General features: G+C 32.1%; 9 protein-coding genes and 1 non-coding gene across 12 annotated transcripts; 4 read left to right on the forward strand and 6 right to left on the reverse strand.

The window, feature by feature from the left end:
• Positions 1-3322: 3322 nt before the first annotated feature.
• LOC124921218 (protein C2-DOMAIN ABA-RELATED 4-like) lies at positions 3323-4875 on the reverse strand. The gene is made up of 3 exons (XM_047461846.1): positions 4634-4875; positions 3937-4032; positions 3323-3827 (listed from the first exon to the last, which is right to left on the reverse strand). The coding sequence occupies exons 1-3, from the start codon at positions 4742-4744 to the stop codon at positions 3537-3539; spliced, it is 498 nt and encodes a 165-aa protein (XP_047317802.1). The 5' UTR covers positions 4745-4875; the 3' UTR covers positions 3323-3536.
• A 12109-nt stretch (positions 4876-16984) lies between these two features.
• LOC124919230 (circumsporozoite protein-like) lies at positions 16985-17491 on the reverse strand. Its single transcript, XM_047459430.1, has one exon. The coding sequence runs from the start codon at positions 17489-17491 to the stop codon at positions 16985-16987; it is 507 nt and encodes a 168-aa protein (XP_047315386.1).
• Positions 17492-18464: 973 nt separating this feature from the next.
• LOC124919999 (probable fructokinase-6, chloroplastic) lies at positions 18465-25598 on the forward strand. Its single transcript, XM_047460383.1, has 7 exons — positions 18465-18884; positions 20382-20593; positions 21159-21371; positions 22218-22415; positions 22711-22848; positions 23987-24103; positions 25161-25598. Exons 1-7 carry the CDS (start codon positions 18590-18592, stop codon positions 25290-25292), a joined length of 1305 nt encoding a protein of 434 aa, XP_047316339.1. The 5' UTR covers positions 18465-18589; the 3' UTR covers positions 25293-25598.
• TRNAD-GUC lies at positions 23513-23584 on the forward strand. Its single transcript has one exon. It is a non-coding gene; the product is annotated as a tRNA-Asp (tRNA).
• Positions 25599-25744: 146 nt separating the features above from the next.
• On the forward strand, positions 25745-27316 carry LOC124920000 (probable aquaporin NIP-type). The gene is made up of 5 exons (XM_047460384.1): positions 25745-26241; positions 26342-26566; positions 26671-26871; positions 26943-27004; positions 27082-27316. Exons 1-5 carry the CDS (start codon positions 26110-26112, stop codon positions 27233-27235), a joined length of 774 nt encoding a protein of 257 aa, XP_047316340.1. The 5' UTR covers positions 25745-26109; the 3' UTR covers positions 27236-27316.
• Positions 27317-44288: 16972 nt separating this feature from the next.
• Positions 44289-59593, forward strand: LOC124919621 (suppressor of RPS4-RLD 1). The gene is made up of 23 exons (XM_047459898.1): positions 44289-44517; positions 44606-44715; positions 46186-46826; positions 47843-47887; positions 48150-48251; positions 48341-48421; positions 49314-49380; positions 50729-50829; positions 50958-51065; positions 51524-51594; positions 51723-51779; positions 53333-53441; positions 53536-53616; positions 53893-53979; positions 55591-55797; positions 56296-56630; positions 57405-57494; positions 57587-57686; positions 58478-58569; positions 58650-58688; positions 58782-58869; positions 58964-59061; positions 59149-59593. Exons 1-23 carry the CDS (start codon positions 44396-44398, stop codon positions 59435-59437), a joined length of 3120 nt encoding a protein of 1039 aa, XP_047315854.1. The 5' UTR covers positions 44289-44395; the 3' UTR covers positions 59438-59593.
• Positions 59594-60538: 945 nt separating this feature from the next.
• Positions 60539-62798, reverse strand: LOC124920388 (U-box domain-containing protein 2). The gene is made up of 4 exons (XM_047460870.1): positions 62431-62798; positions 62235-62333; positions 60820-62166; positions 60539-60734 (listed from the first exon to the last, which is right to left on the reverse strand). The coding sequence occupies exons 1-4, from the start codon at positions 62710-62712 to the stop codon at positions 60666-60668; spliced, it is 1797 nt and encodes a 598-aa protein (XP_047316826.1). The 5' UTR covers positions 62713-62798; the 3' UTR covers positions 60539-60665.
• A 7530-nt stretch (positions 62799-70328) lies between these two features.
• Positions 70329-72277, reverse strand: LOC124921026 (metal transporter Nramp2-like). Its single transcript, XM_047461625.1, has 4 exons — positions 71711-72277; positions 71489-71625; positions 70751-71409; positions 70329-70674 (listed from the first exon to the last, which is right to left on the reverse strand). Exons 1-4 carry the CDS (start codon positions 72253-72255, stop codon positions 70459-70461), a joined length of 1557 nt encoding a protein of 518 aa, XP_047317581.1. The 5' UTR covers positions 72256-72277; the 3' UTR covers positions 70329-70458.
• Positions 72278-87523: 15246 nt separating this feature from the next.
• On the reverse strand, positions 87524-96739 carry LOC124922145 (WD40 repeat-containing protein HOS15-like). Of its 3 annotated transcripts, none has more exons than XM_047462870.1 (14): positions 96467-96739; positions 95987-96135; positions 95168-95681; positions 93438-93520; positions 93303-93349; positions 92961-93111; positions 91538-91601; positions 90174-90332; positions 89977-90098; positions 89693-89767; positions 89230-89283; positions 89080-89153; positions 88286-88360; positions 87524-88196 (listed from the first exon to the last, which is right to left on the reverse strand). In XM_047462870.1, the coding sequence occupies exons 1-14, from the start codon at positions 96525-96527 to the stop codon at positions 87977-87979; spliced, it is 1848 nt and encodes a 615-aa protein (XP_047318826.1). In that variant the 5' UTR covers positions 96528-96739; the 3' UTR covers positions 87524-87976. The 3 variants fall into 3 exon arrangements, with proteins under 3 accessions (XP_047318826.1, XP_047318827.1, XP_047318828.1); XM_047462871.1 differs by having other exon boundaries at positions 95990-96135; positions 96467-96738; XM_047462872.1 differs by lacking the exon at positions 96467-96739 and having other exon boundaries at positions 95995-96086.
• A 10583-nt stretch (positions 96740-107322) lies between these two features.
• LOC124919240 (cucumisin-like) lies at positions 107323-110171 on the reverse strand. The gene is made up of 7 exons (XM_047459441.1): positions 109927-110171; positions 109306-109819; positions 109117-109217; positions 108783-108998; positions 108582-108693; positions 107943-108156; positions 107323-107855 (listed from the first exon to the last, which is right to left on the reverse strand). The coding sequence occupies exons 1-7, from the start codon at positions 110169-110171 to the stop codon at positions 107323-107325; spliced, it is 1935 nt and encodes a 644-aa protein (XP_047315397.1).
• Between the last annotated feature and the right edge of the window lie 34008 nt (positions 110172-144179).

Below are 144179 nucleotides of genomic sequence, written 5' to 3' on the forward strand. Positions count from 1 at the left end.
TTCCGAATGAATCTCTCATCTCGTGACTTTACACTTTCATTTTGTCAGTCAAATATTTGATTCATATTTTTTAATAATTAGCATTGTGAGCTCACACTTTGGTCAATCAAATATTTTATTCATATTTGTTTAACCACTTTCAAATGATACTGGTCTATTATTCATCGGCAAACCAAATCTCAATGAAACTTGGTTAAAGGTTGTACTTGTTTTGTTATGTTGCAAGTTCGAAACATACAAATAACAATTTTAATTTTTTTTAACCATTTTAAGTTTATGGACGGGTCAACCCACAATCCGACTCAAGTATCCATTTACTCTCACATAAATATCCAAATTAACCACAACTCTCGACCCGGCAATTCGGACACTTTAAAAATTAAACATCATTATATATATATATATATATATATATATATATATATATATTAGTTAGTTAAAAATTTGAACTTTTATTGTTAAAATTTTTGCGTTGAGAAATCTTGATTGATTGTGGAGAGAGCGTATAGTGCACCTCTAAATATATAAAAAGATTGACAACGTATGAATGTTGATGACAATTTTATAACGATGCTTTGTTCATTGTTTGATTTTATGGTTTAATCAACTAAAAATAAAAGAAGATGTCTTATTATTTGTAAGAGTTAAATGTGTCATTTTCTTTAATTAAATTATTGATTAATTTGTTAATTTAGAAGAATAGATGAAACATGTTGAATGTTGAAATGGGTGAGAAGGTAAAACTTAAATGTTTTAATTTGTTTTTAAATGTTTTAATTTGTTCTTAAATGATATGTATGAACTTAAAGCTTAACGATAACTTATATAGTTGTATATGTTACCATTTATGACAAATTTTGTCATAATTTAGTAGATGTATTTCATAATTTTATACTATTCTTTTATCCTTTATTTGTATTCTTTATTTGTATTGAAAGAATTTAGAGAACAAATTTTATACTATTTCTTTATATTATTTAACAAATTTAGAGAATTCCTTATTGGGCAATGGATTTGATTTAAATGCATTAAGAACAAAATGTGGCTTACACATTCTTTTAAACATGTATGTCTATTCTTACCATTGTATCTTTGGGTTAGATTTGATTAAGTCCATATTTATGGATAGTATACACTTAATATATGGTTTAACTGAACATAAAAGAAAAACATATAGTTGATAGATCTTGCACATAAGGTTGGGCCGAAAGGTCCATGCGCCCAAGGTTGGGCCGAATTATGCTCACGCGTATATTGATAATGAAAACCCTAATTTTGTATATAAATATGTGTTTTATTATGTTAAGGACAATCACTCATGTCTTTGGTTGTATGCCTATAAGGTGCTGCCTCCTCTAGTACTCATTTGAATAAGTTCGAACCACAAGTTATCATTGTCCTGCTAGAGGTTTTACATGTATATAGTTAGATGTATCATGGTTTTGATGCTAGGTCTAAGATGGGACAAGTTCATGAGTTGTTTGAATACATTGTCGCTTCTTAAAAATCTACCGAAACTTAAGAGTGTATATTCAGGACTAGATCAAAGGATAGAAGGTATACAATGGTGTGTGTTCTTTTATTAACGTTTTAACATCAATTATGAAAAATGAAAGTTCTATGATTTTGAATTTTTGATTTTTCAATATTTTTCAGGGCACTCCATATTCTTAGCTTGGAGATCTACTTCAAGGATTCAAACTTTCCCCAAATCCAAACCTGGACCAGCTGAAATGGAGTTGCAACAAATCAGTTTAAACCAGTTTAAACCGTTTAACAACACTATTTCCAATGATTAAAAGAAAAACACAACTAACTCCAATGATTCAGAGGACATAGATGATTCAAACAAAAAATTTTATGACAACCTAAGCCTGATGAGTTTTTAAGTTATACTAGTATTGAAAATGCACGTGTATTAATCTTGAATATCTTTGTCTATATATACATTATATGATTATGTTTTTTATAAAATTAATAATTAAAGAGATTATTTTTTATTTTATTTTTTATCTTTATTTATCTTTTTAATATATATTTAAATATATATATATAATTAAAATAATAGTATAAATAAATAAAAAATATTAATAAGAGTATATAATATATATATATATATATATATATATTAGTTAAAAGATATAATTTAGTTTATCTTTTAAAAAAAACTCATTTATTATATTTATATAAATTAATTAAGAAATAGAATTAATGTAAATTAAATAAGAAATAGAATTAATGTAAATTATGGGAGATAGAAACTTTGATTCATTGTGGAGAGATATAGTGCACATCCAAATTATTTTGTTAATATATATAGATTATAGGGGATTATGTTTTTTTTTATAAAATTAATGACTAAAGAAAGAGATTATTTTTTATTTTTTTTCATCTTTATTTATATTTTCAAAATATATATAATTAAAATAATAGAGTAAATAAAAAAAATATATTAATAAGAGATAAAATTAATAATTAAAAATATTATTTTATATTTTTTTTTCTCATTTTTATTTATCTTTTCAATATATATTTAAATATATATAAAATTAAAATAATAGAGTAAATAAAAAATTATATTAATAAGAGATAAAATATATATATATATTATAGTTAGAAGATATAATTTATTTTATTTTTAAAAAAAAATTATTATATTTATAAAAATTAATTAAGAAAAAGAATTAATATAAATTATGAGAGATAGAAACTTTGATTAAATTGTGGAGAAGGGGGAGAGAGAATAATGCACCTCCAAATTATTTTATTAAGCTTTACTCTCTCTATATATATGGTAATTAATTAATGGGATGACGAATATTGAATGGTGAGGGCATAATCTTGGGTGGTCTACATATCTTGCGTATAGAAAACCCATTCCATTTGTAGATGATTATGTTCATCCCAATTCACAGATCAATAATGACTACCGTCCATGAACTCACAAAACCAATGTATATAAGAACTCATCATAAAACCGATGTATATAAGTAAAATGACAATTATACCGGGACGATATTTGTGTCTCGGGTCTCGGTTCTACCCCAATTTTATTCCGATTATCCCCGAAAATTAATAAACATAACTAAATGTACAACATTACCATTATATTTATTTATTCTTCACAACAATATAATATTAAAATATTTGTTAATATAATTTTATGAAAGTTTTTTATTTAATTTTTTAAATATAGTTAAAGATGAATTTCTTAAAAACGGAGATAATAAACCCACTCCCCGTCCCAATTCGCCACATTGTCCCAATATACCATTCATGATTGAAACCATACAAAGATATAGGGGGGCAAGCTTATTCATTAATTGAAATAAGATACAAAAATGTATATAATTTGAGAACACCCATAAAATAAATCAAGGCCAATAAGATTTCCCTTGTCCCATAAGATATTTCACTTTCAAAACATACCCTTAATATTTAGACACTTCATTGTCAAAACAGAACAGAACAAAATTCAGAGTAATGAAGTGCAAAGTTAACTTTAAAGCAGCAGCATATTTTTACAATAAAACACACTACAATCCTCTGGAACCGGGGATATCGATCCACTCCAGTTGTAGTTCAACCTCCCCACGCTCAACATTGCGAAGTCTAAGGATCATGTTTTGTACAACCTTTTCATTTTCCCAAACAACACGGCTCTCTTCTGCAAGACAGTTGTCCCTAGCTGGTTTAACTGTTGTGATAATGGTTCCACTTGGGAGTTTGTTCAAATGCATTTTCACAGCTTCTATAAATGGCTTTACATCAAATTCTGCATCACCCATCTTATCATCTAGGCTAAACAAGTCCTTATCATACACAAACTGCATTTTCAATTCATCCAATTTTTCATCAGCTATAACCTTTATTTGATTATTCTTCATGGTGCAAATACAGTTCATTGTGTAGTAGGAAGAAGGAAGGAAGGCTTACAATCTTTACAGGCAAATTGGGGTCTGCAACCGAAAGTGTCAGATCTTCATTCCACTGGGGGTTTATGTTCTTCTTCACTACACGAGTCTTAAGTTTCTGCACCAAAATGTCAACTAATTACTAAACATGAATATAGAATATAACCCAAATGGAACAAGTTGCCCATAAATGTATCTGAAAATGGAAGCTTTTTGAATCCATACATGGAACCCAAACCACCTAAGATTTAACAATGGCCCAATTTGGAACATATGCTATTTGTGATCTTAACCGGACACAATATATGTTATAAGTCATGACTCATTCATTGATCAAAACTAAGCCACAAATTCAACCCAGAAAAGGTTACTCTAACAAGAATCAAATGAAATCAATAAAAGTTGATTCTGAGAATCTCTTCAGATTACCAAAATAACTCATGTAATTTCACAAGTTATTTCTTGAATATTGAAATTATAACTTCCTTAAAACATGTCAAGATGAACAATTTTGATATAAAGTAGCATATTAGATCAATAAATCAGCTTCTCCGCTGAATCTGCATTTGAAATGAACATAACATACTGTTGTATATAGCGTTCGAAATAAGCTATCGCAAACATAAGCATGAATAGATGAATAGATGAATCGAAGAATCAAAACAACTCAATGAAGAATCTCGCATAAACATAAACATAGGGAGAGAGAAAGAGAATACCTGTTTACCCATGCGGACAATAACGTAAGGATCGCTACTATTGACATCTCGGACGGCGAGGTTGATTCCTCTTTGAACATGAACCCTGAGCAGACCGAATAAGCTATCCATTTCTCTACAGAAGCTCCTGTTTGGTTCAGATCTTCGTTTGGATTTGTAAAGGCGACTCCTTGATCAAAATGCAGAGTAGAAATGGAGGAAAAACCTTGATCAAGTAATTTGACCAGTTGAGAGAGAGAGAGAGAGAGGGAGCTTGAATTGAATTTATGAGAATACTACATGGGAACTTGTATGTGAATAGAAATATAATTATCATATGGACTCTCAAACATTTATCACTTATTTACATTCACCCCTGTATTTTAAAACCTCTTAAATTGAGAACTTTTAACTTTTTTTGTTTGTTAAAAATTAACGTAAACGCGTAAAATTATAGACCATTTTAATTTAAGACATTATTAGTAAAAAATTTAATACACAATTTTAAAAAAGATTTTCTTTTTATAAATATAGAATTGAGCATATTTTCTTTAGATAATTGTTGAGAATTTTAGATTCATGTGTTCAACATGACCCACTTACGTAATTCGATTATCATTCAAATTATATTTTAGTGGATAATCTGTATGGAGAGAAAGTCGAATTTTCACTAGTCGTAGTCGTTCGATGCGTTCATAATGATATTATTATGATGATTTTTAAAATTCATTCCGGAAAGTCGGGGAGTTAATCGTTATTCTCAAGAATTTACAAGCTCGATAATCTATTTAATAACGTTTTTTATTTTTTAGTTTTAGCCTTTTGTTTTCTATTTTTCATTTTGTTTTCTTTTCCTGTTATGTTTTTAACGTTCTGTTTAAACTATTTTTATCATTTTTATATATATGAATTTTTTTTTAAAAAAAAATAAAAGATTGAGCATATTTTAAAATTGATATTTTGTCATACATTTTCATTATCCAATTTTTTTAGTTTATTTTCCAAGATGAATAGTTGAATTTCTATTATTTTATTATTTTAATTAACGGGCAGCTAGATTAGGTAAAGATGAGTTAGTCTTTTTGAATGAAGTTTTATTAGTGGTTATTTCCATTGTCTCACTATTGTTATTTTGATATTTTATAATTTATTATATTTTTTCAGTGAAATTGTTGAATTGAGATTTTTATTTGGGTCAATTAAGATTTCAGACACTTTTTTAAAATTTTATAATTTATGATTTATTATCGTTAAAATTATAAAAATAACGGAGGTTTTGTTTTAACGTATTAAATGTTAACTTATTATTTACGTGATATTTATAAATAAATAAAATATTAATCTCATTCATTTAATTACTGAATTTAATCGAATAGAGGGTTTTAACTACTGAATTTCAGAGAATTGATAATCAAAATTCTCAATTCGCTGAATTTCGGTAGTTAAATTAGTGACAATATTTATTTATTTATTTATAAATGTCACGTAAATAATAAATTAACAACGTTCAGTTAAGACAAAAATTCAACTTTTTAAATTTAAATTTAAATTGTGATGTATGAAAAAATTGTACAAACTCCCGATTCACCCCATTAGAGCTCTACCTTAATAATTAAGTCTTATATTTTTTTTTTTCAATTTTTTTTTGGTATGTGTCGTCTACTTTTCCTTTTATGTTAAATAAATAAGCTGAATGTTCTTATAAATAAATTAAAAGGTTAAAGTGATTAAAATTAAAATTTGTAAGATTTATTTTGTATAATTTATAAATATTCTAAGGTATAAAATATTATTTAAATTTCAACCCAAGGCGACAAGAAAGAGTTGGTATCAACTAATCAAATCATCCCCGTTGATGATAATCTGTTTGATTTGATGTGTCACAATAATAATATTTAATTAATAAGCTGAATAATTATTATATTATATAATTATTTTTTGGACGGTGCGTGGCAAAATAAAATTGTTTAAAAATATCTATAAAATATTGTTCAAATTTCTTACAATATAACGGTTAAGCTAGCAATATTTTCTTTTAATCTAATATCAAAATGTATTTTAATCAGAATCTAAAATTGCAGTTTTTAAATCCATATATAAACCATTTTCAAATATTGAAGTTCTGATAATAAATTACAAATTTTGTAATATTTAAACGATTTTACTAATATATATGATTTTACTAATATATATATACGCGCACATTATATTTTAAATAAAATAAAAGGTAGGGCAATGTGGGCTGAGTTTTTATTTTGTTTTAGAAAAAATAGATAAGTTATTAAGTGCAATCTTTTTAAAACATAGGTTTGGTTATTAATTTAGGTAGGCTAATTTTTTAAATTAAAAAATATATATAATTATAATTATAAAATAAATCACATAATTTTATTTATTTGAATAAATAATAATTTATTTTTGAATTTTAATTATAAAATCACTTTATTTATGTTAGATAGTATAAAATCTTAAAATTAAAATAATTTATAATATCATAAAATTTAGAAAACTTTAAATTAAAAATAGTAAAAATTATATGTAGAACTTTAAAATCTGGAGGTTTAGAGTTTAAAGTTTTAATTTATGATATTTTAAAATTTTAACATTGTAAGATTGACAAGTTATCTTCATTTTTAATCTTAAATTAGTAAAAAAAATTAAAGTTAATTATCTTAATTAAGATTAATTTTATTTTCATTCATATTTATTTTACTTATCAATTCAACTACAAAGATAATTTAAAAACTAAATTTAATCAAAATAAAATTAATAAGTTTATTGGTTGTTTTAATAAAAATAACAATTATTAATATTTTCAAAATAGAATGGAAAAATGTAATTTTAAAACAGAATATTTTTTTTTCAACTAATTGAATACCATAGATGAGCAAAACAAAAAGAAATTGGAACAACAATGCAATACAAGTTTTAACGTAAAAAACCTCTTTTCAAATCGAGAGTAAAACCATCAGACCTGAATAGACCACTTAACAATCCACTATCATCAGCAATGTTACAAGTAAAGTTCACTTTAAATATATACTAGAGTCACTAATCAATTGCATCAAGATCACACAATAATTTTGACAAATAACAACAAAGAGAAGAAAATGTAAGATCAACCAACCTTACCAATTCTAATATTCTGGTTTTCTCTTGAAAAGACCCAGAAAACAGATCTTCAGCGTTTAGAATGTAGCTCCAGAAATAACCAACAAGTTGTCAATATTTGAAGTCAATCAAACGGTACAAACTCCAGCCAATGGAAATATTCTTCAACTGCTACCTTAAACTCTTGAATATGTTTTTTCTATGTTATCTCTCTCATTGTTCTCAAAACTCAGTTAACCTACTAAAAACCTAAATGAAAAATAATGTCCCTTCACATTATATATTATGTGCCTAAATAAAACCCACATCAAGTTGGGTCTCTCCAACTAGGAGGACAAAATCCAACCAACTCCCTTGACCGACTAGATGGAGGGCAATGTAAACTTAGCAACCGAGCGACAAAACTCGAACTTATTTCGTGACAGCACATTTGTCATCATATCTGATCCATTATTATATGTATAATTTTTTTCGAGTTCTAACATCTTCTCATCCAAAGCATCGAATCCAGTGATAACGAACTTTAATGTGTTTCAACTTTCAATGAAATGAAGAATTATTGCCAAGATGAATTGGACTTTGATTATCACAAAATAAAACGTACCTTTCTTGTTTTAACTCAAATTCCATTATGAATTTTTTTAACCACGATAACTCTTTTGTTGCCTTAACTGCGGATATAAACTTAGTTTCGGTAGTAAAAAGAGCAACACATTTTTGCAATTTAGAATGCCAAGGCATAACTCTTACGACAAAAGTGACCATATATCCTAAACTAGATTTTCGATTATCCAAGTTTCTGGCCATATCTGAATCAGTATATCCAATAACATAAGCTTCTCACATCCCAAAGTTAATTGAAGATTCTTCATTCCCTAGAGTTATCTCATAATCCACTTCACGACCTCCTAGTGATGTCTTCCTGGATTTGATAAATATTTATTCACTAAACCAACAACGTGCACTATATTAGGTCTAGTACAAACCATAATGTACATAAGGCTACCAACTACTGAAGAATATGGAATGTTCTTCATAAAAAACTTTTCATCATCAGTAGAAGGACAACTAGTATGACTAAGCTTAAAGTGAGAAACTAGATGTACATCTCTGGTGACAAATGCAACTATTTGTTATCCTGATCATGGATAATTCAAATCCCAAAATTTGACGGGCTGGTCCCAAATCTTTCATGACAAACTTACTCAAAGTCTCTTTTAGCTCATTGATTTTAGAAATATTTCTTCCAACAATCAACATATCATCTACATAGAATAGAAGAAGAATAAAATTATCATTAGAGAATTTTCGCACAAAAATGCAATGATCAGTCTTGTTCATCTTGTACCCATGTTCAATTATAACTGAACTGAACTTTTGATACCATTGTCGTGATGCTTGTTTCAAACCGTAAAGACTATTCACTAATTTGCAAACATAGACTTCTTTCCATTTGTCTTGAAACCCCTCTAGTTTCTCCATGTACACCTCTTCTTCTAAATTTCCATGAAAAAAGGTTATTTTCACATCCATTTGTTCTACCTCTAAATTAAGCCTAACGGTTAAAACCAATAACCACACGAATAAATTATGTTTTCACCAGAGGAGCAAAGATCTCACCAAAGTCAATGTTTTTTTTTGCGAGAAACCTTTTACAACCAATTGAGCCTTATATCTAGGTTGTGAAGTATGCTCATATGGCTTCAATCGATAAAGCCATCAATTTTTCAAAGCCTTCTTCCCCTTAGGCAACTTTGTTAGCTCAAAAGTGTTATTCACACGAAGAGATTACATATCATCCTCTATGGCATCCATCTATTCATTTTTATTTTCATTTTCCTATGCTTCTTGAAAACTCTCGGGTTGTTCAGCATCAGTAAAAAATACATATTAATTTGTTGAGTATCTAACTGAAGGACGTCTTTGTCAAGTAGATTGTCTTGGTTCATTAGAATGTATGAACTTCTCAACATTTTCACTCCCTTGCTCATTTTCATTTACATCATTAGATTCACGATTAGAGTCAACATCAACAAAATCATTAGTATTTAAAGGATTACCAGAATGTAAACTCATACCATGATTTTCAGTTTGATCGTTGTTGGTGTTTATCAAGTTAGGAAAAACTGGAATTGAATTCATTTCAACATCTCCTCGTTTACTTGAGTGGGAACAACCTCGTATATACTTTGTCAATATCTTCAATGGTATAATCCTTCATGAATACAACAACATGACTACGAATAAACTTCTTATTAACCGAATCAAAAACAATATTCAAACTCATCCAGTCCATAGCTGACAAACACACACTTCTTGGTCTTGTCTTCCAACTTTGACCTCTCATATTTAGGAACATGCACATATGTCATAAACCCAAATACTCTAAGATGATCATAAAAGACATTTTTACCACTCTAAACATGGTTTGACACATCAAAGTTCAAAGGAACACATGGTGTGAGATCTAACACATGTATCAATGTACTAAATGCTTCACCCCAAAAGTATTTTGGCAACTTTGCTAGTGAAAGCACACATTTAACCCTTTCCTCCAATGTTCTATTCATTCTTTTAGCCAACCCGTTTAATTGTGGTGTTTTTGGAGGCAATTTTTGGTGACCTTGTTGTCGACAATACTCATCGAAATGCCCAATGTACTCTCCCTCGTTATCTATTCGAATACATTTCACATTTTTTCCCCAATTTCCCTCTTAATTGAGGCTTGAAACACTTTGAATGTGTTTAGCACTTGATCTTATGTCTTCAATGCATAGGCCCAAACCTTTCAGGAATAGTCATCAATGAATGTTACAAAGTAGTATGCACTACCAAGTAATTTTGACTTCATTGCCCACATACATCAGAATGCACCAAATCTAGTAATTGTAACTTTCTTGTCGATTAAGATGATCTAAATGATCCTCGTCTTTATTTTTCAGCGAAACAATCTAGACATCTTTTCAAGTGCACATTTAAAACTCCACTTAACACATTTTTCTTAGCCAACATAGTTAAGCCTTTCTCGCTAATATGAGTCAAACATTTGTGAGAACAACTTAGAAGAAGAATTAGCTTCACAAGTATTGATGTAACATTTAGATATTCAAAACAAATAATATACAAATTCGAAAGTCTCTTACCTTTAGCAATAACCATTGATCACATTTTAAACTTTTAGTCACCGTTAGAAAAAAATTACAGAAGTCTTCATCATCCAATCTTCCAACTGATAAAAGATTGAAATGAATATTAGGAATATGCTTAACCCCTTTTAAAATAAGAGTAGTGTCATTGGCCATCTCAACTCAAATATTACCAATTCCAACCACTTGAGCTTGACCAGTATTTCCTATACGAGCAATACCAAAATCACCAGTCTCATATGTTGAGAAAAAATCTCGTCGTAATGTAGCATGAGTAGAAGCAACACTATCTATAATCTAGTCCATCTCATCACAAGACATATTAACATTTTTAACATCATTATAAGAAACAGTAAAAAATTCATCAACAATAGCAACATTATCATGATTTTTACCTTCTATATAGTTAGAAATAGTTGGTGTGTTCTGAGTTTTTTTCTTATTCCCCTTCAATTTAAAACATGTTTTTCTTTTATAGCCCTTCTGATCACAATGATGACACTAACATTTGCCCACTTTTTAGAAGCCCCGTGAGATTTGCTATGATTACTTTCTCTCCATTACTTTTCCCCTTGTATTTTGTAATTAAGACCTCAAATTGTAAAGAACAGTCTTGTGTCTTTCGTCTCATCTCTTCATTCAACACATTGCTTTTTACTAAATCCATTGAGAGAATATCATTTGGAGAAGAACTAGACATAGTTGTTCTAAAAATCTCCCATGAGTTAGGTAGAGTACCAAGCCCTATATATCGTCATCAAAGCTGAGTTTTATCACCTCCAATTGATTAATAATTCCCACAAAAGTATTCAAATGATCATTCATCGGAGAACCAACTTGATACCTTAAGGACATCGATTGCTTTATCAAAAACAGTTTATTATTACATGTCTTTTTTTCATACAATTCTTCAAGTTTAGTTCAAAGAGTACGAGCATCCGTAATAGAAATCACATGGTTCAGAACATTATCATCAACTCATTAACGAATATAACCACATACTTGTTTGTGCAAAAAAAATCAATCATCCACACTTTTTTTGTAGGCTTAATTGAAGAGAACAATGGTAAATGAAATTTTTTCACATACAACAAATCTTCCATTCTAGTCTTCCAGATATTATAATTAGAGTCATTCAAACTCACTATTATGGATGTGTTAGTCTTCCATTCTTATACTAAAATAAAACCAAGCTCTAATACCACTTTGATGGAAAAATATATTCTTCAAAACATAATACTTTCCCAACTAATTGATTATAAGAGATGAACAAAATAGAAAGAAATTGAAATGATAATGCAAGACAAGTTTTAGCGTGAAAACATCTCTTTAAATCAAGATTAAAAAAATCACGGGACCTGAATAGGCAACTTAACAATCCACTATCATCAACAAAATTACAAGTAAGGGTTCACTCTAGATATAAACTAGATTCACTAATCAATTGCATCAAGATCACACAACAATCATGATAAATAACAACAAAGAGAAGAAAGTGTAAGATCAACCAACTTTACCGATTCTGCAATACTGGTTTTCGCTTGAACTGAATTAGAAGACACATAAAATAGATTTTCAATGTTTAGAACGTAGCTCCAGAAATCTATTTTTACTCTGTTATCTCTCTTTTTATTCTCAAAACTCAGTTAACCTACTGAAAATCTAAATAAAAAATAATGTTCTTTCACATTATATACTCTAGGCCTAAATAAAACTTACATCAAGTTTTGTCTCTCCAACTATGAGGGTAAAAGTTAATTATCTTGATTAAGATTATTTTTATTTTCTTTCACATTTATTTTACTTATCATTGTTCAACTACAAGAGAATTTAATAACTAAATTTAATCAAAATAAAATTAATAAGTTATTCGGTTGTTTTTAAAACAACAATTATTAATATTTTCAAAATTTTCAAAATTGACAAAACTACCTAAATTAATAAAACTAGAATAATCCTCAAATAAAGTAAATAACCTTATTCGTCACACACATAAAAATAATACCAGTTATGATTTATAACATAATTATATAATTTATAAGAAATAAAATTTATCATTAATATCAAACATTTTAAATGTTATAAGATTTTTTTTTTGAAAAATGTCAACTTTTATTAAAAAGAACGCAAGATGCATTGAAACGTTACAAAAGTGAAGTAAAAAATAAAACAATAAATAAGAAAACAACATAAGAATATTAAATGCTAATAAGATAAAAAAAAATTATCATCACGTACAAGGTCCTCTTTTTCGGATTGAGGCGAACACGTGTAACATAAATCCTTTGAGACGCTCGTATCCATAACTTTTTCCTTCAAAAACTCTTCTATTTCTTTCTTTCCAGATTGTCCACCACATGATGAGGGGATTAGTTTCCAGTCATCCGCGATTTTGTTGATAGAACACAATTCAATCCGTTTGACCCAAAAATCAACGACTTTTGATGGTGTATCCCATTGAAATTGAAAAAGGTTTTACAGAAGAGCCCACATGCTCTTGGCAATGTCACAATGTAGAAGAATGTGATCAATGGATTCTTCATTCTTCAAAAAAAATGTTGCATCTTCTAGCGAGATGAAATCCTTTTTTTCAGTTTGTTAGTTGTCAAGACTCCTCCATTAATAGCTTCCTAACCAAAAAATGAGATTTTTGATGGACTTTTTGATTTCCACACCTCTTTCCAAGGAAACCGGGATTGAGTATTTTGGAGAGACGCGTGATAAATTTAGCTAGTTTGAAAATCACGAGAGCCAGACAGAGAAAGCTTGTCGTGAATCTCTAGGTCAATCGAAACGTTGGTAAGAGCATCTATGAGAAGAACTCGTCTCCCTTCCTCTTCGGTGGAAAGTCGTCTATTTAAAGGAATTCTCCAAACAATTTAGTTAGATGTGAGAAGAAAACAGTCTGCCACTTTAACCTCATTTTTATTAGAGATCTCAAAAAGATCTCATAAGTGTCTGACAATTTTCCGCTGAGGTGCCACGGATCATTCCAAGAATCATTTTCTTACCATTACCAACTGTAAAAATGAGAAGGGGATGGAACTTCTCCCATATTTTATAGATACGTTCTCATAGGATTCTACCCATAAACTTTCTCCCAGAAAGAGGTATTCATTCGTTATCCCAAAGTCCGTACTTGGCGATGATTGCTTTCTTCCAAAGACTCGTGTTTTTGTTGAGAAATCTCCACCACCAGTTACAGAGGAGCGAAGTGTTGAAAAGGGAGAAGTTCTTGATTCTGAGTCTGTCGTCAATAACTTCAAGCTTTGTTGTGTCCCATCTCACCAAATGAGTGATTTTAGATGAGTTAGAGTTACCCTAGAGGAAATTCCTAATGATTGTGTCCATCTGTTGGCCACCAATGCAGGAATAGGGAAGAGTGAAATAGTAAATGTTGGGATTGTGGCGAGGGAGTTCTTAATGAGAACCAACCTACCGCCTTTAGAGAGAAGTTTACTCTTTCAAAGTGTCAACATATTTCTCATTTTCTTGATGATAGGATTTCAAATATCCTTGCAACTGAATTTGGCGTCGAGAGGAAAGACAAGATACTTTGATGGGAGAGAACCAATTTTGAACCCCAGAATTTTGGGAAATTAATGGGTGTCATTAAGATTACCGATGAAAAAAATTCATACTTTTCTCTATTAATCTTCAATCCCGAGCATGCCTAAAAATGAATAAGAATCTTCCGAAGAGAATGAAAGTTTTCTATTGTAGGTTTAGTAAGACAAAGAGTGTCATCAACAAAAAACTATCGATGCGAGACATACTTCCATTGTGTCTATCACTTTTCCTAGTAAATTTGGCACCCTTGAGAATATGGTCAATTAGAAATGAGTCGTCGATAAACGTGTTGAACAAGTCCATCTCTATTGTGAAACTACTTGAGTTTTTTCTTTCGCTTGGATCCCTAACTAGGTTAAAATCGCCACAAAAATACCAAGGTACGGACCATTGATTTTTGTAAATCATATAGCTCCTGAATAAAAGTAGTTTTCTTATTATAGTCGACCGAGCCATAAACAGCACGGAATGCCCATATGTTCTCTTTGGTGATGCATTTGAACTTAATGGATATTGAAAATGCCCTAAAAATAGTTTATTCCTCTTAAAATAGTTTCCTTCCGAATGTCCATTAGCGTTTAGATTCGCCCATTTAAAATTTTTCCTTATAGTTAAACCGGTGAGGAGGTTTTCCTCGAGATTCAAGACCATTATTTCTTAGAGAGCAATAATATTGCAATTACAAGAGTTAATGAAAGAGAAAACAAAACTTCTTTAACTAGGGTTATTCAAACCCCTCACATTCCATGAGATTATCTTGCTTAATATAAAGATAATTAGGTTGATTGATGTTTCAGAATCACCATTTCAGGTGATGATTTGGCGGTAACAATCATGCATGTTGCCTCTACTGGGATCACAATTTTCTTATCGTAATCAAATATACAAATCCATTCCTTACACATTTGTTTTAGGGTATTTGAAGCCTTCGATTCGCTATCTACGACTTCAATTTGAACTGTATTTGCGAATCTCATCATATCTTCAAATTCTCATTCAGATTCGTCGTTAGTACTTTTCTATGAATTGGTAACATCGGGTGTTGTCGCTTGTACTGGACAAGTTACTTTAGGGGTCTTCAATACTAAAGGGGTAGTATGATGAGAAAAATGGGGGGGGGGAATGTAGTTGGGTGGTTTTGTGGGGAAAATGTAGTTGAGTAATTTTGAGGAAGAAATTTAGCTAGATGGTTTTGAGGGAGAAATATAATTGGGTAGTTTTGAGGTTGGATATATGGAGGAATAGTTTGCAATAAGTGTTCAGTGGGTGAGTTTGTGAGAATGGAAAAAAATGAGGGAAAATTGTGGTAGAAATGATGGATGAGGGTATGAATGGAATGGGTGGGGTTGGATGATGGTAGGGTTAGTGTTGACCGATGGGGGCTAACGTGCCGTTGAGTTTGGATTTGTGTTAAGGTGTATATTGGATGATTTGTTATGTTTACATCTTTTCGTGTAGGAGATTGTGGGGATTTTATATCGATTGGAATTTAGGTGGAGAATAGATTGAGCCGTATAAATAGGTTGTGGTGAGAGATGTGGTTATGTGTTTGTTATATCAGGAGAAGATAGAGAGTTGAATCTGTTAAAAGTGTGGATAGAGGGTGTGTGAGAATGAGAGGGTGTATGAGAAGTAGTTTGTGTTTGTGGTGTTCTAACTTCAGAGTTTATCGGTGGTGGTTGACTGATTGGTTGTTGAGGGATAATTTGGCTCGGGAGGATGTTTGGGATATAAATTTTATTGTGGGTCGGGGTTGCGTGGTTCTTGGTGAATTTTGTTATGTTCTAACTTGCTCGTTGAAGCTTGGAGGCGCTAGACCTTTATCCACAATTGATACTGCTGGAGATGATTATGACAAAACCAGGAGATCATAGATAAGACCTCTATCCTCCATCTTAATCCGCGCCAGAATCAATTGTCTCGGGATGTCAACCTTTATTTTGGCCCATTGTAGGTTGGTTTTAGCCAATGTTGCTGCATCGATTTCCAGTAAGTCGCCGCAAGAATGACCGATCTTTGTGATTGCTTCAAAATTCCATAAATGGATGGGTAGACTGAAAATACGAATCTAGGAGGATTTCAACTTTTATGGGGTTGAACAACAACCCAATTTGCTCCAATTTTGAAATTTTACTTCATGTCCGTAAAAAAGCCAAATTCTACTAGCCACCTTAACTTTATCAATATTGCTAGCAAATGTGAATAAGTGAAATGAGCCACAGAGATCCCTAATCACGATAGGGCGCTCAATTGGAAGTACCTCTACAACCCAAGATTACAGATCTTTTGTAGTGGGACTAACCCCGTTTCAGGGTTCGTAGAGAGCCACAAGGCTCGACTCGAGGGAGATGTTGGAAAACTTATACTTCACTGGAACATCATCTTTACGACTGGAAACATAGTGTTTTATACCTTCTATAATTATGTTGTAAAAAAGCCCTCTACATCGAGAGGAATGATGATCTAAAATGTGCTGTCGCCATCACACTTGATTTCGCAGAAGTGGCCTTGTCTATTCGAGCCGACCCATACTAATGTGTCTTTTTTATATACGAATCTTCGCATTCTGTGGAAACGATATTGAGGTTTTGGACCACTTTGCCAAAAGTCTTGCATCAACAAGGCTTAGGTGAATGCTTCGAGGACGGTGCGAACCCTTTTCGGTGCATATGATAGTTATTTTATTAGTATTGCTATCTTCTAACTCAATGATTTTTCCACCAAATCTAATGGGATGACGCCATTGTCCAATTGAAGAAGCTTTAAGAACCTCTGAATAAGAGAAACCCTCTCTCACTTGGAAACCAACGGAGGGGGATGGAGATTTTCTAAGGGTTTTGATGTTGGGGTGTATGTTAGAATTAGGGTTGGGGTTAGGATTGACGTGGACAGACTGATTAGGATTAGGGTTAGGGTTAGGGTTAAGGTTAAGGGTAGGGTTGGGGTGGACAATCAGATTAGGATTAGGGTTTGGGTTAGAGTGAGCCGACAGTTTAGGGTTAGGATTATGGAGGACGGTTGATTTAGGGTTAGGATTTGACACTTTATTCATTTCGAAAAGAAAAAAATTATCTTCTCACATATCTCATTACATATTTTTTTTTCCAATGAATCTCTCATCTTGTGATCTTACACTTTCACTTTGGTCTATTAAATATCATATTCATATTTTTTAATATTTAGCAACGTGACTTCACACTTTGATCAATCAAATATTTGATTAATATTTTTTAACCACTTTCAATTGTTACCGGCCTATTATCCCTCGGCAAACCACCATCCCAATCAGACTTGATTAAAGAATACTTGTTTTGTTATGTTGTAAGTTCGAAACATACATATAACATTTTTAATTTTATTTTTAACTGTTTTAAGTTTACGAGCGGGTCAATCCATAATCCAATCTAAATATTCATTTACTCTCACATATATATCAAAATTAACCACAATTCTCGACCTTTGAAAATTAAGCATCATCATATATATATATATATATATATATATATATATATTAGTTAGTTAAAAATTTGAACTTTTATTTTTAAGATTTGTCACGCGTTAATCAAATTTGGTGTTAAATTTAAAATATAAAATCTTATTAGCCTAGTTAGTTTAAAATATAAAGTCTTATTAGTTTAGTTAGTTAAAAATTTGAACTTTTATTTTTAAGAATGTCACGCGTTAATCAAATTTGGTGTTAAATTTAAAATATAAAATCTTATTAGCCTAGTTATTTTAAAATATAAAGTCTTATTAGCTTAGTTAGTTAAAAATTTGTACTTGTTTTTGTTAGGTTACAAGTTTAATTTTCTTTCACATTAATTTAATTATTATTTTTAAAATATTTAAAAAAAAAATCATTATCAAAATCATTATTTTTTCAAACTCTTAAATTATTACTCTAAAATATCTACCTCAAAATCACTACAATCATTGTTTTTCAAATAATCCATTTTTTTAAAACCCTTATTCAAGGCCTTGGAAATATATCCTCCTTTCTGGATGTCCCTATTCCGAAGTGCCCAAAGTGTTAACACTTGACATTGACAGTGTGGACCGTGGAGGAACATAGCATAGCAGCGTTTGAAGGAAGCTAAAAGTCACAAAAACCGAAATTGGTTCTTCGATATCTCCGTCGACCTGTTTGTCTATGACCGCTACTTTCTCTCAAATCAACCACATTGCTAATAGAGAACATTCAGCGACTTTTCCGCACATTCTCAGCAGATTTCATCACTCAACGAATCCTTTCATGGCTATTCAATCTTCACCTATTATCTTCCATGGAACTGTTGGTTTTTCGTCGGATCATCATCCCTTGTTTCATTCCTTCCCAGCTTCGGTACTAACTAGTTTCAAAACAGCTAACTTCAGAGCTTCCTCATCCTCCTCTTACTACTCTTCTCCGTCTCGTTCATCGTCTACTTCGCGACTTGGAATTCGGGGTTCGTGATCTATGCTTTTGTTGGTTTAATTATATCTTTGTAATTCTTGTTTGATAAATATGCTTGTCTTGACTTTAACAACAGAACACAATGCAGTACTATATCTTGTAAGGAATTCATTTTTAGTTGGTTCATTTGGTAAAAACATGTGATATTTCCTCGATCTATAACATCTTGTATGCTGTGGATTGGATTGGGCAAATATTCTAGATAGCCTAAGCAAATTTTAGTTGGTAGAATGATATGAAGAACCAGTAAAAGAATTGGAACAACAGCCAAGTATGGCTGTGGCTGGATAAATGCAATGAGATTTGACAATTGGAGAAGTTCATTTTAGGGTTGGAAAGGAGAATAAATGTGGGAAGAAAGGTGATAGATATTATTATTACCTTTTACATATACAAGAGATAAGATCCCCTTTATTAGGGTTTGGGAGCTCATCACCATTCTTGAGAACCTTAGTGCTCCTTAATCTCCTGCTTTTATGTATTTTAATCTACTGTCATTTTTCATAATACATGTACCATTTAAAAAAAATATTATAAATATCCCCCCTTTATTAGGGAAATGATATATCACATAAATTCTAAACATGATTACTAAAATTAAAAGGTCTTTCTAAGGAAATAAATACAAATAATCAATACTATAATTTAGGAACTATAATATTATCTATAACCTTAGTTTGAATTTCCACAAGACACTCACCATCTCGGCCCTGCATAAATCACTTTCCATTCATTATCTGTGATTGTGATACATTAGTGGTGGCATGCTATATGATAATATTAGGAGGTCATTCACAGGGAACCTAGAAACATTTTACATTTAATTACTGACATTCTGGATTAATCTAATTGTAATAACTAACCCTTATTAATTAAGATTCATTAGCTGTGGTTGAGCGCAAGAACTCGTATCCTTAAAGAAACATAACTAACCCGTATCATGCACCAGAAACGATAAGATATAAGATATATATGAGACAGGAACTGGATTTAGTCTATCCATTTTGCCAACTCATCTATATAGCAGGTAGCAGTAGGAGCTTGACTTAAGATAGCTGATGATTTTCTTGTTTTTTAAGTTTTGATATCTTCACCCAGCCTCCTATTCACATGCCAAGGAAATAGCTTTTTGATGTAGTTGTCTAGCATCAATAAAGGGTTGAGTTAGGGCCATCTTTATATGCGATTAAATTATAATATCACCACTATGCCAAATATGAAGCATGTGGAAATATAGAAGACAAAAGGGTAAAAGAGAGATAATGCATTGCATACCTTTGTTGTTAAGGAATGTGAATATGATGAAATTTGGAGTCAAACGCCAATAGAACTTCTAAAACTGAAATTGAAATGGGTTCAAAAACAATCTTACATTTCTGGAATCGTTGAATTTCCACTTTGAATCCAAAGAAAGTGTTTAATTTTGTCTTCAGTCCATATCTTTTATGTATCGATTTCGTTATTTTCTTGAACAACTTTATGCTTCTAGGAAAAGCACTTATTAGTGATGATGGGCCGTATCAAACAAAGGATTCATCGCTTGTGGTATGCTTTGGTGAAATGTTAATTGATTTTGTCCCAACTATTAGTGGCTTTTCATTGGCTGATGCACCGGCATTTAAAAAAGCTCCTGGAGGTGCACCTGCTAATGTTGCTGTTGGCATTTCACGTCTGGGTGGTTCATCAGCTTTCATAGGGAAGGTATGTTATCCATTAATGTATATGTAATTATTTTACGAAACCATCTCAAATACATGTTTTGTTTTTGAATGAACATTTTACACACAAAAATGGACATTGGTAATTTCATAGTATAAACTTTTCTCTGGCTCTGGCCTCTAGCTTGTGAATCCATATAACCGTTTATTACAAATCTTCTACTCTATGTTCTCTTTTCTTGTTTGACTCTTTTTCTGCTGCTTCAAATGTTTTTAAAAGATATTTCATTAAATGTAATGTTAGATCTTCTTTCTACTAACAAGATACTTGTGCAGCAAAAACTGTGTTCTCTTTTTATTTTGCTGCAACTTCTGTTTCCATCTAGCAGCTGCTAATGTGAAAACATTACATGATTTATGGTCTTGAGAAAAAAATGCAAAAGATGAGTCCATAAAACATTTTTGCTTTAACATTTATTAGTCTACTATTTTCAAATAATTTGGTTCAATTATGTCATTTCAACCCACCTATTAGTAAGAAAGCGTAAAAACAAAAATAATTTATTTTTCATTATTATTCTAAGATGACTTAAATGAGTATTGCACAGGTTGGTCAAGATGAGTTCGGATACATGCTTGCTGATATCTTAAAGGAGAATAGGGTAAACAATGAGGGAATGCGATTTGATCCTGCTGCTCGAACAGCTTTAGCTTTTGTGACTCTTAGAAGTGATGGGGAACGCGAGTTCATGTTTTATCGTAATCCAAGTGCCGATATGCTGCTTCAAGAAGATGAACTTGACTATGACATGATTCGAAAGGTACATGAGTAATGTGTTGACTAGTAGTGAAGGAAATAGATACATAATGTAGAATGATTATGCTTTGAATATACAAAGGAATATTCGAGAGCCATCTTGTAAGAAAATAACAATTTAAACATTAATCAGTTAGATTTAAAACATCCATTATTTATTGTCCAGAATAAGTGAAGGTCACACAAAATAATTGAACAAACAATTATTCCATTTCTTCTTTGGAGTAACTAACACATCCTGGAAAAAAATAAATTTTAGGCATTAAAAGATTATAAAGAGACCCTAACATTGGTTAGAAGCAAAAACACATCCTTGAATTTTTGAAAAAGTACAAAATAACTCAATTTTTTGTTATATATATTCCACTGTTAAAACAGGTATTTCATGGAGCAGTCCCCATTTATAGTTTTATTAGAGCACCATTATCTTAGTTACATATGATAACCTCATTCTTAGTATATTTAAGAATTTATATTCATAATCCATATGTGCATTTTAGGCTGAGATGTCCATGTTTTAAAGAAACTACAAATGTAGACTAATTTGTAAAGACAGTTGTTTAATTAATATTAGGGGTATGTGTACATTTTTTACAAAGTTTTGAACTATTCTGTACCTAGTTAAAGTTTTGAAATTATTTGTACTCTTGGCCAGAGTTCACCGACCTTTCGTGTCCTTTCCCTCCTAAACTTTACATCTATGAAAGATTAGAAACCATCTTCAAGTTTTTATTAGTGTAAAGGATGGAACACTGTCATGGTAAACAAGAAAAAAATATGTTTACTTAGTTTTTACCGCTTACCTTTTTAAGTATCTAGTGGTTAATCAATATATTCAGTGCTGTGGCAGGCAAAAATATTTCACTATGGTTCTATAAGTTTAATTACTGAACCATGCAAGTCGGCCCATATCTCGGCAACAAAGGCTGCTAAGGATGCTGGTGTAATTCTATCTTATGATCCCAATTTGAGGCTTCCATTGTGGCCTTCTGCAGAGAGTGCAAGGAAAGGAATCCTGAGCATATGGGATTCTGCTGATATTATCAAGGTATCTTCCTAAATAAATCTTGGCATTGATTCTTTTGAGTAAATATTCATCTTCACCGTGTGCCATTTCTATATGAAACCAAATTCTGGTAAGTGTTTGTTGTCACATATTCAATTCTGATGTTGATTTGACATTACTTAGTCTAAGAATTTTGATTGAGTTTTTCTTGTATTGCAACTGTATATTATTATTATTATTGATGTTTTCTTACTTTCTTTGGAACGGCTATACTTTATAATCGTCATGTTGTGAATTGCACCTCCTTTTACTACTAATTACAGTGTATATTTTTTAGATTAGTGAAGAAGAAATATCTTTTCTAACTAATGGGGAGGATCCTTATGACGATGAAGTTGTTCGTAAATTGTTTCATCCAAATCTCAAATTGCTTCTTGTCACTGAAGGAGCAGATGGTTGCAGATATTATACCAAGGTAAACATACTTGCTTATGGTGTTTAGTGCCTAATTTTAATCTCATAAGTCTGAATCTGTCGTCTCAGTAGATTTATTTAAAGACTTTTCTTTGATGTTCCAACTTGTGATTAACTTGGATGATCTTTCAGCTAGTGTCTTCAATGCATTTTGCGCTACTTCTATTGAAGAACAATAAGAACCCTTAACGCTTAATTGATTTACAAACTTTGAGGATATTGTTTTATTTTTCATGCTTAGTGCGCATGTTGTTTGAACAATTTTTAAACAGAAATGCCTGGGGAATTGAGAAAAAAATTAAGTAAAATCATCCTGAAAACACTGGTTATTTGAAAGATTGTTTTCATACGTCAATTGTCAAAACTGAGTGTATGCACTTGTTTCTTTACCAATCCTACTAGATGTAGTTTGTAAACTAACTCTTGAAATTGATCTTCTGTTGTGCTTGGAATAAACATGTCATGTGTCTTTTCATATGCTTGCATGGTGCTGTGTGCATCCTTATTTCCTCTTGAAACTTGATACTAATTCTGTCACCTTTTTGTATACTATTATTACCTCTTTCTGGATCTTAGGGTTTGTTTCATGTCTAAATAAATCACTATCCCATCATCAATCAAAGCGTCAACTAAATACGATTACTTTATTCTTTATAAATATACTAGTCGTTGTAGTATAGTGGTAAGTATTCCCGCCTGTCACGCGGGTGACCCGGGTTCGATCCCCGGCAACGGCGTTATTATTTTTTAACCCCATTAAGGTAGCTCGTGGCTGTGGGGTGTCGTACTAGTTCTCTCTTAATTCAAAAAATATATATTTTAAAATACTAAGGATATTTTGGTCATTTTACCCAAATAAATCACTTATTACATCAAATAATTCTTTTATATAAAAATCTTGATTTTGTGGAAAATTGGACAGGATCTTAAGTCAACAATAAATTTGTTACTTAACTGCCCTTCCAGAGTAAATGTGTCATAGTTGTTGATTTAATCCGTTGATCTCTTGAAATATAGGAAGGGAAATGATGGCGAAAGTCACGTAGGGGACATCTGTTATTTCCATTTGTTGTCCGGATTGTTAAGGTGTTGAGCGGATGCCCTGTTTCTGGTCCTAACTGAAGTATGTTTTCTTCCAGGATTTCAGTGGAAGGGTTAAGGGTTTGAAAGTGGAGGCTGTGGATACAACTGGCGCTGGAGATGCTTTTGTGGCTGGAATACTATCCCAAATCTCTGCTGATATTCTCTTGTTTCAGGTAATATTGCTTTTTACTTTTACTCAATGATAGGATATCAAACAAACCTTAAAACTTTATCTCAAGGATCAATACAACCAGGCCGGCCCTGATAAGCCTTGAGATTTGAGGGCTCTATGCAAATTTAAATTTTGGGGCCCCCTAAAATAGTAATTTTTTTTTTAATTTTAATTAATAAAATAAAATATAAATAATTAATATATTATAACGAGACTAAAAAGGAGATATAAAAATTATTTTTATAATATATATTTAATATTAAAGGAGAAAAAAGAGGAAAAAATAATATTAATAATATAATATTATTAAATATAAAAAAATGGTGGCCCTATAAAAGTGGGGGGCCCTATGCAAGTGCATTGGTTGCCTTACCCCAGGGCCGGCCCTATTATACAACAATGAACTTACTATAGCATCAAACAAACCTTTGAACTTCTAAATGCAACATGAATTTACTTCAAGGATTTTTTTATACTTTGATTAGTTCAAGCTTCTATTTTAATCTTGAGATTCAAGTTTAAACCAAATTCTTTTATTTCATTGGATTAACATGGTGGCTAAGAGTCAAACAACCTCATTATATTGTTTAACCTTTAAGCATGATATGCCTTCTATCCCTGCTTATGAGTTCTTTCACCTTCTTCAGCACATTTTCAAATAATTCATTATAAGGGTAAAATAGTCTTTTAAGTACTTTTTCGATATTAGTTACACATTTTATCAAATCAACATATCAAGTACTTAAATTTGATTTTTTATTTGGTTATTCAGCACTTTGTTAAGACACTTAACTAATTCAGTAATTTAACCTAATTTTCAGTTTTATCATACACACCCTTATCGCACCCTACTTATTGGACTCATCCTTTTCATGAACTCAGATGTTGGTCTTTGATAGATCATTCCATAATGTACCTTATTTTATTTCAAAATAGAATATATTAATAAAAATGGATTAAACTATAGAAAATCATTATCATGAAGCACGGTTTATTAATTCATCTATTCATCTATTTCCTATAACCTGCAGAAAACTAAAAGTTCGTCTTAAATGTAGGATGAAGGAAAGTTGAGAAATGCTCTTCAGTTTGCGAATGTTTGTGGTGCATTGACAGTTACAGAGAGAGGTGCCATTCCAGCTTTACCCACTAAAGAAGCTGTGCTAAATGCCCTGCTTCAGCTGGTTTGATATTTTCTTCTTCCCATTGCTTGTTGCATTGTAGAAGACATTCTAAACCTAACACTATTCGATTCGGGTTGATTACTTTTGAGCAGTTATCATTTCGTGTAGACCATTGTGAAATAGAAATCGGCTTCAATAATGTAATCACATCTACCTCTATCCATTTCACTATATTATGATGGTCTTCACTTATTTTTATAGAGATGAACATTTTGTATAATGTTCATAGTTGTTGTTGGATTGGATTGGAATTGTCATGTATTTCAGTTAAAACTTTCTTTCCTTTGTTGGAATGTATTTTGAGAAGATGTGGAAGTCTCCTTCGTATTCTGAGTACGAACATAATCTTATACGAGATCAAAGATCTTAGATTCGGTTTTTACTGAAATTACCTTAAGTTGAAATTGATATAAGCAAATTTGATCATTGCCCATAAAAGAATATCATTACTCATAATCACATGCAATCTTACAAATTGAGTAACAACTTATTACTAAAGTTAGATTGATTATATATAAATTATTTGTATTAATAAAAGTTAAATATGAGATGAAATATTAATTTTACAAATTCCAAATCAAATCTATTAAATGAAATATAATTATATGTCCGAAATAACTCCATCTAAATAGGCTGTTTAATTAATCCTCCTCCATATCATCTCAACTGAAATACTGATTACTGATACATCTTAATTCCATCTAAATCTCTTACCCATTATCCTTTTCATTTGCTCAAGTAAATAGAACTCATCTCATCTTCTTCATTTGATCTCTCCCTTTGTTCATATAAAGTTGTTCTCCATCTGCTTAATCTTTTATCAATGGCAAATGATCACGACGAAGGTATCAAAGAAGAATCACAACATGTTTCATTAGATCTCGAAGAAGACAATTATACTCATAAATCAAATGTCTTATGCTCATCATCAGCAGTTATTTCCACCGCTCAAAAGGTGAATATAAATTGAATCGCCGTGTTAATTTTATTATTATTTCATTTAATAGTGATTGATTAGTTTAAGTCATTGTGAATTATTTCAATCAATGTAAAAGATGGTGGCAGAGTTGATTGGAACATACTTTGTGATATTTTCTGGATGTGGATCTGTTGTTGTGAACAATCTTTACGATGGAACAGTTACATTCCCGGGTATATGTTTGACGTGGGGTTTGATCGTAATGGTAATGATATACACTCTCGGCCATGTTTCTGGTGCCCATTTCAATCCGGCTGTGACAATCGCATCTGCCACTTTTCGTAGGTTTCCATGGAAAGAGGTAAAAATTTATATGGAATTTGCGAATTTTTTTACCAATTTTGAATGACAGACTTATTTGGTTATTTGGAGAAAATTGAGTGATTTTTTTTTGTACACTTGTAGGTGCCATTTTATATAGTGGCTCAGTTATTGGGTGCAGTTTTAGCAAGTGGAACATTAAATCTCATATTTGATATTTCTGAATCTAAAGACTTCTTTGGAACAGTTCCTGTTGGAACAGACATTCAATCTTTTGTTCTTGAAGTTGTCACTTCTTTCCTCCTCATGTTTGTTGTAACTGCTCTTTCAACCGATAATAGAGCGGTACGAATATTTACGCGTTTTTTAAATGTAATTGTTACGTTATTTGTTACTAAATTGACTCTTTCGAATAGATTGGAGAGTTGGGTGGGATGGCGGTTGGAATGACAATAACCATAAACGTGTTTGTTGCTGGGTAAGTAATAATCGCGTTTTTTGTTTGTTTAAGGAATTAAATTTGGTATAATGAATTAATTTAATTAATTAATGCAGACCTATTTCTGGTGCTTCAATGAACCCTGCAAGGAGCCTTGGACCAGCTTTTGTTAAGAATATTTACAAAGGTATATGGGTTTACATACTTGGTCCACCAATTGGGACCATACTTGGAGCTTTTATCTATAAGTTTTTAAGGTTTGAAACCTAGCCTAGCCAGAGTGGTTCTTCGTCTAATGTTTGGTCTTTCTTTATAAGTAAAATTAAGAGGATCGAATCATAATTTCATGATTCTCGTGTCAAGTTTTAACTTGTTTTATCCTTTTATAAATATTTTTATTTTCGTTTATGTTACTTTCTTGGTGTCATAAAATTTATCTATTTATTGAAAAATCAAAGGAATGGAGGTTAAAAGTGGTGTCCTATTTACTATCTCTTTAAATTCATGATATTTTATTTGGGTTGATAAAGTATATATTATTTTTTTAAAGGGACAATAATAAAACATGAAAAGAATTTAAAGGGACAACGATAAAACATGAAAAGAAGAAAAAACAGTACTTAATAAATTATCGAGCTCGTAAATTCTCAAGAAGAACAATTAACTCATGAACAGACTAATTTCCTAACGAATATCAGAAAACGTCATAATAATAGTATTATGAATGTGTTACGATCCACGAATAAGAAAGTGCACCCTCCACGGTCCTATGGAACACTTGGGCTAGAGACTCGGTCGGGAACTCTGTTTTCATAGCATAATAATATTTTAATTCTGTTTTTCTATTCCCACAAAATTGATTGTTGACTAAGTCCCTAAAGTTGTTGTAACAGAATTGTAACCGACTCTTGGTAATTCAGCCTCTATAAATGCTGATGTCCACCCCACTTTTTTGGGTATGAATTGAAGCTTGTGAAAGTTGTTACTCTAAGTTATTCTATCGGCCTTGAACCTCTATCTTGGACTACTAGGTGTATTCTAGTAGTATTCTCTTCTCACCCCGGTTTCTTCTCTCTTTAACCTCGAATTCTCTTATCACATAATATCAGTTGCGCTTGATTAAAGAATTTCATACTCGGTCCCATCAATCAAGAACACGTTTCTTGAATCAAGAACTCGAAAAGTTAAGTTATAGTTTCAAGCTTAACATATTGGTATCAGAGCTGGGCGATTCTCCAAATGGTAGAAACCCGCCAACAGACAGAAATGGAGGCGCTAAAGTTCCTAATCGAAGGATTATCCCAACAATTAGCCGCTACGCAGGCCATTTTGCACCAACATATGATCGAATCGGCTGCTATGCATGCTGCCCTTAAACAACAGATGACCGAATTGAGCAATAATATGGACGGAAGATTCAATATCGTTGAAGAAAGATTTGCAGCAATCGAAAGTGGCGCGTCGGGTAAGGGCTAAGATCCCTGCGCCGGCCCTTATGATGATGATGAGATTTCTTGCCACGGTCCTCCATATCGACCCCATCACCCTGGCCAGAACCGCGACCAACACTATGTTCCTCCCACTCGGCTAACCAATGTCGACTTTCTTCGGTTTGATGGACCCGATGTTCAGGGCTGGCTGATATTCGCCGAGCAATTCTTCAGGGTGGACAAGACAAAGGATGCCATTAAATTATAAATCGCCCTCATTCACTTTTTTAGCGAAGCAAGAATGTGGTACGGGTCATACCTTCAGAACCGCAACCAAAGGGAAGCATTGACATGGGATGTGTTCAAGAGCGACCTCTTGACGCAATTTGGGCCCTCTATACACGACACTCCAATGAAGCAGATGATGAATTTGAAACAGGTTGGTTCGGTTCAAGAATATAATTTGCGGTACATGTCGATCTCTCAAAAATTATATCATATGCCAAGAGACTACGTAAATAGACTACTTCCTATCTAGTCTGAGGGAGGAGATTGTAAACTACATCAGGTTGCGATTCCCGGATTCTCTAAACGAAGTCATGGTCATGGCTAAGTCCAAGAAGCAACGTATCGGTCCCTAATGAGTAGTGGGAACTTGTACAGCACTGAGCCACCAATACTGCCCAGTCCGAGCAACGTCAAACCAAGTTGGCAAAGCACGAACAGAACTCCATACATCAAGCCGAGCTCATCATAAGGGTACTCTTCGAGTGCAAACTAGGGCCATATTAAGCAATTAGACCCGGTTTCAATGGATGAAAAGAGAAAGAAGGGCCTATGCTACACTTGCGATGAAAAATGGCAACCAAACCACAGGTGTAAAACAAAGTTATTCATGGTCTCGGCCAATGATCAAGAAGTCGCCCCAAGTCTCCAAGAACCTGCTCCGGAGGTAGACCTTGATGATTCTCCTTTGCAGCTTGACGCAGCGAAAGAACTAGCCATATTCTTACATGCATTGACGGGTTCTAAAACCTTTCAAACGCTCCAGATTCTTGGTAAAGTTGGGAACCTACCAGTTGTGATCCTAATTGATACAGGCAGCACTCATAACTTCATTAATAGCAGGATAATGAAGAACATTAGCCATGACATACTTCCCACCCAAGTGCTATCGGTCCGAGTGGCAGACGACTCTAACATTCTATGCTCTAGTTTTTGCCAAGATCTGAAATGGTCTATTGAAGGTAAGTTTTATCAAACAAACATGAAGGTATTGACCATGACAGGGTACGATATTGTGCTGGGAATCGAATGGCTGATTACTCTAGGCCCTTCAAAATGGGACTTCGAAAAATTAACCATCTCTTTTGAAAAAGAAGGGATAACCACGGTCTTGCAAGGCATACCCCATAAACAAATCAAATTAATGAAGGGTGATCACCTAGAGAAGTTTTTAAAGAAATACAATGTTGCTTCCATGATCCAAATAAGAAGTGAAAACGAAGCACAATTTTTCTCGCTCTCTACAAGGCCACCAGATGATATTCCTGAAGACCTTCAGCAAATGCTAGATGACTTCAGCCCAATATTCCAGCAACCTGAGGACTTACCACCCGCCAGGGAACAGAATCACTGCATCCCATTAAAGGAAGGCACGGAAGCTGTATTCTTGCGTCCCTACCGATATCCTGCCCTGTAGAAGACAGAAATTGAACATTTGGTCAACGATATGCTAGACATGGGAGTCATAAGGAGAATCCACAGCTCTTTTGCCGCCCCTGTGGTGTTGGTCCGAAAGAAAGACTTATCCTGGAGAATGTGTATTGATTATAGGCGGTTGAACTCAGCAACCATTAAGGATAAATTTCTTATTTCGGTCATTGAAGAATTAATGGAAGAAAATTGAATGGGTCCAGGTTCTTTTCCAAGCTCGATTTGCGCTCAGGGTTCCACCAGATAAGGATGCACCCAGGTGACTGCCACAAAACAACATTCCGAATTCACAAAGGCCTGTATGAGTTTTTGGTGATGCCCTTCGGCCTAACCAATGCACCATCCTCCTTCCAAAGCCTAATGAACACGGCCCTGAAACCATTCCTAAGGAAGTTCGTGCTAGTATTTTTTGATGACATCCTAGTATACAGCCTGAGCTGGAAGGAACATATTCAACACCTACATAAGGTACTTTCAATATTGCAACATAACGAGTTATTCCTTAACAGGGGAAAATGTAATTTTGGGTGCAAGAAAATCTCTTATCTTGGCCATATCCTCGACGAGAATGGTGTAGCCACGGATCCAGCAAAGTTAGAAGCAATGAGCACATGGCCAGTTCCAGAATCTCCTAAGCAATTGAAAGGGTTCCTTGGTCTGACCGGATACTATAGAAGATTTATAAAAGGCTACGGCTCCATAGCACGACCCCTCACGACCCTGTTGAAAAAAGGTCAGTTTGAATGGAATAAAGAAGCTGAAGATGCATTCATATTGTTGAAGCAGCGTATGCTTTCCCCTCCGGTCCTGGCGCTTCCAAATTTCAATATTCCCTTTGTAGTAGAGACCGATGCAAGCGAAGTTAGTATAGGGGCAGTACTAATGCAAGAAGGTCTACCCATTTCATTCATAAGCAAGGCGATTGAACTAGAGAAGTTACCATCATCCACGTATGAAAACGAGCTGATGGCCTTGACCTTTGCGGTGGAGAAGTGGAGATCTTACCTTAGGTACAAGCAATTCATTGTGAAGACCGATCATGAAGCTCTTAAATACTTGCTGGAATAAAGAGTTCAAACCCCGGCACAAGAAAAATGGCTCTATAAATTGGTGGGATACGATTTTGTTGTTCAATATAAAAGGGGAAAAGAAAACTTGGTGGCAGATGCTTTGTCCAGGCGGGTAGCATGTGTCCAATGTGCAGGAATTTCGGTCTATCACACTGCTGTCCAAAAACAAATTCAGAAAAGCTATGAAGAAAATCCCAACTTAGCCAAAGTCATTCGTGAAATTCTTGCTAATGCTGATTCTCACCCAGAATGCTCATATGACCACGGGTTGTTAAGGAAAAGGGATCGGCTGGTGGTGGGAAAGAATAACGATCTCAGAAATATCTTAATTGCAGCCATGCACTTGGGAGCAGAAGGGGGGCATTCGGGGACTTTGGTCACTCAGAAGAAAATGCAGCTTGTTTACTCTTGGCCAGGGATGCTTAAAGATATTATATAATTTGTCCGAATCTGTGAAGTTTGCCAAAAAATAAACCTGATAACTCAACATATAAGGGTCTGCTTCAGCCCTTAGCAATTCCCAATCGATTTTGGGAATCGGTCTCCATGGATTTCATTGAAAGCTTGCCTAAGTCAAAAGGTAAAAGTGTTATATTTGTGGTAGTTGACAGACTATCGAAAATGGCTCACTTTATGAGTCTGTAACACCCTTTTTCTGCCCGGACAATAGCTGAATTATTTGTGGACAACGTTTCCAAGCTCCACGGAATGCCAACAACCATCATCAGTGATCGGGACAAAGTGTTCTTAAGTACCTTTTGGCGGGAATTTTTAAGTATACAAGGAGTAAAACAAGCTTTATCCTCAGCCTATCACCCTAGACGGATGGCCATACCGAGATAGTCAACAAATGTTTGGTCACTTATCTACGCTGCATGGCTGGCCAAACTCCGAAAGATTGGGTACACTGGTTGCCTTTGGCTGAATGGTGGTATAATACTAATTTCCATATAGCAATACAAACAACACCTTTCGAATCCATATATGGATACCCCCCTCCGGTCCACACACTATATGTAGCAGGAGACTCGAGAGTGGAAGAAGTGGATGTATCGCTAACAGCCAGGGAAGCCTCACTCCAACTCATAAAATTCCATTTGAAAAGAGCCCAGAATCGTATGAAGCAGCAGCAGGACAAGAAGAAAAAAGATGTCACATTGCAAGTGGGTAGTTGGGCATTGGTGAAGTTACAGCCATATAGACAACGCTCGGTCTAGAAGTTATTCCATAAGCTCTCACCAAAGTATTTTGGGCCATTTGAAGTGTTGGAAAGGATTGGGGAAGTTGCTTACAAGCTGGAACTCTGGACCGACACCAGGATACACAATGTCTTCCATGTCTCGCAATTAAATCATTCCAAGGTACCCCTGCTGCTATTGAAAACATTCCCCAACTTAGCACACAACCAAACAGGACCGGCAAAATTGTGGGTGAACAAGACATAGTGGTTCATGGGAAAATGAAAAAATAGCTACTAATCAATTGGGATGGGGCCCAAACAGAAGACCAAACTTGGGAAGATGCAGAAGTGATAAGCATTCAATGCCCGGAGATGCTAGCAGCAAGGAGGCAAACAAGACAACATTCTCTTCTTCGGGGTTGACGAATTTCTGGTGGGGGAGATGATGTTACGATCCACGAATAAGAAAGTGTATCCTCCACGGTCCTATGGAACACTTGGGCTAGAGACTCGGTCGGGAACTCTGTTTTCATAGCATAATAATATTTTAATTCTGTTTTTCTATTCCCACAAAACTGATTGTTGACAAAGTCCCTAAAGTTGTTGTAAAATAATTGTAACTGACTCTTGGGTAATTCAGCCTCTATAAATGCTGATGCCCATCCCACTTTTTGGGGTATGAATTGAAGCTTGTGAAAGTTGTTACTCTAAGTTATTCTTTCGGCCTTGAACCTCTATCTTGGACTACTAAATGTATTCTAGTAGTATTTTCTTCTCACCCCGATTTCTTCTCTCTTTAACCTCGAATTCTCTTATCACATAATATCCGTTGCGCTTGATTAAAGAATTTCATACTCGGTCCCATCAATCAAGAACACGTTTCTTGAATCAAGAACTCGGAAAGTTAAGTTATAGTTTCAAGCTTAACAGAATGATACACATCGCACGACTGCGATCATTGAAAGTTCGACAATTTCTCTCTAACTAGATAGTGTAACAAAAAATAATTTGGATGATAACCCAAATATGTAGGCTTGTCATATCAGACGCATCAATCCAAACTTTCCAATAACTACTCAAAAATTTGGACATCACCTAATAAATCCCAGTAATACTTCACAAAATACTCCAAATATTAGTCATTCATCGACAATGCAAAAGTAAGTGAGTTGACAATTTGACCTCTTCGTGACACATGCGACTAGACATAATAAAACATTTTTTTATGCACATATCATCCGTTAGAATTTCACCATGAATAACGCTCCATCCAAAGAACGATTTTTGGATGAAATATTTGACTCCCAAAGTTTTTCCCTACAAAAATTATATGGAATCATCTTAGAGAATAACTTGTAGCAATGCCCCACATTGAAACAATTCATATCTTACTAACGCATAACGTCTTGTTAAGAGTTTAGACGGTGACACTTGTTTGCGTTCTATTAAAAGTAAACTCTATTACGAGACAAAGTCTGCATAATGTTTAATCTCCTTCTATATCTAATTCGGCTAGCGAAACCACTAAATCAAGGATCAAACATTTCTTTAATTGTGACATTTCTACATATAACAATGAAAGCAAACTCAAGATACGTCGTAGCTACACTTTTGACACTACACTAAATGTTGTCCTAAAATCTAATCGAAAAACTATTCCCCACATTGAATCTAGACGACTCATGAAAACTTTTCCACATAGAATAATTCTCCTTCAAATGCTACACTCCGCTGGATAATAAGACATATTAAAAAAAATATAAAACATGAAGAAAATTAATGTTATCAATATGTCATTGAATCTATTTATTTACATATTTAAAAAATAATATATAATATTAATGTTATCAAAATGAAGAAAATTATTATAATATACAAATAAGTATAAAAAATAAATGTATATATATTGATGGTATTATAAATAAAAATGATATGATTGTATTTTTTTTTAAATATTTGAAATATATATTAAAATTGATATTTATGATCGTCCTGGAGTTGTGGTTATTTCAGAAAGTAAGATGGGCAAAAGGAGATTGATCAAAGTAAATGAGAATTACTTAAAGTTGATCCGTAAATCCTTCGATCATCATCATGAAAGAATGGACGACTTGGTTCTGGTCCTAATAATGGAGAATTTTAGTCGGGATATAATTTACATGGAAGGTACATTGCTTTATAGTGTGAGCTCAAAATACTATTTATAATGTCGATTGCATATTGTTTAATTCCATTGGTGGAGGATGGACTCCGTCGACTTGTTAATGGTCGATCGATCGTCACCTGTGGAGGTGATAAGTATTTGGGATCTACCTATTATTTTTGTGTTTTTGTGGGGGATATGTTAGGGTTCCTACTGAGAAAAAGGGGCACGAAGACTCACAAGGCATATGCGTGAGTTTTCTTAGACAATCGAAAATTTGGAGCTCGTTGATTTGCCTTTGGAAGGAGGGTAATTTACATTTAGAAGAGGTAACAGAAACGATAGAGTGTGCAATCTCGCATTGATAGATTTCTTGTGAGTAACTCGACTTTTCGCGGTGTATCTAATATATTTCAAAAGGTCTTACCGTTGAGTTGTTTTGATCATCGTCCTATCCTTATTAAGCGGAGGGAGGTGCTTCCAACTAGTTAACCTTTCAGATTCGAGAACAAGTGATTGACTAAAGATGATTTTATCTCAAAGGTGGAAGGGTGGTGGGTGAGTGAGGTCGTGTTTAGCTCTCCATCCTCTAGACTATTTATTAAGCTTAGAAATCTACGAAAGTTGATAAACAGTTGGTTTGTGGGAGATCGTGCATTGTTTTGCTCCAAGATTGAGGTTCTAAGTCGTGAAATTTTATCAATTGATGGTGCAGAAGAAGTTCATGATCTATCTATTACGGAAATTTCTACACGGATTCATCTAGTGAACGAGTTGATTGAACTATGTAAAGAGGGGGAGTTTGGGGCGGGACAACGCAACAAAGCGATTTGGTTGCGGGAAGATGATAAAAACACCAAGTATTTTCATGGCATTTATAAAGCACAAAGGAGAAATAACTCTATTAACTCGATATTCATTATTGGTGTCGTAAATGAGAAGGAACAAACTATATATAATAATATTATTCAATTTTACAAAGATTTGTTTTAGGAACCATTTCGGGTTAGACCAAAGCTAAATAACATCAGTTTTGTATCTATAAATACAAATAAGAAATGCATGTTGGAAGCTCCTTTCTCTATCGAGGAGGTAGAAGCGACAATAATGGACTGTGGTAGTGATAAGTCCCCCAAGAACGATGGTTTTACTTTGGGAGTTTTTTTAAAAAGTCTGGGAGTTCCTTAAGGCTGATATTATGGTGGTTATGAATCACTTCTATCGGTTTTCATCTTTTGAAAAAATTTGAAATTCTACGTTGATTGTCCTATTTCGTAAAGTAGCCGGAACTATTGATTTGAAGAATTTCCGACCCATCAGTTTGGTTACATTATTTTATAAGATTATCTCGAAATGTTTGACAAACATAATGCGTAGAATTTTAGGTACGATTATCTCTGGCTATCAGATTACTTTAATCAAAGGCCGTCAAATTTTTGATGCGGCACTAATCGTCAATGAGTGTATTGATTCGGCTAACTCTAAAGACGATAAATGTGCTTTTATCAAACTCGATATTGAGAAAGCATATGATCATGTTAATTGGGAGTTCATTTTTGATATTATTGGTAGAATGGGTACGAGAGATAAATGGATTAGATGGATTAGATTTTGCGTATCGACGACAAAATTCTCTGTTATCGTGAATGAGAGTTATCATGGTTTCTTTGAGAGTTCAAAGGGTTTAAGACAATTGGACCCTCTTTCCCCTTTATTATTTGTTATTCTCATGGAAGACCTTTCTAGAATGATGCTGTTTGTTGAGAATGCAAGTTTGTTTCATGGGGTGGAGTGCGGTGCGAGAAGATCTCCGTTCTCTATGTCTCATTTATTATTTGTAGATGACACTCTTTGCATGATTCAGGCTACTAAGAGAAATGTCAAGCACCTTCGTGATATTCTTTGGTTATTTTGAGCGTGTTCGGGACTGTGTGTTTATTTGAGTAAGTTTGATATCTTCTTCTCTAATTAAGTTTCATTTAGGAGAAAGATTAAATTGACATGTATTCTAGGATTTAAAATTGGAACTTTTCCATCTACCTATCTCGGGCTCCCTTTAAAAGCTAAAGCTAGCTCCAAAGCTTCTTGGGACCCGATCTTGAGTAAGATAGAGAGGAATCTTCCCATATGGAAAAATAAGATAATTTCTAAGGGAGGTCGTTTAGTTCTTATCAAAAGCGCTATTTCTTCAATGTCAACTTATATGATGTCTCTATTTGTCCTCCCAAAGTCTGTGGCCGTAAAGATGGAGAGAATTATGTGTAAATTCTTATGGGGATCGTCTGATTCTTCATTTTCTCATTTAGTGAGTTGTGATAAAGTTAAATTAATCAAAGAGCAGGGGGACTGAGAATCCATGGTCTTGTTCCTTTTAATGAAGCATTGTTATCCAAATGGTGTAGTAAATTTGTATTTGAGCAAGATAGTATTTTGGATAATTGATTAAATATAAATATGGTCATGATAAGTCTAGTTGATTCACAAAAAATTCTTATAAACCTGTGGGATGCAACATTTGGAGTGGTATTTGTGCCATGCGGAAGGTTTATCGGGAACATTCAATTTTTATTGTGGGTGATGAAAGTTCGATTAGTTTTGGGGATGACACTTGGTGTGGTGGTAAATGTTTAACGAATGTTTTCCTAGAGCTTGTTTCTATTTCTATATGTAGAGATTCATAGGTCAAAGATATGTTTGACATTCGGTCTAGTGGTTTTGTTAACCGTATCAGATATAGAAGAAGATTGAACAATGATGAAAACATGTCCAATGATAGACTTTTGTTCATGATTAAAAATAAAGGGTTAAACCCATTTTCTCGAGATTCTATGCGGTGCCGTGATCTGAATATCTTTCATTAAGAAAATTATTACACTTTGTTTAATAAAATTAGCCCGATTGATCTTTGTTGGGAAAATTTATGAGAGTCTAAGATGCCTACCAAGATCTCCTTCTTTGGTTGGAGTGTTATTCACGAAAGAATTTTCACTAACGATAGATGTATGAAAAAACATGATTATTGTGAGTCGTACGTGTTACATACAAATTGAGACATCTTCTTATCTACTTTTACATTGTCACATTATTGCAAATATATGAAGTCTTTTATGAAATTTATCTGGAATACAATGACTTATGCCGGAAACCATTAATGGCTATTGGGAGACATGAATTGAGGCGACTAAAAATGCGAGACTTAGAAGATGAGTCCCTATCTTTATAATTTTCTGATGGATTATCTGATTGGAAATAAATCGGACAACTTTTAACAACGAAAGTAGGCAGTTAAAGATTATTCACAATGCCATTATCATGACGATGTTAGATATTAAATCCGAAAAACCTATAAATTTGTGTGTAGATCTTCTTGCTTCTTGTAGATCTTCGAGTCAATTAATTATTCTAATTTACTAAATTTATTCATAACTTTATTCATGTCATGTTTTTATAGTTGTGTGTTTAAACGATTTTTTTTATTAAATGATCATTTTAAATATATGCAACCAATGCACTTGCATAGGGACCCCATTTTTTAGGTTTTTTAGGGGCCCCAAATTTTCCAAATTTTTAGTATATAATATCATATTCCTTTATATTTATTTCTTTTATATTTATTTTCTTATAATAGGGTAACTTTTTATCTCCATATTATATATAATAATATATTTTTTTCTCTCTCCATATTATATAATAATATATATTACTTATTTCTCTCTCTATTATATATAATATAATAATTTTTTTCTCTCTCCATATCTATATATATATAATGATGCTTAATTTTTAAAGTGTCTGGATTGGCGGGTCGAGAGTTGTGGTTAATTTGGATATTTATGTGAGAATAATGGATACTTGGGTCGGATTGTGGGTTGACCCACCCATAAACTTAAAACGGTTAAAAACAAATTTAAAAATGTTATTTGTAGGTTTCGAACTTGCAATCTAACAAAACAAGTACAACCTTTTAACCAACTAGGCTAACAACACTTTATATTTAAGATTCAACACCAAATTTGATGACCGCGAGACATTTTAACAATAAAAGTTCAAAATTTTAACTAACTAATCTATGTATATATAATGATGCTTAATTTTTAAAGTGTCCGGATTGCCGGGTCAAGAGCTGTAGTTAATTTGGATATTTATGTGAGAGTAAATGGATACTTGGGTTGGATTGTGGGTTGACCCACCCATAAACTTAAAACGGTTAAAAATAAATTTAAAAATGTTATTTGTAGGTTTCGAACTTGCAACCTAACAAAATAAGTATAACCTTTTAACCAACTAAGCTAACAACACTTTATATTTAAGATTCAACACCAAATTTGATGAACGCGAGACATTTTAACAATAAAAGTTCAAATTTTTAACTAACTAATCTATGTATATATATAATGATGCTTAATTTTTAAAGTGTCCGGATTGTCGGGTCGAGAGCTGTGGTTAATTTGGATATTTATGTGAGAGTAAATGGATACTTGGGTCGGATTGTGGGTTGACCCACCCATAAACTTAAAACGGTTAAAAATAAATTTAAAATTGTAATTTTAGGTTTCGAACTTGCAACCTAACAAAACAAGTACAACCTTTTAACCCACTAGGCTAACAAAACTTTATATTTAAGATTCAACACCAAATTTGATGAACGCGAGAAATTTTAACATAAAAGTTCAAATTTTTAACTAACTAATCTATATATATATAATGATGCTTAATTTTTAAAGTGTTCGAATTGTCGGATCGAGAGTTGTGGTTAATTTGGATATTTATGTGAGAGTAAATGGATACTTGGGTCGGACTGTGGGTTGTCCCACCCATATTTATGTGAGAGTAAATGGATACTTTGGTCGAATTATGGGTTGACCCGCCCATAAACTTAAAACGATTAAAAATAAATTTAAAAATGTTATTTGTAGGTTTCGAACTTACAACCTAACAAAACAAGTACAACCTTTAACCAAATGTGATTGAGATGTGGTTTATCGAGGGATAATAGACCGGTATCATTTGAAAGTGGTTAAAGAAATATTAATCAAATATTTAATTGACCAAAGTGTGAGGTCACGATGCTAATTATTAAAAAATATGAATCAAATATTTGATTGACAAAGTGAAAGTGTAAAGTCACGAAATTAGAAATTCATTCGGAAAAAATATGTGATGAAACATGTGAGAAAATAAGTTGTTTTATCGAAGATAATAAAATGTGGAATGAGAGCGTTATATTTTTTATTTTAATAATTTTAAACATTGAATAAATATTATTATAATTTTTTTAATTTATTTTATTTTTATCCTTATCTGTGTGCATCGCACGGAAATTTTCCTAGTATTCATATATAGCCGCCCAAAAGAATGAATGAAGTCTACTTGAAGAAACTACGACTCATATTCCTTTTCATTGTATTTCTAAATCAGAGAGAAGGGGAAATTTGACGAAATGACCTTGATAATGGATCAATTTCAAAAAAATGGCCCAAGCTTCATAAACTTTGCAAAAATGGAATTTTCGCCCTACAAAATGTATGTTTTGCCCCTATGACTGCACCTATGCGTAATATATAATAAGCGTATTACACTTACGCGTAATATGTAATAAGAGTATTACAATTACGCGTAATATGTAATACGCATAATGTGTAATAAGCGTATTACATTTACGCGTAAGTGTAATACGCGCAAACTCTAATATATAAACATTTTTATCCCATGACTCTCTCTCTCCTAAACAATCAAAAGTGAAGATTGCGACTGACGGATCTATCCGAGATCAAAGCGGCTGAAACTTTCCGGCAAATACGATGACCGCAAACACAGTCCCTCCTTTCATTATCGCTTAGTTGAATCACCTCGTCTCTCAGTCCCCTCTCCCCATTAAGGTAGGTTATCATCATCTCAATACACTCTTATATATGCTCTAGTTGAACATAAAACTTGTGACCTCAGTCAATACTTTTCCTTTTTAGACTCTCTATGTAAAAATATCAACAAGAGAGCTCCGTTTGTAACAAACTTAGCGAATATGTTTATATAACGACTCTATGTTTTCTTATTGAATCACAAAGGAGATGCTCACTCTCTATGATTCATTTTATATGCACATGCATTGCATTGTACTTTTTTACAACTGTAAAATTTTCACATCTTTCTCTTTGCAACAGTCCACGACTACGAGAACCGATACGGCCTCTAGAAAAAGAGATAAAAAAACCGAACATTTTATACGCCACTAGATGGTCGAAGAACTCATAGTACCTAAAATGGTTTCTGTGATAAAATTTAAGGAATTGAAGGAATCTTTGCAACATGTGACGGCACAACTCGCGTTGGTCACAACTTTTTTAGTTAATCAACAAATTTCGTCTACATCCCAAAACATACATTCTTCTTATACTAATATATGAATAAACAAGCTAACGACAAAATATATAAAAGTCATATTCGCCTTTCACAACATTCTCCTTATACTAATATATGAATAAACAAGCTAACGAACAACATAAATAAATATTTTGAATTATTTATTAGTCACTCATAATCACATTCCACGATATTTTCTGCCTATCTTTAACTATTCTATCATTGACAATGTGAAATAAAATATTCACTCATTACACTAAAATATAATTTATACTAAAAATAATATTTGATTTAAAACATAATCATACTCTCTCTTCAACAAATTATTTAAATAATTATTTATTTAATTTATTCATTCTCTTATTATTTCTCTAAAAAATATAGTATAATATATATATATATATTTTAAATATATTTTTATATATATTTTTAGTTGATTTATAAATTTTCACTTGTTGTTACTCTAAAATATATAAATAGATAAGCTAACGACAAAATATATAAATAAATAAGCTAAAAAATGTATAAATAAACAACTAACAACAAAATATATAAATAAATAAGATAACGAACAAAAATAAAATAAACATTTTAAATTATGTGTTAATTAGTCATAATCACCCTTTTACAACCTTCTCTATATTCTAACTACAAAATATATTAATAGATAAAAAAGAAAATAAATTTTTTGAATTATTTATTAGTCAGTCATAATTACATTGTCTATCTTTAACTCCTATATCATTGACAAAGTGAAATTATTAGTATAAAAATAATATTTGATTCAAAATATAATCATACTATGTACTTAACAAATTATTTAAATAATTATTTATTTAGTTTTTTTATTCTCCTATTATTTCTCTAAAAAATATAATATAATATATATTTTTTAAAATATATATTTTTAGTTGATTTATAAATTTTAGCTTATTATTACTCTAAAATATATAAATAGATAAAGCTAACGACAAAATATATATATATATATGAATAAGCAAAAAAATTATATTTATGAGCTAATAAATAAACAACTAACGACAAAATATATAAATAAATAAGATAACAAAATATATAAATAAATAAGATAACGACAAAAGAAAATAAACATTTTGAATTATGTGTTAGTCATAATCAACTTTCACAACATTCTTGGCATACTAACTACAAAATATATAAATAGATAAACTAACGACAAAATAAATAAATATTTTGAATTATTTATTAATCAGTCATAATTAGATTGTCTATCTTTAACTCCTATATCATTGACAAAGTGAAATTATTAATATAAAAATAATATATGATTCAAAATATAATCATACTTTGTACTTAACAAATTATTTAAATAATTATTTATTTAATTTATTTATTCTCCTATTATTTCTCTAAAAAAAATATAATATAATATATATATTTTTAGTTGATTTATAAATTTTTGCTTATTATTACTCTAAAATATATAAATAGATAAAGCTAATGACAAAATATATATATATATATATATATATATATATATATATATAAGCAAAAAAAAATATATTTATTAGCTAATAAATAAACAACTAACGACAAAATATATAAATAAATAAGATGACGACAAAAGAAAATAAACATTTTGAATTATGTGTTAGTCATAATCACCTTTCACAACATTGGCATACTAACTACAAAATATATAAATAGATAAACTAACAACAAAATAAATAAATATTTTGAATTATTTATTAGTCAGTCATAATTAGATTGTCTATCTTTAACTCCTATATCATTGACAAAGTGAAATTATTAGTATAAAAATAATATTTGATTCAAAATATAATCATACTCTATACTTAACAAATTGTTTAAATAATTATTTATTTAATTTATTTATTCTCCTATTATTTCTCTAAAAAATATAATATAATATATATATTTTTTAAAATATATATTTTTAGTTGATTTATAAATTTTTGTTTATTATTACTCTAAAATATATAAATAGATAAAGCTAACGACAAAATATATATATATATATGAATAAGCAAAAAAAAATACATTTATAAGCTAATAAATAAACAACTAACGGCAAAAATATATAAATAAATAAGATAACAAAATATATAAATAAATAAGATAACGACAAAAAAATAAACATTTTGAATTATGTGTTAGTCATAATCAACTTTCACAACATTCTTGACATACTAACTACAAAATATATAAATAGATAAACTTATAATCACATTCCATTCCACAACATTCTCTGTCTATTTTTTAACTTCTTTATTATTGACAAAGTGAATTTATTAATATAAAAATAATATTTGATTCAAGGTCATTCTCTCTCAACAAATTACTTAAATAATTATTTCTTTAATTTATTTATTCTCTTATTATTTTTCTAAAAAAATATAATATAAAATATATATTTATATATATTTTTAGTTGATTTATAAATTTTCTCTTTGATAAACGCGTAACATTGTAACAATATATTTTTATCCATGTACATTCTACGGGATCTTCCTAGTTATATCTAATATAATAATTTTTTCTCACTCCATATTATATTTAATATAGTAATATATTAATTTTTTCTCTCTCGTAAATTTTTTATCCTTTAATATTAGACTCATTTCCTATTTATTTTATGGATCACTTTTATATCACTAACCCTAATTATATTATTTATATTTTAGTGGCTTTCCATCTTTAATAATTTACATTTTTTTTTATCATAAATCCAACCTTAATATTGAAAATCATCTTTGAAGTTATATTTTAATACTCTTAAATTATTATTTTTTATTTGTTCTTATTTTTATGTTTATCTTCATACTCTCTTCTCATTTTAAAATATATATTATATTTTTTCATTATAGAGACATCATACATAATATATGAGGAATGAATTAGTTATGATATCAACTGGAAAAAAAATGTTTAGAGTATAATGACTTAATTGAAAATTTTATTTAAAAAATATAAAATGAGTATTTTTTGTTGAATTAAATACTAGTTAATTAATAAATTATTATGATATATTTTTTAGTTTACAACTTATTATATTAATATTTTTGATATATATTTTAAAATATTTTTTACACTAATTAATATTTTTATATATATTTTGCTTTTTATAAAATGTACAATTATTAAATTTATTTTAATTTTATAAGTCACAAAATTTGAATTTGTAATAATTTCTCTTTTCTTTACACCTTTTACTTTTTTTTTTATAGTAATAAAGTAATAAGATAATATCATATTATTCTTTCTCCAAAATTTTTAAAAAGAAAATAAAAGACGAGAGAAATCCAAATGACTAATTTTTCAGTTTAAAAGAAACATGCGGGCACGTGTACGGCCGATGATGATCATCATCTGCATCTGCTTCTTTACCCCTCTCTCTCTCTCTCTCTCTCTCTCTTCACCAATTGTAATTTCAGGCTTAAATTCGTTTCTTCTGAAGTCTTCCCTTCCTCTCTTCTAAAGCATTTCAGAGGTATAATAACAATAACAAGGATCTGATTCGAGCTCTCTCTCATGGCATCGGCAATCTCTGAGAGAGTAGAGCTCGCTAAGTTCTGCAGCTCCCGGGACTGGTCCAAGGCCATTCGCGTTCTAGATTACCTTCTTACACACTCCTGCCATATCCAAGACATCTGGTCAGTACCCTTTTTATCTATCATCTTTCTCATGCCATTTCCTTTCCTTTTTAACCTTTTTCATCGTTTTTTTTTTGACTTTTTTCAGTAATCGGGCCTTTTGCTATAGTCAATTGGACCTCCATAAGCACGTTATCAAGGACTGTGATAAAGCTCTTCACCTCGACCCGACCCTTCTTCAAGCCTACATTCTTAAAGGTTCTCCCTCCTTTGATTTCATGTTTGGACCTATTTTTTTCACTAGTCATTCAAACTTCCCAAGTGTTAGAATTTGCATATACTTTTCTTCTGGAGTAAAAGACACTATTTTATAAGTTGATCTTCAATGAAAGACACTATTTTTATTTTATTCAAGTTAAAGCACTTATAAACGAACTGCTAAAAAAAATCCGATTCTCATTTAGTAAATTAGTTGTTTCACTTACATTCACCTATACATTTGATGTCAAGTAAAGTATGAATCCATCTTTAGATCAGAAGATGCTATATACTATGAAGCAAGGCCAAATACAATAAGTCATTTGTTTCGTCTGAGAATGTGAGATTTAGTGTCTCTATTCATGGTTATAGATGGAGAAGAGCTGAGTCATTTCATCTTGGCCATTTTGAGAGAAGATGTAACAGATATAAGGTTTATAGAGAATAATATGAAGAAACAAGAGAATATAGATGAAAATTGAATAGCCTAAGCCAGAGATAAAGAAACTGTCTTTGTCTTTCAACATTAAACATCTGTTATCATAAACCCTAACTATTACTCTGTTTATAATAAAGCTAAAATAAACCAACTAACTACTAATGGGCTAAGTCCTACCCATTACATCAGGCCTATCCACCTCTGAGTCTGTTACAGAAGATGGGTGGGAGAAACAATTGATGGTGCTGACCACTTTATTTTCCCTCAAGGATTCAAGAGATTGCTTAAAAAATGTTCATTATGTATTGAGCGCTTTGAGGTAAAATTATTTTCTAAGGTGTGTACCACACATTTGGGACGATACAATGGGGTTTTGAGATCAAGATGGAATTCTAAGGAATTTCATTTTTTTCTTTATCTTTAACTTTTGTTGTTACAAGCTTCTTCCCTTGGTTGCTTGTTTGCCTTTATCATTTTCCTATTGGCTACCTTATTGTAATTATGAATTCACAACTTTTGCAATTATTTATTAAGGTTGTGTTTGGATGAGGGGATTTCGAATTAGATTTGGAGTTAGAATTCAAGTTTCGATTCTATAAGAATTAGCACTGAATTACAATTCAATTCCTATGTTTGGAAAAAACCATAAAATTGTAATTCTTAAATATCTGTTTGTTTTTCTTCTTCTTTATCTTTACTTAATTTAAGTGGAATTCAAACTGAAAAATATACACTTGTTAATTCCTTAAGAATTTAAGTTCTAAATCCAATTATTTATTTCAAGTCCTTAAACAAACTACATAATCCAATATTGCCCCCTCCAATTCCAATGCCAATGCACATCTAACCAAACATAGCCTAATACAAAATTTCCTTCAATTAGAATATATTTTGCTGCAATCATTAATAATTGTCTGTTTTTGTACCTTGTAAATTTTGTTTAAGTAAGCATTGCTCTTTCTAGTTCTTGCATTTTCTCTTTGAAGGTTTCCTAGCAGAATGATGAACTTTTTTGGACTTTTGATATCCAGGCCGTGCATTTTCTTCTTTGGGTAAGAAAGAAGATGCTTTGTTGGTATGGGAGCAAGGCTATGATTATGCTCTTCGTCAGTCAACAGATTTGAAGCAGCTGTTGGAACTTGAGGAGCTTCTGAAAGATGGAAGACAACATTTATCTCATGACGAAAATACTACTGAAGCAGATAAATCTGTGCATACAATTCAAGTTGATAATGTTGTTCCTTGTGAATTAATGGATGCCCCTGTTGATAATAACAAGCTTCTTGGAACCACATTCGGGCAGGACTTAAATGGCATATCTGAGATCCACAAAAAACAAAATGGTGAATGGAAGATGGATTATAAATCAGGTAGCAACGTGCAGAAGGACAAAATATTAGATACACGAACAAATGGAAATTATGATAGCCAACCAACGGGGATAGGCAACTTGCATGTTAAATTAAATGATAATTCTGGTTTGCACAATGTATCTGACGATTCATACAGCAAATCGATCGATCCTGGGACTTACAGTAAGTCAAATGATAGATCTGAAATGTTCTATGGATTACTCGATGAAGTGAAGAATGATACTAAGTTCCCCGTGACTAGAATTGCGAAGACTAAAACATTTAATGTGGATCTAAGGTTATCAAGAGGAATTGAACAGGTACAAATGTTTCATCTTCCTATGACATTGGCAAGTAATAGGATATTCTCTCATAGGATTGGGATCACTGTTTGATGGTTGTTGCACCTCAAATTGCTACAAGGAAAATTTGTCATATTATCTCATGATATTCATCTTTGTTCTCATTTTTGTTATATTTAATGAAATGTTGACCTTTTTAAAGAAGATATTCATCTTTGTTTGTTTCATGGGAACGACTACATAATAGAACTGTGGGAACTTTGTTTTAAACCTGTTTCTTACTATCTGTCATACTTCTTGTTGCATATGCTTTCACGTTGTTCATGTCAGATACATTCATGATTAATTTGCTGATCAATGCAAATCCTCCATGTAGCCACTTTCATTTTCTATTCAAATTCAACCTTGGCGATGATAAGCCTTGCAAATATTAGATATTATATCTTGTTTACATAGTATACTTGTTGTTGCTATCTTGTAATTATTGTTTAACCCCCAAAATGTAATATTTATTTTGCTTGAATTTAGGAAGCTAGAACACCCCTTTTTAATGAAAAGTTGATCTTCTTCCCAATTTTTTTTTTTTGTTTAACTTGTTTCGTTTGTTGATCCTAATATGGCCTTTGGGTTTCCCATGGCCTTTTCCTTCTATATTTCTCTCACACATTCATTGTAAGCCAGAACAAAATGAACTTAATCTTTTCTTTCTAATCTTAATTAGTCAATTAGCACTCATGTTGTGTTGCAATTAGATTCTGTTTGTTTCCTTTTGAGTAAATAATTTTTCCTTTTATATTGTAGTGAAATGATATGTTTGAATCTGCACTTTGACATGTACACATTGTTGGAATACTTGTACAAGTGTATTTCCATTTGTTTCTTATGGGTAATTTCAATTTTATGCAGTTAAATCTTCATTGTAGGAGTATTCCTCTTCCCATTAGTCTTTCACCTAACCGCATGTCATATTTACTATTGTCATAAATTTCTGCATGTCACCACTCTCTTAGCAATATCTTCTCATCCATTTTCAGGTGAATGAAGGAAGATATGTTCATGCCATCTCTATCTTTGATCAGGTTGTTTTATAGCGACTTTGAAGTTTTATGATGACTATATATCTCATTTGTGTGTATACTTCTCTTGTATGTCTTATTTTTCTGTCTCATTTGTGCTTCCAGAGAATCTCTTTCCATTTTGTACTTCTACTTTTCCTTATTTATGGAAAGGGAATCATTTTACCTCCAAGTATTTCACGTGCAACATTACTAGCTTAGCTCCATTGATCTAAATATTTGTCAATAGGAGACTTCTTTTTTACCTTCCTATCCGCTAATGCAGATATTAGAGGAATATCCTACTTATCCCGAGGCCTTGATAGGTAGAGGTACTGCATATGCATTTACGAGAGAATTAGATGCTGCTATTGCTGATTTCACCAGGGTATGGACGTTTTCTACATGTTTAGTTTACCAATTATTTACTCCTGTTTCTTGTCATTGAAATAGTCTTTTTTCTCCTTTCCTATAAAGGCTGTTAAATCAAATCCATCAGCTGGCGAGGCATGGAAAAGGAGAGGTCAAGCTAGAGCTGCCTTAGGAGAATATGAGCTGGTTAGATCTGTCGATCTTGTTTATTGAACTGTTGTATCTTTCAAATTCAAGATATATATCTACGAACAAATATAACTTATTTGGAAGCATGTGATTTCAATAAAAACAGTTTAGTGTAGATATTGATATATGCTAGTGCCTTTAATTTGAATTTATGTAAGTGCTTTTCGGGGAGAATTAGTTTCTTGTAGATGTTGATACATATGAGAATACAAGAACAAGTATTAACAATAAGGAACCCGATGCTTCTTGATATTAGTCATATCATCAACCTTGATCACACGATTCATAACATCGCCACAACCTGGAGCACGAGTCCCATCCCAACATCAAAAGATTCAACATTGTGGGGCTTGTAGTGGCCGACAACCCTTTCATGGTAAAGCCACGCCGGAAGCATGAGTGGTAATGGCGAATCATTGTCAATGGAAGGCTTATCGTCCTATTTGATCCTGATCTCCGTCAAGATTATCGGCGGAAGTGTTGTCGTTTAGCTTGAGGGGAGTGTGGAAAATCAATCTAGGCGATTCTATCCTTATAGGAAAATTTTATATATGTCCTAACTCCCTTCCTTCAATAGATAGAATATCCTGTATGACCAATTAAAATATCCTGAGATTCCTTTCTTCTTCTTTAATATAAAAGGTGGACCTTTTTCAAAAAAAAAAATAGAGATTCCCTAATATCCATTCACCCCTTAATTAGTTGTTTATGTGCCTATTTAAGGTGTATATGTAATCCATTCAAGAATTATAAAAGATAACAAAAGAAAATAGAGAAGTTTTTTCACTAATATCTGTCTCTTGAATCTCATAATTCTGCAGAATTTCCAACTTTTCTTAACAAATTCCTTCCTCCATACTCATGCTACACAACTGTTACTTGATTTCAGGCCATTGCAGACTTGACAAATGCATTACAATTTGAGCCAAACTTGGCAGACGTATTGCATGAAAGAGGTAATCATTTAACTCTGTTGTCTTTTCGGTCTTGCAACTCCTGTGTGTTCTAGGCCATTTATATGAATCACTTAGAACTCACCTATGTCTGAAATTAAGTTTACATGATGTTAATTGTTATCTATATTTTAATTGTGTAGAATTGTGCAATTACTTGTGTCTGTCTTTAACCGTTATCGTACTCAATGTTCCTTAAATATCAGAGTTTCTCATGTAAACTCCAACTCACTATCTAAAATAATATTTTTCATCTCTTAAAGATTCTACATGGTATCAGAGCCTGTTTACAATTTTTCGCTGCCTTCTCCAATGGTGGAAATAGTCATTGGAGGAGAACTCAAATATTATATTATCTCATATTTCCTAAGTACTTTTTATCTCTGTTGTTTTATCACTCACTATGTTAAACAAGTGGGACGTCATTTCAAAACTGCACTTTATATCTCGATCGAATCTGTACAGATTTTTTCCAACATTCCATCTGTCCAAAAATATCACTTTTCACTTCAAGAGTTGCACGAGCAAGTGCCAAGAGCCACTCCTATGACGAAGTGAAGCATAGATTACAATTAGTCAAATTGAAAAAATGTCATCAACATTTTCATCTCCTCGGCAATATCCTCTCCTCTCTCATAGCTGCCCAAGGCTTTTCCTATTAGGTGGCTGACATTCTCACCAAAGCTCTTCCTAAGTGGAATTTCGAAGAACTATGTGGCAAGTTGGGTAATTTTAATATCTTTTACCCAACTTGAGGGGAGTGTAGAATTGTGCAATTACTTGCACTCAACATGTTGCTTTGAGTGTTGTCAATCTTTACCTTTATCACACTCAATGTCTTTTAAATATCAGAGTTTCTCATGTAAACTCCACTCACTATCTAAAATAATATTTTCCATCTCTTAAAGATTCTACTAATAGCAAGTTAAAATTTGTTGTGGATGGTGACATTGCATGAATTATATAGTTTTTTTTTGAAGAAATGTCAACTTTTTTATTATAAAAAATATGAACCATATAGTTAATAAGTTATTAGCCAAAAACAATAAATTACAAGAGGATCGTTGCATGAGTTATTTAGTTGAAGCTCTTATTTGTCATCATTGACATCTAAGAGCATTCCTTTTACACTAGTGCATCAATTTTATCAAAGCTTGTTTGTGTGGTCAATTTTATGTCTTACACATCACCAGATTAGCTGCTTATGGCTATCACTCATACCATTTTTCTTTGCTGTATGAGCCACTTTATCCAATCTTATGAAAAAAATACATTGATAAAAAAAGAATCCTATGGACAATTAACAGGGAAAAAAATGTTCTTTTGCATAGTTACTAAGGAATTAATGCAGGTATTGTCAACTTCAAGTTTAAGGATTTTGATGCCGCTGTGAAAGATCTATCTGCATGTATAAAGCTTGATAAAGATAATAAATCTGCTTATACTTATTTGGTGAGTTTACAACAAGTTCTTGATAATTTTTTATTTATTTTCAATAAAGATAGCTGGTTATGTTATACTAATATTACATTTAATATTATAACAATAGTGATATTAATGGTTCAAAATGTTATATCAAGGGTTTGGCATTGTCTTCTACGGGTGAATATTTGAGAGCGGAGGAGGCACATAAGAAATCTATTCAACTTGATAAAAAATTTCTTGAAGCATGGGGTCATCTAACTCAGGTACAGTGTGATACATTAGTTCTGGATCTCATGTTTTCAACATTGACATAGTTGATTTATGCATGAAGACTTTCTGGCACTCAATTATATATATATATATATTTAAACGTTAAAGTGTATTAATTGAGTTTTCGAAGGCAACTTCTAATAATACTACCTGAAGAACTCAACCATCAAGCCACTCTGAATTGGTACTATATCTTCCAACTCTGTCACGAAGTGAAGCTGTTAAATTATCCAAGTTTGATAAACTTGCATCCAATGAGGGTTTGAGCATGTATTTTATGAAACACCGTTTTACAAAATCTTAAAAGAAGTCTTTATGCCAAGTATGTAAGATTTAATTGTTTGGTACAAAAGAGAAACACCCTAAAACACCTATTATTTGGTTCTTGCAGTACCATCAACATCATCAAATCCAGAAGATTAAAAAAACTATCATTTGTTTTCTCTTGCAGTTTTATCAAGAGTTGGCAAATCCAGGGAAGGCTCTTGAATGCCTTCTGCATGTTCTTGAAATTAATAATAGGTATTATTGTATAAAGATATATCTTGTTTTGAGAAATTATCATCCCGTGCTATAATTTGGATCTTCAATTTTATTTAGTTTGCTGTCCATGTGAGTTTGCAACACTAATCTTTAAGTCTTTCTTGTAGCTATGCCAAGGCCTATTATGTACGGGGACTACTATTGCATGGGATGGGAGATCACAGGTAAACCATTTGAATGTTCATGGTTTCTTAGCTCATTGAGTCAGTGGTCTTCAGTTTTTTTGCACAAATTTAGCCCTCTGAGTAGCCATGCAGATTCTATAATAGTGACATTGAGAATTTGGTGGTGACTAGCATAATTAGTTTATATTTGTTGTTTCCTTTCTATCAACTTAGATTGATGTCAGAATAGTGATATACTGAATTGTGTTTTTTTATTGCATCTATGGTCTTTGAATGTCATATGAGTGTTGGATTGAGTTATTTTTACTTTTTAAGCTTGTAAAACTATAATGAATTAACATGTTAGCAGACAAATAGTTCTGTTTTCTATAAGAGAAAAATTATAAATAATTAGGCATTTGAAGCCAATGTCATCGACATGTGAGTTAATAATACATTTTCTTATCCTTAGTGAATGACATATTTGATGGTTTATAGAGATCATAGGAGATTACTTATCTTAGTTATTTTTTGAGAGAGGTCAAGTTTTTATTAGAAAAAGAGTGCAAGATACTTTCAAACATTACAAAGCTGTGAAAGGGGAACACAATTACTTATCTTGGTTTTAAAATCATATTTTTGTGTAAGAAGGAAACTTCTTTTTCACATTGTTGAAATTAATGATCCAAGGGAAATGAATTTTCTGTTTAACCTTAAAGAATTAGGGAATGGCATCCCTCTTATTTTAAAATTCTAGGCATTCTAACAACAAAATTTTGCTGATATTTTAACAAGGAAAATTCACTTGTGGGAGAGCCTAGCACTGATGGCCATTTGTCTCCCACAAATACTAGAGGACCCTAGTGAACAAGCTAGTTTGAAGTCATTGAATGCATATAATGACTCACCAAACGTATTTGCAAGCGTGATATCCATTTTCATTGGTCATAACAATATATTGAACATTTTTCTTTAAACATAACAAAAGATGGGAACAAAAAGTAGTTGAAGTTAAATAAGGATAATCAAGTACGTATGAAAGAAAACAGGTCAAAGCGTGAGTGGGAAATGCTTGTCTTGAAATGGTGAGAAATCATTACCATAACTCACTAGGTAGCTCGAGTGGAATGAGTCTTGCTGAAGAGATCAAAGGTCTTAGGTTCGATTCTCATTAAGAATGCCCTGATTTAAGTGGGGCCATTAGGGTGGAGGATCGTGCTAGCTTCCTCTAAACCCTGGTCTCAAAACAAGATAAGAAAAAGAAATCATTACCATCATCAACTGCCATAGCCTTTACTACCTCATCTATCAGGATTTGCAGTCTTCAAACCTATTAAAGTCTTCCCCATATGTGACGCCCCGGGTTCTTACCAGTCCTTGGGTTGCACGTTTCACATTATTGTGCATGTACACACATTTGCTTTAAAACATTGGGCAGTGTTCTCTGTCACTGAATTTCTTGTAGCTTTTCGCACATCTCTTGCCTCTAATTTCACTTTAATGACTTTATCTTATTATACTATAATTGACTTTGTTGAGTATGAACTAAAAAAATACTATAATATGACGATTTCCCTCAACATTGGTGTTAAATATGTCATTTTGTTTTGCAGGAATGCTATCAAGGATTTAACAGCTGGGTTATCCCTTGAAAGCTCAAATATTGAGTGTTTGTATCTGCGAGCTTCATGCCACCATGCCATTGGAGAATTCAAAGAAGCGGTAAATACAATATCGATCTTGAACATTGTTCCTTGATCCATTTTTTTTTTGCCTCTTCGATTTGGTTCATTGGTATGTCGATTCTACAACAAAGGTGAAAGATTACGATAATACATTGGATTTGGAGCTGGACTCTATGGACAAGTTTGTGCTTCAGTGCCTTGCCTTCTATCAGGTCAGCAAAGTTTAATTTACTATTTTCATGTTCTATTTATCCTGCTTCTGATCAACAGTTTGAATGATCAGAAATACTACTTTATTACTTTAAATTATAAAAGCTTTGAAACATGGAGTCTTATAAAAACTATGATTATTGAAGGCTTGTTTAGCTCAGTAGGAGCACAAGGCTCATGACACAAGGTCGTGAGTTCGAGTCTTCATGACCATTTTAAAATAAAATAAAAGTTTAAAATTAAAAATATTTGATTATATGTTTTCATCACAATTGCAGAAAGAAATTGCACTATACACTGCTTCCAGGATCAACAGTGGACTCTCCTGGTTTGATATAGACAGAGACATTGATCCTCTCTTCAAGGTAGTACTTTATTACTTTCTGCTTTGCTGGTTGGGTCTGATTATTCTTCAACATCCTATATATTTCAGGATTTGGTTATTAATTTTCTAGAGAAATTATCTTAATTCCTCTATTTCCTAGTTTAACTATGATATAGAACACACAGCCTGTCTCTGGATTTGCAATGTTTACGGTGGAATTTTACTTTTTCGGAAGTTTGGGATGATATTAATCATTCTTTGCAAATCTGTGTTTTCTTCTATACCTTAGTCAATCATGGAAACAATCAAGTAAAGTTGCTTCTTATGGAAATTTTCTAGGTAACATTTAAATTTAAATTGAATGATAATAATGGGCGAATGTACCTGAATATCTAGTAACAGTATGGATTGCAGAAGTTTCTGCAGAAATTAGGGTTTGAGATGATTGTACATCATTTATGTTTTACACATTTTTATATTGAACCTTAGCATCCAAATCCTGATACAGACAACTATGGTGAACGTACATTTTTTTAGGTTCATATATAATAACTACAGAAAACTCAAGGAACCTGTTTAGATTGGATTACCATATTTAAAACTGGGTCCTAAACTTTTAGCTTGGAACCATTTACTAATCACATTTGAGTGATGAAACCCATTCTACAACTTTTGTCCAACTGAATATCCTAATTGTTACTCTCTGTCTGTATTTCTTCATCCACTCTAACTGCCTAAATTGATCTGTTCAAAATATTAGTCTTTTGTTAGGAGACATCAGATAGTAACCTATCCTAGCAGACATGAAGATTAACTGGAATGTTTTTATTTTTTTGTCAAACAACTGGAATAGATTATAGATCACCACATTTCCAACTTGGGCCACAGTTTATGATTGGGAATCAAATAGTAGAGAATCAGGATTGTTTATTCTCTTACCATATTTTGTTTCATAATTTGATTCCTCTTACTACTATATATGTGTTAACTGTAAATGACTACAGCCATTCCTTTTGAGAATTCTTCCCCACTATCCATTTCAGCCAGAAACATGTATAAAAGATCATTATAACCCCACCCAGGGTAACTCAAATTTGAAGAGTCTTGAACTAGAGGTTGAGGTCTCATGATCGATTCCCACTAAGAACATTGTGATTGAAGTGGAGGGTCATGGCGGTGGGATGTCGGGCTAGCCTCCTCCAGTGAAAAAAACCATGCTTAAAAAGAATTATAAGAAAAATAAAAAAAGAAGTAAAAGATCAGTATTCTATGCAAGGAAATATTACTCATCTGATTTTTTCATAATCAATATAACTTGAAGATATGTATACTAAGAACATTGTGATTGAAGTGGAGGGTCATGGCGGTGGGATGTCGGGCTAGCTTCCTCCAGTGAAAAAACCATGCTTAAAAATAATTATAAGAAAAATAAAAAAGGAAGTAAAGATCAGTATTATATGCAAGGAAATATTACTCATCTGATTTTTTCATAATCAATATAACTTGAAGATATGTATACTCATGCTATGCTGTCCAAATGTTTAAAAATGAGAAAAAAGTTACTTGACATGTCACTACATCTTTCTCATTTAGATGAAAACATTAAGTGGGGTGGATTTCTTGATTGTATTAAGTCTTTTTATTTCTTCAGGAGTATTGGTGCAAAAGGTTACACCCCAAAAATGTCTGCGAAAAGGTTTACCGCCAACCTCCTCTGCGAGATTCTCTGAAAAAGGTCAAGCTAAGAAAACAAGATTTTAATATGACAAAGCAGAAGTCTACTTTACTTGAGGCTGCGGATTCCATAGGCAAAAGGATCCAATATAGTTGTCCTGGATTTTTGCCTAACAGACGTCAGGTAATTAACTAGATAGAGATGAAATGATAACTTCCAACAGTTCTTTTATTCCTACCTAACACCTCCTAATTTGTAGGAGTTAGACATTTCAACATCCTTATGAATGAGATGAATGCTTGTTGTCCCAATACATTCTTGGACATTGTTTTCATATTTTAATTTATATTGAGAAAGCTGTTGAAATTATGGTGGAGTGATTGTGGATAAATCTAAAGCTTGAGTTGGTCTTTCACTTATGCTACGTGGTTTATGTGGTTCCGCTTAATCCATTTTTTCCCATAGTTTTCTGTCTTTATGATCTATTTTAATTCTGTACATGTATTATTGCAGGCCCTATTGAATATTATACTGTCTTTTAGAAAAGAATGCTCATAAGTTTTTTTTTTCTTTTTATGGAAATTAGTTTGGGTTTTTGCGCTGTAGCTAACATTGTGCCTTAATAATTTTGTGGGTTATGGGACTTCATAGCTACTGACTATCTCATCTGAATTTTGCTAGCACCGAATGGCTGGATTGGCTGCTATCGAGATAGCACAGAAAGTGACAAAAGCTTGGCGTTCTTTGCAAACTGAATGGAGGCATTCTAACAAAAGTACGTCCAAACAGGGTAAGAAAACCAGGAGAAAGGACAAAATGAATATGCCTAACCACAACAGAGGTGGTGCTTGTTGCAGTACCAACAGTCCTCCAGAAGCATCAACTTCATATGGAGGCATGGAAGAGAGATCTACCATCTGGACTATGATGTCATGGCATGATATTTATTCAGTGGCTGTTAAATGGAGACAAATCTCTGAACCTTGTGATCCAGTTGTTTGGGTTAACAAATTAAGGTAATTATAAGCAAAAAAAATCTAATGGTAATTGCAATTGCTTACTTATCCACTGTATAGATGTTGAATACAGTCCTAACAATCTACACAAAGACGGCACTGCCACCATCAGTGAAAATATAAAATTTGGCCCTAATTTGATCTAGATGTGGTTTTTGATGCCAATACTTATGGACTCTCTAGTTAAAATATTTATTCTCTTGAGAATTCAAAATGGTAATATTTATGTTTCCCATGTGATCAACTTTTATCTTTTCGGCATAGTAGTGGAAAAAAGTATCTTACACTGAATTGTTTGTAGTGGGCTAATATATCTGTGATTTCAACAGATCTTGGGATGAGTCCTTGAATATTGTTGGAAATTAGGACATGATATATGATCTGTTTTCTAACAACTTATTCCTGATGTTCTTAAATTTCATAATTAGTTCCTGAATATGTGGGAACAAAAATCTCTGTTATGGGATTTGTTGCTAAGTTATGGCAGAAGAATTGGACTTATATATATATACACACACACAGATATTCAGTGGTAAAGCACAAGGTTTTGGGTTCAAATCTTCACGACCATTTTCAAAAAGAATAAAGTTACATATATCTAACATAATACTGGGTAGGACATTGGTGCAAAGGTATATACCTTTGCACCATTGTCTTACCCAATATTATGTTAGTCATGTTTTCAGTAACCTTACTTTTTGACTTTGGATTGAAATCTTTTACTGGATGTGGCATCATGAGTTAACAATTAGTCCAATTTTGTGCGTTATGCAGTATCAAAGAGTTCAAGGCTGGATTTGGATCTCATACACCACTTATCCTTGGCCAAGAAAAAGTAGTTCGATACTTCCCGAATTTCCAAAAGTAAGAGGCTTGCACTCGTTGAATTTAAAGGTTAAATCTAGCACAATCAGCCAGAAAATCAGAGTTAATCTTTACTGTTTGAAATCTTATAGAACATTGAAAGCTGCAAAGGAAGTCATTAAGACATCGAAATATGCACACAGCAAGAGTGATAAGAAAATCGATTTATCTGAAGATGGAAAACTTCATGATGTGAGTTATCCTTTTCAGTTTCAATTTATTACTTGCTCCTCCTGCCCCTATTTTACCTACGCCCAAGAGAAAGAACACATAACTTTCTTAGCAAGAGATTATCAGTTAAATTAATTTATCAATATTTTCAATGAATGAAATACATATGACTATAATGAACATGAGAAGTTACCTTCTTCTCTGAAGTGGGCTGAAAGGTTGCATTCAGTGTGTGATGTCTTGTTTACAGTGTTTATAGTCAATTTAATGTCCTTGAATTAAAAGTCTTATTTAACTGGAAACTACCAATGTATACAGAGAATTTTCATATGCAAATGACAACTAGTCTACCAATTTGTTTGATATATAGAGGTAAAATTGATATGATGAAAATAACATGTAATACAGTGCTTAATATAGACTGGTTGGTTATACCCAATTTCTTGACATGCTTATACCTTTGAAAGGTCCTATTGATACTAGAAAGTAACATGTAATACTCTGCTTGGTTGGGGCTATAGTAGGTAAGAGGGGTGGTCATGGAGTAGTATTATTAGGGTAGCCATATGAGTCAAGTGCCTCAATTTCCATTTTGGAGTAGAAATAAAAAAATATTAGAAAGCAATCAATATAGTTTTCAGCATTGGTTCTTTCATGCTTCTGGTGATAATCAGTTTTGATTATTATTTTTTGAGACTTAATAAGCTTCATAATTGCCTAAAGATGACTTATGTGTATTTTATTTTACTGTCACTGATAATGAAGGACTCATATTATGTTGTTAGTAACCTCTCTAAACACAACACCTACAGATCATGGCTGCTGAGTCCTGCAATGATATTTATAGAATAATTGGTGAAGACTTCTGGTTAGCTACTTGGTGTAAGAGTACAGCCTTTGAAGGGTAATCATGACTAGACTCTCTGAAATCCTGTTTATTTCTTAATGGTTAGATCCTGTTTTTCTCATCTGTGCTTGTGCCAGGAAATATCTTGAAGGCACGAGGATCACTCTTCTCAAAATGTAATCCTTACATGATTTCAGTCGTTCAAAATTTGGTTGTTGCAAACCAATAAATATCTTCTTTATTCAATTTATAATATGAATATCTTACAGGGAACATGGATTCAACTTTGCAATTAGAACACCTTGTGTGCCTTCTAGATGGGATGATTTTGATGCAGAGATGGCAGCGGCATGGGATGTAAGCCATTTCAAAAAAATCCTCTTTTAATGTGGGCTCTGGTTACTCCGCCTTGGGTAGTTAAGTTTTGTTAATCAATCATATAAATGAACAGGCTGTGTCCAATGCTTACTGTGGGGAAGTATATGGAAGTAGTGACCTGAGTGTTCTTGAATATGTGAAAGATGCAATCCTGAGGATGACATATTACTGGTACTGACATACACTATATCGTTTCTTACACAAATTCTTGTTTTTTCTGTTGTTGGAGAGGCGTATGATAAAATATATAAATTGCAGGTATAACTTTATGCCACTTTCGAGAGGGTCTGCGGTTGTTGGGTTTACGGTTTTGCTTGGACTATTTCTTGCTGCTAATATGGAGTTCAATGGAAGCATACCAGAAGGTGTTCAGGTAGATTGGGAAGCCATATTGAACTTTGAACCTAACACCTTTGTAGATTCTGTAAAGACTTGGTTGTATCCGAATCTCAAGCATACCAATTCGTTGAAAGATTATCCAGATGTCGCCTCCACTTTCGAGACAACAGGGTCTGTTATTGCTGCTCTCAGTTCCCATTACAATTGAAATGTGAATTAATTTTAAGTGGATGTTCAAATTATTTTAAAGCATGTGGAATTAGCTCAAAATCATTGTAGATGGTATTGTATAATGTTTGTATAACATTTGCTGTATTTTATACTCTCTTTTTTTGTTGGAAAAGCTTTGGATTTTTATTTTTAACTTTTTTTATTTATTTATTTATTTTAGTCTTTATTAGTGGAAATCTAGTGAAAAAATGGGTCAAAATAGTTGTAGAACAACTTCCAATCCTAACAAAGGCAAAATAGTAATTTTTAACAAAGTTAGAGAAAATTAGTCATTTTTTTATTTATTACCATACACCTTATATTTTTATACATTTTATTAATTACAAATAAGCAGTAAATTTATTATAATCCACCTATTAATTTTGTAAAAATATATATTTTTTAAATTATTAAGATAGAAAGATCTATATTTACATATAAAAAAGAGTACACCATTATTTTAATTAATATATTTTATGTAAATTCAATTCAATTATTTAAGTGTAATTTATATCCAACCATATATGCATTTGTAAACAACAGTGTAATTTTGGATATGTTTTCTTAAATGAAGAGGAAATAAATTTAGTTTATTTATATTTAAAACATTAAAACTCATATAAACAAAATATCCACTCAATTTTAATACAAATAATCCCAATATTATCATTATATTAGAAATAGCCCCATGTTAATCCAAGAGTTTGTTGATTTTATGTGTTTTAATTTTATTTTTATTTAAAATTTAACCATTTATTTGTATATATACATTTTTTATTATTAAATTACTATTTCATTAATTGAAATATTTCTTCCTTAAAACAATATTATACTAATAATACAAATTAAAAATTCAAATAACTTAATTTTTTTACCAACAAAATTTTATAAATCTTCTAATAATCAACATCAAAACAAGCTTAGAAGTTAAAAATACTTATTTACTTATTTTACTTTTTATACAAATACAGTTTTATACAGTTTCTTGGTTGGGTAATAATAACATTCTTTATGGGAAGGAATAATGGTTTCCTTGTATCCTAAAATTATAGGCACATCTGTATACACAAAAGTGAATATCACCATCCATCCTTATTTGTTGATTTTTTTTTTTCTTTGTGCGAGTGGCGTTGCCTTATGTCTGTACTGATAAGATCGAATTAACCGGAACTAACCAGAATAACGTGGCATTAGATTACGTCACGTCATCTCCTCGACGTCATATATCATCTCCTCTCGAGTCCTCCTCGGCCGCCATGCATTTGATCCCTGAAGTAGCTGAGAAGTGCCTGAGCCTGCAACAAATCAAATCACCATCCATTTATGAACCCTAAAAATCCATAACATAATCATAATCAGAATTGAGAATAGATAGATAACCTTTTTCTTCGCTCGAGGAGTGCCCGAGTTTGACAATGCGACCAATGGCGGCACAGCTCCTTCCTGTAAAACCATATTACAAAACCTACTGCTATTAACACAAAGACACAAAAGAGCTGCAGCCGCATGCTCTTTTCCTCTTCCCGATCCCAATTCCACAACCTCCACAAGATATGGAATCCCTCCTTCCATACAAATCGCAGCTCTTCCTTCCTGAATCGTACTCAGATTCGACAACACAGCCACCGCCTTATCCACCATTCCTGCACCAGGCTCCATCAATTCCATAAGATACTTAACTGCCCCCGCTTTAACAATCCTGCCCTTGTTCTCATGAAAAGTCGATAAATTGAAAAGAGCGGTCGCCGCATCTCTTCTCCCACGAAGAGTCCCATTTCTCAATAGTGATACCAGCGATGTTATCGCCCTCGATCTACCGATCCTATCTTTGTTTTCATCAATCACCGAAAGACTAAACAGAGTCGCAGCTGAATTCCCCTTCGCCTCGTGATTACCAGTGTCAAGAACGTGTATCAGAGGCTCGATCGCGTCTGCATTGGCGATCGCGGTTTTGTTTTCGTTGTTGATTGATAGGTTTAAAAGTGCTGTGACTGCATGTTCTTGAACATTGAGATCGGTGGATATGAGTAGTTTAACTAGTAATTCGATTGCCCCGCAATTCGCAATGATGATCTGATTATCAGTTTGTTTGGCGAGTAACCTGATTTCGTATGTTGCTTCTCGTTGGATCTCAATTGAATTGCTTTGCAAATTCTCTATATGGTTCTTAATTTGCACTTCAACTCCGGAGAGATTCGAGTTCAAAGACTTCAAGTGATCTTGATCTAGCTTTACGTTGTTTATTTCGCACCAGTTTGCGATTAATGCCTTAACGTTGTAATTAGGAATTAGCCTCGTGTTTGACAGAGCCTGCCTCGTCTTGGGACAAACTTCAAGCCCTAGATCGATCCATCTTTGGAAATAACTCCGTTCATAGGTTTGACCTGAAGCCACTATAACAGGATCAATCATCAGATCAAGCGAAAGAGGGCAGCAGAAATCAGATGGTATTGAACTCTGTTCTTGTTTCATCTCGATGAAACGTTCATGAATTTGTGTAACAAGCAAGATCAATTGATTAATGAACTCGATTTCATCAGTACACTCTACTTGTTCTTTCAATTTGTCAAGAGCAATAGCTTCAATCAAGATCTCCTGGTTTGAATTCAAGCTCAAATCATCACAAATTTCAGCCAGGATTTCCGAGGTTGGTTTTCTTCCAATTGCTTTAGTGATTACAGAAAATGTTTGTATCCCTTCTATTTGCTTAACTTTCTGTGCTGAAATCTGCAACCTTTTATCTAATAAGTTTTCTTTTTCAAATAATCTCTTGAAGTAGAATTGTAATAGAGTACCTCAAGAAACGATGCTTGGAGATGAGAAGATTTTAGCAGATTGAAAATGTAAAGACAACTAGTCTGAGTCTTGGAAATCAACTCTTCAATTTGCAGAACCTGGAGATCCATCATCAATGCAAGAATAAGAACAAGAACAAGAACAATGGGTTAAAATTTCAAATCAACATCATTCAAGTGAAATCATGATACATACAAAGTAAGCTTTACTCATCAGTGGGTTCCAGTTCATCATTAATTCTCTTAGCTCAAGAACAGATTGACCCACTTCTACACATGCCTCATCGAGTATTGGGTCTTCAAGATTTATGTTTGAATCGACAATAGCATCAATGGAGGACTTCAAAAGGTTCAGTATCTCCTCAATCCTTTTATAGTATCTACGAGCTGGTTCACAACTCAAATCATCACGGGATGATAAAAGAATGAAGGAAGAGATATTCTTAAGAAGCATTTCCAATATTGATATCTCCATCATCAGATCTGCCTCAAGAAAATTCTCAATTTAAACCTAAATCATGGGAAACCCTAGTCTTCGATTCGCTTGTTCTTTGCAATACCTCTGCAATTACCGACTGGATTCCTATACATTCCGCTCCCTGGGTTTTATATTTTAGTTCAATTTTTATTATTTTAAATATAAACAAAATTTTACAATTTAATAAATAATTTTATTTTTATAATTTAAAAAAAAAAGTAAATTTATATTTAAAAATTAAAAAAACTTATGATTTATTAAATCAATTTATTTATTATTATTATTATTATATAGAACTACTATTCTTTACTGGGTTTTTTTTATTGAGTCAATTAGGCATTCTTTTCAACCTCTCCATTTAAAATTATACACAATGGAGTTTTGTTCAAAATGTTTCAAATTGGTTAAGTTAGGTAAATAACCCTAATTTCAATTTCAAAAACTAAAATTTAGTAACAAATTAGAGAATAACAAATAGTCAGCATATAATTAATGAACAACGAAGAATAAATAACAAAAATTTCGAATAATCTATGTATAAAAAATAATATAGAATACTTTTTAATAAAGTTGAATTTGTTTATTTTTAATTATAAATACTATTTAAAAATTTTAATTAGGACAAAATTCTATCAAATTAATCTCTCTATGCCATGCCCTCGTAGAAATGTAATCGAGTCTAGTCGAATATCGAACTCGATCGAGCATCAAAATTTATACTCGAACTCGGCTCAATGACAATTCGAGTTACTCGAGCTCGAGTTCGAACTCGAAAATTAAATTTTATTAATTAAAATTACATTTTATTACCACTAAATAATATCTTAAACATAATATAATATATATTTGACAAACTACACATATATAATCACGACATTATTTTAAAATAACAAATATAAATATCATCAAATAATTTAAAGATAACAAACATTATTTAAAAATTACAAACAAAATTTAATATTTAGAAGATGTTCATCACAAATACTAAAAAGTTGTCCACCTCCATTTTCCCCATAATTCTGACGATTCATCTCGATTTCTCGCAGGTAGAATGTTCCGTCTTTTCCAACACTTGTTTCTTGATTACCAGACAAATTTCCTTGAGCCGTCGTTTCCTATCTCCTCTCCTAGAGTTACCTAGAGGAAATTCCTAATGATTGTGTCAATTCTACTAGCTACCGATGTAGGAATATGAAAGAGTGACATAGTGAATATTGAGATTGTGGCAAGGGAGTTCTTAATGAAGACCAACCTAACGCCTTTAGAGAGAAGTTTGCTCTTCCAAAGTGCCAACCTATTTCCCATTTTCTCGATGATAGGATTCCAAATATTTTTACAACTAAATTTGGCGCTGAGAGGAAAGCCGAGATACTTTGATGGGAGAGAACCAATTTTGAACCCCCGAATTTTGGTCAATGACTGGGTGTCATTAACATTATCGATGAAAAAAGTTCAAACTTTTCTCTATTAATCTTCAACCCCAAGCATGCCTCAAAAAGAATAAGAATCTTCTGAAGAGAATGAATGTTTTCTGTTGTAGGTTTAGTAAGACAAGGAGTGTCATCAGCAAAAAGTAAGTGAGATATGTAGTTGGGTCTTCTTATTGTTTCTATATTAATTCACGTGAAAAGACTAGTATTGATGGCTCTCTCGAATAGTTTTGACAAACATTCCATAATCACCGTGAAAAAGAGAGGTGATAAAGGATCTCCTTGTCTAAGTTCTCTCGAACTCTTGAAAAATTGTGCCGTTTATAAGAATTGAGAACTTAGGTTTAGTAACACAAGTTTCGATTCACCTCCTCTATTTTACTCCAAAACCCATCTTTTTGAGGAGAGAAAAGAGAAAATCTTAACTCACATGATCAAAAAAGCTTTTTCGATATCAAGTTTACAAAGGCAACCCGTCCTCTTTCTTTTAGTAATAGAGTCAATGCACTCATTTGCGATGAGAGAAGCGTCAATGATCTCTTTCTATCTTGTACGAACACCATCTAGTTAGGAGAAATGAGTTCTAGCAAAAGAACTTTGAGTCTATTAGCTAAAGTTTTCGTCAATATTTTATAGAAGTTCGGCACAAGGCTAATAGGTCTAAAGTGCTTGAATTCTTTGGTCCTTTGAATCTTCCTAACAAGGACAATAAAACTAGAATTCCAACATTTCTCAAAGGAAGCCGTAGCATGAAAGTGCTTGAACGAGCTCAAATAGTCCTCCTTAATAAATTCCCAAGACTCTTTAATAAAAGCGATTGTGTATCCATCCGGGCCAGGTGATTTATCTCCATCACAACTTGTAATAGCTTTCCAAATCTCTTCAATTGTAAAATCCTGTTCGATAGAGGACTTTTGTTGCTCGCTATTTTTTTAAAGTCGTTTCCTCCCAAAATCGGTCTCTCGCAAATTGGCTCTGTGAGAAGATTCTCATAGAAAGAGAAAATGGAATCCCAAATGGAGTTTGTCTCGACAATCTCAATCCCGTTCACCTTAAGGATAAATATCTGGTTATATTTTCTTTGATAGTTTACAAAGTTGTGTAAAAACCTGCTATTAAAATCCCCCTCCTTAAGCCATTTACACTGTGATTTTTGTCTTGCATTATCTTCTTCCCATTTATAAAGAAAGTCAAGTTTTTCCATTAGGGTGCATCTTTTAGAGGTTTCCGTTTCAGTCAGATCTGGTTCTTCTTCCAACCTGTCAATGATATCAACCTCTTGAGAAACGTTAGTAATGTTAGAACGAAGAGATTCAAAGTTAACTTGTCTCCATTCTTTAATGAAATTTTTAAGATTTTTAAGTTTAAAAGAAAGGATAGATGATGGTCTCCCCTCAACCGGTGAGTGATCCACCCACTACTTCCCCACTTCCGACACAAAATTATGATCCGAGAGAAAGCGTTTTCAAATCTAAAAGGTGGTTTAGGCTGAGAGGTTTGGCTGCAGTTTAGGAAAAGGGGTTTGTCTTGTTCTTGCATATTAGCTTGTCGGATGATAAAGGTTCTCCCATTCCGAGTTGTAAAGAAATCTATCGATGTGAGACATACTTCCATTGTTGCTATCACTTTTCTTAGTAAATTTGACACCCTCAAGAATATGATCAATTAGAAACTATTCATCGATAAATGTGTTGAATAAGTCCATCTTTATTGTGAAACTACTTGAGTTTTTTCAATCGCTTGGAGCCCTAACTAGGTTGAAATTGCTACAAAACACCAAGGTATAGGCCATTTATTTTGTAAATCATATAGCTCCTAGATAAAAGTAGTTTTCTTATTATAGTCGACATGGCCATAAACAACACTGAATGCCCAGATACTCCCTTTGGTGATGCATTTGAACTTGATGAATATTGAAAATTCCCCAAAAATCGTTTTTTCTGCTTGAAAGAGATCTGTGTTCCAAAGAATAAGGATTTCTCCCGAATGTCCATTAGCATTTAGATTTTCCCATTTAAAATTTTTCCTTCTAGTTAAGCCGGTAAGGAGGTTTTCCTTGATATTCGAGACCATTGTTTCTTGGAGAGCAATAATTTCGCAATTACAAGAGTTAATGAAAAAGAAATCAGAACTTCTTTTTCTGGGATTATTCAAACCCCTCACATTCCATGATATTATTTTGCTTTAACATAAATAATTAGGTTGATTGAGATTCCGGAATCATCATTTCAGATGATGCTTGGGCGGTAATGATCGTGTTAGTTGCCTCTACAGGGATCATAATTTTCTTATCGTAATCAAATATGTAAATTCATTCCTTACACGTTTGTTTTAGGGTATTTGAAGCCTTCGATCCACTATCTATGTCTTCAATGTGAATTGTATTTGCGAAACTCATCATATCTTCAAAGTCTCCTTCGAATTCGTTGTCAGTACTTTTCTGTGAATTGTTAACATCGGGTGTTGTCGTCCGCACTGGACAAGTTACTTTAGGGGTATTCAATACTGAAGGGGGTATTGTGGTAAAAAATGAGGGGAAATGCATTTAGGTTGGAAATATAGTTGAGGGGGAAATATAGTTGAGTAGTTTTGAGGAAGAAATGTAGTTGGATGGTTTTGAGGGAGAAATGTAGTTGGATGGTTTTGAGGTTGGATAAATAGTTTGCGATAAAGGGGTTCAAGGGGTGAGTTTGTGAGAATGGAAAAAAGTGAGGGAAATTTTGTGGTAGAAATTATGGATGAGGGTATGATTGGAATGGGTGGGGTTGGATGATGGTAGGGTTAATGTTGACTGATGGGGGCTGACGTGCCGGTGAGTTTGGAATTGTGTTAAGGTGTATGTTGGATGATTTGTTATGCTTACGTCTTCTCATGTAGGAAATTGCGGGGATTTTATATTGATTGGGATTTAGGTCGAGAATAGATTGAGCCATATAAATAGGTTGTGGTGAAAGATGTGGTTGTGCGTTTGTTATATCAAGAGAAGGTAGAGAGTTGAATTTGTTAAATGTGGGGATAAAGGGTGTGTGGGAAGTGGTTTGTGTTTGTGATGTTTTAGTTTCAGATTTTATCGGTGGTGGTTGACTAATTAGGTGTTGGGGGATAATTTGGCTCGGGAGGATGTTTGGGATAGAAATTTTATTGTGGGTCGCGTTTGCGTGATTCATTAGTGGATTTTCTCTGTTCTACCATGCTTGCTGGACCTTGGCGGCGCTAGACCTCTATCCATAATTGACTGTTGGAGATGATTCTGACCAAACCGGGAGATCAAAGATAAGGCCTCTATCTTAATCCGAGCAGGAATCAATTGTCATGAGTTGTCGACCTTTATTCTGGCCTATTGTAGGTTGGTTTTAGCCAATGTTGTTGTATCGATTTCCAGCAAGCCACCGCAAGAGTTATTGATCTTTGTGATTGTTTCAGAATTCCATAAATAGACTGGTAGACCGACAAAATGAATCCAGGAGGATTTCAATTTTTTGGGGGTCGGACAATAGAAATCCCAGATTATGCTAGCAACCTTAACTATATCACTATTGCTAGCAAATGTGAATAAGTGAAATGAGTCGCAAAGATCCCTCAATCGGAAGGACCTCTACAGCCTAAGATTGAAGATCTTCTATAGTGAGGTTAACCCTGTTCTAGGGTTCGTAGAGAGCCACATGGCTTGACTCGAGGGAGACGTTGGAAAACTTATACTTCTCTAGAACAAAATCTTTACGACTGAAAACATATTGTTTTATACTTTCTATAATTATGTTGTGAAATGAGCCCTCTACATCGAGAGGAATGATGATCTGAAATGTGTTGTCACCATCACGCTTGATTCCGCAAAAGTGGCATTGTCTATTCGAGCCGACCCATACTGATGTGTCTGTTTTTATCTACGAATCTTCCCATTTTGTGGAAGCGATATTGAGGTTTTTACTTTTTTGGACCACTTCGTCAAAAGTCTTGCATTAGTAAGGCTTAGGCGAATGCTTCGAGGGCAGCGTGAACCCTTCCCGGTACATATGATAGATATTTTGTCGTTATTACTTTCTTCTAGCTCAATGATTTTGTCACCAAATCTAATGGAATGACGCCATCGTCCAATTGAAGATCCTTTAAGAATCTCCAAATAAGAGAAATCCTCTCACTTGGGAACCAACGGAGGGGGATGAAGATTTTCTGAGGGTTTCAATGTTGGGGTGTGGGTTAAAGTTAAGGTTAGGGTTAGGATTGGGGTGGATAGCTTAATTAGGATTAGGGTGTGTAGCCGGCTTAGGGTCAGGATTAGGGTGGACAACCGAATTAGGATTATGGTGGACGATTGATTTAGGGTTAGGATTATGGTGGACGGTTGATTTAGGATTTGGTGTAGAGGTTGTAGTTGGGGTATGTTCAAGTTAGTTAGGTTGTAGGTATGGAACATGGAAGCTAGGAAATTGTTTGGGGTGGAACGACCGGCGGCGGCGACGGCGGCGAGAGAGAGGATTCATCAAACTTATTATATTATATATATATATATATATTATTTAATCATTAATTTTTATATTATATATATTTAGAAGAGATTTAATAATTATATAAATATAAAATATTAATAATAAATAATAAATAATATATATATATATAAATATAGATATAGATAAAATAAATAATATATATATATATATATTTAAAAGAGATTTAATAATTATATAAATATAAATATTAATAATAAATAATATATATAATATTATATATATAAACAATTTAATAATTATATATAAAAAATAATGATTTAATATAATATATATAAAATAATGATTTAATATAATATATATAAAATAATATCTGAAGCTTGATTAACATGAGTACTATAGGTATAGGTGATTTTTTTAAAAGTTGAAGGGCAATAATAATTAAAATACCACTCAGATAATTTGGAAAAAAAAATCAGGACACGTAGTCAAATTCAATTTGATAACAAGGATCCAAGTGAAATTCTATAAAATCACAACAGAATATTTATCATTTTTTATTTTCTAAAATAAACTCATATTATACTATTCTCAAATAAACTAGGCTATATTGTTACAACGTTAAAATATAAAATATTATTAGCTAGTTGGTTAAAGAGTGGTATTTGTTTTGTTAGATTGCGAGTAAAACCATACCTATAACATTTTTAATTTTATTTTTAACCGTTTTAAGTTTATGGGCGGGTCAACCCACAATTCGACCCAAATATCCATTTACTCTCACATATATATCCAAATTAACCACTGCTCTCGATTCGGCAATCCGGACACTTTCAAAATTAAGCATCATTATATATATATATATATATATATATATATATATATATATATATATATATATATATATATATATATATATATATATATATATATATATATATATATTAGTTAGTTAAAAAGTTGAACTTATATTGTTATAACGGTCCGCGTTCATCAAATTTGGTGTTGAATTTTAAATATAAAATCTTATTAGCCTAGTTGCTTAAAGATTTGTACTTATTTTTGTTAGGTTGCGAGTTCGAACCGTATCTATAGTATTTTTAATTTTATTTTTAACCGTTTTAAGTTTATGAGCGGGTCAACCCAAAATCTGACCCAAGTATCCATTTTACTCTCACATATATATCCAAATTAACTACAACTCTCGATCCGGCAATCCAGACACTTTCAAAATTAAGCATCATTATATATATATATATATATATATATATATATATATATATATATATATATATTAGTTAGTTAAAAAGTTGAACTTATATTGTTACAACGTTCCGCGTTCATCAAATTTGGTGTTGAATTTAAAATATAAAATGTTATTAGCCTAGTTGGTTAAAGAGTTGTACTTGTTTTGTTAGGTTGCGAGTTTGAACCATACCTATAGTATTTTTAATTTTATTTTTAACCGTTTTAAGTTTATGGGCGGGTCAACCCACAATCCGACCCAAGTATCCATTTACTCTCACATATATATCCAAATTAATCACAGCTCTCGACCCGGCAATCCGGACATTTTCAAAATTAAGCATCATTATATATATATATATAAGTTATCTTAATCATTTAAAATTGTGAAACATTTTAAAATAAACTTTCAATTTCACTATCTTGTTCTCAACTTTCAAAGAAATTTAAATAACGAAGAGTTTATTGTCCAGAGAATATAATCTAGAATTATTTGAAAAACAAAACTGTTTCAGATTTTACATTCATTCATTCGGTATGAGTCTGTTTCATTGTGAAACAAATGAACATCAGACTGAGCAAAAAAACATGATACAAGCGCATAAACTTATAATAATACAACATTATTATATAATAGTACTAGAAGTATTTCTCCTTGTTCCTAAGAATCTAAAACAACTCATCTCCCTCAGTATTAGATATACTATAAAACCAAGATAAGCACTTGTAAATACCCCTATAACAGATCCAAATAACCAACCACTCACTTCAGACATGATAAAATCCACCAAAAGATAGCCATTTATAGCAACCACCAATCCAGTCACTAGCCACGAGATCAACTGTCAATGAACAAAAAATATGGTTGGTTTCATAAAAAAAAAACAATTTTAAAATTGATAATTATAAGATTGAAACCTGTAAGAAAGGACCAATTCTGAAAACACCCATGACCTCCTCTTTAGATACCAACCAGAGTAGAGGAAGAAGAGCAAAAGGGATTTGAATTGATTGAAGAACATTAAGCCATTCATTTAGAACATCCAATGTATCTTCAGAAGAATCAAATATTAAAGCAACAATCATTGTTGGTATGATAGCAAAACTTCTGGTTATCAATGCCCTTAACCATTTCTTCAATCTTAGATTCAGAAATCCACCCATTATGAATTGACCTGCGTAAGTTCCTGTTATGGTGCTACTCTGACCAGCTGCTAATAACCCAATACCCCAAATGTAAAGAATTGGAAGAAGATGTTTTCCTCCTCCATACTTCTTTTCAAGAAGCTGACCCGCGTTTACTAAACCAATGTTGTTTGCTTCTTCTGTCCCGTAAAATGCTTTGGCGAAAACAGTGGTGACTAGTAGATTGATTATGAATGAAATTGAAAGTGCAGCTGTTGATTCTATGGAGTAATATCTAATGGCTTCTTTCACACGACCAACTCTTTGATTATCGATGTTTCTTGATTGTACCAGGGCAGAATGTAAGAACACATTGTGTGGCATTATAATACAACCCACTACACCCACAGCTTGATGAATTGTCTTTGAACTCAGTTTTGGTATCAAAATTCCTATTCAAGAAAAATCAAATTAACAATCTACAGATAAAGGGTTTGTAATTGTTTCAATTGAATGATTTATTATATATACCTAGAAGAAGTTCTTTCCCATCTGGTTTTGTTTCGCCAAACATCCATGCGAATGTTACTCCCATTGTTCCTATTAGAACAGCAAAAACAGCTTCTAGCTTTCTAACACCATAATTCTCCAACAGCAAGAAGATGAAACTGAAGAAACAGTGAACAAAACATAAAAAGGGGATTCTTTTTTCAAAATCAAGACTGATAAAATTGTGGGTTTGATTTAATTTACCAATCAGATGCTGTAATAACAACGCCAGCCCAAAGAGGAATCATTCCATTACTCAAGATTTTAATAGCAATTGCACTTCCAATTACTTCTTGAATATCAGACCCAATCAAAGCAAATTCAGCCATAATCCACAAAGTTAACCTCGCCCATCTTGGATATTCCTCACGGCAAAGCTCCGCCAAGTGCCGGCCGGTGGCGACACCTAGTCTGGCGGAGAGAAGCTGAACAAGAAGACCCATTGCTGTAGCCCATAATAGTAACCATAAAAGAGAATAACCAGCAATTGCACCTGACTGAAGATCTCCTTCTAGGTTTCCGGGATCAAGAAAAGCTATACTCATTAAGAAACCAGGTCCTGTAAAAAGCCATAACTTTCTCCACGAAAATGGCGGTGTTTTGATACCATCGTCGTCTTCTTCGTCAGATGTGCCAATGATATTGATCTGTTCAGACGAATCAAATGCTCTCTCGTCTAGCGAATCTTGATCAGCGTTTTCCGGCGATCGGCCGGTGAGTAAATGCTGGTATTCCGAGTATAAAGTCATGTTTTTTTTTAAGAAATCTTAGCCGTGAGACTTGTAGAGTTGGTAGAAGGACAATCCTTTCATTTATAGATTTTTTTTCGGGGAGGATAAGGTGCTGTTTGGTTTGGAATATAATTAAGGGAAAATATGGGAATTAACACGTTGTAACGGGAAGGTAAAGATTTGATGCCATATCAGCTCCAACGTGGAGGATTTAGTGCCATGTCATAGAGATAGGGAGAAAAAACATGTGCCAGCTCGTGTTGGACACGTGGAGGGTTAAGGTTTTCGTGCGGCTGCTAAATGACAACAGTTCTGCCATGCTCTTGGGCATGCTTTTACAGTTTTGTTTATCCTACATAAATAATTAATTAACTGTTTTTTTTTAAAATATATGGTATTAAGTGTTTGTTCAATTTCATAATAAAAAATAATTTAATCGGTTTTATTATATATTAATATATTTTATTTTATTTTATCAAAAAAATATTCTTAATTCTTTTTACTGGAATGATCAAAGAATTTGTTCTAAATTTGAATTTATTTAAAAAAGATTAATTGCTGTAATTTTGAAAAGGTGAATTTTATTTTATTTTGTTTTTGTTAAAAGTATTTAAAGATATTAATCTATATTGATAATAAATTTGTTTTAAAGAAATAAAAGATTATCTTATATTTTGATTAATAAATTAAATAATATAATTTATAAAAAATTGATAAAATGATAATTAATTATAATTATATTAAAAAAAAAAAAAAAAAAGTAAGGATTTGGTGTCAGTGACTCAGTGTTATGGGATCACAGCAATCAATTAATGAACCCGTTCTTATTTTTCCCGTGACCCATTTGTTTTTATTTAAATGAAATTTTGAATATTTAAATAATAAAATTCAATTTATAAAATGATATTATCTAAATATACATTTATATGCTATAAATATAAATTCAAAAATATATTTTTTTGAATATACATTAAATTTAATTTAGATGGGAAATATCAAATATGACATAAAGTGCTTACAGATTAAGTAAACTATATGCTATAAATATAATTTAATTGTTGTTAATATGGTTAAATATTTGATTGCTATAATTTATTATTAATTATAAATTTTTAATAATATAAATCTTATTTAATATAAAGTATAAGTTATATCAAAGATAATTTATAAATATATTTAAGCTGTGCAAAAAAAAAACCAGAAAATTAATAACTCACTGAATCGATAATTTATCGGTTTCATTTTACCGGTTTATTGGTTAACCGGTTTTAACGGTTACGATTAACCGATTTTTTACCAGTTAAACGGTTCGATTTTCGATTGAACTATTTTTCTAGTGGTTTAACCGGTAAACCGGTAAAAAATTAATCATATATATTTATATTAGTTATTTTTGTAAATATTAAATATATTAATATTTAATAATATATATATATATGTTAATTTTTCTTTTAATTTTAAATTATAATTTATATAAAATTATTTTAAATAAAATCTAATTTAATTTACATGACTATTAGTTTAAAAATGAATGTTTTTGAAATGTATTATAGTGTTAGAATAATATAATATATTATAAAATATTTTTAAATATATCTATGAAATATTATTATAATATATTATATTATATTATAACAATAATATAATATATTATAATATAGATAAAAATGGAGAATAACATAAAAGTACGATGCAAACAAGGATTTTGAAAAATAAAATCATTTAACAAGTTTAACACTTAATTTAAAAAATTGAATTATCGGTTCACGGTTAAATCGGTTAACCGACTGATACTAGCCGAAACTAATGGTTTCAAAACCGGTAAAATCGATATTAATCCTGGTTGGTTAACCGGTTTATAAAATAAGAGGTAAAATCGGACTTAACCGAAACCGATTAACCGACCGGAACACCCCTACTTAGGCATTGTTTAGATGGACATTATTTAAATAATCTTGTTTGATTATTAAAAGTTATTTTATTCGTGAAAAAACTAAAAAATATTAATATTTAACAAATATATATATATATATATATTTTGTTTAAAAGAATATGTACAAATAAACTGATATATATATATATATATATATATATATATATATATATTATTTTGATTTTATTATTATATCATTATATGTTATTGTATCATCGATACTTTGATAATTTTTAATTGATAAGACTTTTACAGTTTTATATAATTCTCTATATATAAAATAATGCTGAAAAAGTGTCCGTTGAGTCGAAAGTTGTGATTAATTTGAATATATATGTGAGAATATATTGATACTTGGGTCGGATTGTAGGTTGACTTGTCCATAAACTTCAAACGTTTAAAAATAACATTAAAAATATTATATGTATGCTTTAAACTTACAATTTAACAAAACAATTACACCTCTCTAACCAACTCGTCTAATAAGACTTTATATAAACGTAGAACATTTTAATAATATAAGTTCAACTTTTTAACTAACTTTTTTAACTAACTAATATATATAATGATGCCTAAATTTCAAAGTGTCCAGATTGTCGGGTCGAGAGATGTGGTAAATTTTGATATATTTGTGAGAGTAAATGGATATTTGGGTCGAATTATGGGTTGACCCGTCCATAAACTTTAAATGGTTAAAAATAATAAAAATGATATATTTATGTTTTGAATTTACAACCTAACAAAACTATTTAACCAATTGTGATTGTCATGTGGTTTGCCGAGAGATAATAGGCCGATATCAATTGAAAATGATTTAAAAAATATGAATAAAATATTTAATTGACCAAAATGTGAGGTGACAATGATAAATGTTAAAAAATATAAATCAAATATTTGATTGAGCAAAGTGAAAGTGTAAGGTCACGAGATGAGAGATTCATTCGGAAAAAAATATGTGAGAAAATAAGTTGTTTTACCGAAGTGAATAAAATTTGAAATGAGATTGTTTTATTTTTTATTTTAATATATTATTCGTGATTTATTAAGAATTTAAAAAATCGAATTTATATTATTATTATTATTATTTTTTATTTTTTATTTTTTTATCTGTGTATATCGCACGAGAATTTTCCTAATAGTTATTAATTGTGAAAAAAATTATTGTTGAAATTGTTTAAACCTAACAACCCTCTCTACTCACCAAACAGGCGTAAAAAATTAAATAAGTAACTGACAAAATATTTATTCATATATTCTTTCAATGTAGGGAATAGGGGTGCAATGAATCAAATTAATATTCTTATATATATATATAGTCGTCACTAACACAAACTATCAACTCAATAACTTTGATCTTCAATAAAAAATAATAATATTGTATACAGAGTATATTCCAATCATAACTTATATTCACACACAATAATACACCTCATTTTCTTTGTATACACTAAATAGACGTGACACGCTAACCATGGTCTTAATATATCGTAAGTAAATAATATTAGAAATCTTGTTTTCAAATAAATTACAGAAATATATATAAAATGATATACAAATAAATGAAACAAATAAAATATATGAAGAACGAAATCACCGATTGAGATGTTAATTCGAGGCATGTGTTAGACACATTTCCCTTAAAACAGTTCCATCGGCTCCCGTTTGTGCTGGAGCTTATCGTTGATGGCTTTCTCCTAGGGTACAACGAATCCAGTAGTGATTCTGCACTGAAATCACTACTCGTCGAGTTTGATCAGTGTACCCGAACTATCACCGGGTTTCAACGGAAAATATCGAACGAATAACTCGAAGAACACTCACAAAATAAGAAGAGGACTTTTGGAATTCTAGAGTGAGAAAAATTAAGGATGAAGTGATGTGTATTTTTTGTCCATTGGATGGTGTGGGATAGAATGACTATTTAGATTGTTGAAATAATAAACAGTTAATTAAATCATCAATTGATCCAACAGTTGACACTGCTTGCCTCTTCATTTGCCTTAATATTTCTTCTTAATGAAAGGTAATTGTTTACCAAAATTAATGAAGACATTTATTTTGCAATACTCACGTTACATGATTTTTTAATCTGTTAATAATAATAACAATTAATAATAACAACAAACTCATGTAAGTCACACTACAAATTAACAACATTTTGTTAATTGGTCATCAAGGCATTTTAATTAATTAAAATTAATTAATTCAAACATTTAGATCAAATTTCACCCTTTAAAATTTGATGGAATAACCCTCATAAGAGGGTTATTACCACTTTTAGCACACCATTTATAATTTTTTTGATTTTTGACCTTTTGCCAAGGCAAAAAGTCACTTTTGCCCTTTAATTAAAAATAAAAATAAAAAATTGAAATGTCAGTGCCTTTCAGTTTCTTGTCCCCCATTTCCCTCCTCTCCACCAACCGTCCTTCCTTCATCAACTTTCCCCATTCTCATCAAGGTTCTTCATCATCAACGCTTCCTTCATCATCAACGGGGTCCTTCCTTCATCATCAACGTCCTTCATCAACAAAACCGGAACGTCTTCAACATTTAGGTAAGACGCTACCTTCGTCGTTTTATTGCGAAAATGGATGAATGTTTAAGGTTTCGTCGTTTAGAGTCTAGGATGTAGGTTAGGTCATGGAATAATGGTTTTAGAGCTTGACTGATTTGTTTTACAGTGAAATATACATCCGACGAAGGTGACGAAGGCGACAGTGCATATGTCGCAGGCGACGATGCATTTCCCGCATGCGACAGATGCTTCTCCCGCCTGCGACAGATGCATCTCCTGCCTGCGACAGATGCATCGTCGCCTGCGATAGATGCATTTTCCTCCTTGCATTTTTCTCCTTGCAATTAACACTGACTGGTCATTGTCACTAACTTCTGTGAATTTTTATCAATTGCAGATCACATGAATGTTGGTGTTTTTCTCCTCTTTGATGGAGACTGGAAAACTGATGATTGTGGGGTTAGTTCTTTTGTCTCAAGTTCGTGTCGTGGTGTGAATGTACCCCGAAATGCTACATATGAAGAGTTAGCTTCAATTGTCTATAATTCTATTGGTGTGGACAAACTAAGATATGACTTAGTGTTCAAGGTAAAGTATAATATGTTAATGATGAATTCTCCTCCTGCAACAATCATTGGAGATAGCGATGTGGCGTTCTATTTACAAGAACTCTCGTCTTCACTGCCCAATCATCGCGCCCCGCTATGTGTCTCCTTAGTAGAGAAGTCAATACCTTCAACTCTACAAAGTAAAAGACCAGAAAATGACATATTTGAGCAGCAAAATATCTTACCAAGGCATGGAGATGTATGTGAGAAACGCGATGTATTTGAGCAGCAAGATGTATTCCCAAGGCAACAAGATGTATCTGAGCAGCAAGATGTGTTTGAGCAGCGAGATATATTTGAGCAGCAAGATGTTTTTGAGCAGAGAGATGTATGTGAGGAGCAAGATGTTTTTGAGCAGGAAAATGTCTTCCCAAGTCAACCAAGCACTTCCCATGTTAGGAATACATTCAGCCATACTGAGGGAACCAAGCACTTCTCATATGAACCACTCGAGATCGAAACGTCTGCTCCATTAATTGAAAATTCATTGGAAGTGGGTACGTTTTTTGATAACAAAAAAGAAATACAATTGAGGTTGCATAGACATGCGATGTCTAATCACTTTGTCCTTAAAGTGGTGAAGTCAAAAAAAATTTTGGTTTGTAAAATGTATGGCTGAGAACTGCAAGTGGAAATTGCGTGCTAAGAAAGGAAAATTCTCGGAGATGTTTGAGATCAGAAAATTTGTAAAAGAACACACATGCTCAATTTTGACGAGACAAGACAATGTGAGGCAAGCACCATCATGGGTAATTGCGGAGTGTATCAAACGTAAATACATGGACCATCACCATGACCACATGCCTAAAAAAATAATGGAAGACATGCATACAAGTTATGGGTTAACTTTGACATATAATAAGGCTTGGAGGTCAAGGGAAAAGGCCTTAATGGCGGTGCGGGGAACTGTGGAGGATTCCTATGGTGAATTGTCATCCTACCTGTTCATGTTGCAGAAGAAGAACCCAGGTACCATAACTGACATCCAGACGGATGAGGAAGGACACTTCAGGTATATGTTCATGTCTCTAGGGGTTTCAATTAGGGGTTTCATAGGATGTTGTCGTCCTGTATTGTGCATCGATGCCAGCTTCCTTTAGCACAAAGTTGGAGGTCAACTACTGGTTGCGATAACATTGGATGCGAACGAGCAACTATATCCTGTTGCTTTTGGTATCGTTGATTCAGAGAATAATAACTCTTGGACATATTTCATGCAACAACTAAGGTTGGCAATTGGATCAGTCCCCGATCTCGTCTTCATATCCGATAGACACCCAAGTATTGCCAACGCCTTGTCCGCAGTTTTTCCAGAAGCACATCACGGTGCATGCACATAACACATCAAAATGAATATAATGGCCAAATTTCAAACTGATAACTGCCATGTTGAGTTTGATTTAGCTTCTCGCGCATACATCGAGTCCACATTTTAGAAGCATTTTGACAAGATCAGAACTAAAGACCCTAGGATTGCTCAATATTTGGAACAAATTGGAGTGGAGAGATGGAGTCGTGTTTTTCCCCGGTTCGCGATACAATCAAATGACAAGTAATTACACTGAGAGTTTTAATAGTCAGTGCAGAGAAGCTAGGAAATATCCCATAACAACATTAGCTGACTATTTAAGATTCACAATACAAGATTGGTTTTATCATAGAAGAGAAAAATCAACCAACTACAGCGAACATTTATCTCCATATTATGAAAAGTTATTACGTGAGGAAGGCGAAAATGCTAGATTCTACAGCGTTTATCCACTTAATCGATTTCAGTTCCATGTGCATGACGGTGAATTTGATTTTCAAGTTGACTTCAAGGGTCGAACTTGTACTTGTAGGGTATTTGATGTATCCGATCTTCCTTGTACGCATGCCCTGGCTGCTGCCCGTTTCCGGAAATCGGTTCCATATGAGTTGTGCGCAAGGTTAGAGAATTTATGTTCCATAAGTTATGTTCAATTTATGTTATGTTGAATTTATGTTATTTTCAATTTATGTTATCACTGTATAATTTTTCAGGTTTTACTCAACCGAATCGTGGTGCATGGCTTATACGGAGACATGTTATCCAGTTTTTCATCATAATGAAGCTTGGGACGTTCCCGAACATATCAAGAAACGAGTTTGCCTAAAACCCCCCGTGAAGATTAAGAAAGGACGACCAACAACAAAACGTAGTTCATCACAAGGTGAGGTTCGTAAAGAACGGAGACGGTGCGGCTCATGTGGCGGTCTAGGTCATAACAGAGCAACATGCTCAGTAGTGATGCCTGCACCATCTACTGCAAGACCTTCACAATCAAGTGCCCAATCTACACAACCTTCACAATCAAGTGCCCAATATTTGGCATGAAACTGTTTTAGTATTTTGATCAAACTGTTTTTGTATGTACATCAAACTGTTTTAGGGTTTTGATCAAACTGTTTTTGTATGTACATCAAACTGTTTTAGGGTTTTGATCAAAGTGTTTTTGTATTTTGATCATCTGTTGTTAAGTGTTGTCATCTGTTGTCAAAGAGAAATAGCAGGATTGCAGGAATGTAGGAATGCATCTGTCGCAGGCGACGGTGCATCTGTCGCAGGCGACGGTTCATCTGTCATAGGCGACGGTTCGTCTGTCGCAGGCGACGGTGCATCTGTCGCAGGCGACAATACTTAATCACCTGCGAAAGATGCACCGTCGTCTGCGACAGATGCACCGTCGCCTGCGACAGATGCACCGTCGCCTGCGACAGATGCACCGTCGCCTGCGATAGATGCATTTCATTTATGTCATGTGCTTAATTATATATATACTACATTATATTTATATTACATTATATAACCCATTTGCATTCAAAATAATACAAATGCAAACTAAATTACATTCAAAAATAAATACATATGGTTTACATTCAAAAATATACATAGCTAAATTATGTCCATTTTCTATGGTTCTATTATATGGTGGAATAACCTAACTGCCCATTTTTGTCTCCAAAAAACCATGTTTTCTGTTGTCACAACTGATATATCCAATTTGGCAATAAGGTACTCCATATACATGATTGTAAAAAGACCACAGTCTCCACTCTTCGTGCACTTGGGGACTCTTGGGTGTGGTATTACAACATATGACATTCCTTCCAAACTGAACTTAGGATACTTGATCCTGTCAAACTCGGTCGTTCCAAATAGAAACATATATGGAATCATTTCACATAGTGGTTTCATGAACTTGTCATACTGATTCTTTTTGATAAATCCTTGTTCGCAGTCATAAACATTGATGCACCAATCTTGTAGTTGCACCTCACATAGGACCCAATACTTCATATTCAGATTCATAGGAAAATATACCTTATCTACAATCATCCAAGAAGTCATAAATTTTCCTTCATCACCCCTGAAATATTCTATCAAGTCATCGTCGAATTGGTATGTTTGTGGATTTTTGGAGAACTTTGAATAACGTAACGACAACCTCGTAGAGACATTACAGTCACATATTGAGAAATCCATCGGTTGATAAGTCTTGGGGAAATTGGCAACCCTTTTTTTAAGAATGTAACATGTTGCATCTATCTCCTGCGACAGAATCGAGAAAATGAAGTGAGCACAGAGCATCAAATGAATTAAGCACAGAACATCAAATGAATTAAGCACAGAATTGCATCTGTCGCAGGCGACGGTGCACCTGTCGCAGGCGACAGTGCATCTGTCGCAGACGACAATACTTAATCGCCTGCGACAGATGCACTGTCGCCTGCGACAGATGCAATTCCTGCTATTTCTCTTTGTCCTGATGTTAATACAGTACCCAAAAAACAGTTTCAACAACAAAAACTTACGTGATCATGTAGCCAATTCTGAGGCCTCAACATTCTGTTAAACAAATCTCGACCAATATAGAAAAGAACAAGATTTATCTTGTCTTCATCCTCCAGCTTCAGCCATTGTTTTAACTCATCCAACAGTTCACTATCATAATCTAAAAGAGGATTGACAGTTACTGGATCAATGAGTTTAAAGGATTTTCCATTAGGATCTGTGTAGTTCCCCAATTGTGTGGACCTCTTCTTTCTCCAAAAACTCTGTCCCTGAAAACTTGTTGGAGTCAATACCAATACATCATCATCCTTCTTCTCTCCCAACTCAGCCTCTTTATCCATATTTTTTCCCAACTCAACCTCTCCATCCTTCTTCTTTCCCAACTCAGCCTCATCATCCTTCTTCTTTCCCAACTCAGCCTCTTCATCCATCTTCCTTTTCTTGCCCAACTGTTGCAACCTATTTTTGGTCAAAACAACCTTCCTCTTCTTCTTCGTGGCCAATTCATTCTTTCCCAACTCAGCATATTTATCAACAAGATCAACATCAACATCAGCATCATCTTTGTTTTCATTCTCCTCAGCTTCTTTGTTGATCTCCAAACCATCAACAACAGCATCATCTTTATTTTCATCATTATCAACAACAGCTTCTTTATTGATCTTCAAACCATCAACAAAAGCATCATCTTTGTTTTGATTATCATCAACAACAACTTCTTTGTTGATCTCTAAACCATCAACAACAGCAGAATCTTTGTTTTCATGAACAACAACTTCTGTGTTAATCTCCAAACCATCAACAACATCGTCCTCCAACCCAACATCATGAGCATCATTGTGTTCATCAACAACATCATCATCTTTGTGTTCATCATTCTCATCATTGTTTATCATCTCCAACCCATCAGCAACATCATTCTCATCATTGTTTATCATCTCCAACCCATCGGCAACATCATTCTCATCAGATTCTTTGTTGAGATCCAACCCATCAACAACATCTTCTTTCTCATTCAACCAATCAACAACATCATTCATATCAGCAGCATCTTCTTTTTCATTCAGCAGATCATCAACATCATCATTCTCATCAGCAACATCTTTGTTCATCTCCAAATCCTTCTCCACTAAATCATCATCAGCAGCAACATCTTTCTTTTGTTGTTTTATTTCACCCAATAATTGGATTATGTGATTGAACATAACCCGTTGATCCTCTTTCATTACCTTCATTTCAGTTTTCAGCTCCTTCACATCTCTTGTCAACTCCTTCACATCCCTTTTTAGCTCATCAAACTTGACATCATTCTCTTCTTTAGTCACCTGATTGTCTTGGCTAGTTGGAGAATTGTCTTCTTTCTTTTGAGGACTCGTTGCTGAAGGGACATGGCTAGATTCACGACTAGTAGACCGAGAGCTGTCTTGGCTAGATTCATCACTAAATGACTTCTCGGTCCTCTTGGCTAGTGTGATTTTAATTAGTTTTCTCCTCTTGGGCGTCGGTTTGGGAGTACTGCCATCTTCATTCTTTCTCTTCCTACCATCCACTTCAAATAAATCATCATAAATGTAATCTCCCACAGTAGTTTCTCTTCTCCTCCTCAGACTCATTAATTTTGTTAAACACATTGCATTTGAAAATGGCATTGGATACCTCTTGGCTAGTGTTGGTGTTGCTTCTGGAGGCTGTAAAAAGTAATATCCTTGGGCATATTTGTTTTTCCTCGATCATATCCGCAAATTTGGGGACAAATGTCTTCATAACCAAATATGTCCAAACTTGGAAGGCTATGGCGAACCCACTAATAGTATAAGCAACATCACAGTTCCTCTTGTAGGTTTCCTTCTTCTCCACATATAGTTGCCGAAGATGTTTCATGTCCTTGTCAATACCCTTCAAGGTTGAATTGAATGATACCTTTCCCCACGGAAATTGAAGGAACATTTCCATATCCTCCACCATGCTGAAGATCTTCAAACATACCCTCTTCCTATTATCAGATCCAAAAAGACACTGGTAAATAAGGTTGATGAGCCCAAGCTTCCATGCATCCTCCTTCTCAGAGTATTTGAGGAAAACAGTTTGAACTTGTCACTCTAACAACTGTTTTGCCACCAAAGTATTTATGGACTAGGGGTGGACATTCTTCAGCGTGCCAGTTTTCAATCACATGAAATCTTCCAAAATTTAGGCCTGTTACCAAGGCATATTCCTTCATGCCCCAGTACAGCTGCTGACTATTGACTAAGAAAGTTATTCCCTTCGAATTGGAGCTGCTTTTCCTGATCAACATCTGGTGGATTATTGTTCCTGAGAAAATGACAGTCTGGGCTTTCAATAGATACTGAAATTGACTCTTCATAGCCCTTTCCATAAGACCAAAGTGATTAAACTTGTCCTTGGTCTTTAACAAGCAGGTGCAAGTAGATTTCCATAAAACACGTCCAGGAAAGTTCTCAATTACCGTTTTATTTTTGCATTTGGTTGGTGCCATCTGCAAACAAACAATAAGTCAGAATAATGAAAGTAAATACCACTTATTTAAAGGAAATAAGACATCTGTCGCAGGCGACGGTGCATCTGTCGCAGACGACGGTGCATCTGTCGCAGACGACGGTGCATCTGTCGCAGACGACGGTGCATCTGTCGCAGGCGACGATGCATCTGTCATAGGCGAATAGTATATTCTGCCTGCGACAGATGCACTGTCGCCTGCGACAGATGCACCGTCGCCTGCGACAGATGCACAGTCGACTGCAAAAATGCATCGTCGTCATCGACAGTCTGCAACAGCCTTCGACAGAAGTATTTTAAACCCAAAACTAAACCTAAACAATAAACCTAAACAATAAACCCTACCTAAACCTAAACCCATACCTAAACCTAAACAATACCCTAAACCATTCCTTCATTATAGCATGCATGGATATAAAACGGAGAACTAGGATAGAAATGGGGAAGATAAACTCACCTTCGTCGTTCTGGAGTTGTGATTCTCGTCGGGGGCTCTTGTTTGTCGTCGGGGGCTCGTCGGGGTTCAGGGGAGAGGACGTCGTCGATGTTTCGGGGGCTTTTCGTCGTCGTCGTCTTCGGGCTTGATCGGTCGTCTTCGGGAGAGGAAAGGGAGGTTGGAAACGAGAGAGAGGGAGGGAAAGGAGAAGGGGGGGACAGGGAAACGAAACGACGGGGAGAATAGAAAATCAATTTTTTTTAATTAAAGGGCAAAAGTGACCTTTTTCCTTGGCAAAAGGTCAAAAATGAAAAAATTATAAAAGGTATGCTAAAAGTGGTAATAACCCTCTTATGAGGGTTATTCCATCAAATTTCCCTTTAATTCACGTTTGAATTTCATGTGAATTTGATTTAATTTTATTATCCACATTCTAATTTCTATTCATTAATAGAATTTATAAAATTAGTTTAAAAATTCCAACAAATAATAACATATATCATATTTTTTTCAACTCCAAATACTACATATTATTTAAATAATATATTTTAAATTAAACCATGAACTCTTGGAAAGACAGTTTATTATTCTAACAGGTTTATATAAGTAAAAATAATATTTTGAAAATATAATTATTTTAATAAAAGTACTAAGAAAATGTATTAATATATAATAATAATATATATTTTAAAAAATATAAATTATTTTAATTAATAAATCAAATAATATATTTGTTTCAAATAAAATAATATTTAATTATAATTACAAAAATTAAAAAAAAACAAATCTTTTCGAGATAGTGTATAAAATTCTAAACCAACTATTATCTTTTTCTTGATATGTTAACATGATCCTATTTTGTAACCTAGAAGATAGCGCTGTCAATTTTAACCCGATACGAAAACACGATTCAACCGAACACGAAAAAATTAAGTTATAGTTATGTATTTCGTGTTCGTCGACCCGTTTAACCTGATTAATAAATATCTCATGACCTAAATGACCCAAAATAAATTTGTCAATTTGTTTATAATTTTGTTTAGTAGGGTTTTGTATTTATATATTTATATTTCTTACTCACTTATTCCTTTTCATTTATAGAATTTTATGTAAACGAATTTATGATTTAGTTTAATGTTCTTTTATGTTATATATATTTAATTAAAGAATAACTAGCATGACACCCCACAGTAATGTCCTCTACTTAAACTCAAAGCACTTTCAGATAAAATCGAACCCGTGACTTTTTGATCTCTTAAGCCGATTCTTACCCATGAGCTACATTGGTGAGTTATGTTATCTATATATATAATGATGCTTAATTTTTCAAAGTGTCTGGATTGTCGGGTCGAGAGATGTGATTAATTTGGAAATATATGTGAGAGTAAATAGATACTTGAGTCCGATTGTTCCTTTGTGTAGTGACAATGCCCATATATGGGATTAATGGTGAGTGCTTGTTTGATGGTAATATTGGGATATTTTCATTCACACAATATGTACAAGCTCAAAGAAAATTAAAAAACAGGCCAGCAAATACAATAGAAATAAAAGCACTAGAGTCAGTCACTAGAGAGATCACAAAACAATATTTGATCAACAGGGTAACAAATTTCAACCCTCTCAGATATTAAATGTCATTATATAGTAGTTATAACAAGTCTCCAAAATAAGACTGTAATGATAACAGTCTTATTTGGTGATATTATTACAGGTTATCCCAGCAATAAATGTTCAATGACCAAATTTTGCAAGTAAGGATATCACAATTTAACAAGACAATGCTAGACCTCACATAGCAGATAATGATCCAGAATTTAGACATGTTGTTAGTAATGATGAGTTTAAAATTCATCTTGAATTTCAACCACCAAACAGCCCATACACTAACATTAATGATTTTGGATGGTTTAGAGTATTATAATCATTGCAGGTTAAGACATCATCATATACAGTTGGTGCATTACTAAGGGTAGTGGAATCAAACTTTGAGAATTTATCACACACAACATTGAACTTTGTTTTTCTAAGCCTACAAGGATGCATGATGGAAATACTTAAGGCAAAAGGGCATAATAACTACAAGACCCCAAACATGAAAAAAGAAGCTCAACTCAAGGTAGGCACTTTACCACATGTTATAGTAGTGGAATTAAATGAAGCTGATGGATTTGAGGAGTTGATACAGAGATGAATCAACTAGAAGGAGACTATTAAAGATGACATAGGTCAGCTTTTGTGTTGGCGGGAAGAATAAATCAGTTTTTGTGTTGAAGTGAAGATTATGTCAGTTTTTGTTGATGAAGATAGGGTTATTTATGTCAATTTTTGTATGTTTACTACTATTAAACATCTCCACGATAGGGAGTTTGTTTATGTAGTAAACATGACATAACTTTTGATGTAATTAAGGGTTCCAACTATCATAAAATAATCATCATAGAGTATTTGAAGCCTATGTCTTCTAACATTTCAATATGGTGACTATGCTTTTTTTTACAATTTCAGTCAAATTTAAGTAACCGTAGATCTATTAACATGCATCGCCAAAAATAAAAACAAAAACAATAGCACTTGTTGGAATTCAGGAAGTGTTATCGCAAAAGGGCAGAGAATAGCAAACATAGCCAAAAACCCGACTCTCCTCTCCATTTCAGCCGTCATCTCGTTCTTCGTCTTCCCGGCCTCCAGCGGCAACATTTCGGCCACCAAGGTGTTTGCCGACGGTGAAAATAGGCTTTCAAACCCTTCTGGAGTCGAATTCGGCCACACCAGATCCCCAAAATCTGGCATCGATTAAGAGACCCATAAATCCTTCAAAAAATCTACCAATTACGACTAATTTCTATCCAAAGAATCGGAAAATGGGAAGGACATAATCAGATAAAGACAAGAGGTGGAGGGTCGACTATTGTGAGAAGAGATACATCGACAAGAGAAGAGAGATAAAGAGAGGTAAAGAATAAGATTATGTTTCACAATGGAATAATCTAGATAATTTTAATTGAGTGGGCGAGTTAATGGTATAAATAGGACAGGTTAATAGAATTGTGGAGGATTAGTGTGTTGATTGAGTGATATATAATGTAATATAAGTAAAAAGTGAGAATAATTGTAATAAGTAACTAGGACCATGCTTTTCATTTTTGAAAAGGTAAGTTTTTGAGCGACACACCTAAAATGGCAAAGTGTGAAATTTTGAATAGGACGGAAGGAGTATTTTTTTTTTATAAAGATTAATAAATTGTTTTTACTAATAACCGTACTATTCATAACCCAAATCCAAACAAACATATCATAATTGTTTATTTAATAATGTTAAAACTTCATGGGGAATGCCTGTCTATTGTCAGTGACCGTGACATTTTCCTTGTATGTTATGAAACAAATAATTGAGAAAAATACAATGAACATTATCTTTGACTTTTTTAACACACAAGAAGTCTTTTGATAAAAGATATAAACATCATTATCATTGAATTAAACTAAAATACCAAAATAATTTAGGAATGCATATTACAAATCCTAAATAACCCACCCTCTTATAAAACAAGATATTTCAAATAAATCCATAAAAACCCTAAATCCAAAGATCAAACAAGCTCATATAGCAGATAAAGTTCATGCTTAAAGCAAATAATGTATATCCAAAAAAATGAGAAAAAGAGGATTCTCAATTGCATTTCCAACTAGCAATTAAGAAAAGAATTCCATAATAAATATAAAAGGTTTCCCTGTCGAGATCATCATAATGTAAAACTAAGACCAAATAGCAAGAAAAAGGCTCACATCTGTTCCCTAACTGGCATACACAAGTTTAAACAGATGTAGGAGTTTCATCTATCTATCTACCTATCTATTTAGATGAATGAGGATTAAATATATACTTTCCTTGGTGTAATGTAACAAGCAACTACATTCTGAAGTCCAAGACACATACAGTGTTGTTGGCCAAAGAGGCCGCAATCTTGTCACCTTCTTTGTTCCAGCAAACCTCGAAGATGCCACCACTACCTGTATATGTCTTAACGATTTTCCCTTCAGTTATAGACCATATGTGTATTGATTTATCTAGAGAACCACTAGCAAGGTACTTCCCGTCTGGGCTAAATGAAAGCGAGTACACTGGATCCCTTCATAACCAATTTAATCAACCAGTCAAAATTTAGAGCAAACCAGAAAATCATCTAAATGATATACAAAACCATGCAAATTTTTTTACCTGTGTCGATTAAAGCTGTAAATCATTTTCCCTAGCTCAGCATCCCATAGCTTAACAGTTGAGTCGAAGGATGCACTGTACACAAATGGATAAAGGATGCTAGATGGGGTTAAAAAGAAAAACTAGTGCAGTAAAATATAAGATAAGATCTTGTAAAGTCTCATCCCCTTAATTTCCTAAGCATAAAGATCCATACTCATGCATGCAAAAAACTTTCCTAACACAATGATATACAAATTTTAATCAAATCAATAAAGCTATAACATGTCTGGGCAAACTGAAAATAGGGATGGGGAAAAAGATTAAAAAATCGCCAAAACAAAGTTTGCTAGAGATGTGAAAACTTCATAGCATTGTTAACTCTGAGGGCAACAAACTGAAGAAGCAAAGCCTGGCGAGCATGAGGTGAGACCTAAGTTCATTTGAGAAATTGGACATAGTCATGATCTATTTATGCCTCTCTTAATGATTTGAATTTGTTGCCCTACACTTGATTAACTCGTGACTTGGAATAGTGAAAAAAGATTGTTTGGATGTTTCGCCACAGTTTATGTGACCTTCACATTCCCCGTGGAATAATGAAAAAAGTTGTATCTTTAATAATAAAAAACAAGTCTGGGAATACAAACTTCTAGAATCATAATCCTCTTCCGCCATAGACTTTCCTTACAAAAATTGAAGGAAATTCTGTAGACAGGTATATACAGTTCACAACTAATAGCTTGAAGTAAAAATTCATCCACATTGAGTAGTTGATCTTACTAAACATTAGAAAGTATTATCAAATAGTGCACCTTGCCAAAAGAAGTTGCTGATTGGGATTGTTTGTGCCTGGTCCAGTTGGGCTCCATCGAATAGTATATATCTCCTGCAAGATACTATGAACTGAAAAGGATATTTGCAACTAAGTATTGTAAAGATGAGACAGGAAAATTCAGCAGTACCTTTTCATGCTCCTTCAAGTCATGAACGTGTCTATCATGTTTCATGCTCCATATCTGTTTGGTCAGGAACTCATCTTTTAAAACACAAATTTGTGTGACCATAATAGTTAAATACTCAAATTTTAATGACAACACTCTGTAATAGATCATTCCCACTATTTTGTGGGAGGGAAACAGTTCACTGATAGTTACTTTTTTGCCTCATCAACTAAAACCTAAAGTTTTTTCTACAGAATACTTTAAGTAACTTTTTTTCCTTTTCAAAAAAAGTTCCTTAAACTATTCTGTAGAAAAATGTAAGAAAGGTAGGGACAGGCTCTCTGTCACTATTTTCAGTAGTAAGAAAGTTATGCATGTCTATTGTTCAACCATTACACAACATTCATGTACAAAACACAGGAAGGAGTATAGTAGATAAGAATACAACTGTAACATAAAAATACTCTATGTCAAAACAAGTCACCTTTGCAGTTATGTCATCAGAGCAAGAGGCAAGCAGTGAGCCAGTAGGATCCCATTTTACACAGTTGACTTCACCCTGAAATTATACAAATACCAATTAGAAAACAATGGCTGGGTAATTTCTATAAAGAAAAACAAGGCAGGAGTGATGATTCCAGCAGATCAACTCAAAAGCCTAAATGCATTTTCATATGATCCCATTGTTTCTTTTTGCTTTATTTATACATTCTCCATCCCATTTTGAAAATTATTTGATTTTAGAGGATCATCTTTTTGTAAGATCACCTGATGCCCTTTAAAAGATTTGATAGGGAGCTCCTCCCCAACCTTGCAGACATAAATCATATTGTCTGTCGAGCTTGTAGCAAAAGACACATTGTTTCGCCAATCAACATCAAGGGTTGGTCCTGCAAGTAAGAGTGTTAGAAAGTGTAATCCCGTTTGAAGCAACAAACAATGCACAAAAACTATCAATACAACACCTTGGTGAAATTCATATTCTTGCCTCCATTCCTCAGCCTTTACATCCCAAACGATGGCAGTTTTATCAAAGCTTCCTGTCAGTAGGTAGTCCCCCTTCTTGTTCCACTTCAAAGAGAATATTGGACCTTTATGTTTGTTCAAAGTAGTCTTCAATTCACCTGGACCAAATACGACTCATTATGTAGGATATAGAAGTATGCCAAGATCAAATATCAATAAGCAGGGGTGAAAGTACTAGCATAACTTCCCCCATAAGCGTTAACAACAGTGACACCTAATAGGCATTCCAATTGTTAACAACTCCAAACATACTTTTTCTAGGTTCTTATGAAAATACTCAAACTAGGTTTATTTTATTCTCTTATTTATTTCTATATATTGTATAAATATTTTAGGAATTCTAATTTACCTTATTTGAGAAAATTAAAATAAATTATTGTACTATATTTAGGGATTTTGATGCTCCTACAAAACAATTGTATAAATACGTATTACTATTACCTATCCTGAATAATATATCAATAAGTATCTCCTCTCTCCATTCGAAAATTTCACAGTACTCACTAGCCTTCTATGTCTCATACAAATGTCTCAATGTTGTCGAATACTTAATACAGATGGAAAATTTCAGACCTCCTTTAATACTTTATTTCTCGCTCATAGCAAAGCAACACAAATAAAATGATGAAAACTCAAAACTCTTCAATATAAAAGCACACTATAAACAAAACTCTTTTATTTGTGCTGATCATATTTGAACTGGCCAGCTATCAAAAGCTTTAAACAGAAAGAATCTCTAAATATTGTTATACAAATAATGTAGACATCAATTACTGCGGTAAATTTCCAACATGATGTTAAAAACAAATGTATCGTATTTTGTAAGTCATTACAACAAAAGAAGATCTTGGAATCAAGTAGAATCTAATGCCAAATATAAGCAAACTACTAGGTTAACCATCACACATTAGCTGACACCAAGGAAAGTGACATGCCATTCAAATCAGAGGATAAACAAATAACACTAATCCTTCTTGTGGAGTTGATTTACTTGTTTATTGTTTGTCAACTACACATTTCATTTCTTAGATAGCTGCGGACAGATCTTTCTCTTCATGACTGTTATTTAGGTAGTTTTTCAGTCATATCTATGCACTACTAAGAAATGACGATTTCAATTTTAAAATAAATGTAGTTACAACCATCTTAAACAGTACCAACGCTGGAATTTACACCAGCTTTTAAAAAATAAGACAAAACCAAAAAAATGTCAAGAATCTTTACTCCATAGCATATTTAGGTCACAGTTCAGTCAGCCCAAACTAAAGACTAAAACAAGTAAAAATTGTGGCAGTCAACATACCATTTCTACTCCAGATTCTAGCTTGTCCATCATAAGAACCAGTAGCAAGCAATGTTCCCTCAACCTGGCATCATCAGCAAGCAGGATATTGAAATCTACATCTAGTAAACAATGGAGAAAAACTAGAGAAACAAATATCACCAAGAACATTAAAGTATCCCATCTAAAGATATTATTACACTAAATGCATCATCAACAGCATATTTTCTTTGACACCCCAATTCAAAAGATGCTTTTGTAACAACAGAAAGAGATTCTAATTAAGATATTTGTACCTTCACTCTAGGTTTCTCGAATTCCAATGGGAATTTATCACTTCGGTAGCATATGCATGCAGCTTTCAAAAAGAATAAGAAACAATAAGGTTTAAAGAATAGCAGTCCCCAGGTGGGTTCTCATCTATAAGCTCTAAATTCCTAATAGTCAATGAGTGTCTACAAGAGTGCACAAATGAATGAACTCAATCTCTTTCTGAAGAATTAGAAGAAAATAAATCCTAGATCAGATCTCTGAACTGATTGATGCTATCCATATATCCATAATAAGAGAAATAATTTTCACTTAACCAAACAGAAAGAAGACCAGTAAACCCAGCTCTAGCCTTCTATTCAGTTATCCTATAAATGCATAACACTACTGTTGCAATGCACATTGGAATCATAAAAACTAATCCTTGGCTAGGAGCTATGTTGCATGGATACGGATACATGTATCGTATCAAATACGATACGGATACGGCAATACAGCAAATTTTGAAAATATAGGATACGATACGTTTAAGAAACGTAAATTGTTAAAAATTATAAAAATATTATATATATAAATTTAATATTGAAATAAATAAAAATATAAACTAATATTCATCATTGAGGGATTGAGCAGTTGGGCAAGAGACAAAAGAATAAAAAAAATAATTTTAGGCAGTAAAAAAAATAAGAGGTATCAGGAAAATTTTATGCAGTAAGAAGAAATGGAGCATCAGGAAAAAGAGGAAATATTAGGTTAGGGATTATAAGACCCTCAAAATTTTATTTATTTTCATTTTGATCCTAAAATTTTTTATTTTTAAAAATTCCCAAAACGTATCCAAAAACGTGTTCAAGCCGTATCCAAACCGTATTGGATTGGTCAACTCGACAAAAAGTCAACGATGCCTATTTTGCCGTATCGTACGGACTCCGGGAAAAAATAAATGGAGTATCGGTGCTACTTAGGCTAGGAGTTAATGGTACTGAGACATGTTCCTATTACTTCTTCTCAATACTCCTTAGAGATCCAAGGAGGGGGAAGGCACATAATATCATATACTTGCAGACAGACCATTTATTATTTTTGTTGGAATAAACAGCTGATATCTGATATCTCAGTATAGGAGGAAACTAAAATGAAATAACATCAACCAAGTACCATTAGAATTACTTACATTCCAATCAAGTGTTGTAACATCCTTGCTTTTTTCACTGCCTTTGCCCCTAGCATGCTTCAGCACCAGCACATTTGAAATCCCATTTTCTGTACTAGATCTACAAGCCCCATCCCCAAGCTTCCATATGCGAGCTGTGGAGTCTCCGGATCTAGATAATGAATAGAGTGTTAGTTTTTCCAAAGAATTAGTAGAGTCATTATCTTAGAGTAGAAGAGAATGTGAGAGCTTCGTCAATTATGAAATAAAAGAATGACCAGATGCTAACAGATGTACAGCATCACAAACTGCGCATTGAAGGAAAACTGCAAAAGCTGCAGTGTGAGGGAGATGAGGACCTACGCTGAAGCAAGAAGAGAACCTGATGGACTCCAAGCACAAGCACAAACCTGTCATTAGAATAGGAACATGCATGTCAATGTTGAATAACATTCAAAGATCCACAACGGTGTATGGAAATCAGGTGAGTAATAAGACCTCAGACTTGTGTCCTTCCAAAATGGTCACATCAGAACTAGGGATTTCAGTAGGATTGGTTGAAATATCCATTGAATCAGGCCCTGGGGAAAAAAGTGTCAAAAATGACTTCAGACACAGCACAATGTTTTTAGTCTAATAGATTAAGAGATCTACAAGTATTAATAGATTTCGAACCTTAAACCTTCTATTTAGTACTAAAACAAAAATCTAGTCATTTGATAAAGTCATTTGTTTTTTTTTTGAAAAAATGTCAACTTTTTATTGAAATCGAGAGTAGAACACAAGAAGCGTTCCTAAACAGTTTGCAGAAAAAAGTGGGAGAAGAAAAAAAAACAAAAAATACAATAAAGTTAGATTTCGATAAGCTTGAGATAGTCCCATCCAATGCACATCCCCTTTTTCTTGATTGATGCTAAAGTTTGAAGAAGAAAACCTTTAATCCTACCGGCCCAAAAACTTTTTCCTTGAAAATTTCTCCTATTTTGTTTTTCCATAATATCCACCACATAATAAGAGGGATGCACTTCCATTCATTGCTAATGGTTAATAGTATTCTTTTTTAGTGGCACAAGAATACTTTCACTTCCTCATCTCTTTTAAAAGATAATGTAATTGAAGAATTTCAAACAAATTTGTCAAGGTCGGAATGAGATTGTAAGGAAGCATTATATTTTACTGCTATACTTCAAATTTGGTTAACTGCGTACATAGACACCTGAAAGATTTCAGGAACATTAACTATATTAGCTGAAGACCAAGGATAATTTCCCTCTTTATATTGTCCCTATAAGAAGAATCTTCCCCGATCTTCAGCACTTTCCATCTTTCTGGAGAGAGTGCACGCCAGGTGGGTAATTGTGTCCTATCAACTGATTCAGGCTCATCTAGTTCTTTACTTGGTATGTTTTACTTTAAACAATACAAGAATAAGATCATATTTGGCAGCTAGGTATTGAACCTAACTAAAATTATTGAACCAGAATAAGACCCCTGAATTTCTTCACAGTTAGGTATTGAACCAGTTATACAATTTACCACATGTTCTTAAGATTATTGACTTGTTAGCCATCTAGATCTTGTCCTGAAATATTTCCCATAAGCATTTCATTAAACATAACAGATAATTTTAGTAGAACAACAGCTTCTTGAAACAGAACTGAATTCCTTGCTTCAAAGGTTAGTTCACAAATGCAGTCTATTATAGCCAGCTTAGGACACAAGTTAGACACTATTATGGCACTTTACATATGTCCTATAACATCACAGAAGAGATAATACTAACTATCTCTAAGAAAGTACCTTGGAAATAAGACATCCGAAAGCAATTAACCACATTACATGAACCAAGATGAATATTCAAACAGAACCAAACAGGATCCAGAGAATGCACCAAGATTTCTTTAACACCCTCAAGAGCATGTAAAATGGTAGATCCGAGTAGCAGTAGTTCTGACAGCTAGGATCTTCACTCATAGTACATCAAATTATTATTTTATACAGAAACATAGTGCTCACATGCTCAACCAGTTACCAAAGTGAATATGTAAGACTCATTTTACTCACATGAGAGATAAACATGTATCACTAGAAGTCTAGAAACACCAATGCATAGCAGTACAATTAGTATATCCTAGTAGCTTTAGCATTGGGAGATTGTTTAACTTGTCACCCAAACATATGTAAGTAAACATGTACCACAATGCATATGCATAACAAAGAAGATTTACCAGTTGAGATGCCTTTTACCGCTACTCTTATAATCAACTTCTCTTGTTGATCTATGATCATGTCCTTGTTGGATTGATTAATGAACAGCTTCTCCTTCTCATTTTCCATCTCGTTTGTTGTGCTTATTTCACATTCTTTCTCCCTGTCTCTCTCCCTCTCCTTCTCCCTCTCCTTCTCTCTATCTCTCTCCCTATCTCTCTCCCTATCTCTCTCCCTCTCCATTTCCTTCTCCCTATCTCTCTCCCTCTCCTTTTCCTTCTCCCTATCTCTCTCCCTATTTCTCTCCTTCTCCTTCTCCTTATCTCTCTCCCTATTTCTCTCCTTCTCCCGCTCTTGTTTTTCTTTATCTCTCACACGTCTACGAGCTCCTTGTTCCTTCTCAAGTTTTTCTTCTCTCTCTGTTCGGCTCTTTTTTCTCCTCTCTTTAATCAATTCTCGCAACTGATATACATCCTTTGTAATGAGTTCCATGGGTTGTAGAAGTGAAAAGTCTCCATCCATGTCTGGCGTACTCTGTAATTGAAATCCAGATAAGACGTTGTTTGATAAGACTACAACCAATGTGAACAAACAAAAAATAATGAAAAAGGAAAACAAGTTTGTACTCAATTGAACAAGTATCTGAACAATCATGAAAAAGAAAAGAGACCACCAATGGCAATAGTTCTGCATAGGTCTTGTTACTAAAAGTGAAAACATGAGACCCCTAACATAGAAAACAACAGCATATCCAGCTCTAAAAAATCAATCAAAATTTGAAACAAGGTTCTTTTAGCAAGAATAGAAGTGCATAGAGATATGTGAAGGAGAAGTATAACAACATTACTCAGGTTGGCTTCCATCTCTATATACTGAAGTCCTTTCTGCACCAACGTAATTAAAGCTGCAGGTGGAACCAAGTTCCCATCAGTAGAACTGTTGTTTATACCAGCCTCGTTACCTAATGCAAAAGCAGAATGTGTAAAACCTGAAGAGGAAAATGGTAATTAGAGCATTAGAACCACATTCAACACGTTCAGTAGGCAGGAAAATACTAGGCCTTAGCCATATAGATTATAACCAAAAAGAAAACATGTGGAATATATTTATATCGGATGAGGAATCCTGTGAGAACAGAACATGAACGATCAATTGAGACCAAGGAATAGCATAAAACTCTATCGTTTTTCAGTTTCCAAGTATAATCAAAAGAAAACAACATCTATGCAAGTCTACTGCTTCCTAGAAATAGCAGAAAATGTTATCTATAAACACGTATATATAGAATGGAGGAAGAGAGAACGGAAAGGAAAGGTAACCTGATTCTTGAAGATAACGGAAGAGGAGATAATTCAAATCAGCGGAAGTAATGGAGTTCATGGTGATAGAGAAGAAATTGGAAGAGGCGGTGCTTGATATCTAGCTAGCTAGCTAGGGTTGGAAAAATGAAGATATATAAAGAGAGAGAGTGAATTAGGGTTGGCCGGTGATAAAGAAGAAGCGCCTTTGGCATTGCAAATTGCCGTCGGCCTTTCTTCCAAGCAGTTTGACATTTTGTATTGTGTGATTTCGTGGTTATGGAAGAAGAAGAGATTGCCCATGCCCTTTTTTTTACAAATAATCATATCCTCCGCCTTCCTCCGTTATAAACAAACCACTAATTGGGACCCGCATATTCATTTTTATATATTATTAGTATTGATTAAACCATAATTTTATTTTTAAACTTTTAATAAAATTAAATTATAATTTTATTTATGATACATTTTATATAGAATATATTTTGAAACAATAATTTTATTTTAAAATCTTTTAATAAATATATTATTAAAATATATAAAATCCAAAATTAAAATGTATGAATCAAGAAATTAGTTCTGTTTAAAATATATAAAACAAAATTAATATTATAAACTTTGTATAATAAATAAGGAAAAATAATTATATAAATATATCATGAATCACTCTACATCCAGTCAACTAAAATAGATTTATTTTCTCATTATATATATATATATATTATATTTTTTTATTTATCAATTTTATATAAATATTTTTTTTTTAAATACAAAATTTTGTATTTTTTTTACTAATTAACTGTACGGTCATTTTCTTTTACCTTTCATCTTTCAAATTCTCTTTTCCTATATTTCTCTATTATTATATAAGATCACGTTAAATCATTCTTTTTTTCTAAATTTATCTCTCTATTATTTCTAGTGTATTTTTCCTTTTTCTTTATTGTCTCGTTAATATATTATTATATCTCTATTTATTTATATATAAAAAAAATTATTTTTCATGAAAATCTTATATGAATTGAGACAACACATGTGTGCTAGCACTAAATATACAAAAATAATTAACTAAAACAAAAAATTCTAAAAAACCAAAGAGAAAGAAAAGAAAAAAAAAATGAAATGAAAGAATCAAAAAATTATAAAGAAAAAAATCAAGAAAGGATTAAAGAAAAAATATAAAGGAAAAAATTAAGAAAGAATCAAACAAAGGGAGAAATCAATGATATATAGAAAGAAAAATTAAATAATTAAGAAAACAATGAAATTAATGAAACAAATTATATAGCAAAAAAGAAAATGAAGAGAAAACTAAGGTTGTTAATTCCTTAAATACGTAAAACTGAAGTAAAGAAAATAAAAGTGACAAAAGCCTTGAAATCCTAGAGAAGAATACATTTTATCTACGGGTTCACATAGAGGAATATTAAACAATAGAAACAGACAAATATCATAATCTGTTTCAATTCAATCTCCCTTCATGAAGAACGATAGAGGAAGTGAACGTGGAAGAAAGCAATATAATAAAAAAAACGGATATAGAGACAACATTTGTTATAATAGATAGATTGTAGTCTTTGTTCATTATAATATATGTTTGTAATGTGATTTGTTTATTACCATTCAAAAACTTTAAATCGTTTATTTGTTATCTTACCATCAAAACTAGAGTTTGTCTAGTGATTCTCCTATTTTTTGGGTTTATAATAAAATAGTGTTAAACAGTTTTCCAAAAAAAAGAATATAAATTATTTTTTCATTTATGAAGATTTATATAATATAAACACACTTATTATTATTATTTTATTATTATTATTATTATTATAATAAGAGAATAGATAAATAATTCTCCTAATTAATATATATATATATATATATATATATATATATATATATTCTCTTTATTAATTTATATATAAATATTTATAATTTTCTCTCTCATTATATATTTAATATATATTTTCTCTCATCATATAAATAAATATTTTTTTTATCATTAACTTTTATATAAATATTTATATCTACTCTCTCATACTATAATTATATTTTTTATTATATAAATATATATTTGCAATCACGAGTTATAATTTCGAAGGTAATGGTTACACTTACGAGTTATCGTTTTGACGGTAATTGTTGAACATACAAATTATCGTTTTGGTGGTAATGGTTATACTTATGAGTTATCGTTTCGACGATAATTATTACAATTACGAGTTATCATTTCAACGGTAATGGTTATACTTACGAGTTATAGTTCCGACAATAATAATTGAACATACGAGTTATCGTTTGGTGATAATGGTTGAACTTACGAGTTATCGTCCTTACAATAATGGTTATCTTATGAGTTATCACATTTGTGATAATGATTATCTTACGAATTAATATTGTTTTTACTATTATTATAATATAAGATAATATGTCTATATGATATTATCATAATATTATAAATTGTGATAATAACATTATTTGTTAGAATCGGCGTCAACAATAGAGAGGGGGTTAAATGTTGAGCTAATTAACACTTTCAATTCGATTTTAATTTTTGTTAAAGATTGAAAATCCGTTTCTATTCTTCACAAATCGTCGCAAGCTCTTGAACGGATTCAAGTACAAAAATGCTTGCTAGATTTGAAACGGCAGAATCAAGATGAGAAGTTGCAGAAATTAAATGACACAAGTAGTTTTATGGATATTTAGAGATAAAACTCATACATCCCTTTCTACTATTTGTTGAAGGTTTTTCACTAGAAGACTTTGATTCGTATATCAACTACATAAATCTAGTCAAAAACACAAGACTTAACAGATGCATATTTCTGAACTCCTAGCTATCACTCTGTTGAACAGACAACCTTCATTCAACTTACAATACTGATGATACACTCAAGTAATACAGTAAATTAACGCTCAGTTAGGCTTAGTGAATTACAAAGTAATCTTAGAAAGAGAGTAAACACAAAGCTTAATAATTCGTAATTCGTGTAGAGATTAGAGAACCGAGAGCCGAGAGATTGAGAGATTCGCCGTTTTACTCTGATCACCTTTTATATTGAAGTTGTAGCAACGATCAAATTCTTCTCTTAGATACGTGTCAACTTTCTGTTAGATGTACGCCAGATATACGGGATCGTACACAAGAATATATTTGTTGGATCGTGGCGTACCGGATTGTACCGTAGAATATTCTGTAGCACGTGATGTACTAGAAGGTACAACGCGGGCTAAAGAAATAATTGAGTACTTGACAGTTAAGCGTATTGAGCTGACTTGGCAGACGACTGATGACGAACACTACTGTTTGTTATGTTTATCAGATTAAGCAGATAGACAGACGCTTCTTCAAACGGCTGCTGAAGCAAGGCGTCTACTCACGATTCTTCAGACTAGGACAACTGTTGAAGTGATACGTCTGCTCGCGCTTCTTCAGACTAGGGCATCTGTTGAAATAAGACTAGACGTCTTAATTTTAACATTAAGATTCATCATCGGTCAAGTGTTGTTTTAAGAATTTTGATTTTAGTTTCGACTTGTGCTGAATCTATTTATTCTTAAAATAATTAAAATAAGTGCGAACGAAATTTATTTTTAAGGTTTTAAAATGCAAGATGACCGAAAGGGTTAGATATTAGGCTTGTTTTTATGGTTTTCGGTTTTGATTTGAAAAATAAATAAATAAAAAACCTTTTGTTTCTTTTTATTGTTTTTTTTGTTATATATGTTAGGATTTGTATCTCCCAAATCCTACCAGCTTGAAAACAATCTGTAAAAACACAAGAAAGAAGAACACAAGAACACACAGATTTATAGTGGTTCACTCAAATTGAGCTACATCCACTTCAGCCACCACCAGATTTACTATGAAGAAGAAGAAGAAATACAGAGTTTTTGCCTCACACTTTATCTCTCTGGAATTCTATCTCCACAATGTAAACCCTTAATAATTACATATTTATAGGGTAAACATTCAGGTAATAAAGCTAAATAACTTTGGTAAGGCCCAAGCCCAAAACCAAAAAAGATAAACCCAATAAACTCTAATTAACAATGTAGAGTTTATTATAAGTGTAGGCTTCATAACTCAACAATCTTCCACTTGGAGACTAACTTCATCATCTCTCGATCGGTAGTGGCTTTCCATTCGGTTTCTTAACGAAGAAGACCAACTGAAGTTGCACACAACTTCAGTTTCACATTTGTCACAGTTTTCGTCAACATATCAGCTGGATTCTCACTCCCGGGAATCTTCTCAAGAGCTAATACTCCATCTTCTAAAGCTGGCCGGATGAAATGATAACGAACCTGTATATGCTTCGTCCTGCCATGATAAACAGGATTCTTTGCCAAATGAATGGCACTCTAACTGTCGCATCGCAACACACTTCCCTCGTAGTCTTGACCCAATTCTCGCAAAAAGGGTTGTAACCACATCATCTCCTTAGCAGCTTCTGTCACAGCAACATACTCTGCCTCACAACTAGAAAGAGCAACAATCTTCTGCAATTTTGAAACCCAACTGATTGCAGTACCTCCCAGAGTATAAATGTACCCTGTTGTGCTCTTCTTACTATCAACATCACCACCATTGTCAGCATCAACATATCCTTCCAAACCCATATTAGACTTTCGAAAACACAAAGCAAGACCCGTACTTCCTCTTAAGTATTGTAGTATCCACTTTACTGCTTCCTAATGTTGTCTACCCGGATTGCTTATGAATCTGCTAACAACTCCCACTACATGTGCTATGTCTGGTCTTGTGCAAACCATCGCATACATAATACAACCAATGGCAGAGGCATACGGAACAGTTGTCATGTAATTTTTCTCCTCCTTTGTTGAAGGCGACTGATCTTTAGATAGTCTGAAGTGACTAACTAAGGGGGTAGTAACTGGTTTTTCATCATACAAGTTGAACCTGCTAAGAACTTTCTTCACATATTCTTCTTGTGAAAGCTTGAGAACTTCTTCATCCCTGAAAATTCTCATCCCAAGGATTTGTTTTGCAGCACCCAAATCCTTCATTGCAGACTCCCACTTAACTGATTCATCACACTGTTTTGCTTTCTCATAACATTCAGGTTCACCTCTATCTGTCAACAAGATATAGTTCAGAGATGGAGACCATCTCTCAACTGATTTTCGATTTCTTGACGATCTTCTCAACTGTATAACTGGTGTTTGCTGATTTATCTCTGGGGCCACATTCTCAACGATTTCATCTTTAACAACACATTGTTCTTCTTCGACAACTGGTATATATTCAGCTGAAAATTCTCTCAAATCGACTGTACCAGTCTCTTCCAACTTGGAATCACCATCTGATGTCTTCCCAACACAATCTTTGTAGAGAACCTGTTCATTGAAGATAACATTTCTGCTACGAATGATCTTCCAATTTTGATTATCCCAGAAACGATAACCAAACTCGATATCACCATAACCAATGAAAAAACATTTATTAGACTTTGGATCAAGCTTGCTCCTATCACATTCATTAATATGAACATATGATAAACAACCAAACACTTTCAAATAAGAAAGGTTTACCTTTTATTGCTCCAAGCTTCTTCAGGAATTCTGAATTCAAGAGGAACAGAGGGTCCCCTGTTTATCAAATAGGCAGCAGTATTAATAGCTTCTGCCCAGAAGGTTTTAGGCAGCCCTGCATGCAATCTCATGCTTCTAGCACGCTCGTTCAATGTTCGATTCATTCTTTCAGCTACTCCATTCTCTTGAGGCGTTCGGGGAACAGTCTTCACCATACTGATCTCAATCAAAGCATAATACTCTTTGAAATCTGAATTGATATATTCACCTCCGTTGTCGGATCTCAAGCACTTAACTTTCTGATTTGTTTCATTTTCAACCAAAGCCTTCCACTTCTTAAAAATAACAAATACTTCAGACTTGTGCTTCATAAAGTAAACTCATACTTTTCTTGTTGAATCATCTATAAAAGTCACATAGTAGTATGATCCGCCAATAGAAGAAACAGGTGCAGGTCCCCACACATCAGTGTGTACCAACTCTAGTCTTTCTTTCTTGAGCTCCTTCCCAGTTTTTAAGAAACTCACCCGTTTTTGTTTTCCAAGAATGCAGTTTTCGCATAACTGATGTTCAACAGACTTCAGTTCTAGAATCTGTCCATTCTTCAAAAGAATTTTCATCCCTTTTTCACTCATATGGCCCAACCTGCAATGCCACAACTCACTGTTCTTCGAGTCATCAACTACAACATCAACTGTTTCTCTGCAAGTTGAAGTCGTGTATAACGTTCCAGTTTTGTGACCTCGAGCAACAACAATTGCTCCTTTAGTCACCTTCCACGCACCATTTCCACAATTGAAATTGTGACCTTCTTCATCAAGTTGTGTAACAGAAATCAGATTGCGCATTAAACCTGGAATGTGTCTCACCTTAGTAATCTTCCAAACAGAACCATTTGCCATCTTCAATTTGATGTCACCAATGCCAACAATATCCAGTGGCTCACCATCTGCGAGATAAACTTTCCCACACTTTCCAGCCACATAGTTCTCCATTAATTCTTTGTGAGCAGTGGTGTGGAAAGACGCTCCTGAGTCCAAAACCCATGAATCTATCGGGCTATCAACAGACAGAAGTAATGCATCAGTGACAAATTCTGTAACAAGGTTGGTTGCATCATTTTTATCATCACCATTTTTCTTCGGTGCTTTGCAGTTCCTCTTTAAATGACCCTGTTTACCACAATTCTAGCACTCAAATGTCCGCCCAGACTTGGACTGACTCCTCCTACTCCTTGACATAAATCTGCTCTTACCTCGGTTGAAATTTCTATCATTACCTCTTCCCCTGTTTTCCACATTCAGAGCAGAACCTTTGAATGTTTCACCAGAATCAATTTTACGAACCTTTTCAGCAAGAATACGATCTCTAACTTCAACAAATTTCAGTTTAGCATTTCCAACTGAATTACTAATTGCTGCCCTCATAGGTTCCCAGCTATTTGGTAGAGATGCTAACAAAATCAGGGCACTAACTTCATCCCCAAAATCAATCTCAACAGATAGCAATTGATTCACAATTGTATTGAATTCATTCAAATGAGTAGTGACAGAAGTACCATCAACCATTCTTAAGTAAAAGAGTCTTTTCATTAAGTGTACCTTGTTGTTAGCAGATGGTTTCTCATACATATCAGAAAGAGCTTTCATCAGACCCATGGTGGTATTCTCCTTTGCTACATTGTGAGCAACTGTCTTGGCTAGCGTCAATCGGACAACTCCCAAAACTTGTCTATCAAGGAGTTTCCATTCAGCTTCATCCATCTTCTCTGGTTTCTCACTCAAAGGAACATGAAGCTTCTTTCCATAGAGATAATCTTCAATCTGCATTCTCCAGAAGGCATAATCTGTCCCATCAAATCTTCCAATCCCATGTCCTATATACTATTCTCACTTGCCATTGTTTCCAATGCTCAGATCTAGCCTAGCTGCTCTGATACCAGTTGTTAGGATTTGTATCTCCCAAATCCTACCAGCTTGAAAACAATCTGTAAAAAACACAAGAAAGAAGAACACAAGAACACACAGATTTATAGTGGTTCACTCAAATTGAGCTACATCCACTTCAGCCACCACCAGATTTACTATGAAGAAGAAGGAATACAGAGTTTTTGCCTCACACTTTATCTCTCTGAAATTCTATCTCCACAATGTAAACCCTTAATAATTACATATTTATAGGGTAAACATTCAGGTAATAAACCTAAATAACTTTGGTCAGGCCCAAGCTCAAAACCAAAAAGATAAACCCAATAAACTCTAATTAACAATGTAGAGTTTATTATAAGTGTAGGTTCAATAACTCAACAATATAACATTCATATTTAGAAGATCATGTACAAATTAAAAAATAAGCCAAGCAATACCATAATTTAGAACATGAAAAAAAAAATTGTGATAGGCAAATTCAAATTAAAATGCAAAGAAGAGAGAATAAAAGAGCTTACTCTTGATTTCCTAAGGGAATTTTGGTTGTGGGAAAATTTTGGCAGCCTAGGGGCGTGAGCCAAAAGATTCAAGGTCTTTTTTTCTAATGATCTTGGATAGTATTTATAGGCAACGTTGGAAGAATTTAGAGACTCTACCTTGCCCATTACCTGGAGATTAATTTTTTAATTTTATTTTTTAAACTAAAATAAACAAGTCATTCCTCCTTTTTTTTTTTTTCTCAAGTTCATAAGTCGGGTCGCATCACCGGTCGGATCCCTTAGTTGGATCTTTGCCCTGACTTTGGGTTAACCTTGAAAAATAAATTAATATTTCGAAATTGTCCATTTCACCTATGCATTTTGATTCGTCTTGATGGATCTAGCTTCTTGATGGTTCTTACGTCTTCTTTCCTTTTGGATCTTGCCCCAAGGTTTTTTCTTAGAATCACTATAAGATTTTTTTAATTAAAAAAACAAATTATTAATTAAGAGATAAAAAATTAAAATGACAAACAGTAATATTTGAAATTTTAAGTATTTAATATTTCAACTGTTTTGATAATATCTAAAACTAATATGTAACAAATATATCTAGACTATTATACCCTTATATATTACTCATATTAGTTAATAAACTTAATATAATATATTGAGGTATATAATTTAACATATTAAATAAAAAAGAATTAAAATAAATATTATATTTTATTAACTAGTATATATTAAATTATAATTTGTTAAAGTAATATATATATATATATTTCTCTTATTTTTTATTTTATAATTAATTTAGATATAATTATATTTTTATTCGATAATGTTTATATATATATAAATAAAAGAGACTAACGAATATATGTATATAAGAGATAATAAAAAGTTTTTGTTTATTAATTGAGAAAAAAATTGAAAAATTAATATGACTTTATATATATATATATAAATAAATATAAGAGATAATATATATATTTCTCTTATTTTTTATTTTATAACTAGTTTTAGATATCTTATTTTTATTCGATAATGTTTGAAAATATAATCTCATACAAAATAATTAAATGAATTATGACAAGGAAAATAAAAAGAGAGAAAAAATGGAAAAGTAATACAAATTTATAATATATAATAGTAATTTTATTAAATTTAAAAGGATATATCGGTCTTTTTGATGATTTTATTTTTAGATTAGCGCATTAAACTTTTTCCCTCTTTTAAAATAAGATTCATATTTGAGCTTATTATTTTTAACGTGTAAATATAATAAATAATTTTAAATAAATCTTTAATATATTGAATTAAGTGATAAGTCAATTATCAAACACATTTAAAATGCAACTTATGTATCTAAAAATATTTAATTTCTTAATTAATCCAATTAAATAAATTAATCTAACTTAATCTAATTAAATAAAAAAACAGCTAAACTAATCAAAAATATTTTATAAAATAAATCGTAACATATATATTATTTATATTTTGGTATTTTATTATTTTTTTTAAATATCCAATATAATTAATTGAATAATACCTTGAATATTCTAAATATAATAACATATATAAGTGTTATAATTTAGACAAATTATTACCTTAATTATTAAAATCTAAAATCGAATTTTCTTAGAAAACTCAATTGTTCTAAGAAATAATCGCTCTTTTAAAATGTTCGTGCAAAAAGCCTGTTAATGAATTTGAAATTAGTATAGGATTGAATTTATTAAAGTATAAAGTATAAAATTGGGGGTGAAAATGAGTGTCTACAATATTAAATGATATAATTTATAGATATATTTTTTAAATGTTGTCAAATATTTTTTTTCTTAGAACGCTGAGTTCCGCTTCCCCTTTAAAGTGTGACTAATTCCCGGAGTTTAAACACATAATCTGTCAACATACTTAATGGAAACATAATATTTGACTTTGATGGGTGGAATTTGATGGGTGGAAGGTTTAAGCTCATTCATTAATGATGACTATTTTTTTTTTTCAGATTAAAATTTAGTTGGTTGAAAATATCAAACATTGAAACATTAAACTTTCTTATAAAACTATATAACTAGTATTGATTTTAGTTTGTTTTTACATTATTATTGCTAGAATTTGAGAATAATTATTATTGGAACAACGCAGTGATTAATTACATTAGTATGAACATATTTAATAATAGTTTGTTTTCCTGTTTTTATTATGAGAAATGATAGATGACCAATTCTCCAACAGTAGTAACTCCCACATGCGTCTCTCCCTCTTCTCACATGAGATTTTGATTAAACCCTAAACTTTAAACCCTAACATTCTCTCTATCTCGCCTCTTCCTCTTCCCTTATGGCCTCCGAGTTTTGTAGAATTTTCAAAGGAGTTTAGGGGAAGGGGAAGGGGAAAACTAAGATTTGATCAAAATCGTATGTGAAAAAAAATTGTTGTTTTATTTTTTATTTTAAAAAAATATATATTTCACATGGCATGTCATTTGGGAGTCTCTGGCGGAGTCGCTCCATCTATCATTTCTCTTTAATCATTTAGTTAATAAATTGCGCCGGTTGTCGTGTCTCGATATAAATTTAATTCAGGGCGTGACAATTAAGATTTAGATTTGTAATAAGGATTTCATTCACTAGATAATATAAATGTTGAAGGGATAAAGAATGTGTGTAAACATAGAAAATGAGAACAAACCTAGTAACCTAAAATCAAATGTACAAACAACGAGCAAATAAAGTAATCTTAATATTTAGGGTAAAACAACCTCAATTATTAGGACAATAACACACAACAAACATAAATTGGAGACACACATTCTCCTTAAACAATCCTTGTTCAAAAACTCATTAGTCTCATTCATCCTCATTTATATATCATATGAAAGATGTTTATTACTAGGATTTTCCATGTCATATCATCATGGTTGTTGTTTATAAAAAACAACAATAGGGCTCCTCACTATGTTTCTGGGACCTATCCAGCTCAAAGATGCGGAAACCAAGCTCACTCCATCAATTATTCCCTCAACAAACATAGTGAATGGTAAAGTTTGTCCAACACTAGAGAAAGTAAGTGTTTCGGGAACCACTCTTATTTTTAGTGACGGTGGAGCCGAAATCATAGCTTTGTAAACAAATGACGATCCCACATTTGTAACTTTTCTAGTCATGTTGACATTAAATCGAGCAGAAGGATAAACACGGATAGCAAATGAAGGTATGTTCAAATTTAAAGAATCTATACTCCCGTAATCGGTGCAAGAAGTATAGTAGTCACCTGTAACAAGACGCAATTGCTCCTTTGTGTAGCCTTGCCCACACAAGAACTGCACATATTCAACTATTTTTGTATCATACACAAGGCCGGGATTAATGGCACTTGCAGGGTTTATGAGACCTGCTCCGTAAGCAAATTCTGCATCAGGAGTTGCTGTTTCACTCATCTTGAAGGCTGTAAAAGAATTATTTTAAATTTAACGATTGTATAGGATGAGAAGTATTTTGATAATGTTTCTTAAATAATTAATAATATATATACTTGTGGTCATAAGGGCCGATCTTATAGCAGCCGGAGACCACGATGGATGGAAAGATTTGACATAAGCGGCCGCAGCAGCAACGTGTGCACATGCGATTGAAGTACCAAATAAGATGTTATATGATGACCTTCTCTTATCTACCTCTTCCCTAGTAGGAGCATTCACTGGTGTCCATGCTGCCAAGATTTGAACACCAGGCGCACACAAATCGGGCTACAAGATAAGGAGAAAATTCGTATGATTTATTGTAAGATAAATATAATGGTAATTGTTAACTTGAACTAGATTCCACTTATTTCAAAATGATTTTTATGGATTAAAAGATTCTACAACTAAAGTTGAATAACAATTTCTTTCCATTATGGGTTGGAGATACTGAAACTATATCATATTGTTCTAAAATTGACATTATACGAGGTTTGATATGCAAAACTGATAGATTAGACTTGACCGGAGATCTTTTTGTCATATTATAGAATTTTTGCACACATTAATTATTTTTTATTTGTTTTTCTCTCCACCGTTATGTTTTTTTTCTTTTATACTTAAACGCTTATCAATTTCATAGTATTATTAAATGTACCATTAAAAATGTAAAATTAAGAAAATGTAAAGACTAAGTGAAAAATCTATCAAACCTTGAGTATGTGATCTGATATAGGATTTGGTCCCCTAGATGAGAAGGATCCAATATATGGCGTTGAAGAATCAAAACCCTTATTACTCTTCAATATGCTTGCAGTTGGATTACTGCTTAATAATAATAAAAATCAATAAATGAACAAAATCATAATATACATATAATTTTAGAACAACTTAAATAGTGCATATACATATACCTTGATGACATAAAATAGTTCCTCGCTTGGATGTCCCCATTCCCGGTAATATAAGTTGTGGGGAGGACATACGCTTCACAGTCCTCTCTTCGAGGACCTCGTATCACCATACCAGTTGCACCAACAGAAAGAGCTTCGACTCCTAAATTATATTCCTCACAAATGACAATTTTTCCCTTTACCAATGTAGTATCGAGTGAGTTTTTTCTGCACATTCTGTAGTTAAGACCAACCAATAAGACTGTTAAACAAAAGATTTGATTGACAAGTTTATATATATAAACTTAAGAATAATGTTACAAATATTAGAATCATTGTGTATATAATATATTACCCAGCTGCTTCCCTAGAAGCATTCATTCTTTTATTTGGCACATCAGCACCATACACCATAGGGTAGACACGAGTTTGATTAAACATGTTTATTGAAACTCCCTGTGTTAGTGAAACGAATAAAAATCATTATATTTACGCGCGTTTTGTTTAAACAAAATGAAATGGTAGTGAAAGACTTTAATTTTACCGTAACAACCGCACCATTACCCATGTGCAAATTGGTAAAATAATTCCGATCAATAGTGCTTGCTGCGACGGTTATTGCCCAAGGAAAAACATTCATTACACTCCAAGGTTTTGGACCCCTATTTCCAGCCGGCACTAAGGTTAAAATTCCATGTCTCATTGCTTTAAAACTCCCAATAGATAAAGCATCCATAAAATAGTTTCTAGAATTTTCATCTCCCATAGAAATCGATATTATGTCGACGCCATCTTTGACGGCATCGGCGAATGCTGCAATGACGTCGACGTCATCGCAACCAGAGGACCAACATACTTTATATACGGCAATCCGCGAAGATGGGACACCTCCTCGAGCTGTACCACTACCTAGACCAAAAAAACTTGCTGAATTATCAATGTTGCCTGCAATTATTGAGGCCATATGAGTTCCATGACCATCGGTGTCTCTTGGAGATAGAACATCCTTTGTGGAGAAGTGACCATTCTTATTGTAATACCTTGCTCCAATGATTTTGCTGCATTCAATCATAATATGTTATTAAATTTAATTAAATATTGTTTAAATCAATATTAATTTTTAAATAAACTAATTATTTCACGCATATTCAAATTTATGTCTTACTTGTTACAAGTGAAATTAGTTAGTCCCCTACATGAACCTTTCCATTTTGTTGGTGGAGACCCGAATCCTGCAGCACTAAAGGATTTTGACTCTGGCCATATTCCCGAATCTATTATTCCAACAATGATGTTGCTCTCAACTGTTTTTTCTCTTTTAATTGTTTGCGGAAATTTTATGAAGTCCCATGATCTTGTCGTGAGCATATAATTTTTTCTATTTGGAAACACTGACACAACTTCTTTCATTGCTGATAATTAATTAAATCAAAGCATTTAATTAATATATGTATGTGATTTAATAAGAGAATTTATAAGTTCTTGAGAAGTTATTGATCATCTTACAAGATATTCGTTGAACTTCGTCGTTCTTTAATAGAGCAAGAAAACAATTGAAACTATTCTTGTAACTGTAAATAATTGTTGCAGAAGAATTTCTGTTCAAGACAAAAAAAAATAAACTTCAATATAAGTAAACAATAATATTATCAAATATTTTAATCGAATATTTGATTTTTTGTATTAATAACTAAAAATGAGAAGAAAAGAAATTGTTTAAAAAACATGACATTAGTGATATATTACGGGCCAAGAGCATTTTTTAGAAATCTTGAATGCAAAATAGGTGGAGGGATGCCAATTGTTAGTTTAAAGTCTCCCATGTAGACTATATACCCCTGAATAAAATAATAAATATGTTAGTGTGTAAATATAAAAATAGTTGGTAATAATATTTGAATGACAATTTAAATCTATTTTAGATGGAGTCTAATACAATATTTTAAGTACCAAGAATGAGTCGATTATATTATTTACATGTTCTATATTGCATCCAAACTAAACATTACAAACTAAAAAATTAGAATAGTAGGTGAATTCATTGATCTTATTAAATATCTCCGAGCTCATTAAAACTTGATTTTATGTTTATGTTTTTTTCTTGGGTAAACATTTTTTACTCATGTTTACCGCGTTGATCTTCAATTGTTAATCTCGTTGTGTTTTGTGACAAGGTAAACACTCATGTTTTGTATTGTTTTGTTGTTATACTTAAACGACAATTATTTATATTGTATTAACCTTTTTTTAAATAATAATATCAGTTAAGCCGAATATTATATTCCCACCAATACACTTCTACCCTTCATACTTTTCTTTACTAATTTGTATATTAACATTTTTCTTTTATAATTATAAATTTAATTACTTTAAGTTTATTTACTATAATATTTATGTTATATGTAATTTGGTTAATTTTTTTCTAATATAAATAAATTTTAAATTGTAACTCAAAGTACAAATTCTAAAAAAAAATGGACACAAAGACTAGGACATTGCTCAATTGAGGGATATAGCCATAAATTAGAGTTAAGAGGTCTGAACATAGTATAAAAAAATATAAAATAATTGGGGATTGAACTTAATGTAAGATGTTTTTTTAAATGCTTTTGATGAGAATTGTACAATTAATTTAAATACATTATTGTTATTACATTTAAAAGATTTAGATATATAAAAAATTCAGTAGGTAATAATTGTTGTTTGGGTTGTGCTTAATCTCAACTCAGCCCCTAAATATATTTGTCTGTAGCTTAAGGGCTTATATATTGACCCTATAATAAGTATTTATATTATTATTTAATAGTTATTCTAATCTGCATATTTTAAATAGAGTTTCTTGATTTATTGCAAATAATTTATAGTTGAAGGAATTTCTTGGTAATATAAATGTCAATACTTTAAAATATCTTTCTGCAAATTCCATAGGTTTTAGAAAGAAAAATCTTCAATAAATAATAAGTGTTGGTAAAATTATGGCAAAATAAAAAAGGTTAAACATAGTGACAAATAGTTTAAACAAATTTTACTTTGCTTTCATTTGTGCAATTTAAAGCCTTAGTTATTACTATTAAGAAAAAGAAATATATTGTCCTGGTTTCTTAAAGCTTTTTTTTTAGCCTATCAAATTTTCTTTTCACAAAGACTATTCTCTCCTCTACAAGTTATTTTTGGCCCAATCAAACCTTTGAATTAATAAATTATATACATTAATTTAAAGAAAATGGATATAGGTGATAAGATAAACATTATTAATATTTGGTTTGAAAGGAATATTAAACGAATTTGAATTTTATTTTTTTTAATTGAATTTTAAATCAATTCGAATTCAAATTCGGTGAGGTTGAGTTTAAACTCGAAAATCAAACCGAAACTGATTAAAATTTTTATTGTTTATTTAATTATATATTATATAACTGATTTAATTATATTTAATTTATTAAAAAATTGAATTCGAACCGAAGATGAAATTCGAATTCGGTTCAATTTTATTAGAATTTATTTGAATTCGGTTTGGTTTTCGAATTTGTCAAAAAAAATTAAAAACCTGAACCGATAAACTCGAATAACTCAAAAACCAAACTAATGATCTATTTTGAGGGATTATTATAGTCCATCATATTAATCTCTATATATTTGAACATGTGACTTTAGAGGGATATATTTTTTAGTTAAGTATCTTGTCATATAAATTATTTATTATTAAATATGCCAAACATGCCTAAGAAATTATATATGTTAAAAATTGAAGAAAATAATAAACATGTACCTGTCGATCTTGGTCATTTGCATTGGTGCATGCAAGGAGAATAACATAAATTGCACATAATTTAAGAAAACATGCAACAAATGAATTTCTTGTTTGCTTCATTTTAGGAGATGTTTTTTTCTTACTTAAGATTGGAAGAGAGGTTCTTGTAAGTCTTTTTATAGATTCTAAAAGCTATAGAAACACTAAGAATAAGAACTGTTTGACATTTTGTAAATTATTGCCTCTTTTCTCACTATTTTATACAATCTTTGTTGTAATTTAAGATATATATTTTTTTTAAAGAGGTAATGTATATTAAAAATGATAACCGTTTGACCACAACGACAAAAACATGACATTAAGAGAAATTAAATAAAAATAAAAACAAAAAACATTACTTAATAGATTATCGAGCTCGTAAGTTCTTGAGAAGAATGATTAACTACCCGACGGACTCTACCGACTTTCCGAAATTAATCTTAGAAAGTATCATAATAATAACATTATGAATGATACGCATCAGACGACTACGATCAGTAAAAGTTTGACGATTTCTCTCCAACCAGATAGTCCACCTAAAAAAAATAGGATGGTAACTCAATTATGTAGGCCTGCCATATTAGCTGCATCAATCTAAATTTCCCAACAACTATCCAAAGCCTCGGACATCACCCAATGAATCCCAGTGATACTTCACAAAAGACTCCATATATTAGTCACCCGTCGACAATGCAAAAGTAAGTGAGTTGCTGATTCAACCTCTTCGTGACACATACGATAACTACTAACCATAATACAACATTTTTTTCATGCATATCATCCGTAAGAATTCCACCGTGAATAATGCTTCATCCAAAGAATGAGATCTTGGATGGAATCTTTGACTCCCAAAGTTTCTCCCAACAAAAAATATATAAACTCATCTTAGCGAACAACTTCTAACAATGCCCCACATAAAAATTATCCATGTTTTATCAACACATAACGTCTTGTTCAGACGGGGACACTTGTTTGCATCCTACTAAAAGTAAAATTCTATCATAAGACGAACTCTCCATAATGTTTAATCTTCTTCTATATTTAATTTGGCTAGCACAACTACTAGATCGATGATCAAACATGTCATTAACTATGACATTTCTACATATAGCAATAGAAGCAAGATCATGATACGTCGTAGCTACACTTTTAACACTACACCAACTGTCGTCCCAAAAACTGATCAAAGAACCATCCCTTACAATAAATCTAAATTGCTCACGAAAACTTTTCCACATAAAATAAATTCTCCTCCAAATGTTACACCCCGCTAAATAGTTATATAATTTATGTGAACCAACCAGACCAATCATAATCATACTTACATTTGATCATCGATACCCAAAAACTATTCTCTAATTTTATTTTATAACGGGCAATATTACAAGATTTTAAAATACTTATAAATAAAACTATTATACCATAAAAGACATTACACTTAGAAATTTAATTATTTATTTTTTAAACCATGTTTATTCTCTTGACAAAACCTTATACCCTAAGTCTATAGCCAAGAACCCATTCCTTAATATGTACAATTCTTACAATTATATATATTAGAAAAAAATATTTTCTCAATTTATATAATAATATCTTCCTTAGTATTGTTTATTTACTTAGAAGCATATTAATCATCAAATATAAGGTTGACAATTTTGGACACGACATGAAAATACGACCCGGACCGAACACGAAAAAATCAGGTTTTGGGTCATGTATTTTTTTGTTCGGGTCAAAACCAAGTCAACCTGTTTAACCTGATTAATAAATAGGTCGAAATCGGGTTGACCTGACATGACCTAAAGTAGATCCGATAACCCGTTTACAAGTTTTTTTTGTTGAGTTTTGTATTATTCTTTCTTATTCATTCATTCATTTTCTTTTGTAAATTTTTTTATAAAGGGATTTGTGATTTAACTTCATTTTTATTTTGTATTAATGTCATTTTAATTTGAAATAAAGAGATGTGAATTAATTACATCAAGTTTGGTTCGAGTTGAGTTAGGTAAATCGGGTCAAACGGGTCAAGTTTATGTTAGAGATTTTTGACACGAATTGCTAAACAAGTCAAGTTCAGGTTAGAATTGTTCAATCTGTTAACCTGCCAACCTGAACCCGCAAACTAGAAACTTACCTAAATTGACACCCTAATCAAATATTTATTCAACTCTATCAAAATTCAGTGTACAAGGAATTACTAAAGGGTTTGTAAAATTCATTACATCTACAAAAGGGAAATAAAATATCATCAACCATCTTACATATACTAACTTTGTCTTTCTCTTTTCTAAAATTTATTGCTCAAAACTAGATTGCACGAATCAGATTATTTCAATCTGATAGAAAAATCTAAGGTAAAATTTTGTGTTTTATATGTTTTTTTTTATTTGTAACCCAGAAAAGTATTTTGAATTATCATAGAAAAATCTAAGGTGAAATTTTGTGTTTTATATGTTTTTTTTTTATTTGTAACCCAGAAAAGTACTTTGCATTATCTTTTAATATACATAAGTTTTTTTTTCTCCGATAAATGAGAATTTTCTAAATATAAAAGATTTCTTATTATATTGGTCACTACACGTTTCTTATTTATGAAATTCAACTTAATTTTCATATATTATCTCAATCCTTTAAAGTTGAATTTCATAAATAAGTAAAAAAAAAATATCAATACTGAATTATTCAAAATTAATTAGCATGGCATAAATAAGTATAAACAAATTTCAATATTGAATTATTATCAAATTATCTAATTAATCTATTTTCCAAACTGACATTCACTAAATTGAGGAGTTTCTCAAATATGGGAATCGTCTGCCAATCGATGCGTAGGAATTGTGTTTTGGGAGCTGATAATATTATATATTTTAATTTAATATTAAAATTTCAACTTCTAACAATGCCCCACATAAAAATTATCCATGTTTTATCAACACATAACGTCTTGTTCAGACGGGGACACTTGTTTGCATCCTACTAAAAGTAAAATTCTATCATAAGACGAACTCTCCAAAATGTTTAATCTTCTTCTATATTTAATTTGGCTAGCACAACTACTAGATCGATGATCAAACATGTCATTAACTATGACATTTCTACATATAGCAATAGAAGCAAGATCATGATACGTCGTAGCTACACTTTTAACACTACACCAACTGTCGTCCCAAAAACTGATCAAAGAACCATCCCTTACAATAAATCTAAATTGCTCACGAAAACTTTTCCACATAAAATAAATTCTCCTCCAAATGTTACACCCCGCTAAATAGTTATATAATTTATGTGAACCAACCAGACCAATCATAATCATACTAACATTTGATCATCGATACCCGAAGACTATTCTCTAATTTTATTTTATAACGGGCAATATTACAAGTTTTTAAAATACTTATAAATAAAACTATTATACCACAAAAGACATTACACTTAGAAATTTAATTATTTATTTTTTAAACCATGTTTATTCTCTTGACCAAACCTTATACCCTAAGTCTATAGCCAAGAACCCATTCCTTAATATGTACAATTCTTACAATTATATATATTAGAAAAAAATATTTTCTCAATTTATATAATAATATCTTCCTTAGTATTGTTTATTTACTTAGAAACATATTAATCATCAAATATAAGGTTGACAATTTTGGACACGACATGAAAATACGACCCGGACCGAACACGAAAAAATCAGGTTTTGGGTCATGTATTTTTTTGTTCGGGTCAAAACCAAGTCAACCTGTTTAACCTAATTAATAAATAGGTCGAAATCGGGTTGACCTGACATGACCTAAAGTAGATCCGATAACCCGTTTACAAGTTTTTTTTTGTTGAGTTTTGTATTATTCTTTCTTATTCATTCATTCATTTTCTTTTGTAAATTTTTTTATAAAGGGATTTGTGATTTAACTTCATTTTTATTTTGTATTAATGTCATTATAATTTGAAATAAAGAGATGTGAATTAATTACATCAAGTTTGGTTCGAGTTGAGTTAGGTAAATCGGGTCAAACGGGTCAAGTTTATGTTAGAGATTTTTGACACGAATTGCTAAACAAGTCAAGTTCAGGTTAGAATTGTTCAATCTGTTAACCTGCCAACCTGAACCTGCAAACCAGAAACTTACCTAAATTGACACCCTAATCAAATATTTATTCGACTCTATCAAAATTCAGTGTACAAGGAATTACTAAAGGGTTTGTAGAATTCATTACATCTACAAAAGGGAAATAAAATATCATCAACCATCTTACATATACTAACTTTGTCTTTCTCTTTTCTAAAATTTATTGCTCAAAACTAGATTGCGCGAATCAGATTATTTCAATCTGATAGAAAAATCTAAGGTAAAATTTTGTGTTTTATATGTTTTTTTTTTATTTGTAACCCAGAAAAGTATTTTGCATTATCATAGAAAAATCTAAGGTAAAATTTTGTGTTTTATATGTTTTTTTTTATTTGTAACCCAGAAAAGTACTTTGCATTATCTTTTAATATACATAAGTTTTTTTTTCTCCGATAAATGAGAATTTTCTAAATATAAAAGATTTCTTATTATATTGGTCACTACACGTTTCTTATTTATGAAATTCAACTTAATTTTCATATATTATCTCAATCCTTTAAAGTTGAATTTCATAAATAAGTAAAAAAAAATATCAATACTGAATTATTGAAAATTAATTAGCATGGCAAAAATAAGTATAAAAAAATTTCAATATTGAATTATTCTCAAATTATCTAATTAATCTATTTTCCAAACTGACATTCACTAAATTGAGGAGTTTCTCAAATATGAGAATAGTCTGCCAATCGATGCGTGGGAATTGTGTTTTGGGAGCTGATAATATTATATATTTTAATTTAATATTAAAATTTCAACTTCTAACAATGCCGCACATAAAAATTATCCATGTTTTATCAACACATAACGTCTTGTTCAGACGGGGACACTTGTTTGCATCCTACTAAAAGTAAAATTCTATCATAAGACGAACTCTCCAAAATGTTTAATCTTCTTCTATATTTAATTTGGCTAGCACAACTACTAGATCGATGATCAAACATGTCATTAACTATGACATTTCTACATATAGCAATAGAAGCAAGATCATGATACGTCGTAGCTACACTTTTAACACTACACCAACTGTCGTCCCAAAAACTGATCAAAGAACCATCCCTTATAATAAATCTAAATTGCTCACGAAAACTTTTCCACATAAAATAAATTCTCCTCCAAATGTTACACCCCGCTAAATAGTTATATAATTTATGTGAACCAACCAGACCAATCATAATCATACTTACATTTGATCATCGATACCCAAAGACTGTTCTCTAATTTTATTTTATAACGGACAATATTACAAGATTTTAAAATACTTATAAATAAAACTATTATACCACAAAAGACATTACACTTAGAAATTTAATTATTTATTTTTTAAACCATGTTTATTCTCTTGACCAAACCTTATACCCTAAGTCTATAGCCAAGAACCCATTCCTTAATATGTACAATTCTTACAATTATATATATTAGAAAAAAATATTTTCTCAATTTATATAATAATATCTTCCTTAGTATTGTTTATTTACTTAGAAGCATATTAATCATCAAATATAAGGTTGACAATTTTGGACACGACATGAAAATACGACCCGGACCGAACACGAAAAAATCAGGTTTTGGGTCATGTATTTTTTTGTTCGGGTCAAAACCAAGTCAACCTGTTTAACCTGATTAATAAATAGGTCGAAATCGGGTTGACCTGACATGACCTAAAGTAGATCCGATAACCCGTTTACAAGTTTTTTTTGTTGAGTTTTGTATTATTCTTTCTTATTCATTCATTCATTCATTTTCGTTTGTAAATTTTTTTATAAAGGGATTTGTGATTTAATTTCCTTTTTATTTTGTATTAATGTCATTTTAATTTGAAATAAAGAGATGTGAATTAATTACATCAAGTTTGGTTCGAGTTGAGTTAGGTAAATCGGGTCAAACGGGTCAAGTTTATGTTAGAGATTTTTGACACGAATTGCTAAACAAGTCAAGTTCAGGTTAGAATTGTTCAATCTGTTAACCTGCCAACCTGAACCTGCAAACCAGAAACTTACCTAAATTGACACCCTAATCGAATATTTATTCAACTCTATCAAAATTCAGTGTACAAGGAATTACTAAAGGGTTTGTAGAATTCATTACATCTACAAAAGGGAAATAAAATATTATCAACCATCTTACATATACTAACTTTGTCTTTCTCTTTTCTAAAATTTATTGCTCAAAACTAGATTGCACGAATCAGATTATTTCAATCTGATAGAAAAATCTAAGGTAAAATTTTGTGTTTTATATGTTTTTTTTTTTATTTGTAACCCAGAAAAGTATTTTGCATTATCATAGAAAAATCTAAGGTAAAATTTTGTGTTTTATATGTTTTTTTTTATTTGTAACCCAGAAAAGTACTTTGCATTATCTTTTAATATACATAAGTTTTTTTTTTCTCCGATAAATGAGAATTTTCTAAATATAAAAGATTTCTTATTATATTGGTCACTACACGTTTCTTATTTATGAAATTCAACTTAATTTTCATATATTATCTCAATCCTTTAAAGTTGAATTTCATAAATAAGTAAAAAAAAATATCAATACTGAATTATTCAAAATTAATTAGCATGGCATAAATAAGTATAAACAAATTTCAATATTGAATTATTCTCAAATTATCTAATTAATCTATTTTCCAAACTGACATTCACTAAATTGAGGAGTTTCTCAAATATGGGAATCGTCTGCCCATCGATGCGTGGGAATTGTGTTTTGGGAGCTGATAATATTATATATTTTAATTTAATATTAAAATTTCAACTTCTAACAATGCCGCGCATAAAAATTATCCATGTTTTATCAACACATAACGTCTTGTTCAGACGGGGACACTTGTTTGCATCCTACTAAAAGTAAAATTCTATCATAAGACGAACTCTCCAAAATGTTTAATCTTCTTCTATATTTAATTTGGCTAGCACAACTACTAGATCGATGATCAAACATGTCATTAACTATGACATTTCTACATATAGCAATAGAAGCAAGATCATGATACGTCGTAGCTACACTTTTAACACTACACCAACTGTCGTCCCAAAAACTGATCAAAGAACCATCCCTTACAATAAATCTAAATTGCTCACGAAAACTTTTCCACATAAAATAAATTCTCCTCCAAATGTTACACCCCGCTAAATAGTTATATAATTTATGTGAACCAACCAGACCAATCATAATCATACTTACATTTGATCATCGATACCCAAAGACTGTTCTCTAATTTTATTTTATAACGGACAATATTACAAGATTTTAAAATACTTATAAATAAAACTATTATACCACAAAAGACATTACACTTAGAAATTTAATTATTTATTTTTTAAACCATGTTTATTCTCTTGACCAAACCTTATACCCTAAGTCTATAGCCAAGAACCCATTCCTTAATATGTACAATTCTTACAATTATATATATTAGAAAAAAATATTTTCTCAATTTATATAATAATATCTTCCTTAATATTGTTTATTTACTTAGAAGCATATTAATCATCAAATATAAGGTTGACAATTTTGGACACGACATGAAAATACGACCCGGACCGAACACGAAAAAATCAGGTTTTGGGTCATGTATTTTTTTGTTCGGGTCAAAACCAAGTCAACCTGTTTAACCTGATTAATAAATAGGTCGAAATCGGGTTGACCTGACATGACCTAAAGTAGATCCGATAACCCGTTTACAAGTTTTTTTTTGTTGAGTTTTGTATTATTCTTTCTTATTCATTCATTCATTCATTTTCGTTTGTAAATTTTTTTATAAAGGGATTTGTGATTTAATTTACTTTTTATTTTGTATTAATGTCATTTTAATTTGAAATAAAGAGATGTGAATTAATTACATCAAGTTTGGTTCGAGTTGAGTTAGGTAAATCGGGTCAAACGGGTCAAGTTTATGTTAGAGATTTTTGACACGAATTGCTAAACAAGTCAAGTTCAGGTTAGAATTGTTCAATCTGTTAACCTGCCAACCTGAACCTGCAAACCAGAAACTTACCTAAATTGACACCCTAATCGAATATTTATTCAACTCTATCAAAATTCAGTGTACAAGGAATTACTAAAGGGTTTGTAGAATTCATTACATCTACAAAAGGGAAATAAAATATTATCAACCATCTTACATATACTAACTTTGTCTTTCTCTTTTCTAAAATTTATTGCTCAAAACTAGATTGCACGAATCAGATTATTTCAATCTGATAGAAAAATCTAAGGTAAAATTTTGTGTTTTATATGTTTTTTTTTTATTTGTAACCCAGAAAAGTATTTTGCATTATCATAGAAAAATCTAAGGTAAAATTTTGTGTTTTATATGTTTTTTTTTTATTTGTAACCCAGAAAAGTACTTTGCATTATCTTTTAATATACATAAGTTTTTTTTTCTCCGATAAATGAGAATTTTCTAAATATAAAAGATTTCTTATTATATTGGTCACTACACGTTTCTTATTTATGAAATTCAACTTAATTTTCATATATTATCTCAATCCTTTAAAGTTGAATTTCATAAATAAGTAAAAAAAAATATCAATACTGAATTATTCAAAATTAATTAGCATGGCATAAATAAGTATAAACAAATTTCAATATTGAATTATTCTCAAATTATCTAATTAATCTATTTTCCAAACTGACATTCACTAAATTGAGGAGTTTCTCAAATATGGGAATCGTCTGCCCATCGATGCGTGGGAATTGTGTTTTGGGAGCTGATAATATTATATATTTTAATTTAATATTAAAATTTCAACTTCTAACAATGCCGCACATAAAAATTATCCATGTTTTATCAACACATAACGTCTTGTTCAGACGGGGACACTTGTTTGCATCCTACTAAAAGTAAAATTCTATCATAAGACGAACTCTCCAAAATGTTTAATCTTCTTCTATATTTAATTTGGCTAGCACAACTACTAGATCGATGATCAAACATGTCATTAACTATGACATTTCTACATATAGCAATAGAAGCAAGATCATGATACGTCGTAGCTACACTTTTAACACTACACCAACTGTCGTCCCAAAAACTGATCAAAGAACCATCCCTTACAATAAATCTAAATTGCTCACGAAAACTTTTCCACATAAAATAAATTCTCCTCCAAATGTTACACCCCGCTAAATAGTTATATAATTTATGTGAACCAACCAGACCAATCATAATCATACTTACATTTGATCATCGATACCCAAAGACTATTCTCTAATTTTATTTTACAACGGACAATATTACAAGATTTTAAAATACTTATAAATAAAACTATTATACCACAAAAGACATTACACTTAGAAATTTAATTATTTATTTTTTAAACCATGTTTATTCTCTTGACCAAACCTTATACCCTAAGTCTATAGCCAAGAACCCATTCCTTAATATGTACAATTCTTACAATTATATATATTAGAAAAAAATATTTTCTCAATTTATATAATAATATCTTCCTTAGTATTGTTTATTTACTTAGAAGCATATTAATCATCAAATATAAGGTTGACAATTTTGGACACGACATGAAAATACGACCCGGACCGAACACGAAAAAATCAGGTTTTGGGTCATGTATTTTTTTTTTCGGGTCAAAACCAAGTCAACCTGTTTAACCTGATTAATAAATAGGTCGAAATCGGGTTGACCTGACATGACCTAAAGTAGATCCGATAACCCGTTTACAAGTTTTTTTTTGTTGAGTTTTGTATTATTCTTTCTTATTCATTCATTCATTTTCTTTTGTAAATTTTTTTATAAAGGGATTTGTGATTTAACTTCCTTTTTATTTTGTATTAATGTCATTTTAATTTGAAATAAAGAGATGTGAATTAATTACATCAAGTTTGGTTCGAGTTGAGTTAGGTAAATCGGGTCAAACGGGTCAAGTTTATGTTAGAGATTTTTGACACGAATTGCTAAACAAGTCAAGTTCAGGTTAGAATGGTTCAATCTGTTAACCTGCCAACCTGAACCTGCAAACCAGAAACTTACCTAAATTGACACCCTAATCGAATATTTATTCAACTCTATCAAAATTCAGTGTACAAGGAATTACTAAAGGGTTTGTAGAATTCATTACATCTACAAAAGGGAAATAAAATATCATCAACCATCTTACATATACTAACTTTGTCTTTCTCTTTTCTAAAATTTATTGCTCAAAACTAGATTGCACGAATCAGATTATTTCAATCTGATAGAAAAATCTAAGGTAAAATTTTGTGTTTTATATGTTTTTTTTTATTTGTAACCCAGAAAAGTATTTTGCATTATCATAGAAAAATCTAAGGTAAAATTTTGTGTTTTATATGTTTTTTTTTTTTATTTGTAACCCAGAAAAGTACTTTGCATTATCTTTTAATATACATAAGTTTTTTTTTCTCCGATAAATGAGAATTTTCTAAATATAAAAGATTTCTTATTATATTGGTCACTACACGTTTCTTATTTATGAAATTCAACTTAATTTTCATATATTATCTCAATCCTTTAAAGTTGAATTTCATAAATAAGTAAAAAAAAATATCAATACTGAATTATTCAAAATTAATTAGCATGGCATAAATAAGTATAAACAAATTTCAATATTGAATTATTCTCAAATTATCTAATTAATCTATTTTTCAAACTGACATTCACTAAATTGAGGAGTTTCTCAAATATGGGAATCGTCTGCCCATCGATGCGTGGGAATTGTGTTTTGGGAGCTGATAATATTATATATTTTAATTTAATATTAAAATTTCAACTTCTAACAATGCCCCACATAAAAATTATCCATGTTTTATCAACACATAACGTCTTGTTCAGACGGGGACACTTGTTTGCATCCTACTAAAAGTAAAATTCTATCATAAGACGAACTCTCCAAAATGTTTAATCTTCTTCTATATTTAATTTGGCTAGCACAACTACTAGATCGATGATCAAACATGTCATTAACTATGACATTTTTACATATAGCTATAGAAGCAAGATCATGATACGTCGTAGCTACACTTTTAACACTACACCAACTGTCGTCCCAAAAACTGATCAAAGAACCATCCCTTACAATAAATCTAAATTGCTCACGAAAACTTTTCCACATAAAATAAATTCTCCTCCAAATGTTACACCCCGCTAAATAGTTATATAATTTATGTGAACCAACCAGACCAATCATAATCATACTTACATTTGATCATCGATACCCAAAGACTATTCGGTTCATAAAACAATATTCTAATTTTATTTTATAACGGGCAATATTACAAGATTTTAAAATACTTATAAATAAAACTATTATACCACAAAAGACATTACACTTAGAAATTTAATTATTTATTTTTTAAACCATGTTTATTCTCTTGACAAAACCTTATACCCTAAGTCTATAGCCAAGAACCCATTCCTTAATATGTACAATTCTTACAATTATATATATTAGAAAAAAATATTTTCTCAATTTATATAATAATATCTTCCTTAGTATTGTTTATTTACTTAGAAGCATATTAATCATCAAATATAAGGTTGACAATTTTGGACACGACATGAAAATACGACCCGGACCGAACACGAAAAAATCAGGTTTTGGGTCATGTATTTTTTTGTTCGGGTCAAAACCATGTCAACATGTTTAACCTGATTAATAAATAGGTCGAAATCGGGTTGACCTGACATGACCTAAAGTAGATCCGATAACCCGTTTACAAGTTTTTTTTTGTTGAGTTTTGTATTATTCTTTCTTATTCATTCATTCATTTTCTTTTGTAAATTTTTTTATAAAGGGATTTGTGATTTAACTTCATCTTTATTTTGTATTAATGTCATTTTAATTTGAAATAAAGAGATGTGAATTAATTACATCAACTTTGGTTCGAGTTGAGTTAGGTAAATCGGGTCAAACGAGTCAAGTTTATGTTAGAGATTTTTGACACGAATTGCTAAACAAGTCAAGTTCAGGTTAGAATTGTTCAATCTGTTAACCTGCCAACCTGAACCTGCAAACCAGAAACTTACCTAAATTGACACCCTAATCAAATATTTATTCAACTCTATCAAAATTCAGTGTACAAGGAATTACTAAAGGGTTTGTAGAATTCATTACATCTACTACAAAAGGGAAATAAAATATCATCAACCATCTTACATATACTAACTTTGTCTTTCTCTTTTCTAAAATTTATTGCTCAAAACTAGATTGCACGAATCATATTATTTCAATCTGATAGAAAAATCTAAGGTAAAATTTTGTGTTTTATATGTTTTTTTTTATTTGTAACCCAAAAAAGTATTTTGCATTATCATAGAAAAATCTAAGGTAAAATTTTGTGTTTTATATGTTTTTTTTATTTGTAACCCAGAAAAGTACTTTGCATTATCTTTTAATATACATAAGTTTTTTTTTCTCCGATAAATGAGAATTTTCTAAATATAAAAGATTTCTTATTATATTGGTCACTACACGTTTCTTATTTATGAAATTCAACTTAATTTTCATATATTATCTCAATCCTTTAAAGTTGAATTTTATAAATAAGTAAAAAAAAATATCAATACTGAATTATTCAAAATTAATTAGCATGGCATAAATAAGTATAAACAAATTTCAATATTGAATTATTCTCAAATTATCTAATTAATCTATTTTCCAAACTGACATTCACTAAATTGAGGAGTTTCTCAAATATGGGAATCGTCTGCCAATCGATGCGTGGGAATTGTGTTTTGGGAGCTGATAATATTATATATTTTAGTTTAATATTAAAATTTCAAGTTGCGTATGTTGGTTAACTTATTTATTTATTTATCATCATTTTTGAAAGGTTAATTCTCATTCATTTAAATAAGAACTTATATATTAATTTATTTATTTTTCAGTTATATATATATATATATGAAAGGGTCCATATATAACTTATCAAAAAAATTAATTTGTAAATAATATAAAATAATATTTAAAAAAAACAAAATAACTAAAATAAGAATTTAAATATTAAATAGTATGACAGATTTGTAAAAATTAAAATTCTAATGGAAAAGATTCAACAATATTAAAATGTCTTGGGTATGACTCAAATTACGAACTTGTTTAAGTTTCATAACGATCAATTAAGAGGTAAAGTAATCCGAACAAACCAATCATGCAGTGTCGAAAAAATCTCTACCACAAATTCCGAGCGTCAATGAAATTTATCTTTATCCGTGGGTTGAAAAGCAACATCGAAAATATTCTGCCATGTGATAACTATTCATCTACATAAATCAAAAGATGATACATCTAAGAGGACTTTCAAATGAGAGAACAACTTCAAAAACTCTTTATTGCTACAAAAAAAGGATGTATTCGGACTCGAGAAAGCATCACCAAAACAATTGGCGGGTATGAGCAGCAAACAACACACCAAATGTTGAAATTATTATTCGGATTATAAAATTACAAGACGAAAAACCCGATCCGAATAAAAAAGATGTCAAACAAAACAAAATATAACACCACCTCAAATTTGAGTGGTAAAAATGAAAATGAGGAAACAACCGATACTAAAACATCCATCAGAAGGATAAAAAATAAGATGACTTTTACATTTTCTTGTTTCAACGAACTCTTCTGTGACCAAGGCTAGCCAAATGGATGATGATGATGTTATCCGAATACGACATAGCCTACACGGTACAAAAGTCTATCAAAGTAAGCTTTGTTGCAGACTTCCTTGCTGAATAACCCATCATTGTTGAGTCAGAAGACGAACTCGAATTACCTGACGAGGGAATTATGAGTGTAACATCAGACACATGGAAACTAATGTTTGACACAACTTTTAGAAAGTAGGGTTATAAAATTGGGATTTTGTTAGTTGACCCGAAAGGGACGTACAACCCAATATCCATAAAACACGAATATCCCGTCACCAATAACGAGGCCGAATACGAGGCATGCCTCTCAAGTCTCAAATATGCATATGAAAAGTGAGCAACCAAGCTAGAAGTCATTGGTGACTCTAACCTAATTATTTCCTAAGTCAATGACACATGACAAGTGAAAGGGAAAAACATGAAATCCACCACGCCCACCTGACCAAACTTATGAACAAATTCGATCAAGTGTCATTTGTTCACACTCCAAGAAGTTAAAACCACTCCGCGGACGCCCTGACTACTTTGGAAGGCATGACTCAAATTCCCAACGGAATCAAAGTCAAACATCTAAAAATCTGACAAAAGTAACGACCTTCTTTTGAATCAGGAGCAATCACTTCTTGTGACAATACTGCTAAACCCTGGTATGATACTCTCTAGAAGTACATTGAGTATGCAGAATATCCTTCCCACTTCTAAGCTAAGGAACGACGGACTTTGTGCCAATATTCCACCAACTAAACGGAGTCGTTTGGCACCTCAATGTCGACTCATCACACAGAACTGATAACATTCGAGATTATACAGGATTATGCACAAAAGATCCCTTTTTGTCTTTATTCAAAAATGAAAGGGTTTTTGAATCACTAAAAAATTGAAAAAAATTATTTTGAATTGTATCAAATCTATTTTCTAATGCTTGGATTGCCAACAGACTTTATCGTTGATCTTTCGATGGACAAAACATACTCTACATAAACAATCCTGAATGAAAGATGACATGCGGCCCACACATGAATGAAATGACTTTAGCCAAGAAAATACTCCATTTGAGATATTTTTGGCAAAACCTCAAACAAGAATGTGTGAGCTATGTAAGGAGACGTCATCAGTGCATACACGGGTCTCGCTCCTCTATAACATGACATCCCCTTGGCCTTTTCTACATGGGACATCGACGTAATCGGAAAAATCTATCCCCACGCATCAAGTGGACACGAGTTCATACTCGTTGCCAAAGGATACTTCACCAAATGGGTTAAAGCAACCTCCTACAAGGTTCTAATATCATCTCAAGTGGCAAAGTTCATCCGAACTAGTATTACAATTGCTCGACAAATTCAAGATTGAGCATCACAAGTCATCCCTCTATAGATCCAGAAACCAATGGTGCAGTCGAACGGTAAACAAAAATGTGATTATGATAATCAAGAAGATGACCATCACGTATAAGGACTGGCATGAGAAGTTGACATACGCTTTATGGGAATATCGTACAACCGCTCGAACCTCGAAGGACGAAACTCCCTACTCTCTAGTTTAAGGCATGAACATTTTACAACCCATCGAAATTGAGATTCCAACTTTAAGAATAATATTAAAGAACCATGTTATAGAAGAAGATTAGCTCACGTCTCGATATGACCAACTAACGTTAATGGAGGACAAGATGTTAAATGCTCTATGTAAAACCCAAGCCTACCAAAAACGCATGCCAAACACCTTTAATAAGAAGGTAAAATCTAGAAACCTCAAAGAAGGTGATCTAGTTCTTAGACGAACCTGAGAACTCCTAGACCCTAAGGGAAAGTTTCGACCCCAATGGGAAGGACCCTTCTTACTTAAGAAAATCCTCTTTGGAGGAGTTGTTCGCCTATTTAATCTAGAAGACGAAGAGTTCATTGGACCAAAAAATCTTGATGCGCTTAAAAGATATTTTGTATAATATCATGCTATGCGCAGAACAGTTTAAAGCTCGACCTTGAAATAAGGTTATCTCAACAAAATCCAATCCCAAGTTTTGTACAACTTGCAACATAGACAAAGGACTCATGTCCGAGCTACGAAGACCTGATTCTTCTAAGTGAAAAAATAAAATAAAGAAAAGAAGATATGTATACAACCTACATGTTTGCGGGCTCGGTCTCACTTACATAAATAAACCCTTCAGTCCCTTCCTCAAGAGAGAAAGAAAATCTTTTGAGAAAGGAATAAAACATTGATCTTATCCTAGACGATGTTTAGGATTTTAAGAAACAATTAGGGGCAAAGCCAAGAGCATCGCTTCCTTTCGAGTGATATTCTTATAAACAAACCGATTCAAGAGATATTAATCATAAACTCTTTATCGTTTGTAAGCGATTATCTTAAGAGCAACCCTCCATCGAAGGTTTTTGAAAACAATCTGAATAAACCCCATAAAAGCGAGGCCTAGAGCCCAAAATTGAGAAAAGACACATCATCTGTACGTTTGTTAAAGAATTAGAGGTTTGAAACTCATGTTTTGAGAAGAAAAAAATCAAAAAAATCAAAATGCCAAAATAGAACCAGAAAAAACTCCGAAAATCTCAAAAATAAAATTGAAAAATGTTTTTATGTTGGTTGAGGTATTGAAATCACCTTTCGTGCTCACTCAGACTCTAGTCATGATCGTTATGGAAAAAGTAAAATATACTGATTTTACCAGATATACCCCAAGAATAGAAAATGAAAACGGCTCAAATGGTTGAGGTATTGAAATCATCATCCGTTGCCTACCCAGACTCTAGTCTTGATTTCTACGACAAGGGAAAAGATGTACCGATTCTACCAGATATACCCGCGAGCCAACAAAAGAAAAAAAATAGAAAATTGGCAAATTAAAACCCAAAGCAAAAAGTTGATAAGACCTCTCCAAAATGTGTTTACGATAAGTTGAACTTTCAAGAAATGTGGTTTAGGGTCGATCAACCAAAAATAAGTTGCACTCTTTTATCAAAATGTCAAGGTGTTGACCACCTTCATCGATGATTATGGTTATGGATAATCGTTTGTACACGAGATCGAATTTATAACCGAGATCTCGAAAATTGGGGGGGAAAGAAATCTTATTTCTTGATGAAAGAAAAATCATCGATGAAAATATCACAAATGATGGAAAATATGTTCAATGTTTAACCCCAAATACGTTTCGATTTGAAAATATCATTATTCATTCCAAGGGATCAATGTTCATTCCAATCTCGAAAAAGAAAAGAGATAAACAAGGATAGGAATTGGGGAAACAAAAAATGTTTCTTTATCCAAAAACATGAGTCATCTTTCCATAAATAAGACCTAAAAAACACCGATTGGTTTTAAAATCAGTTGCGAAAGTCATTTTGGAAACAAAAAGGAAACAAAGATTTTGTTGAAATATTCCCTTAAAAGACATAGAGCCACAACCGTCACCGCAAAAGAAAAATAAGAGAAATTGAGTCTCCTAAACCCTATCTGTTGATAGGTGCATGAGATTTTTCGTACACGATCTCGTTCTAAACCCTAATTGTAGTTAGGTATCCCAAAACCCTATCTATTGATATGTGAGATAGATCGTTTTTATATGATTCTACTAAAAACCCTAATTGTATGTAGGTATCTAAACCCTATATGTTGATAGATATGTGAGATTGTTCGTACACGATCCTGTTTTAAACCCTAATTATGGTTAGGTATCCCAAACCCTATATGTTGATAGGTGCGATATATCATTTTTATACAATTCAGCTAAAAAAACCTAATTGTAGTTAGATATCTAAACTCTATCTATTGATAGGTACATGAGATCGTTCGTACATGATCCCATTCTAAACCCTAATTATAGTTAGGTATCCAAAACCCTATATGTTGATAGGTGTGATACATCGTTTATATACAATTCCGCTAAAAACTCTAATTGTAGTTAGGTATTAAACCCTATCTGATGATATGTACGAGAAAATATTTGTGCCACGATTCCGTTGTAATCCTTGTTTGTTAACAAACATAAAGATTATTTGTAAAATGATTTGTTAACAATCTTGTATGTCGACAATGATCTGAGATCATACGTGCATGACCCAGTCAAAACCCTATATATTGATAGGTCAAGACATCATTTGTATATGGTTCTGCTAGAAACCCTGTATGTTTATAGGTGCGCTAATCATTCGTACACGATTCCGCTTGTAAACCTTATATGTCGATAAGTCGAAACATCATTTGTGTATGGTAATGCTAGAAACCCTATATGTTGATAGGTGCGCTATCATTCGTACACGATTCCATTTGTAAATCCTATTTGGCGATAGGTCGAGACATCATTTGTATATGGTTCTTCGAGAAACCCTATATGTTGATAGGTGCGTTAATCGTTCGTACACGATTCCACTTGTAAACCCTATATGTCGATAGGTCGAGACACCATTTGTATATGGTTTTGCTAAAAACCCTATCTATTGATAGGTGTGCTAATCGTTCGTACACGATTCTGTTTGAAAACCCTGTTTATCAATAGGTCGAGACATCGCTTGTATACGATTCAGCCAAAATCCTATCTCTCGATAGGTATCACCTCTCTCAACATCACTAAGCTCAAATATTTTTGACAAAAACCCTATCGTCCGAATATGTATCCAAACCCTGTCATTCAATTAGGTACCTCAAAATCCTATCTCTCGATAGTATCCAAGCTTTGTTTGTCAACAAGCACAATGATCATTTATACATGATCATGCCATCTTTTGATAAGATACTCAAGCACATCGATCATTCGTAAATGATCATGTTCAAACCCTATCATCTGAATATGTATCCAAATCCTATCATCCGAATAAGTATCTCAAACCCTATCATTCAATATGTATTTAAGCCTTATTTGTTGACAAACACATCGATCGTTCGTACATGATCCTGTTCAAATCCTATATCGCGATAAGTACTCCGATAAAATCCCGTTCTCTAATAAGGTCTCGTTTTTCGATAAATGTTCTATTCCCAATTCACAATAACACGTAAGCCTATCTGTTGATGGCACCGCGATCATTTATACATGATCGTTTTTACATCACCTGTGAGTGACCTTCACGAAAAGTTTGTTAACTTCCGCAATAAACATTGATGGTACCATGATCATATATATACAAGATCACACGATGTATTACTTATTAGTAAACCCCCATAGGAAAATTTGTTAACTTCCTCACCAAGACTCATCTGTTGATAGCCTCATGATCATACGTTTATAATCACCCTGAAAGTGTTACTTGTTAGTAACCCATATGAAACGTTACTAAAATTTTCATGTTCCCGACATATCCCATAAAGATAACATTAGTCATTTGTACATGACTAACACATGAATAATCTAATGATATTCATGCTAGACAGGAATTGATGTTTCAATATCTTAGATCATATTTACCCCATGGATTTTACGGGTACTTTGCAAGGAGGCTGTCGACAATTCTTCATTGTCCCATTTTGCAAAGATACTAAATAACATTATCCATCCTTTCCCCGACTGACATCCTCCCTTCCTCAAGAGTATCCGTGCTAGAAGATCAAGAGGTTGTAAATAAGCAACCTCGAAGAAATTCCAAAAGAGGTTACAATATACCAATGAGATTTATTTCACCTGATTTGGTGAATGACAAAAAGAAGAGGAAGAAGAAATGACGTTAAATGTTTTTGTTGTAATAATACTTTTGGGTTGATATGTTTTGTTAAAAAATTAATACTTTTATTTGTATGTTAATATGCTTCATTTCCTTTTTACTCTGCTTCATATTTTCATTTCATATACATGCTTGAGGTTCCTATTTCATATGCTTCATCTTCCAATTTCTAAACAAGACCAAGTAAAATTTGATTTTCTCTCCAACATTTTCTATTAATTTTTGTAGATGAAAGATAAATTTAATATTTAATGAAAGTATGAAGATTGAGTGTAAAGTTTAATGATGAAAACGAATAAAGGATGTGAATATAATTAATTATATTTAAAAGAGTTAGTTTAAACAAAAAAAAATTAAAAGTCATTGTAATTTTTTACCCAAAAATATAAAGTTTTTAATATGTTAAATAATTAAAATAACATCTAATATAATAAAATCTAAACAATAACATGTAAAATATCGAGTTTTAAAACTTTCAAATAAAATATTTTCTAAATAAGGAATAAGTTTGAGTTCAAATAAATAAAAAAATATTTGTAATTGTTTATAACATAACTTTATATTAATTTTTATAAAAGAAAAAATTTTGATTTATTTTTAAATAAATAAAATCAAAATAATTAACCCCATGACAAAAAACCTAATTACAACAATTAATTATGATTAATTATTGTGGTAATTAATTAAATTAATTAAGGGTTAAGGCCAAAAAAAATTTATCTGGGATAAATGTTGTACCCATTCTATCTCAAAATAATTTTATAAAAATTAAAGGGACAAAAATAAATAATTTAGAATAAATTGTTGTATCCATTTTATCTAAAATAATTGTTTATTAAACTCTAAAAAAATATAAAACAAAATTGGTAAAATATTTTCCATATTTATTTTAATATTTTGTGTATTTTAAAAGATCAAAATTAAAAGTAAAAGGGTGAAAGAAAAACAATTTCAAACAAAATCTTAAGGATTTAATAAAAAATAAAATTGTAATTGGGTGTAGCCAAAACTGGGAGAAGAAGCTACAACTAAAAATTGGGCCTCTCATCCAATGACCTAGACGCGTTCGTGTAGCCCGTTGCAATCGAAGACGCGTGCGCCTGAGAAGTAGACGATCGGCTAACGCCCGTTAGCTAGACCGCTAACGAAACGCCCAGACGCAACGACGCCTTTACGGAACACCAACAAAATGCTCTAAAGCGCATGAAACAACGTCGTTTCATGTGCCACCTTCATCTTCAACGCGTCGCTGGAGGGATAAGCATCAAAGACCCGTCTGATTTAAAGTCTGAAATGATCACCCTACGATGGTGATCATTTATCCTATAAGAATATGGATGATTCATCCCTATTCCGGCCAACTTGAGGAAGAACAGCCAATATACCATATTTGGATTTTAGCTGATTCAATCCAATTGAATCCTCAACCGACATTGGAAAACTATAAATAGCCCCTAAAGTTGATCCGAAGGCAAGAGATCCACTCTCCACCTTCCAATCATCAATTTTTAGAAATCCGCCATTAAAACTTTAAGCTTTCGGATTTTTTAAAAACTTTGGATAAGGCCTTAAAGCTTGGATCTAAGAATCCCAAAAGATTTTCTAAGGATCAAGGAGTTTTCTTCAATCCTTGGTAAGGTTGCAATCACCATCTAATTCATATTTATAGTTTGAATTTGAAATTTTTATATTTCAAATTGCATAAACTTGTATTCTTGTTGTTTATGGTATTTTATGGTTGAATATTGATCCTAGGATCATTTAGAAACTATCTGGATAAGATAGAACTAATCAATTGGTCTTAAAAACAAAAATCCAAATTTAATTTTTTAAAATCCAAATTTCGGGTTTGCTGTTCTTGAGGCAATTTTATTGAATCACAGCCCATAAAATATTCCAGCATGATTGTAATGATGTTGGGAAACTGTTTGAATCATGTTTGATCAAAATCAAAATTTTCAAAATAAATGAAAATTTTGAGCTTTTAATTTGGTCAAAACGAACAGCCAATGTTCATGTTTTGGTTCTAATTAAGTATATGAGATATAAGAAAGTTATTGGATAACTCATTTCTCCTCAAAATAACCTTAAAAATAAAATCCAATTTTTATTATTAAATCATGCCAGACATGCCTAAGAAATTATATATGTTAAAAATTGAAGAAAATAATAAATATGTACTTGTCGATCTTGGTCATTTGCATTGGTGCATGCAAGGAGAATAACATAAATTGCACATAATTTAAGAAAACATGCAACAAATGAATTTCTTGTTTGCATCATTTTAGGAGATGTTTTTTTCTTACTTAAGATTGGAAGAGAGGTTCTTATAAGTCTTTTTTATAGATTCTAAAAGCTATAGAAACACTAAGAATAAGAACTGTTTGACATTTTATAAATTATTGCCTCTTTTTTCACTATTGTATAATTTTATACAATCTTTGTTGTAATTTAAGATATTTTTTTAATTTAATTTTTTTTGAAAGATGTAATGTATATTAAAAATGATGAAAATTGTTTGACCACAACGACAAAAACATGACATTAAGAGAAAATAAATAAAAACAAAAACAAAAAACATTACTAAATAGGTTATCGAACTCGTAAGTTCATGAGAAGACCGATTAACTACCCGACGTACTCTATCGACTTTTCGGAATGAATCTCAGAAAATTTCATAATAATAACATTATGAATGATACGCAATAGACGACTACGATCAGTGAAAGTTCGACGATTTCTCTCCAACCAGATAATTTACCAAAAAATAATTAGGATAATAACCCAATTATGTAGGTCTGACATATTAGCCGCATTAATCTAAATTTCTCAATAACTACCAAAGACTCGGGCATCACTCAATAACTCCAATGATACTCCACAAAAGACTCCATATAATAGTCATTTGTCGACAATGCAAAAGTAAGTGAGTTACTGATTCAACCTCCTCGTGACACAAACGATAACGGCTAACCATAATACAATATTTTTTCATGCATATCATCCGTAAGAATTCTACTGTGAATAACGCTCCATCCAAAGAATGAGATTTTGGATAGAATATTTGACTCCCAAAGTTTCTCCCAACAAAAATTATATGAACTAATCTTAGCAAACAACTTCTAACAATGCCCCCACATGAAAACTATCCATGCTTTGTCAACACATAACGTATTGTTCAGACGGGGGCACTTGTTTGCGTCCTACTAAAAGTAAAATTCTATTATGAGACGAACTCTCCATAATGTTTAATCTCCTTCTATATCTAATTTGGCTAGCACAACTACTAAATTTAGGATCAAACATGTCATTAACTATGACATTTCTACATACAACAATGGAAGCAAGCTTATGATACGTCGTAGCTAGACTTTTGACACTACATCAACTATCGTCCCAAAATTTGATCGAAGAACCATTCCCTACAATGAATCTAGATTGCTCACGAAAATATTTCCACATAGAATAAATTTCCCTCCAAATGCTACTCCCTGCTGGATAATTAGACAATTTTTGTGAACCAACCAGACCAATCATAACCATACTTACATTTAATTATCGATGCATAAAGACGGTTTGTTCATAAAATAATATTCTAATTTTATTTTATAATGGACACTATTAAAAGTTTCTAAAATACTTAGAAATAGAACTACAAAAGACATTACACTTAGAAATTTAATTATTTATATTTCATTTATTTTTTAAAACCATGTTTATTCTCTTGACAAAACCTTACACCCTAAGTCTATAGCCAAGAACCCATTCTTTAATATGTACAATTCTTACAATTATATATATTAGGAAAAAATATTTCCTTAATTTATATAATAATATGTTCCTTAGTATTGTTTATTTACTTAGAAGTATATTAATCATTAAATATTTATTCAACTATATCAAAATTCAATCGTACAAGGAATTAAAACAAAAAAGGGTCTGTAGAATTATTTACATCTACAAAAGGGAAATAAAATATCATCAACCATTTTACATAGAGGATTGATAAACTTAACGAATGATTCAACGAAAGCAGGTCCACGAATCCGACGTGGCTTGCCAGGTTGTCCCCACGTCCCAAAAACGCTCATTTCGGGAAGAAAAAAAACAATTTTTTGTCCTAAAATGGTCGTTTGGGTCCAAAAATCACTCATTTCGGGTCCCAAAACGGTAATTTCGGGACCCGAAATGACTGTTTCGGGACATTAAGAAGCTGTTTCGGAACATTTTGAAAAATTTCTCTGTCCTACCCACCTATCATGCCACGTTGATTCGTGGACTTACTTTCATTGAATATTTCATTGAGTTTATCATTTTTCTTTTAAATATACTAACTTTGTCTTTATCTTTTCTAAAATTTATTGCTCCGGCTTGTATCAATTAAGAAACTAAATTGCATGATAGGCACATACGACACGATCGTCATATGTGATACGATATTGTCTTGAGTCGAAAATATCAAATCGGCACTGAAATCACCATTTATCAAAGGAAACGCGATCGACATGGGCGACACGATTGGCACATGCGGCACAACCCGATCTACACGGGCGACACGATATTGTCTTGCGTCATAAGTGATCCACTAAGGTGCTTTAGTTTAGGGTTTCTTGTGCATTTGTAAACATCGCTGGAATTTGCCCTCGATTGCGATTTATCTGTGATCATTTCTTAGGTTTCTTGCAATTACTCTGTTCTTTTTCTTTGTTTCTGCCATCATGGGGAAGGGAAAGAACAAAAGTAATAAATTTAAAGAAGTTATGGATTTTGTGCTGGAAAGAATCAAGGAAGAAACCGTCAAAGAAATTGAAAGAATTGCTGAAGAAGTTATCAAAGAACAATAAGATACCAACACATGTAAGCAATCTGCTCCAACTGCTAATGAGAAAATTCCTGTTAAAAATAATGCAGGAAAACAGGGGGATGATGAAGGAGCTTGGAAGATACGCTATAATGAAAGAGCTAATATATTTGGGCTTAAGAATCAGATTACAAAACTCCTTATGTATGTCAAAAGGGAGAAATTATCATCAATAAGGAGAAAACACAACATATTACAATTCAACTCAACATCCACTATCTTCAAGACTGAAATCTGCTGTAAAAAGAAGAACATGAAGAAATTGTTCAATGGTCAGTTGCTACAATGAAAGAGTTGATGAAGACTCCCAAATCTAAGTCATATACTATTAGGAACAACTCGACATGGAAAACTAATGAAATATGAAAGAAAAACAATGCAAAAAAGTCAGAAGATCATGCCTATAAAGGGAAAATCTACTTGGGTAATACACAGACAAAAGTGGATGTATTGAATTCTAAATTTGAATTTAAATTGCCTACTGAAGTAGAGGAAAACTGTATAAAGAAATGAGAAATGTACTTGTGGGAAACTACATAAGGAAAAACAGAATATCCTTCCCAATTACTAAAGATGCACTGTTGAAGCAATGAGAAGAAAAAAGGCAGGAGAAGATTTCTGCGAATGTCCATGATTTATATTTCATTAAATTCAAGAAGGGATCTAATCTGGAGGAAATTCTAGAAAATGAGCATACATATATATGATCCAACTATATGAAATTGGAAAAATAGTCTGAAGACTTGAACCTATTGAGTAAGGAAAAAGAAACTGCATAAATATGGTTCAAGCTCTGGAATATACCTATACATATGTACAATTCTGAATCACTTAGTCATTTTGCAGGTTTATTGGGTAGACCATTATACATGTATCCAATTACTGAAGGAGGAGAGAACCTATCATTTGCTAGAATTAACATTGAGGTGAATCCTAGAAGCACACTCCCAAAAAGTATGACCGTAGCAGACAGAAAAGGAAAACCTACTCTCATGAAAATCACTTATGAGTGGAGGCCAGACAGATGCTCTTTCTGCAATACCTTCCAACATGCAAGCTCAAAGTGTGATTTGGCTAAGGAAGAAGATAAGAAAATTTATAAAGGCCAGAAAGTAAAGATGAATGTAAATGAAACAGTGAGGCATATTTTCAAAGAACAAAATGTGGTTAAAGAACATGAAACAAAAGATAAAAAAATTATGTACAAGAAGAAAGTAGTACGAAGAAGGAGGTGAAACCTCAACCTAATCATGTTGAAGAGATAGTTGAAAGTTCTCAATCAAATCAAGTTGAAGTGGTTGCTGATGAAAATAAAGAGGAAGATACTCAGGTTAATCAAGAGGAAGAAGAGAATTCTAATGTTGATACAGAGGAATCTAAAGTTGCTGAGAGTTCTAAAGTTGAAGTTGAAGGAAATAAAGACAATTCTCTCAAAATTCAAGTTGAGAACAATAAGGTGAAGAACTCGAAAATCCTGAATAATAATTATTTCTATCAAATCAGAACGGGTTCATATAAAGAAAGAAATCAAAATGAGAATAAGCAATATTCATTAACATCTTCAGTTCATCCCCTTTTCATTACAAGAGGAAGGGGAAGGGGAAGATGAAAGACAAGGGGAAGAGGAAGACAACATGTTGAAACATCAGGTTCATATAGAAATAAAAATCCTGATTGAGATAATTAGGATTTGATACAGTTTGTAATCTTTGTTTATAATCTCTGTTTCTTGTATGTTTAATTGTTACTAATCAGGTTCTTTAGGGTCGTTTGATTGTCATTATTTAATCATAACTAAAATTTGTCTAGCTTTGATTCTTAGCCTTCTCACTTTTGAGATTTTAATGAAATGGTTTTAACCGTTTTTTAAAAAAAAACACTAAATTGCATAGAATTAGATTATTTCGACCCGATAGAAAAATCTAAGGTAAAATTTTGTGTTTTATATGTTTTATCGTATCTGTAACCCAAAGGAGTACTTTGCATTTTTTTTAAGACAAATGAGGATTTTCTAAATATGAAAGATTTCTTATTATATTGGTCACTACATGTTTCCAAAATAAAAGGGAAATATATATTTTTCATATATTATCTCAATCCTTTAAAGTTGAATTGCATAAATAAGTAAAACAAATTTCAATATTGAATTACTGAAAATTATTTAGCATTACATAAATAAGTATAAACAAATTTCAATATTGAATTATTCTCAAATTATCTGATTAATCTATTTTCCAAACTGACATTCACTAAAATGAGGAGTTTCTCAAATATGGGAATATTGTGTTTTGGGGAGATCATTAATTAATATGCTAATAATGTTATATATTTTAATTTAATATTAAAATTTCAAGTTGCTTATGTTGGTTAACTTTTTTTTTTTTTTTATTATTATTATTATTTTATATAATATTAAAATTTCAAGTTGCTTATGTTGGTTAACTTTATTTATTTATTTATTATTAATTTTAAAAGGTTAATTATCATTCATTTAAATAAGAACTTATTAATTTATTTTTTAGTTTTTATATATATATAAAAAGGTGCATATATAACTTATCAAAAAAATTTAAATTATAAATAATACAAAATAACATCTAAAAAATATAAAAAACAACTAAAATAAGAATTTAAATATGAAATAGTATGACAAATTTATAAAAATTAAAATTCTAATGGAGGAGATCCAACAATATTAAAATGTCTTCGGTATGACTCTAATTACGAACTTGTTTGAGTTTCATAATGATGAGTCAAGAGGTAAAGTAATCTGAACAAGTCAATCATGTAGTGTCGAAAAAATCTCTATCACAGATTCCGAGCGTCAATTAAATTTGTCTTTATCCATGGGTTGAAAAGCAACGTTGAAAAATATTCTTTCATGTGATAACTATTCATCTACATAAATCAAAAAGATGATAATTATTTATTGAAACAAAAAATAAACAACTATAGATCTAGCAACTTAATTTCCTTTGCTATAAAAAGGGATGTACTCAGACTTGAGAAAGCATCACCAAAACAATTGGCGGGTATGAGCAGTAAACAACCCATCAAAAGTTGGAATTATTATTCGAATTAAAAAATTACAAGATGAAAAATCCGATTCGAATAAACAAGATGTCAAACGAAACAAAATATAACACCAACTCAAATTTGAGTGGTAGAAATGAAAATGAGGAAACAACCAATACTAAAAAAATCCATCAGAAGGATAAAAAATAAAATGACTTTTACCTTTTTCTTGTTTCAACGAACTCTTCTGTCACCAAGGCTAGCCAAATGGATGATGATGATGATATTATCCGAATACGATATAGCCTACATGGTACAGAAGTCTATCAAAGTAAGCGTTGTTGCATACTTTCTTGCTGAATAACCCATCATTGTTCAGTCAGAAGACGAACTCGAATTATCCGATGAGGGAATTATGAGTGTAACATCAGACACATGGAAACTAATATTTGACACAACTTTTAGAAAGTAGGGTTACAAAATTGGGATTTTGTTAGTTGACCCAAAAGGGACGTACAACCCAATATCCATAAAACTCGAATATTCTGTCACCAATAACGAGGCCGAATACGAGGCATGTCTCTTAAGTCTCAAATATGCATATGAAAAGGGGGCAACCAAGCTAGAAGTCGTTGGTGACTCTAACCTAGTTATTTCCCATGTAAATGACACGTGGCAAGTGAAAGGGGAAAACTTGAAATCCCCCATGCCCACCTGACCAAACTTATGAACAAATTTGATCAAGTGTCATTTTTTCACACTCTAAGAAGCTAAAACCATTCCGCAGACGCCCTGACTAATTTGGCAGACATGACTCAAATTCCCAATGGAATCAAAGTCAAACATCTAAAAATTCGACAAAAATAACGACCTTCTTTTGAATCAGGAGCAACCACTTCTTGTGATAATGCTGTTAAACCCTGGTATGATACTCTCTAGAAGTACATTGAGTATGGAGAATATCATTCCCACTTCGAAGCTAAGGAACGGCGGGCTTTGCGCCAATATTTCACAAACTAGACGGAGTCGTTAAACACCTTGATGTCGACTCATCACACATAATTGATAACATTCGAGATTATACAAGATTATGCACAAAAGATCCTTTTTTCTTCATTCAAAAATGAAAGGTTTTTTGAATCACTAACAATTTAAAAAATATATATATTGAATTAAATCAAATCTATTTTCTAATGCTTGGATTGCCAATAGACTTTATCGTCGATCTTTCGACGGACAAAACATACTCTACATAAACAATCATGAATGAAAGCGGACATGTGGCCCACACATGAATGAAATGACTTTAGCCAAGAAAATACTTCGTTTGAGATATTATTGGCAAAACCTCAAACAAGAATGTGTGAGCTATGTAAGGAGCTGTCATCAGTGCATACACGGGTCTCGTTCCTCTATAACATGACATCCCTTGGCCTTCTTCTACATGGGGCATCGACGTAATTGGAAAAATCTATCCCCACGCATCAAATGGACACGAGTTCATACTCGTCGCAAAAGACTACTTCACCAAATGGGTTGAAACAACCTCCTACAAGGTTCTAATATCATATCAAGTGGAAAAGTTCATCCGAACTAGCATCATCGCTAGATATGGAGTTCATCATGCCCTAATTTCAGACAATGGTCGAAAATTCCAAGGAAAAGTGTTACAATTGCTCGACAGTTTCAAGATTGAGCATCACAAGTCATCGCTCTATAAATCCCAAACCAATAGTGTGGTCGAAACGGTAAACAAAAATATGATTATGATAATCAAGAAGATGACCAGCACGTATAAGGACTATCATGAGAAATTGACATATGTCATATGGGAATATCGTACAACCGCTCGAATCTCGAAGGACGAAACTCCATACTCTCTAGTTTATAGCATGGACGCTTTACAACCCATCTAAATTGAGATTCCAACTCTAAGAATACTCTTAGAGAACCATGTCATAGAAGAAGACTAGCTCAAGTCTCGATATGACCAACTAACGTTAATGGAGGACAAGATGTTAAATGCTCTATGTAAAACTAAGGCCTACCAAAAATGCATGTCAAACACCTTCAATAAGAAGGTAAAACCTAGAAACTTCAAAGAAGGTTATCTAGTTCTCAGACGAACCTGGGAACTCCTAGACCCTAGGGATAAGTTTCGACCCCAATGGGAAGGACCCTTCCTACTTAAGAGGAGTTGTTCGCCTATTTAATCTAGAAGACGAAGAGTTCATTGGGACAAGAAATTTTGTTGCGCTTAAAAGATATTTTGTATAATATCAGCTATGCGCAGAATAGTTTAAAACTCGACCTTGAAATAAGCTTATCTCAACAAAATCCAATCCCAAGTTTTGTACAACTTGCAACATAGACAGAGGACTCATGTCCGAGATACAAAGACCCGATTATTCTAAGTGCAAAAAATAAAATAAAGAAGAGAAGATATGCATGCAACATGTTTACGGGCTCGATCTCATTTACATAAATAAACCCCTTAGTCCCTTCCTAAAGAGAGAAAGAAAATATTTTGAGAAAGGAAGAAAACCTTGATCTTATCCTAGAGACGATGTTTAGGATTTTAAGAAACAATTAGGGGAAAATCCAAGAGCATCGCTTCCTTTTGAGTGATATTCTCATAAACAAACTGATTCAAGAGATATCAGTCATAATCTCTTTTTCGTTTGTAAACGATTATCCTAAGAGCAACCCTTTATTGAAGATTTTTGTAAAAAAAAAGAATCTGAATAAACCCCATAAAAGCGAGGCCTAGAGCCCCAAATTGAGAAAGGACACTTCATATGTATGTTTGTAGAAGAATTAGAGGTTTGAAACTCATGCTTTGAGAAGAAAAAAAAATGAAAATTCCAAAAGAAAACCGGAATAAACTCCGAAAATCTCAAAATAAATTGAAAAATATTCTTATGTTGGTTGAGGTATTGGAATCACCTTTCGTGCTCACTCAGACTCTAGTCAAGATTGTTATGGAAAAAGCAAAATATACTGATTTTACTAGATATACCCCCGAGAAAGGAAAATGAAAACGACCCAAATGGTTGAGGTATTGAAATCATCATCCGTTGCCTACCTAGACTCTAGTCTTGATTGCTACGACAAAGGCAAAGATGTACCGATTCTACTAGATATACCCGCGAGTCAACAAAAGAAAAAAAAGAGAATATTGGCAAATTAAAACTCAAAGAAGAACGTTGATAAAACCTCTCCAAAATGTTTTTGCGATAAGTTGAACTTTCAAGAAATGTGGTTCAGGGACGATCAACCAAAAATAAGTTGCACTCTTTTATCAAAATGTCAAGGTGTTGACCACCTTCGTCGAGGGTTATCATTATGGATAATCGTTTATACACGAGATCGAATTTATAGCCGATATTTCGAAAATTGGGGGAAAGAAATCTTATTCCTTGATGAAAGAAAAATCATCACAAAGGATGGAAAATATGTTCAAAGCTTAGCCCCAAATACGTTTCGATTTGAAAACATCATTATTCATTCCAAGGGATCAATGTTCATTCCAATCTCGAAAAAGAAAAGAGATAAACAAGGATAGGAATTGGGGAAACAAAAAATGTTTCTTTATCCAAAAACACGAGTCATCTGTCCATAAATAAGACCTTAAAAACACCGACTTATTTTAAAATCAGTTGCGAAAGTCATTTTGGAAAAAAAGGGAAACATAGATTTTGTTGAAATATTCCCTTAAAAGACACAGAGCCACGACCGCCACCACAAAAGAAAAATAAGCGAAATTCAGTCTCCTAAACCCTATATGTTGATAGGTACGTGAAATTTTTTATACACGATCCCGCTCTAAACCCTAATTGTGGTTAGGTATCCCAAAACTCTATCTATTGATAGGTGCGATAGATTGTTTTTATACGATTCTACTAAAAACCCTAATTGTAGGTAGGTATCTAAAACCTATTTGTTGATAGGTACGTGAGATCGTTCGTACACGATCATATTCTAAACCGTAATTGTGGTTAGGTATCCCAAACCCTATATGTTGATAGGTGCGATATATCATTTTTTATACGATTTTGCTAAAAAACCTAATTGTAGTTAGATATCTAAATCCTATCTATTGATAAGTACGTGAGATCGTTCGTACATGATCCCGTTCTAAACCCTAATTATAGTTAGGTATCCAAAACCCTATATGTTGATAGGTGTGATATATTGTTTATATACAATTTCGCTAAAAACTATAATTGTAATTAGGTATTAAACCATATCTATTGATAAGTACATGACATCGTTTGTACAGAATCCCGTTTTAAACCCTAATTGTTATTACGTATCCCAAAACCC

Source organism: Impatiens glandulifera, chromosome 1, assembly GCF_907164915.1.
Source record: "Impatiens glandulifera chromosome 1, dImpGla2.1, whole genome shotgun sequence".
Classification (NCBI taxonomy): Eukaryota; Viridiplantae; Streptophyta; class Magnoliopsida; order Ericales; family Balsaminaceae; genus Impatiens; species Impatiens glandulifera.

Bases quoted from the DNA above. Each gene is read 5' to 3' on its own strand.
- LOC124921218 (XM_047461846.1), bottom strand. From the start codon at position 4,744: ATGGATAGCTTATTCGGTCTGCTCAGGGTTCATGTTCAAAGAGGAATC. The intron at 4,033-4,633 runs GTATTCTCTTTC...ATTTTGGTGCAG, and splicing joins TTGTCCGCATGGGTAAACAG to AAACTTAAGACTCGTGTAGT. The intron at 3,828-3,936 runs GTAAGCCTTCCT...TTGAAAATGCAG, and splicing joins CCAATTTGCCTGTAAAGATT to TTTGTGTATGATAAGGACTT.
- LOC124922145 (XM_047462870.1), bottom strand. From the start codon at position 96,527: ATGAACTCCATTACTTCCGCTGATTTGAATTATCTCCTCTTCCGTTAT. The intron at 96,136-96,466 runs GTTACCTTTCCT...TTTCCTCTTCAG, and splicing joins CCGTTATCTTCAAGAATCAG to GTTTTACACATTCTGCTTTT. The intron at 88,197-88,285 runs GTAAAAAAATTT...TTGGTTATGAAG, and splicing joins TACAGCTTTAATCGACACAG to GGATCCAGTGTACTCGCTTT.
- LOC124919240 (XM_047459441.1), bottom strand. From the start codon at position 110,171: ATGAAAGAAGTTGTGTCAGTGTTTCCAAATAGAAAAAATTATATGCTC. The intron at 108,999-109,116 runs GTAATATATTAT...TCTTAACTACAG, and splicing joins GCTTCTAGGGAAGCAGCTGG to AATGTGCAGAAAAAACTCAC. The intron at 107,856-107,942 runs GTATATATATTA...ATTCTTTTACAG, and splicing joins ATCGGCCCTTATGACCACAA to CCTTCAAGATGAGTGAAACA.
- LOC124921026 (XM_047461625.1), bottom strand. From the start codon at position 72,255: ATGACTTTATACTCGGAATACCAGCATTTACTCACCGGCCGATCGCCG. The intron at 71,410-71,488 runs GTATATATAATA...TTTCTTGAATAG, and splicing joins TGGGAAAGAACTTCTTCTAG to GAATTTTGATACCAAAACTG. The intron at 70,675-70,750 runs GTTTCAATCTTA...GTTCATTGACAG, and splicing joins GAATTGGTCCTTTCTTACAG to TTGATCTCGTGGCTAGTGAC.
- LOC124919230 (XM_047459430.1), bottom strand. From the start codon at position 17,491: ATGAATAAAGTGTCAAATCCTAACCCTAAATCAACCGTCCTCCATAAT.
- LOC124919999 (XM_047460383.1), top strand. From the start codon at position 18,590: ATGACCGCTACTTTCTCTCAAATCAACCACATTGCTAATAGAGAACAT. The intron at 22,416-22,710 runs GTATCTTCCTAA...TATATTTTTTAG, and splicing joins ATTCTGCTGATATTATCAAG to ATTAGTGAAGAAGAAATATC. The intron at 24,104-25,160 runs GTAATATTGCTT...TCTTAAATGTAG, and splicing joins CTGATATTCTCTTGTTTCAG to GATGAAGGAAAGTTGAGAAA.
- LOC124920000 (XM_047460384.1), top strand. From the start codon at position 26,110: ATGGCAAATGATCACGACGAAGGTATCAAAGAAGAATCACAACATGTT. The intron at 26,242-26,341 runs GTGAATATAAAT...TCAATGTAAAAG, and splicing joins TTATTTCCACCGCTCAAAAG to ATGGTGGCAGAGTTGATTGG. The intron at 26,872-26,942 runs GTACGAATATTT...TCTTTCGAATAG, and splicing joins TTTCAACCGATAATAGAGCG to ATTGGAGAGTTGGGTGGGAT.
- LOC124919621 (XM_047459898.1), top strand. From the start codon at position 44,396: ATGGCATCGGCAATCTCTGAGAGAGTAGAGCTCGCTAAGTTCTGCAGC. The intron at 46,827-47,842 runs GTACAAATGTTT...ATCCATTTTCAG, and splicing joins TATCAAGAGGAATTGAACAG to GTGAATGAAGGAAGATATGT. The intron at 53,617-53,892 runs GTCAGCAAAGTT...TCACAATTGCAG, and splicing joins AGTGCCTTGCCTTCTATCAG to AAAGAAATTGCACTATACAC.
- LOC124920388 (XM_047460870.1), bottom strand. From the start codon at position 62,712: ATGATGGAGATATCAATATTGGAAATGCTTCTTAAGAATATCTCTTCC. The intron at 62,334-62,430 runs GTATGTATCATG...ATGGATCTCCAG, and splicing joins TGATGAGTAAAGCTTACTTT to GTTCTGCAAATTGAAGAGTT. The intron at 62,167-62,234 runs GTACTCTATTAC...AAAAGGTTGCAG, and splicing joins TCCAAGCATCGTTTCTTGAG to ATTTCAGCACAGAAAGTTAA.